We start from the raw sequence: 121,896 nt of genomic DNA, 5'->3' as shown, positions 1-121,896 counted from the left end.
CTCGGTGGTTTTTGTTTCCTTCTGTAAAAGTTTGCATATTTTGCAAATTTTCTATAAGGAGAATGTATTATTTTTAATACTTAAAAAGTTTTAAACATTTTTTTAAGAAGATATATTTATTTTACTTGTATGTGAGAGTTACAGAGAGAAGGAGAGAAAGACAGGGAGCTCTTCCATCTATTGGTTCATTCCCCAAATGCCTGGAACGGTCCAAAGCTGGAAGCCAGGAGGTTCTTCTGCGTCTCCCATGTGGTACAGGGGCCCAAGGCCTTGTGCCATCCTCTGTTACTTTCCTTGGGTATTTTCAAGAGGCTGGATCAGAAGTGGAGCAACAGGGACATGAACCAGCGCCCATATGGGATGCTGGTGGAGAATTTGCCTAAATGCCACTAGACTAGCCCCTAACATATTTTTCTGTTCATGCCAATGATTTCTGTGCAAATAAATGCTCAGAAAAGAGATAATTAAGAAATGAACTGAAATTGGTATCACATTCATTCATTGTTTACTCATCCAATTGTTTACTAAGCAACTGGGCATAGTACTAAGCACTGGTCATGGCCAAGTGTTAAGCACTGTATCTTCAGGCTTGCATTCTTAGCGCTTTCCTTTCTTTTTTGCGCTTCTTTAAAGTTTTATTGTGAACTTTTAAAAGATTTTAAATGGTGGGCTTTATATTTATTTTTGAAAAGGTTCTGATAGAATCAAAGTTCAGAAAGAAGTGTGCTGGCATAACTGTATAAAACTGTACTAACAGGTGAGTTTTTGAGAAAATCACATTGATATTCCACATGAAGGGTTTCCACTGTGCCATACAAAATTCATTTCATTAGCAAACAGATGTCATACTTCTTAGAAAAAAATTTATTAGTGAAATTTGATATTGCCTTCACTGAATCTATCTTAATGTACTTTGTGTATCTTAATAATGTAGTTTTTGAAGAGCCAGTATTTTAGATGTATATATTTAGCATGCTTTGTAAACAGCATAAGTTTTTTTAGTAATAAAGGCTTTGGCATAATACAAAAATATACAGTGCAAAATGAATCTGAATTTACATAAATACAAAATACTTATGCCATATCTTATCATGATTGAGATTTTTCGTTAAATTTCTCTTTTTCACTCTTCTTCTGTTTTTCTTCTGCTTGTTTTTCAAAATAATCTTTAAGGAGATGGTTCAGATGTGGTTCACACTGGGTCGCATGTTGCAATCCATCTTTCCTTCCTTAAAAAGATACAAAATACAAAACAACTGTTCTTGATTTTATGTTCATCTCTACATTGTTATGTCAGTCATCACCCCCAGCAGCAAATCCACAGCTGTTCCTGCCTCAAACGCTCTAAACATTAATGCAAACTGGTCTATTTTGACTCAAAATGAGTGAACAGAAGACATTTACTATTTTACCTTCACAATGCTGGATCACACGACTCCATAATCGATTTTTTCTCAAACAGGCTAAGTTCCCCACAATCAACAAATGCCTTCTTCCTCTGGTCAATGCAACATTCATCCGTTTCTCTGAGTCAATGAATCCTACTTGTCTTGTCCTTACGCAGGACAGAATAATGATCTCCTTTTCGGCTCCCTGAAAAGCATCTACTGTGGACACCTGCACCGCTTTAATGTTAGGATGGTCAAAGTCCACTGCATTGAGTAAATGACACAGCTGCAGAGGAAATAAGACAGGGGTCAGGCAGCACAGGGACTGCGAAGAAATAAACTTCTGAGCCTATTCACTGCAACCATTTTATTTAACTAGCAATGGATAGTTGGTGGTGCTCTTTTCTGATTAGTGTGTGCTTCTCCGGCTAGTTTCTAAAATGATAGGTAAGTGACTAGATAACAATTATGAAAAAGTCAGAAGTGATGATTTGTCTATTGCTGAACACCTTGTTTGGAGATGTTAATTCAGAGCTGAGAAATAATCTAATAATGAAACAGAAGGAAAAAACCATTAAAAGGAAAAACTAGTTAGAGGTAATTGGCTCATGTGTACATTAATATGTGGTACCTATCCTTGATCTGCTGATAAAATGTAATAATAATGAAAGAACATTTTGAAAAACACTGATTCAATCCCATCTGTCTCAAAACACAAAGCATACGCCATATTTTCTTCCCTCTAATTTGTTTATTTGCATTTTTGCCCCAACAGCTGTAAACTGAATTTAATTAAACCTTATTAGGTTTACATTTAATTATATAGCAAAAAGCCAAGCCAAAAGAAATTAGAATGTTTCCTTTTTTTATATTAATCATAGTCTCAAAAGTTTTTCATGCACCAACCAAAACTATCAACAAATGTACCATCAAATATTATAACATGTAATTGTGATATTCAATATCTGACAAATATTGTAGTATGTAATACAAACCTTGTACATCTGGGATTTGTATAATGTTATCACCCCAATCATAGAGCCCTCTATTCCACTTGCGATCAGTGATTGAATCAGCTTGAGTGTGAAGCTAGCTTCTGCCACATTATGAAAGCTGTTATCTCCTTCAATCTGGAATCAGAAGCAGATACTAAATTACACTTCCCAGAAAGGGTATATGGAAAGACCAAGTAAAATCACAAAAACAACAACAATAAAATTGAAACAGACACTAAACTACGTTGAATCCCATCAACAGTAATGTCATTTTACCTGTTCCAGCCCTTTAACATTATAGAAACACAGGGTTGGCAGCCATTCCAATAAAGGGCTCCTCTCTGTGTCTGAAATGCCATTCATAAGGTTTCCTTCATAAAAGAGATCATTAGCGATAGCACTAATTGCAGGGTGACAACGGTACTGGGTTCTCAACATAACTGATTTGTGACCCTAAGAAATGTAAATAAAGAAAAGCAAGATTTTAAAACAGAATTTTTTTCAGTAGAAACAAAAATGATGCTAGTTGGATAGTAAAAACATCGCTTTTAGTATAAGGAGATAAATTACTACTAAGATAAAATGCAGTACAAATTAAAAAAATGTAACAGTTTCAAAATACTTACTTTTCATTTATTTGAAAGGCAAATATTAGAAAGAGAGTGAGAGAGATAGGAGACACGTCTTCCATCTCCTGTTTCACTCCCCAAATGGCTGCAATGTCTGGGGTCCAACTATTTAAAGTACATGTACTTGATACATTCATATAGCCTTAAGAGTGGAGGGAGGACCCTTAAACATGCCGGGATCCCATATGGCCGCTGGTTCTAATCCCGGCAGCTTCACTTCCCATCCAGCTCCCTGCTTGTGGCCTGGGAAAGCAGTCGAGGACGGCCCAAAGCCTTGGGGCCCTGCACCCGTGTGGGAGACCCGGAAAGGACACATATCTCACCAACAAAGATCAGTGAAAACTCTATCTCACGGATTTTGATGTTTTTGTTTTTATTTTCGTTTCTTCAAGACAGTTTTTTGGTTAAAAAAAAAAAAAAGAGTCTGTCAAACATGAAAAACAACCAGAAACGGGCAGATAATGGCTGTACAACACTGCACTATACAACTCTTTCAATCTTGGCTTCATAATGGGGCATTTAAATCATGGGTTTCCACTTACCTAGGGATTGGTGCTGTGGCACAGTGGATTAAACTTAACCTGCCTATTGTGATAAGAGCATCCATATGGGAGTCTGTCTTAAGACATTCTGCTTCTAAACTAGCTGCCTGAAAATGTGCCTGGGAAGACAGCAGAAGACACCCCAAGTATTTGGGTCTATCACCCATGTGGGATATCTGGATGGTATTTCTGCCCTGATATCAACCTGACTCAGCCCTGGCTCCTGTGGGTTGGTATTCGGGACATGAACCAGTGGAAGGAAGATCTCTCTTTATCTGTGTCTCTCCTTCTCTCTGTCACATTGCCCTTCCAAATAAATAAAATTTAATCAGGCATACAATATATAATAGGCAAATCACAACTCTATATAAATTTAGTAATACATACCATTAAGCAAAGTCGATCAAAAAGAGTTTGTTCCAATCCATTTGCATGAGCTGCCTCAGAACCCTGAATAGTTGGAGGTAACTGTTTAGGATCTCCAACAAGAATCAACTTCTCACACTCAAACCTAAAAGCAGGATTTCAAAATCAAACAAATAAAATGTTGCACTGATACCATTTATTGGACTTTTCATAACATATTCCAAAAATTTTGAATCCAATCAAGTATCTGAGAATAGTTAGGCTAAAACTAGTGCTAATAAGTATGCTAAAGACTTTGAAATCTTACACAGTAAAGAATCTCTCATATAATTTAAGTTTTTCCACATAAAATCTAGTAAGTCTTCCCTGCTTCTGCCTACAATTATTGTATCATGCATTTTTGGAAACACTGATTTTCAGAAACCACAAACTCCCAGAATGAGAAAGTTTCTTAGAAGTCTTTTGTTTCAAGCTGTTATTTTATAGGTAATAGTAGGACATCATATGGAAAGTCCAAGTTTTGTTGACAAACCTAAAACCTCAAATTTATTGTAGTCTATGGACATGAGAAACTATTTAATCTCTCCAAGTTGCAGCATTCTGATCGGGGAGATGGCTGTAAGGATTAGATGAAGTATGTAATGTGTTTAGTATACGGTAGGTGCTGTATTTCTCTCCCACGCTTTACCCTGTGCCTTACTGCTCTTCCCCCTCTTGCTCCTGTAAAGGAAAATCAACTCCTTTTGGCATACCAACGACTATCCTATTTTAAAATACAAAGTTTCTGAATACAGAAACTTTCTAAGTCCCCCACAATCCATGACAGCTGGCGGCCTACTCCTCACTGACTGAGAACTACACAAGGACTGAAGTTCAGACCTCGGTGCCGAACTCTTCCCATTGTCTTTAGGATTGCTCAGAAAGAGATGCTCTACACGTACAATGCTTCAGTTGGCTGCAAAGCTTTGAAGACTGGAATCTTGTGGATTTTGAAAGCAATATCCATTTTTAAAATGTTTTCCTTATACACTTAATATTCTTTCATAGCCTAAAAAATATTTTCAAAACCTAAATCCCAAAATTATACCAAAATATGGGAAATAAAGGGTATTCTATAGTAGAGTTAAGTTCTCAAACTACGACTAAGGAGGAAAGCATCAATCTAGTTGAGAAATCTGTAAAACTGATAAAACTGAAACACTAGAGCCCCCAAGGCTTCATGATTCTGTGAACCCAGTGCTTACACAGTAATCTAACAAGCTTGATACATTTACTTATAAAAATTTCCTTATGAATTTTTTTTCAAATGTTAGTTTGGGACATGTGTTGTGGCACCATGGGGTAAGCCACTGTTTGGGACTCCCACATTCCACATAAGAGAGCCTGGTCCAAGTCCAGGCTACCCTGCTTCTGATCCACCTTCCTGCTAATGTGCCTGGGAGATGGGAGATGGTAACACAAGTGTTGGAGTCCCTGCCACAAATGTGGAAGAAGCAGATGGGGTTCCACATGTGACCCAGCCCTAACTGTTGTAAGCCCCTGCAAAGTGAATCAACAGACTGAAGACTGCTTTTTCTCTTTTCCTCCCTCTTTCTTTATGACTCTGCCTTTCAAATCAATAAGCATAACTTTTAAAAAAATATTTTACTTCTTAGAATGCTGAGATTTTCTAGTTTGGAGAAACAATCTTTCACGTTACCTTGCAATGGGAAGGAGAGAAGCTGGTTCAGTGATCTGACTACACTCATCAAGCACAACCACAGGAAACTTAAGATCATTCATACATGGGAATGGGCAGGCTGCACAGGTAATCCCAACCACTCGAACCTTTGTTACAACAAAAAGGTTATTAATTAACAAGTATTAAAGTCAGATAGCAAGGATCACTTTATTACTTTTATTATCCCCACAAACAAAATGGAAATCATGAAATACAGGTTACTTAAACCATCAGTCCACCAATAAGAAAAAATTTAAGGCGCAATTTGATATTCAGAAGAAAGATTCTGAGACTTTACAAATAGAAGGATGACCTGTACTTTTTACCATTTAGATTAATCTGAATAAATGATATATGTATTCCAGAACACAAACCAACGTTCTCCATGGAAACACTGATTTTGCCAATGAAAGGTCCTGTGCTTAATCTTTAAGTTCACTAATATTTTAAATTATTTAGCAAGGTCAAGATGGAAAATTAATTCCAAATAGCAAATTAAAATATACTTGTAGCCTTTAATAAATCTGAACCTTACAAGTCTTAAATATTACAGCAGAATGCTATTCTTAAGGCAAAAGGTATGATACAAGCTATTAATTAATCTAAAATTAAATATAAACAAAAGGAAAACAAGAATTTTTAAATTGAGTGTGGTCACTGTCTAGCAGTTGCTTTGCTACACACACATATCTGTGTGTACATGTATAAATATAAAGTGTGTACAAATCTGTTAAAATACGTTATTTCAGCAATAGCTTATCAATACAGAGCCCCAAATTGATTCCTGTCCCAAACCTCTCGGAGAGATGTCGATGTTCCCCATGAAACAACAACTTTTTTCTTTCATCCTCCTTTGTTTTCCCCATACTCTCCTCCCATCAGAGGAGGTTATCAATTCTTCTTTTCCCTTTCCTTTACCAGCTGATGCCCAGGCTGATGCCCAGGCTGTTCCATATCAGAACTTAGTAACGGGCAGGATGCTTACTTGTATGCTGTGGTCAGTCTTGGCTCTGGATGCCCAAAAGCCAGTATCTGTGTCTTCTGCATTTTTGGACACAGACAAAACTTGAGAGGCATGGCTCTCTAGGAAAGTATTAAAGATAAATTCAGCTTTGACATTTTGCCCAGGATCAGACATTTTCTTCCTTTTTTTTTTTTTTCTGAGAACACAACTAACTTCATTTAACTTGCCTAAGAATCTATTACAGGTTCTTCATTCTTCTCTTCAGGCTGATAAAATATGTGCAAATAAGAAGATGGAGAAAGGATGAATCCAACATGGTGAGTCAGATCTGCTCACAAATTTGAAGAACACTTCACAGCACACATAAAACATGCATTGGGTAGCCAAGGACACATATGCAAATACCTATTTAAATCTGAGCTATCACATCCATTTGCTTTTTTATTTGAAGAAAGTATTCTTGTCATCGATAGAAATGAAGGAAATCTGAGGGCAGGCATTTGGTACATCAGTTAATACTCTGCCTGGGGAGGCCTGGATTTGATTTCCAGCTCCTGTGTATTCTGGGAGGGGGCAGGTGACAACTGAAGTGTTTTCGTCCCTGCCCTCTAGACGAGACTCACACAGAGCCTCCAGGCTGCTGCTGCCAGCCTGGCCCAGCCTGGGCAGCTGTGGGCATCAGGAGAGTCAACCAGCAGATAAAAGGTCTCCCTTTGTCTGCCTTGTTTTCTTTCTCTATTTCTTTCAAGTAAATGAAAAAGAAATGACACTAAAAAAAAAAATCTAAACAGAACATCAAAAGGGAATTACAAGACATGTCTCTGTGGAGTTGAGAAAACTGAAACCCTTGCAGTTTTTTTGTAATACGCATCTTGCATGAAGATACCTTTCCTATAGGTACAAACTGAGACTCATACTGAAGTTACTTTGTCTTACCTGCTTTAGCAGCTTTCTATTGGTGCCCAGTTTGTGCTGCTCAATACTCTTTCTCACATACACTTTTTCCACAGGAGTCAGATCTTCTTTCATTAGTGCAAGTAATTCTTTTAATTGTTCATTTTCATTTTCTGAGCCAGCATGCAAGCTAAAGAAAATTGTATAAAATAATACACACCTCTTTATTACATTTTTCGTGTATAACAAAAAAAGCAAAATGCACATTTTCAAAGTTAACAAAGTATAAGAACAGGGTTTCTTTACTTCAAAAGACAAAGTCTGGATAATAGTGACATAAGATTATCACATTTGTCTGAACATTCTGTGAAATGATTAAAAGTCTTACCTGTAAGGCAAAATTGGCTTGGCAATCTTCCTAATACTCCCAACACGGACAAACTTTTCAAATCCAAGATCAAGAAGTCTTTAAAGACAATAAAAAATAGGTTCTGATGAGTTAGAGAACTGAATAGGAAACAAAGTTTCCCATAATATTTATGCCATTAAAGTTAATTTTATAAAACAGCATTTGGGGGTTATTCAACATGAAATACCAAAACACAAACTAAATGAAGTGCAATTTAAAGACTTCTTTTGTACTTACGTTATGTGTTTCAGAGAGAATCTTTAAACATTATTCTTAGAGTGAGGGCTCACTAAGTGTTCATAAAATAGTGACGCTAGCATTTATCATTAATAAAAATGTCAATAAGCATTGTTGGAGGCATTAAGTAGAGAAAAGAAGCGGAAGGCTCATCTTCATCACATTCTAACCCTTTAGGCTTTTAGAAATTTTTTTTTAAAGATTCATTTTTTATTTTTATTGGGAAGGTAGATATACAGAGAGGAGAGACAGAGAGGAAGATCTTCTGTCTGATGATTCACTCCCCAAGTGAACGCAATGGTCGATGCTATGCTGGACCGAAGCCAGGAGCCTCTTCCGGGTCTCCCATGCGGGTGCAGGGTCCCAAAGCCTTGAGCCCTCCTCGACTGCTTTCCCAGGCCACAGGCAGGGAGCTGGATGGGAAGCGGGGCTGCTGGGATTAGAACCAGCGCCCATATGGGATCCCGGGCGTGCAAGGCGAGGACCTTAACCATTGCACCATTGCGCCGGGCCCGGCTTTTAAAATTTTCAATGACAGCATTCTCTGTGCATGGAATTCAATATCATGCAGTCCATCAGCATCTGTGTGAAGCCTTGGACATTTTGTTTAGCTATAATTAGAAGATAATTTAATGCAGGAAAAAAAAAGATTTTTCTTGGTAACCCTAGGATGCTGGTACTAAAATGGGCTTAACTATGCAAAGTAAAGGATCCAGGAAAGAATTACCAGAGAAACAATTAAAAACAAGATTCTAGGGCCCGGCGCAATGGCGCCATGGTTAAGGTCCTCACCTTGCACGCCCGGGATCCCATATGGGCGCCGGTTCTATCCCGGCAGCCCCACTTCCCTTCCAGCTCCCTGCCTGTGGCCCAGGAAAGCAGTCGAGGACGGCCCCATGCTTTGGTACTCTGCACCCATGTGGGAGACCTAGAAGAAGTTCCTGGATCCTGACTTCTGATCAGCATAGTATCGGCCGTTGCACTCACTTGGGGAGTGAATCATTAGACAGAAGATCTTCCTCTCTGTCTCTCCTCTCTGTATATCCGCCTTCCCAATAAAAATAATAAAATAAATCTTAAAAAAAACACAAGATTCTACATGAGGGAACAGCATTGTGAGGCAACAGGTAAAGCTGCCTCCTGAGACACTGGGATCCCATATGGAGGTTCATGTCCCACCTGCTCCACTTCCAATCTAGTTGCCAGCTAACACTCTGGGAAAAGCATGCAGGATGGCCCAAGTGTAGGTCCCTGCCATCCACATGGGAGATCTGGATGAAGCTCCTTGCTCCTGCCTTTAACTTGGCCCAGCTCCAGCCATTGCAGCCTGGGGGAGAGTGAGCCAGTGGACGGAAGATCTCCTACTGTATCTCCCCGTCTCTGTAACTCTGACTTTCAAGTAAATAAATAAATAAATCTAGTCCTTTATTCTTTGGGAATATAGACAACAGCTACAAGCAATTATCAAATGAAAAGATAACCGTTTCGGCTATGTGACATACTGAACTCTATTTTGGCAATAAGCCTTTGACTACAACAGAAATTACAAATGTTATAGAAAAAAATAAGAGAGAAAAAGAAAAACAAAGGGAGGAAGGAAGTATTATATTAGAATTCTAGGAACTACACTGAATCTGTTCCCTTTGTATTAATAATTCAATAACACACCAAAAAAATGGTTTAAAAAAACCCAGCAACAATTGTACAATCTTAAACATAGAAAGCCAAAACACACTCTCTGAGTATGAAAAAGTGAGATCAACTATTAAACACATTCTAGGTACAAGAAAGCCCTCAAACATCTAAAATGTTTAAATTGTGTAAAATAAAACTGCCCTCAAAACATAATTGTATAAAAAGCAACAGATATCATATACTTATGCTAAAAAGAGCCTAGTTATACATAGTATCTCATTTAAAAGTTACTATAGCTTTGGCCCAGAATTATTAGGTTTATTCTATTTACAAACTAACAATTAGCCTATTACTATTTCATAGATGGGTCAGAGACAAAGGCCTTCCATTTTTAGCTAACTAAGCAACAAAGTGCATTGACAGGGCCTGTGCCAGACTGCCTCTTTCAAAAATACCTAAAACTTTAACTACTCAAATACCTTTATCATACCTACCCAAGAAGTACTCTGTCAACAGCTACATTGGTAGAGGAAGAAATCAAAAGTTTCCATGGTCTTGCATTTCCAACTGTAGGAATTTCACTCTTTTCAAACAGCTGTACAAAGAACAAAACTACCACTGCCAGCAAATAACTCTTGCCTGCTCCAAAGACACCTAATTGTTTTAAAGGAAAGGGAGAAACAAAGACAATAGCAATTTTAAAGTTTCAGAAAGCTCAGTTTCAGGGCCACTGTGATGATTAATATTAGTTGTCAACTTGAAGAAGTTAATAAATACTCAGAAACCTAGAAAAGCATTATTTTGGAGTGTGTCAGTATTTGGGGTATTTCCAGAGAAGGTTAGCGTGCACTAAGTGAGCGATGAGTGATCCATTCAGTGTGAGTGGATCCCCAGTCAGCCAGGGCCTGAGGATAATAGATATAAAACGTGAGTTGAAATATCCCCTCTACCTTATCCTGCCACTATGAGAGCTGGGACACAACTGGCTCCTACCTTGGAATCAGAAGTCCAACCTCTCTTGCCTTTGGACTCCAGAATTTACACTTGTGACTCCTAAGATTCTGAGGCTTTGAGCTAGGATCCACGAGTTACACCACTGGCTCTAAGACCTTTGAACTTGAAGTGAACTGCTCTTCTACCATCTCTGTTTCTCTCTAACCTGCAGACAATTTGTTGTGGGACTTCTCAGTCTTCTAATTGCAAAAGCCAATTTCCTAATAAATCCCCTTCCATCTGCTACATACATATTCTATTGTTTATCTGTAGAGAAAACTATTACTTCTACCTACTTCCTTCTATTCATTTAATTAATTTACAAAAATTGAGTGTTCACTATATGAATAAAGGATAAAGATAAAATAACCAAAATATCCCTAACTTTAAAAGACCATAGTCTACTTAATTTATGTAAAGGATTATTGATAACTTAATATTATGAGTCACAGTGTTAGAAGGACAAACAAGAAGAATTTCTGCTTTGGTGGAAATGGGAATGCTTTCTAAAAGTAACAAAGCGCAGAACAAACTCACGCCATCTTTGTCTCTCAGATATCCGGACTGTTTACACAAAGGATCACTCTAGATAGAGGTGTGACTAAGTATGCAGCTGTTAAAAGAACCTGAACAATTTCTACATGGCCTACAGCAAACAGATCAGCAATGAAGTAACTAGGGACCATCACATGATTTCCTAAGAGTTCTGCTTGCTATTTCTCCAAGTCTAAATTTTATCTTAAAAAAGGCCATATCATTGAAGGATCTGGGGCAATGGGGTTCAGATTACGTTTTAGAAAGATTACTTGAGACAAAATATGGAGAAAGTTACAATTAAAGGCAAATCAATGAGAAAGTTACATGACATAATCATAATAATAATCCATATGAATTTACTGTTTGCCACGTGCCAGGCATTGCTGTAAATCCTTTACCTCTGTACACTCATCTAGCCCTCCAACCTAATCAGTAAATGTTGCTATTCCCATTTTACAGAAAAGGAAATCAAAGCCAAGATGTAAGCAATCTATCTAAAATCATACGGCTACTCTTGTTTATCTCCCTCCCTCTGTTGCTCCACCGTTCATAAGAAAGAACAGAAGAAGAAGAACGAGAAGAATCAGAGAGAATCACTTCATCTTGGGAGAAGGAATAATCAAGTATCTAGTTTGATCTGCAAGGTCAATATGATACAAACCATCAAAATATGGAAACACCCAAGATCTACTTTGCACCAAAGGCCTGTCCAAGAAAATGAGCTACAGAGGTAACAAAATCCAGACAGAATACTAACTGTGAAAAGGAAAAATTGGCACAGCACCGGGAGAGGTAAGAACAGGTCTATACTTCAGTAAGCTGGAGCAGGCACTACACTGGAAGGAGCTTCTGTGAATAACTCCACTTCCTGTTTTAGAAGCAGGATCCATTTTAGAGAGGGAAAGAAGGGACTGTGAGACTAACAATGGTTTATAATAGTACTGTGAGGCTGGGAGAACAAGCTGACTAGCACTCACACACTGCTCTGCTGAAGTCTACTATTAATGGAATACAATGTCTTGTAGATCATACTGAATGCTTCAATAATGAGAGTAAAATGCCATGCATTCATCAGATACTGTTAATTCTTCCTACAAGGGCATTGAATTCTACCATATTTTAACAGTTTAGTAAAGTGGATTCTGGGCTCACATTAAAAAAAAATCTCCTTAGAATTGTTCTGGATACCTGCGTATGAAATTACATAGGACCATAATAAGCTACAAAAGCTTACATAAAAGTATATTGACCAGAATTGCTTTTTTGCTTCTTACCATGTATGATTGTGATAGGAAGAGTATGACTCCTCACTTCCTTCACTTCTTCAAGAATTTCGTGGGAAGACATCATCTGAGCTATTTGAATTAGAGCTGTCGCTTGATCCTCATTTAATCTGTGTACCTGAATTAACTCATGAGCTAACTGCAACGTTGCTCCTTGGTTGAGTAATTCAAATTTTGTGTTGATATCTGCAAAGGCTGGTGGGATAAATCTTCTCTTATTAATTCTCTTGTTGCTGACTGTGGTTGATGGAGACCTAGTAATAATGCAGCAAATAAAATCAAAGAAAATTCTGAGATTTTTGAAATAAGTGACTCAGATCTCTTCATAACTTAGGCTTTATACAAATGCAGAAGGGCATTTTATTATAGGAACAAATGCCAGTGTAAAGAAGGCTGAAATAGAAATAGCATTTGTTCAAAATCTATTATGGGCTGGCACAATATTAAACATTTTATATATACATTGATGTAATATCCATAGTAATACTAGGAAAAATTGAAAATAGAGATAGTAATTTCTCAACCAAAACTAAACCATAATTAAGAAGTGGACCGGGGCCAAGGCTGTAGTATAGGATGCTAAGCTAGCAACTGCAGCGCTGGCACCCCACATGGGTGTCAGTTCAGGTCCCAGCTGCTCAACTTCGCCTTCAGCTAACTGTGGCCAATGGAAGACAGCTCAAATCCTTGCACCCCTGCACCCATGTGGGAGCATATGGATGAAGCTCCTGGCTCCTGGCTCTGGCTGGCTTATCACTGGTTACTGAGGTCATTTGAGGAGTGAATCTGTGACGGAAGATCTGTTTCTTTCCCTGCCTCTACCTTTTTCTCTGTAATTCTATCAAACAAAGTCAACATTTTTTTTAAAAAAAGTAGATTAAGAATAATCAACACCACCTTTATTTCAGGGAAAGTACAATAAATTACACTGTCTTATTTCCACTGGTTAAACCAATGTCAAGTTGGATAAACATATAATGGAATCAACTTATTTGAACTGTAATTTCACTATTCTGAAATATATAACATTCGAAATTGGAAAACACAGTTTTTTCTATCATTTATTATCCTCAATGCACTACTACTTCCCATGTTTAAAAAAAGGATTTGGTGTTTAAGAAATTAGAAATAAGATGCTGGTGTTGTGGCACAGCTGGCTAAGTGCAATGACAACATCCCATTTTAGAATGTTAGTTCCAACCCAGCTGCTCTACTGCTAACCCAGCTTTTCCTGCCACATGTGCCGGGGAAGGCAGCAGATGACAACTCAAGCACTGGGGCCCCTCCCACCCCGTGGCAGGGGAGCTCAGGAGGATTTCCTAGCTGCTGGCTTTGGCCTCGCCCAACCCTGGCTGCTGCACCATTTTGGAAGTAAATCAGCACATAGATATCTCTTTCTCTCTTTGGTATTTGGCTTTTCATAGAAATAAGTAATTTTTTAAAAAGAAATTAAAAGTAAGATATAGGCAATTTCAAGAATATAATTAGCATTAATAAATACAATGAATTTAAGATAAAATTTTCTATCAATGTTAAATATTATAAAGTATAAAAAGTCAAATGGATGAAATAATAAAGTCAACACTGAAATAATCATTTAAGAAATTATCTCTTGATAAACGAAAAAAAATTGAGGTAATGCTTGAGTCCAAACTATGATAAACAAAGGAATACAATTAATGTCATGATGAAAATTTTCCTTTCTTTTTTTTTAAGATTTATTTTTTATTTTTTTATTGGAAAGGCGGACATACAGAGGGGAGAGACAGAGAGGAAGATTTTCCGTCCGATGATTCACTCTCCAAGTGAGCGCATGGCCTATGCTATGCCAATCCGAAGCCAGGAGCCTCTTCCGGGTCTCCCACGCGGGTACAGGGTCCCAAAGCTTTGGGCCGTCCAAGACTGCTTTCCCAGGCCACAGGCAGGGAGCTGGATGGGAAGCGGGGCTGCCGGGATTAGAACCGGCACCCATATGGGATCCCGGGTGTGCAAGGCAAGGAGCTTAACCACTGCGCCACTGCGCCATGCCTGAAAATTTTCCTGTCTTAACTACTGATCTCATAGTCTAAAAAGATAATTATCTCATTACAAAATCTTTGCACTGTAATTACATATTCACATTCGCTTGCATACATAATAACTTACATTGTTAACAGGTACTGAGTTATAGGAAGAGTAGCTGGATTGAAGTAGTCCTGAATGTTTTTCAGAGTAGTCAGCTCAGTACTAGCATTACAAACCAGTAATGCATGGACCATAACTGTAGAAAGGATGCAGAAAATTCATTGAATGTAAGTACAACGGACCATAAAAATCCTGCCTCACATATCCATATGTTAGATCAGAAATCAACTAGTGAATTAGTCACATGACATGAACATATAAGTAAGTGCAGAGGTCTTCAAACTTCTAGCCATCAACTACTCTCCTACTTGCTCAACCATTTTATCGAAGAGTACCTGTAAGTTGTACAACTTAACTCAGATTTGAACTTTCAAATACAGGATGGCTTCCAGGAACCCCAGATGCCAAAATCTGTACTTAACTCCCTTGTATAAAGCAGCATAGCATTTGCTTATAACCAAAGTACATCTTTGCATACACTTTTAAATAACTCTAGATTACTTATAATACCAAAATACCATGTAAATAATGTATAAACAGGTATTACTCTGATTAGTTTAAGGAGCAATAATGAGGAAAAAGCTCTGTGTATGTTGAGTCAACGCAGTATCATTTTCTGACTATTTTTCATTAGGAAACAGATGCAGAACCCATGGGTGTGGAACACAACTCTCACCATCAAAGGAATAAGAACAACATTTTTGAGAAAATGCACAGTATCTTCCTTTACTCAGCATAGCATTTGTGCTGCATAATGGTACTTGGGTAATTTTCATTTTCTTGTATTTTAAAAATTATTTTAATAGAAGTATTAGCAAAATTACAAAGAAAATATTGGTGACAGAATATGAAAGGATTCACATAAAAAATGACAAATGACAAGCCTGTGGAGCTTTCTGCTATGGCATATAAAGTTGCCATCTGCTATGCTGGCATCCCATATTAGTGCCAGTTCAAGTCCTGCCTACTCACTCCACTTCTGATCCAGCTCCCTGCTATGCACTTGGGAAGGCAGCAGAGGGCAGCACGAGTGTTTGTGGGAGACCCTGAGGTTCTGGGCTCTTGGCTGTGGCCTGATCAGCCCTAGGTCACTGCGGCCTTTGGGGAAGGAGCCAACAGATGAAGATCTCTCCCTTTCTCTCTCCCTCTCCACCTCTGTATAACTGCATTAGAAACAAATAAATAAGTGTTTTAATATATATAGTGACAAATATTTACTGAATTAGGCTCTTATTGGACTTGTAAGATTGGTTGATCCATTATATTCAGCTAAGAAAGAAAGAAAACTTAAAAAGTAAAAACATGCAAAAATGCTGTAAGTGTCATGAAATATTAACACCCAATGCTTAGTTAGGTATGGATTAAATTTAATCATCAAATTAATCCCAGAGATTAAAACAAACAGGGAAATTTATAGACTCACAGAAGTAAAAGAAATTCAGCTTACTAAAGTTTTTTTTTTAATTAAACGAAAAACATGGGGCCCGGCGCAGTAGCCTAGTGGCTAAAGTCCTCACCCTGAACGCGCCAGGATCCCATATAGAGGCCTAGCACTGGCAGAGTATATCAGTGAGTCAGTGGAGAGAAGATCAGATCTTCCTCTCTGTCTCTGTTCCTCTCTGTATATCTGATTTTGCAATAAAAATAAATAAATCTTTAAAAAAAATAAAAAGCACCGTGTTTAAAAAAAAAAAGAAAAATAGGGACGAATGTGGTGGCCTTGCACTACGCCTTGCACATGCGGGGATCCCATATGGGCGCCGGTTCTAATCCCAGCAGCCCTACTTCCCATCCAGCTCCCTGCTTGTGGCCCGGGAAAGCAATTAAGTATGGCCCAAGGCTTTTGGACCCTCACGGGCATGGGACACCCAGAGGAGACTCAAGGCTCCTTGCTTTGCATTGGCTCATCTTTGACCACTGTGGCCACTTGGGGAGTGAAACAGTGGACGGAAGATCTTCCTGTCTCTCCTCCTCTCAGTATATCTGACTTTACAATAAAAATACATAAATCTTAAAATAAAAAAAGGAAAAAGCTGTTATTGTCTAACTAAGAATTTCTTAAGACAGATGATAAGGTATCAAAAATCATACTAGGTCTGCTCAACCTTAAAAAGTCTTTAAGACCTTCTTAATGTGAATGTAAACTGCCTAATAAACATACAACAAATTAAGAGAAACAGAACTGGATATAAGAAACTTTGAGAAAATTCTCATTTTATGTCTATACTGTATTAGACATAATATAGTAATAATATTTAAAACATAATATAAAATATATAAATCTAACAAATGTTTATATTTTAAAAAATCAGATACATAATGTATAAAATTCAATTTTAACAAAAACATACGCGGTAGTTCACGATTTCATTACACTGTCAGTCTCAGGGACCTGAATTCCTGCTGGGTTTAATCCAATAATCTCACACACAGAATTCTTGCTGAAAATGCATCCCAATGTAAATACAAATTAAAATGGACGTGATAATACTTACTGTTAGTGGGCCAATTAGAAGGGAAATAGCCTTTCAAAGGCAACAGCTCAACTTCCTTGAGAGATGATGGTCCAAAAAAAGCACTACACGCAATGAAAGTATCCTGCTCAAAGTCTAGGGTTTTGGAAACTACCCAAAGATCATCTACAAAGACAAAATTTTTTTCCAGCTTTATTGAGGTATGAGTGACCGAAAAAAAAAAAGCATATTTATGAGTAAGGTATAAAGCATGGTGCTTTTTAAACATAGATTTATTCACAGTTATGATGAAACTATTACACTTAGCAATCAACAGCATGGGTTAAAAAAAAACCACTAAAAATCCATTAGACTGCTACATACCTTCCACAGAGCAGAAACTAAAATAATCTGTTATATAATAGGTCACAAATAGTCTCAAATTTTTTTACCCAGATACGAAGATTAACTAAAGCAAATCTTTTTAGCACCACTGTGCTTGACCGAATTTAAAAATCTGTTGTAATCTGTAGTTTCCCTGTCACTCAACTGGCGTTCCTCACCTACCAAATTTTATTCCCTGGCAGTTACAAAGCCTTCCTGCTTCTGCTGCTGCTAGCTAGCACAGTCTTAGTGACCATGCTTTCATTCAAGCAAAATACTGGCTCCACTACCACACAGGCCAGAACTTGGGCTTCCACTTGTCTCCTTTCATGGGTCCTAAATTTCAAGCCTGTTACAATTGCTAAAATCACTGTACCTTCGACCTCTGAAGCTGCCTCCCAACATTAATGAATCTACTGCACCCATCTCTACTGCCACTGTAACCACCACTCTCTTAATCACCATCAAAGCCACCATAACCACTGATGTTTCCTTTACAACCAAAGTTGTCATGGGCGCCAAAAGAATCTCCCGTGCAATCATCACAGAAATTTCCAGAACCACGGTGGACTCTTAGGGTGCAATGCTTCAACAGGGCTTTCTTCAACCCAGAGTTGTGACTTTTATAGGATGTCAGTCTCAACCACGGACTTGTGGCAGTCAAGAGGAACAAAAGCAAAACCTCCCTCTGCCATTGCCTCGGTCATGAGCTCAACCACTTTGACTTTCCCATACTGATTAAAATAAGCTGAGGTCTTGCTTTCAGTAAGCTTTTTAAAAAATCTTTTAAATTTTTATATTGTTTCATTTCCTTGGAAGGTAGAGAGAGAAAGAGATAGGAGACAGTGATGCAGGGAGAAAGGGGAGCAGGGAGGGAGAGAGAGAGAGAGAGAAATTGATCTTCCATTAGCTGCTTCATTTTCCAATGGCTACAATGGCAAGGGCTGGGCCAGGCCAAAGCAAGTATCCTAAAACTCTATTCTGGCCTCAAACATAGTTGGCTGAAATCAAAGGACGTGGGCCATCTTCAATTGCTTTCTCAGGCACATTAGCAGGGAGTTGGATCAGAAGTGCAGCAGTCAGGAATCAAACCAACACCCATATGGGATGCCAGCACTGCAGGCAGAAACTCAACCTTCCCTGCCATGCCCCATTGGTATTCTTGGAATCATGGGGTTTTTTTTTAAGTCTTAAAAATATTTTTAAAGCCTTTTAGAAAACATCTAATTTATTCTATAATAATTTACAATATATAGTAATATTAAACCATATTTTAAAAAATTCTATTTGAGGCCAATATTGTGGTATAGTGGGTTAAGCTGTAGCCTATAAAACCAGCATCCCATAAAAGTATTGATTCAACTCCCAGCTGCTACATTTCTAATCCAGTTCCTTGCTCATGTGTCTGGGAAACAAAAGGAGATTGCCCTTGGGCCCCTGTATCTACATGGAACACCCAGATGGAATTCAGGGCTCCTGGCTTCAGTGTGCCCCAGCCCTGTCCACTGTGGCTGCTTGGGGAATGAACAAGCAAATGGAAGATTTCTGTACATCTCTCCTCTTTCTCCTTCTCTTTCCACAACTCTGCCTTCAAAATAAATTAATGAATCTTTAAAAATAAAAATGAAAATTTTCTTTACTATAAACAATCTAGAGGTAAATGAAACAGAACTAAGCTTTTACCAACATGATCAGCTCAACTTACCTTTGCTATACACTGAAGAACTTTCTTTCCTACTCAGCTTAAGATAAAGTCTGCTTTTTGATTCATTATAAAAGTCAGGATTTATTGTAGTAAACTTTTTTAGTTTCCCATGCTTTCTCTCAAAATCAAATCCTTTTCTGAAGAAAGAATAAAAATTAATTAGAATAGTTAGGTACAATTTTACTAAATCTTTAAAAAAACATCTTTATGTTTTAAATCTTTAAAGCATATTCTGTCAAAACGAAAAAATAAATTTCACGTACTGTCATCAATTTCAAAAAAGCCAACAAAACTATCTAAAAACCAGGGCACCTCAGTTTCTGTAACAATAAAAAGAGAATAGTAGTTTTCATTATCTCCATTTCTTTAAAATTGTGATTATATTTTATTACTTACTTACTAGTTTTTGAAACATTTTATTTATTTGAAACACACAGCAAGAGAGAGACAGAAAGGGAGAGAGAAAATCTATCCAGTGGCTTACTCTCCATAATGGCTAAGGCTGGGCCAGAGCAAAGTCAAGACCGAGCAACTTCACCCAGGTCTCCCATGAGTGCAGGAGCCCAAGCACTTCAGCTACCTTCTGCTGCTTTCCCCAGCACATCAACAGGACACTGGATAGAAAATGGAACAGTTGCGACTTGAACAAGTGCTCACATGAAAAGCAGTACCTTAACTTGCTGCCTCACAACACCAATCCCTGTTGTGTGATTTAATGAAACAGAACATGCCAAATGCTGTGAAGAGAGCCTAATGTCAATAACCTCCCAATAAATTTTAATTAAACTACCACACAAATGACCATTATATTTAGTACTTGAGTAATCACATTCATTTTTATCGGGAATTTAGATTTACAGAGAGAAGGAGAGACAACTAGAGATACAGAGAGAACTTCTACATTGGTTCACTTTTTAAATGGCTGCTAACAGTCAGAACTGAGTCAATCCGGTGGTCAGGAGCCTCGTGCCCCATGGGGAGTGTAGGGTCCCAAGGACTTGAGCCACCTTTCCCTGCTTCCCCAGGCACAATAGCAACGAGCTGGATTGGAAGTGGATCAGCCAGAATACAAGCCAACACCCATATGGGATGCCAGTGCCACTGGCAAAGGCTTAGCCTTCTATGCCTTAGCACCAGCCCCTGAGTAATCATATCTTTGTAAGACATATTTCCAAAACAGCACAACTATATTTTATAAGCTATATATTCCAGACTTGCAAATAACTACTTATCTATTATCCTTACAGCTAAGTTATTTCTGAAGCCTTTTTGTTAGGGTTTCCCTTAGGATTGTGAAAAAATAGCACAGACTACACATAAAAATGGTTGCCAGAAACAGTATTCTGGAATTGCTGACACTGACATTTAGAAGAGGCCAACTATAACTTGAAAGACCAATTTTTCAGACAGAAACTAAAGTACTCTTAAGACATTTTTCCTAACAAAACCTCCTTTAAAATTGATTATAGGGCCCGGTGGCGTGGCCTAGTGGCTAAAGTCCTCGTCTTGAACACCCCGGGGATCCCATATGGGTGCCAGTTCTAATCCCAGCAGCTCCGCTTCCCATCCAGCTCCCTGCTTGTGGCCTGGGAAAGCAGTCAAGGACGGCCCAAAGCTTTGGGACCCTGCGCCCATGTGGGAGACATGGAAGAAGTTCCTGGATCCTGGCTTCGCATTGGCATAGCATCGGCTGTTGCGCTCACTTGGGGAGTGAATCATTGGACGGAAGATCTTCCTCTCTGTTTCTCCTCCTCTCTGTATATCTGACTTTCCAATAAATAAATAAATCTTTAAAAAAAAATGATTACAATTGAGCGAGTTGCTAGCCTTATAAAATTACACTTAGTAACATTAAACATACCTCACTAAAAGCTGGCATTCCTCATACAGCGGAATCTTTTGACTTCTTAAGAATACACCAATACTCTTAATATCCCTTAAAACCAAGCTAGATTTAGATTTTTCCTGCGTTGAAACTCCTGGATCCACTTCCTCAAGCCACTTGAAAAATTTACATTGATTAGCTTTGGGCCCATCACATGTGTAAAAGAGACGACCCTAAGAGAAAACAGTCAAAATTAAATGAGAAAAATATTTTTGTAGGCCTGGCATGATGGCTCAGTGCATAAAATCCTTACCTTGCAAGTGCCAGGATCCTTACGGACGCTGGTTCATGTCCTGGCTACTCCACTTCCCATCCATCTCCCTACTTGTGGCCTGGTAAATCAATAGATGATGGGCCAAAGTCTTGGGACCATGGACCCCATGTGGGAGACCTCAAAGAAACTTCTGGTTTCAGATCAGTTCAGCTCTGGCTGTTCCAGCCACTGGGGAGTGAACCAGCAGATAGAAGATCTTTCTCTCTTTCTCATTCTTTACATAAATCTTCCTTTCCAATAATAATAATAATAATAATAATAATAATAACTTTTTTGCTTTTCTATTGTTTTGTGTTATGCTTTTCAAGAATTTTTAAAAAGGCTTATTTATTTGAAAGGCAAAATTACAGAGAAAGAAAGAGGTATCTTCCACATACTGGTTCCCTCCCCAAATGGCTGTAATAACTGGAGCTAGCAGGGTCTAAATCCAGGAGCCAGGAGTTCCTTGAATCTTCCACATGGTACAGAGCCCAAAGATTTGGACCCTCCATTGCTGCTTTTCTACACACATTTGCAGGGAGCTGGACCAGAAGTGGAGCAGTTGGGACTTCAACCAGCACCCATATGGGATGTCAGCATCCCAAGCAGAAACCGTACCCACAATGCCATAGTGTTAGCCCCTTTTCAATACTTTCTTGATGACTGTTTGGTAGTAATGTACTCAAGTAAACTGTCATTACATCATATTATGCTGAGAATGAAAGCTTACTTGAACATTAACAACAAATTCAAGATTCTTTTCATGCCAAATGATCATTATAAACTATTTGAAAAGTACTGACACAACTATAACATCTTACAAATTTCATTTTACCTTTTCCCTCACATGTAACGTACATTCAAATACATACACACAAGAATATAAACAGAATTTTATAACAAAACTTAGATAACAATACATTTCTGCAACTGAACTCTTATATCCAACATGAGTATTTTTTCACATTCATCAAATTATTTTAAAAAGCAGAGACTTCTGTGACTACAAAAGATCTTATTATGATTATACTATTATTTAATTCTTGCTTTACAAAAATTTATTTTTATCTTTAACTGCTACATAAAAAACTGTATAAACTTAGGGATACCACATGATGCCCCCATACATGTATATTAGTGTGGAATATCCTATCAAGGTAAACATATCTGTCTCCTAAATCTTCAATATTTCATGATAAAAATATACTTCTTTTTAGGGTTTTAATTTTAAAAGAAAAATACATAGCATATTATTATCTCTGGTCCTTCTGCTGTCCCATAGAACACCAAGAGTTCTTAATCTTATCTATAACTCAGTTTTTCCTTTTTCCTCAATATTTTCCTTTCCTTTTCACTCCTCCATTTTACCCAACAATTAAATTTAAAATTTACACACTCAACTTATGATGAAGTGGGATGTACAAACACAAGAGAAAAACTGTATTACTATGAACAAAAACATAGTGTTACAAATAAGCAAAAGCCATCCATCAGCAAAAGTTTAACAATCTGACTTCCTCCAAAATATATTACCATCAACAAGTTTAGAATTTCTCTTTTTATAAGTCTACTAGGTTTTCCAGTTACTAGTACTATAATTTACTTAGTAGCCTAGCTTCTACCTTTTCCTTAAGGCACATTTCTGCATCTTCTAAGTCCTTAAGTTGGAATTTATTCCCTAAGTGTTCTCAGTTTGTGCACATCCCTCCTGTTTTATCAATGACTGCAATGCATTACAAATATTGCTTGTGTTATCCTCTGCTTACTACCATTCAGTAAATTCCTAGGAAGCTGAAGGTTAATTTTTTTTTCCCCTTACTTCTTTAATAAATAAAGACAGAGACACAAAGAGCTCCCACCAATGGTTCCCTTCCCAAAACCCTGCAAAGGTCAGGGCCTGGCCACATGTTAACCAGGAGCCAGGAACTCCATCCAGGTGGCAAGAATCTAATCACCTGAGCCCTCATCTGCTACCCACTAGGGTATCATATTAGAGGAAGCTGGAAGCAGGAATGAAGCTGGGACTTGCACTCCGAATAGGGAACCATGCAGGCTTTTTAGCTACCAGGCCAAATGCTGCCTGTCCCTTGAAGATTGATTTTAAATCATGATTTTGTATCTTAGAACATATGTTGTTTTTATAATAATATATGGAGAATTTGCCATTTATTTTTCATGCTATATATCATTCACTCTTTAAACTTGTCACGAGGGACCAGCGGCATGACCTAGCGGCCAAAGTCCTCGCCTTGACACGCCCAGATCCCATATGGGCGCCAGTTCATGTCCCTACTGTCCTGCTTCCCATCCAGTGCCCTGCTTGTGGCCTAGGAAAGCAGTCGAGGATGGCCCAATGCTCTGGGATCCTGCACCTGTGTGGGAGACCTGGAGGAGGTTCCTGGCTCCTGGCTTCAGATTGGCACAGCACCGGCTGTTGCACTCACTTGGGGAGTGAATCATCAGATGGAAGATCTTCCTCTCTATCTCTCCTCCCCTGTATATCTGACTTTGTAATAAAAATAAATAAATCTGTAAAAAAAAATTGTCACAAAGCAATAAAATATTTTTATAAGACAAATATTTTGTATGATTAGGGAAGGAAGTAGAAACTATACCTTATTTGGACCTTCCTTTTTTACCATAACAAGTTTTGCAGGTTGATTATGATGGCAGGAGGGTATATTATTATCCAAATTTTTCAGTTTCTCTCCTTTTGATGATGTATAAAATGATATGTCAACTTTTGAAAGAGCCTTGTGCAACCTGTATGCCATCTCAAAAAGCAATATATTTAAATGTTCTACAAAAAAAAGATACAGTTAAAATTAAACACAGAATAATTTCATGTTTATATCATAAATGTGTTGTTTATCAATCAAACTTTAAAACAGTTTTAACCAAGTCAACAATTACATATAATTGTTTTTTCTTTTAAGGATTTATGTATTTCTTTTGTTGGAAAGTCAGTTTCACAGAGAGGAGAGAAAGAGAGAAAGATTTTCCATTCACTGGTTCACTCCCCAAGTGGCCACAACGGCCAGAGCTGAACCAATCTGACACCAGAAGCCAGAAGCTTCATCCAGGTCTTCCACACAGCTGCAGGGTCCTAAGGCTTTGGGCTGTACTAGACTGTTTTTCCAGGCCATAAGCAGGGAGTTCAATGGGAAATAGAGCCACTGGGATATGAACCAGTGCCCATATGGGATCCCAGGCTTGCAGGGTAAGGACTTTACCATGTTGGGGCCCACATATAATTTTTTTAAAGATTTATTTTTATTTTTTTATTGGAAAGGCAGATATACAGAGAGGAGAGACAGAGAGGAAGATCTTCCGTCCAATGATTCACTCCCCAAGTGAGCACAACGGCTGATGCTATGCCGATCAGAAACCAGAAGCCTCTTCCGGGTCTCCCACGTGGGTGTAGGGTCCCAAAGCACTGGGCCATCCTCGACTGCTCTCCCAGGCCACAAGCAGGGAACTGGATGGGAAGTGGGGCTGCTGGGATTAGAGCCGGCGCCCATATGGGATCCCGGGCATGCAATGCGAGGACCTTAACCACTGCGCCACTGCGCCGGGCCCACACATATAATTTTTTTAAAGGCAAGTTTTAACCTTACATTTCAAACTCTTCAGACCTAACCATGTAGCACACTTAAAATTTTCCACTAAAACATATATATATATTTAAAATATATATAAATATATATAAGTATATATATAATATATGTAAATATATAAATAAAAATATATATTCTAAATATATATTTTAAAATATTTTAAAAATATATATATAATTTTTTAAAAATCCATTTACTGTATTTATTTGAAAGAGAAGGATTTTCTATCTCTGGAAGATCTGCTGGCTTATCCCTCAATGCCTGCAACTGTTTGGGCTGAAGCAGGCTGCAGCGTAGAGGTCAGATTCAATCCCAGTCTCCCACATGAGCAGGCAACCAACCCCAAGAGCCAGCACCACCATTCGAACTTGCAAGAACCTGGAATCAGATGCAGAGTCACGCACTCTAACATGAGATGCAGATATCCCAAGCAAACTGTAATATGGAAGATTTTCTTACTAATTCCTGCTTTCAAAAAATATTTATGTATTTATTTTGAAAGTCAGAATTATACAGAAGGGAAGAGAAAAAGAGAGAGAGAAAGAGAGTTTCCACCTTGGGTTCACTCCTCAGATGGCCACAATGACCAAAGATGGGCCAGGACTAAAAGAGAAGCCAGTCTGACAAGGGCCCAAACACTTAAGCCAATCTCCACTGCTCTTTCCAGCCCATTGGCAGGGAGCTGGTATACCACAACACCAGAGCCATTTTACATTTTTAAAATTCGATTTTGGTCTAAAATTTGGTCTAAAATAAAAGTTCCTACCACAAGCTGGAGTATACACACAGAAACTAATAAACCTCAAATTGCAGAATTCAATATGAACAATCTTAAGACATTATACTTTTCCCACAGTTGCATTACTTATATTAAGCATCAGTCAATCACAACAAAATGAGTCATACCTATGATAGAAGAGGTAAAAATCTGCTTATAATGAGCAGGAGACTGAAAAACAGCTGGTATGTGGATTTTCCTTTGGGGAAGATAAGCTGATTTTATCTTCTGCCCACTTGGGAAACACAGCTCAGAGTCATTTATCTCCTGAAACAGAATAATTCCTGTTAGTACAACTCCACACACTGCTCACTAATAAGCAAATTATTTCTCACAAGTGTTTAAGAAAGCCTATTTGTTTTGATTTCTAAAAGTTCTTAAAATTTTCTAATTTTAAATGGCAAACCAAGAATAACAAGAATAGTTATGTATAGCACCTTTTTCTAGATATTTTAGCTTTCTTGTCCTTGAACAGATATTTTATTATTTACAAGCAAAAATTTAATTGATTTGATTACAATCAGCAATAAGCTGCCATTTAGGATGCTCACATCCCATATTGTAGTGCTTGCTTTAAGTTCTGAATACCCTATTTCCAATTTAGTGTCCTGAAAATGGGCCTGGTAGGCCACAGTTACAGCCAAGTAATTAAGTTCCTTCCTACCACCCAGATGGAATTTCTGGATCCTAGCTTTGGTCTGGCTCAACACCAACTGTTGGAAGCTCTGGGGGAGTGAACCAGAGGATGGAAGATATCTCAGATCTCCACAACACCCCTGTCCTTATTTTCTACCTCCCCCTCTATCCCTCTCTTCCTTTCACATAAATAATTTTTTTAAAAATCACAACCAATGTGTGACAGATGTACTTTTACCCTAATAATGATCTGCTCAGCAAAACTGAGCTGACAGTCAAAAATAAAAACAATTACAGTTACAGAATATTGGAAGTAGCAATGGAAACAGAAAAATCACAAGTTAGCAAGCTTCTATTTCAGCCAGACACTGCACAATATACTCTGAAATATTTATGTTAACTTGATTTAATGTTCAAAGTTGTCAATAAAGATTTGTAACTCAAAGGTGACAACGTAACTACAGCTAGAGTTCTTTTTTTTTTTTTTAAAGATTTAGTTTTATTATTTTTTCATTGGAAAGGCGGATATACAGAGATGAGAGATAGAGAGGAAGATCTTCCGTCCGATGATTCACTCCCCAAGTGAGCGCAACAGGCCGATACTATGCCAGTCCGAAGCCAGGAGACTCTTCCGGGTCTCCCACACAGGTGCAGGGTCCCAAAGCCTTGGGCCGTCCTCGACTGCCTTCCCAGGCCACAGGCAGGGAGCTGGAAGGGAAGCGGGGCTGCCGGGATTAGAACCGGCGCCCATATGGGATCCCGGGCGTGCGAGGCGAGGACCTTTAACCACTTGCGCCACCGCGCCGGGCCCAGCTAGAGTTCTGATAGTCTTAACCACTGCGCCACCACGCCAGGCCCCTGATAGTCGTAAAAAGGGCTATTTACTCCAAGAATAAATTTGCCCCATAAGTAATTTTGGTACTTTTTTGTTGTTGAAATTCAGACAGTAAGTATTTGAGAAAAATGCACCAAAAGACTGCTATAATTCCTCACCTGAAACTCTTTTACACTGTTGTTGAAGCAGGCAGACCCTCCTAACATTTTTTGAATTTTCTCAGTCCTGGAAGCTTGCTTTAAATTCAAAGAAAGTGCTGTCTTTCTGGAAACCAAATCTCGGCTGCTAACATCCTGCTGCTCCTGATAGAGCATGCTTTTCATCATTTGCAAATGCACAGAGTCTAATGAGATGTCATTCACAGCATCACTCTGCATTTCATCTGTGCCACTAAAATGCAGCCCAGAACCCGTCTCAGCAAAGAAGCCATCTGTTACTTTCTGATCCACTCTCTCTGGAATAGTCAAGTTGTACTGGGATATGTTCTGATATTTCAGCCATTTACTCTGAGTAAGTTTATTATCAAGAAGTAAAACATCCCATGGAGTCATTTCCCTAGATTCTTCAGAGAAAGAAATTTCACTTTTGTCACCAAACCCGAAGCTACAAGGAACTGCTGACTCTTCACATGAATCGAAAAAGGGAGAAACAGAAGATTCTTGTGTGTCGCAGTCAGGTACATAGGGAAAAGCATCTGATTCAGGTGGCCCATCAGCAGGTGGCAAAGTGATAAGTGGAACTCGAGTTCTACTTACTAATGGGAGCCTTTGAGTATTCACAGTTTGCAGAGGACTGGCCTTTTTCATTCCTAAAGCAGACAAAATACTGATAAAAATAATGTACTGATGATTTCATTACCTGAACTTTAGAAAAAATAAGTACACACTCTCCCCTACAGATAATACATAGCTTCATCTCCTTTTTGAAAAAAATAATAATAACAATGGTTTACTCTCAACAGGTAAAAGCACTGAAATTCTTTTAAGGTCAACTAATTTGTAGTCATTTTTAAGAATCTTTTCTCTTAAGTGCCACACACACACACACGACATTTAAGTTTGCAAAGCATTTAGTTTGTTTTTTAAAAATATTTATTTATTGGAAAGGCAAAGTTACAGAAAAGAGGGAGACAGACAGTTCTTCCTGATGGAGCAAAGATACAAGTCTGACTCCTCCATTAGATTTCCCAAGCACAGTCTCCCCACTCCCTTTGCATACTTTTCAACAGACCTTTTGCATCTGGCAGCCATTTCATAAGATGCCCCTAACCTTCTTGCATTTCCTTCTGCTTTCTCAGGGGGCAAAACCTATCATGTTTGAAAGTGCAATCAAAAAGCCATTGCAGCCCTCATACATTTCCCTATCTCTCTGCCTTTCCCCAATCCTCAAAAACATTCCACAACCCTAGGACTATGAAAAGTCTGGCCTGTTTAGGAACTGAGGCTTCTATTACCTGCTTTTTCTGTCCTCATGTTGTAGCTGGTCTCCTCTTTGGATTTATCTCTGACAGTAAATCCAATTTGGCTCTGAGTCCACCTCCTGTCTTATTGCTCTGTGATTCTTTCCTGACACTTGCATCCACTATTTCTCTCCCAAATGGTTACAACAGACAAGGCAGGGCCAGGGTAAAGCCAGGAGTCAGGAATTCTACCCAAGTCTCCCCCATGAGTGGCAGGGAATGCCTTCCCAGGGGCATTAACAGGGATGTGGATCAGAAGGAGAGCAGCCAGCACTTGAACAGCGGCTCATAGAGAATGTCCTCATTACAGACAGTGTCTTAACATACTGCACCATAACGTCAGCCCCTCAAAGTACTTTACCAGCCGAAAAAAAAAAAAAAGTATGTATCATTCTCATTTTCAGGTGAGACTACAAAGGTATCATATCTACCCACTGGCAGAGTCAAAATAAGATCTTCAGAACCTTTCTGGATTTGGAATATAAACCTTTGAATAATATCCCTTCAACAGAGACTGAAGTGCATGGTTCACTTACATAACAATATGATTGTGTCTTCCCTTATATATTTATCACACTGATGAAATATTTTGTTCCCTTTAGAGTAAGGAGGCCTTTAGCTTGGTATGTGATAAGAGATTATGTTAAGATCAAGCAAAGGCATTTATGAGATTTTCACATTCCTTTCCCCTGGTAAAAGAAAGGGCTAATAGGAGTTGTGCTATAAGGTGACAGCTGTAAAATATATTGATAATGGTAGAAGACACAGAGGTCAGAGATGAGAAAGCTGAGGGGAGAAATAAGAAGGAACTACAAGGGAGTATTATACTTGCAACAGATATCTATAGCAGAAAATCAAAAAGGAAGGAATGGTATGAAAAGACCTCAAGAGTTATGACACTGATTAACATATTTAAAAACATCATTTTATTTGGACAGATATTAACGCAATCTGGTCACCAGGAAAAGTTCTTGCTTTCAAGGATTCCTTAGAGAATTCTAGCATGAAGTCTTCATCTCTTGTGTTCCGAGAGAAAGTAGAGACAGGGCTCAATGTGTGTTCTGATGATGTCACCTGTCCAGAAACAAACAAAACTACAGTCTGTAATCTTATTATTATTACCCTATTGTCTGAATGAATTCTAGCAATCAATGTTACAAAAATTACAATTGAAACAACATCTTATAAAGCTACGATGGGAACAAAGAACTACAATAAATCTTCTTCCAAAAAGAACAGCATAAAATAAATTCTGTATATCCGTCTTTCCAATAAAAAAAATAATAAAAATAAATCTTTAAAAAATAATAATAAATTCCTTAGTGCCCAGCCTAATTGTGCCTTGGGAAGGCAGTCAAGGACAGCCCAAAACCTTGGGACCCTGCACCTATGTGGGAGACCCAGAAGAGGTTCCAGGCTCCTGGTTTCAGACAGGCTCAGCACAGGCCATTGCGGTTACTTGAGGAGTGAATCCTCAGATGGAAGATCTTCCTTTCTGTCATTCCTTCTCTCTGTACATCTGACTTTCAAATAAAAATAAATAAATCTGTAAAAAGAGATGAGAAAAAAAATAAATTCTTAAAAAATCAGCAAGAAAAATGGAAAGTAAACTACAGAGCGTACAGTCTTGACTTATTTGAAGGTTCTGTTTCTTAGACTGATCAGGTTACAGACTTGGCTCTGAAGATCAATTTCTAGTCTAAGAGGCTCAGGTGAAATCAGACTTCACATATAAAACTGAGAAGATTTAAATGCCACATACTCAAATACTGATTAGTTTTCTCTTACAGGGCTTACCTTCAAGATGTTCTAACAATCATTTGGATAATCATTCTTTTTAAATTATTAATTATTATTATTGCTTCTCGGCCTTTGGCTAAGATCAAGTGTGGTAAATTACTAATTATTAGACCAGAAGCTGAAGTTTTTATCTGCAATAACTATGATAACAGATGCTGGTTAAGTGATCACACAGTATCAATGTGAGCACACAGGTTATAGTCGACCTCATTGATCCCATTTGTGAGAACTAAATTTTGAAATAATTTTCTAATGTTTATTTGCACATATGGGCCTTTAAAAATGGAATCATATATTTAGTTATGCATTCTCAACTGCAAAAAAAGATATTCTTCCCAGAGCAAACTGCTAGAACATTATCTCGAAACTGAACAGTCATGTAACTTGCTATTCATCTCATTAGAATAGCATTTAATTTTGATGCCAATTCCTCTAGAAATTTAATTATCTTAAAATCTAATATATCCTTAATATATGTACACATACTGTATACATGTATTATATTTATATTTGTATGTTTGTATGTCTATATGCATATATATGTATTTGCCATTTGTGCATATACATATAATATATGTGTTTATATTCATATATATTTGTATATCTATGCATACATGTATATTTGATATTTGTGTACATACATATAATGCATATATACATATGATGACATCTGTGTATATGCATATATATACACATACATACATATGCATTTTATATATGTAATTTGTAAAAGCATAGAAAACAATAATAAAAGTTCGAAGGATTTCACCAAACAAAAATGTGTTTTTAATGGGAGTAGGATAAGGAAAGGGCTCTCTCACAACTTCATATTGGTCTTAATAGTTTGAACTTCTTAAAATGAGTATACTGGTATATACACGACAATAAGGATTAAAGGTTTCAAGGTGGGCATTTTGCATAGCAGTTAAGATGCCACATGGAGGCCCAGCAGCGTGGCCTAGCGGCCAAAGTCTTCGCCTTGTGAACACCCCAGGGATCCCATATGGGCTCTGGTTCTAATCCCAGCAGCTCCACTTCCCATCCAGTTCCCTGTTTGTGGCCTGGGAAAGCAGTTGAGCACAGCCCAGTGCTTTGGGACCCTGTACCCACGTGGGAGACCCGAAAGAAATTCCTGGCTCCTGGCTTTGGATCGGTGCAGCACCAGCCATTGTGGCTCACTTGGGGAGTGAATCATTGGACGGAAGATCTTCCCCCTCTGTCTCTCCTCCTCTCTGTATATCTGACTTTGTAATAAAAAACAAATAAATCTAAAACAAAAAAGAAGATGCCACATGGTACAACTGCATCCCAGATTGGAAATGCCTGGGTCCAAATCCCACTGTTCCACTCTCAATTCCAGCTTCCCACTTGGGGAGCAGCAAGTAATAGGTCCAATAGTTTGATTCCTGTCCTCTAAGTGGAAGACCAGGATGGCATTACTGACATTTGATTTCAGCCTATCCCAGCCTCACTGTTTCCAGAACTGGGGAGTAAATCAGTACATGTGCAATCTGCACGTATGTGTGTGTATATATGTATAAGATATCTATCCATGTGTGTAAGATAAAGAAATATTTTAAAAGCGTTTCTTTTTAAGATTTTTTTTTTTAATTGGAAAGACGGATATACAGAAAGGAGAGACAGAGGAAGATCTTCCATCCGATGATTCACTCCCCAAGTGGCTGCAACGGCTGCAGCTGAGCCAATTCGAAGCCAGGAGCTTCTTCCAGGTCTCCCACAAGATTGCAGGATCCCAAGGCTTTGGGCCGTCCTCGACTGCTTTCCCAGGCCACAAACAGGGAGCTGGATGGGAAATGGAGCTGCCAGGATTAGAATCAGCACCCATATGGGATTCCGATATGTGCAAGGCGAGGACCTTAACCACTGCACCATCGTGCCGGGCCCAATATTTTAAAATCTTAAAGTTTATAAATTCTTAAAAATTTTCTTGATTAGTGATAGTCTCCTGGTATTGTGCTAGGAAATAAGGATGTGACAATGAATATTTACAGTTACTTCACTTTAATGGTAGGTACAAATAAAAAGGGAATTATAATATGACCGTTAATAAAAGTTCTACTATATTATGTAGCTCTTACCATGTGCCACTATTTTTGTTTAAGCACTTCGTTTTAAAAATATTTGATTCTTTTGTGTTTAGATTTTTTGTAAGAGGTAGTAATTTTTATTGGTAAGTTAGAGTTACAGAGAGGAGAGAGAGAGAAAGATGTCTGCTCCCCACATGGCCACAACAGCCAGAGCTGTGTCAATCTGAATCCAGGAGCCTGGGACCTCTTCCAAGTCTCCTACACGGGTACAGGGTCCCAAACCTTTGGGCCGTCCTTGACTACTTTCCCAGGTCACTAGCAGGGAGCTGGATGGGAAGTGGAGCAGTGCCAGTGCTCCACAAAGCAGACAAATCGGTGCCCATATCAGATCCTGGCACATGCCATGCAAGGACTTTAGCCACTAGGCTACCACACCAGGCCCAATTTATTTGATTCCTATCAAAACCATATTAGGCAAGTGTTCTTATTGCCCACATTTTATAACTGAGAATATTCACAAAACTGTTAACCAGGTAAATTTGCTTTAATTCATCTATTCTATAAGTAGTAGAGTTGGGAGTCAAACCTAGAAAGTCTAGGATGTATTGTCCCTCCAATGAAATAGGCAATACTTAGTATTCCACCCAGTTCCATACTTCATTCTCCACAAACTTAACACAATTCTTCCTAAAATGTCTAAGTTCCATCATTTTGCATCTCTAACCAACACCTTTCAGTAGCTCCCAAACTCAAGGTACAAAACAGCTCCTGCAGTGGCCTCGGCATCCCAACCTGAGTAGGACTCGTACCTCCCCACTGACTCTGGTTCTGTCACTCACATCTCACCCACTGAAGTCACAACAGCCTCCTTGCTCTTAACAAACCAACTAGGTCCTCACCTTGTAAGCGCCAGGATACCACATAGGCACTGGTTCAAGTCCTGGCTGCTCCACTTCCCACCCAGCTCCCTGCTTGTGGCCTGGAAAAGCAGTAGAGGATGGCTCAAGACATTGGGACCCTGCACCTATGTGGGAGATCAGGAAGAAGCTCCTGGCTTCGGATCAGTTCCTGTCATTGCAGCCACATGGAGAGTGAACCATCGGATGGAAGATCTTTGTCTCTTCCTCTCTCTGTACAGCTGTCTTTCAAATAAAAATAAATCTTTTTTAAAAAGATTAAAAAGATGCTTGCATTGTTATTTTCTATACTTGGTATGCTCTTCCCATACGTACTTTCATGGCTGTCTCTCCTTTCCTTTATTTAGGTTTTACTCCTGTGTCACATTTTCAGGCCTTACCTTATCTATGTAAGATTGAACTTTATTCTGCCTGTACTCCCTCTGTCCTCCTGACATAGTTAAATATTCTCCAGAAAATTTAAAACACACCAAGGTACTGTGCACTTTTGTTTGTCTCCCTTTAGTAGAATGCAGGAGCAGAATTCCACCTGTTTTTTCATAGGTCTGGCATCTGAAATAGTGTGCAATATCTTTTTAAAAACGATTATGCCATACACACAATATTCACTGTCTCACACCTCATTCACTGCGCACTCTACATGCGTTTCCCCCTTATTTCACCACAAAGACCCTGACGTGGGCGAGTGAGGTGGTGAGAAGCACCAACATTAAACGAAGCCCTAGAAGCAGGACCTTCATCTGGCAATGTCTTCACAAGAAAAGATACTAGAGAGCCCCCGCCCCACCTCCTGTCCCACCTCCTGAGCACACTGCCCCACCTCCTGAGCACACTGCCCCACCTCCTGAGCCCCCGCCCCACCTCCTGAGCCCCTGCCCCACCTCCTGAGCCCCTGCCCCACCTCCTGAGCCCCCGCCCCACCTCCTGAGCCCCCGCCCCACCTCCTGAGCACAGTGTCCCACCTCCTGAACCCCTGCCCCACCTCCTGCCCCACCTCCTGAGCCCCTGCCCCACCTCCTGAGCACACTGCCCCACCTCCTGAGCCCCTGCCCCACCTCCTGAGCCCCTGCCCCACCTCCTGAGCACACTGCCCCACCTCCTGAAGAGCACAGAGAGGGCACTCCTCTGCAAGCCGTGAACAGTCCTCACCAGGACCCAGTCAGTGAGGATCCTGGAGGACTCTCAGCCTCCAGAACTGGGAGAAAACAAAATGCTGTTGCTTAAACCACCCAGGCTGTGGTATTTTGTTACAACAATCTTAGGAAAATAACACACTTTTCCATTTTACTTTAGTCAATGACTTCATCGCTAAGTTAGAAAACCGAGGCTCTCCTCCCTTTTTACCCTGTTCATTACATGTAATTCAGCAATATCCACGCTTTCATATCCTACATTTAACTTGAACCCAGCAGCCACAATCCCTACTTTAAATCAATATGACAAAGGTTCTTCTTGACTTACTGAAGTCTCCCTATTTCAACCACAGTGCTCTTCTACTCTATCCTTCACACAGCAGCCAGTAAAACCTTTTTTTTTTTTTTAAAGATTTATTTTTATTATTTTTTCATTGGAAAGGCAGATATACAGAGAGGAGAGACAGAGAGGAAGATCTTCCGTCCGATGATTCACTCCCCAAGTGAGCGCAACGGGCCGATACTATGCCGATCCGAAGCCAGGAGCCTCTTCCGGGTCTCCCACGCGGGTGCAGGTTCCCAAAGCCTTGGGCCCTCCTCGACTGCTTTCCCAGGCCACAGGCAGGGAGCTGGAAGGGAAGCGGGGCTGCCGGGATTAGAACCGGCGCCCATATGGGATCCCGGGCGTGCAAGGCGAGGACCTTTAACCACTTGCGCCACCGCGCTGGGCCCAGTAAAACCTTTTTAAGTGAAAGTCAAAGCATACCATTTTTCTGCTTAACTCTTTAGTGACTTCCCTGTAGCACACACAGAAAAGCCAAACTCTGGTCCTAACCTGCAAGACCGTATGTCTGGGCTGGATCAGATCACCATCCAATGTCATTCAACTGTCATTTCCCTTTCACTCATTACAATCCAGCTACTATGGCTTTTGCTCTCTTTCTCAAACCCACACAGCTCTTCTCATGCTTACAGTGTTAACATTTGCTCTTTTCTATGCACGTATGCTCTTTTCCTCACCGTTGCCAGAGCTGGTGAAGCCTTCCATTTGCACACTAAAATTTCAGAGGACTTGCACAACATTCTACCTAGCAATTATTTCTTTTTGCTGCTTTGTTCTCCTGATTAGCATCTCTCTCCCTTGCTGGACTTTAGGACATAGGTCATTCTAGCATTGGTCATCAATCTATTCCAAAGTCTTTTAAGTTTTATTTATTTACTTGGGAGGCAAACAGAAAGAGTTCCCACTCACCGACTCACTCCCCCAGATGCCTACTAGGGCCGGGTCTGTTTTTCCTGGACTGAAGCCAGAATCCTTGGGGATCTTCATCCAGGTCTCCCATACAAAGGCTCTCAACTATCTGAGCCATCTACCTGCCACCTCTGAGAGTCTGAATTAGCAGGAAGCTGGAATGAGGAGCCACTGCCAGGCACCAACACTGACAATACGCAATTAACAAGGGCATCTTAATCGAAAGGCCAAACACCTATTGGTATAAGTCTTTTGATATCTACAAAGCTCTCAATAAATCCCATTGAGGGATGGGTATTGTGGCCACCACTTGGGATGCCTGTTTCCCCTATCAGAATGCTCAGCTCATGTTCCAGTCCATTTCTAATCTAGTTACCCATTAAAGCACATCTTGAGAGGCAGGTGATGACTAAACTACTTGACTCCCAGACACTCAAATGGCATTCCCTGGCTTCAGTCTTGACCTGTCCCCAGCTACAGCGGACATCTGGCAAGTAAACAACCAGAATATGCAAGGTCAATATATCTCTCTGTCACTCTTATTTTTAAATAAATAAAACTGCATAATCATTTTAAAAAGAAGCCAAACCAAATAAAAGTAGACAAGAATTTTAAATAGGAATTTTCAAATTCCTATTCATGAATTTCATTCTTCACAATAAAACAAAATCTTTACTTATTTTTTAACAACTTAGAGTATAGAAAGAGAATATAAAGTGGGGAAGAGGCAGGGTGAATAGAGAAGAGTCTGCTGTGCACTATGGATACCAGGCTGATGGCTGGGACCCACGTGCCGGAGCTGTCATCTACTCCTTCCCAGGGTGCACAACAGCAGGAAGAGGTGGAGCTGGCACTCAGCCCCAGGCACTCCACTACGGGATGCAGGCAACTCATCTATGCCACGCCTGCTCCTCGCAGTAAAATCTCATTGTCTATTTTTTACATGTCTTGCACATTTCCAATAGGATTATACCCAGGTGTTTTATATAATGTGGCACTACTGTGCATGTTCTTTTTCTAACTGGTTTATAAAAGTTATTTATTTTTCACGTTTCTCTTGATTTCAGCTCCTATACAACTAATTGCTAAACTGCTAAGTTTTCATTTATTTTCATTTTTGTGTACTTCCTAATTATATGTAGCTTTCACTTAACACTGCATTTCAAAAATCAAAACAATTTTACATATGCAAACACACATTTTATTACTATTCCAGAGGAAATCAGCTCCATCACTAAAATAATGTTGAAAAAACTTTTAGCTTTTTAAAAAGAAACTATCCAGTCTCACACTTTATCTTTTTAGTTTTTAACAGATTCATTTTTGTGCGATTACCCAATTATCTTACTCCCAACTACTAAAGTTCTGTTCATATCATACCTTATTTGCTTCACACAGAGTCTTCTCTGCTGACTTAAAATCATAATTCAAAAAATTATATGAATGTTCTGATTCATTTGTAAGGAAACCTATTTTGTCATTGGAAGAAGAAAAAGGAAGGATATTTACATAAATGTTCCAATGTCAAGTAATTTTTAAATGTATATTTAATTTACAATTACTTACAATTATTTTCAATTGAGTCCTTTTCAGACTCAGCTATCATTTTCAAATTGTCTTCAATATTAAAGACAGTACTTCCTTTTGGAAAGTTTCCTTTAGGGAACTAGAAAACAGAAATTCGTTTGTCAGTTTATTCAACAAAAAGAAAATGTGTGCACATACATATCTAATTTTATATTTATATATCTATGCTTATATTTATATGCACACACGTGACATTCAAAAAATCTGTGATTAAATCAATAGAGAAAACAGAGTACTTTATTATTCTAACAACTGCTATAATTCACATTTTTTTACATCTTTTTTTTTTTTTAAACAAATCATATTTTTTTTTTTTTTTATTATTTTTTCATTGGAAAGGCAGATATACAGAGAGGAGAGACAGAGAGGAAGATCTTCCATCCGATGTTTCACTCCCCCAGTGAGCGCAACGGGTCGATGCTACGCCGATCCGAAGCCAGGAGACTCTTCTGGGTCTCCCACGCGGGTGCAGGTTCCCAAAGCTTTGGGCCGTCCTCGACTGCTTTCCCAGGCCACAAGCAGGGAGCTGGAAGGGAAGCGGGGCTGCCGGGATTAGAACCGGCGCCCATATGGGATCCCGGGCGTGCAAGGCGAGGACCTTAACCACTTGCGCCACCGCGCCGGGCCCACATTTTTTTACATCTTAACATTTCTGAAGTAAGCTGCACTCCATAAGTGCATGACATTACAGCACAGGCAACAGCTGGGACATAACTATCAACCATGGGGGTTACAGTGTGCTGCAGCAGATAAAGCTGCACATGACAGCACTGGCATCCCTCCCTCAGTGTCAGTTTCAGTCCTGATTCCCTGGCTTCATGTCTAGATTTCTGCTTATGGGCCTGGAAAGGTAATGGGAGAAGGTCACCTACCACCCTCTTGGGAGACCCTGTATCTTGGCTTTGGCCTGGCCCAGAGCAGGCCACTGTGGTCATGTGAAGAGTGAACAAGTAGAGACTTCAGTTGCTCAACCTCTGTCACTCTTTAAAAAAAATTAAAACATTACACATGGATTTCAAATGTCAAATGAGTAGGAGCTTATTTACTAATTCGGAATACTTCTTTAAATTTACCCCTCTCTCAAAAAATATAAAGAAAAATGGAATCAAAAGTTGTACCTTAGATACATCCAAGAAGCAATAACTCTGACTTGTGTATAATATTAAGTGACTGGGGAGGGTGTAGACTTGGTAGTATGGAGAAAGTCAAACCAAAGTACCTACTACAAGAGAGCCAGATAAGAAATACGAGTATGCCCCAAAAACTAAGGGGAAGTTGAGAACCTGGATGCCAAGGTGCTGCTCAATTAGGATACAATGAATTTAATTATCTGATAGGGAATTTCACACAGAGAACCAAGAAAATCATGAGAGGAAATTGCCAAAACGACGACTTTTTAAAAGTCCCAGAAAATTAGTGGATTTCTACCTACAGGATCAAAAGACCTCAGAGTGCTAACACACAGTATTAATGAAATCTGAGGAAAGCAATCATTGTGAAATCCCAGTAACAGCAGAATAAAGAAAAAGAACTAAAATTTAATGGGGGGGAGGGGGAAACTGCCATATCTAAATTAAAAAAGAAAATAAGCACATCATAGCTACACTCAGCCAATTAAAGTATGACACTAAAATAAAAACATGCCCAACATGCAGAATCTTACAAATGATGCTCACAGATATGACTCAAAACAAGAAGAAAAAAATAAAAGATGTTGTATCCAAGTCACACAAGCTAGAAAGAGGTAAAGAAAATTTTTAGAATGTTAACTATACACATTGGAGTGCATTTGGGAGTAAAAAGAGGAAGAATCAGAAAAGTGATCCTCACTAAAAAAAAGATGGGACTGACTAGCTGATAAGTTTATGTAATTCCTGTATTGAAGAGTATTTTATAGGGGCTGGCACTGTTAATAGGATAAGCCTTCACCTGTAGTACCAACATCCCACATGGGCAATGGTTTGCATTCTGGATGTTCCATTCCCAACCCAGTTCCCAGCTAACAGTCTAGGAAATAGAGGAGAGCCCAAGTCCACAGGGCCCTGCACCCACACAGGTCAAGACCCAGAAAATTCTGGCTTCGCATGGTCTCAACTGAAGCCATTGCAGCCATTTGTAGAGTGAACCAATGGATAGAAGATCTGTCTCTTCCTCCCTCTGTAACTCTGCCTTTCAAAATAACTAACTAACTAAATAAATAAATGTGTTTTGTTTAAGTCACAAAACTTGCGGGATATGTCAAAAAAAAATTCACCTTATATCAAAACCATACTAAAAAAAACAGAAAAATGAAAATAATTTAAACTGGGGAAATTTAAAAAAGAAAGAAATTGCAAATTTGTTTAGAGTGGTGGGAGGAGGGTGGTGAAGAGGGAAATCTTCCAGCTGCTGGTTCACTTCCCAAACAGCCACAACAGCCAGAACAAGGAGCATCCTCCAGATCTCCCACATGGGTGCAGGGACCCAAGCACTTCAGCCATCCTCTGTGTTCCCAAGTCAGAAGTGGAGCATCCAGGACTCAAACTGGCATCCAGATGGGATGTCAGTGCTTTACCTGCTACGCCATAGCACTGGCCCCCAAAATATTAACACTTAGGAATATATTAATGCAGACAATACAATAAGGAATACACATTCATTGAAAAATTGCTGGCTGGGCCCGGCGCGGTGGCGCAAGTGGTTAAGTCCTCGCCTTACACGCCCGGGATCCCATATGGGCGCCGGTTCTAATCCCGGCAGCCCCGCTTCCCTTCCAGCTCCCTGCCTGTGGCCTGGGAAAGCAGTCGAGGAGGGCCCAAGGCTTTGGGACCCTGCACCCGCGTGGGAGACCCGGAAGAGGCTCCTAGCTTCGGATCGGCATAGTATCGGCCCGTTGCGCTCACTTGGGGAGTGAATCATCGGATGGAAGATCTTCCTCTCTGTCTCTCCTCTCTGTATATCCGCCTTTCCAATGAAAAAATAATAAAAATAAATCTTTAAAATAAAAAAAAAAAAAAAGAAAAATTGCTGGCTAAGAAGTTGGGTAGCCAAGACTCAAACCAACATTGCACTATGATATACTTGTTACGTCACACAAGAACCCTTTATTGCACAGTAGAAATTATATTTTCCTTACAAAATTTGGTGTTAACATTAAATTATTTGGCAAAACATAACCCTAGGAATATGAATGGTTTTTACCTGAGAGAAGTCATTCTGTATACAAGCACTACGCAACTTCGGCGTGAAAAAACAAGTGTTTCTCATCGAGTTTTCATACCCAGTGCCACCTGGAAACTGCCTGCTGTCCAGCTGTGAGATGCAGCCTCTGGCCATCACGTCACCAGCAGCTGATCCTCTTACCTGGTGCCCTTGAAACTCAACAGGCTACAGTAAATTGTTGAAAATAAAACTTCATTAAGTATAGTATGTATGGTGTATATCCTCACAATATACTCTGAAAACAATCATATAATTTAGTTTTTTATTAAATATTATTAAATGTAAAGAATTATCAAGGGGCTAATGTTGAAACCAGGAAATATTGTCCTAAAGTGTTTTGTTTTTGTTTTTTAAAGATTTATTTATTTATTGGAAAGTCAGATATACAGAGAGAAGGAGAGACAGAGAGGAAGATTTTCCGCCTGATGATTCCCTCCCCAAGTGACCTCAACAGCCAGTACTGTGCCAATCCGAAGCCAGGAGCCTAGAGCTCTTCCAGATCTCCCATGCGGGTGCAGGGTCCCAAGGCTTTGGGCTGTCCTCAACAGCTTTACCAGGTCACAAGCAGGGAGCTGGATGGGAAGCGGTACCGCCGGGATTAGAACTGGTGACCATATGGGATCCCGGCACATGCAAGGCGAGGTCCCAACCACTACACTATCACGCCTGGCCTGTCCTAAAGTATTTTTAAGGGTAATTAATCCACAGTGTACCAATTTAACTTCATTTAAGGTAAACATTAATAAATGTGAATTTCCCATTAAGAGCATAAAAGATAAATAAAAAAAATTATGACTCATTTAATGGCTTACTGAGCCAGGGAGACTTAGTTTCTCTTTTCTGTATGTTTCTCCTATATATTACATAATTATATATTATATATTTCTAATATATGTTACAGACTTACCACTTATCTATTATAACAAAGCTTCTCCTAATCTGTATGTTAACTACTGTATGCCCCTTGAGAACAGAGATCTGTCTCTTTCATCTAGGTATCATCTGTATTTAACACAGTGCTTGGCATACAGGAACCAATCAGAAGCCTTTTGATTAAGGGTTTGTTGACCATGAAGATGAACAGTAACATCATCTTAACTATAAGATGAATAGTAGACACTGCCTCCCAGTAGGCCTTAGGTCCTACTGCTAGCAAAGGCCTAAGGGGATGGTTCCAGTCTTCCACCAGCTTTCAGGCTTCCAAGAGCTTTCTCTGCTGCCCTCTAGAGGGCTCCACACATGATAACCACACTGACACGGAAACTGGGAAATCTCCATAAAGGATAAATTGCTTTCTAACTTGAACTAATAAAATAACAATAATATATATCACAAATATATAATCTTACTCAAAGATATAGATTCCATATTACATATCTGGAAGGAAAATAAAATCAAAATGTTCCTTTATGTAGGACATTTGTTGAAAAATATTCTTCCAAATAAAGACAAGCCTTAACTGCTTTGGGCTTTATATCTTTCTATATATTTCTGCTTTATTTTATGGGGAATATACAGGCCCACAAGAAAATAGATATTACTGCACAGATTTCTTCCAGAGATTACCATGGTTTTAGGAACAAAGCAGCTATTTACAGTCACTCAGATGCTGCTATAAATTGTTAACTTTTGATGTGAAGAAGGTAACACTACCTAGAGTTTGATCTAAATATATTTTCATGTATATATTTATATACATACTAACACACCAAAGCGGGAGAGCAGACTACACGTTAAAGGCTATGAACAGGCTCATTTTATTTTCCACATTGATCAGTTGGACTGCTCACGGTTTTGCATCCAACCTTTAGGGTCTCCTATGCATCTAAGGACACTGAGGACACCGCACTTATTCACTCACTGACAGTCCAGAGAAGGTTCACAACCAAAAATGGGACAGGATTCATCAGACAGCTTCTCATGTTTTAAGACCTAGCTAACTTATTGAACTCCCTAACCTTAAGCCTTTAAAACACTAACACTTACATATATAAAGAATAGCATGTAGCTTAGAAAATTCATGTTTATAAACATTACCTTAGAGTCACAGGTTTTTCCCTCTATTTGATTAGGAATATCAGCTAGAAAAGTATTCTCCTCTTCACATTCCATGGAAAAGAACTATAATTAAATATAAAAAGGTTACTTAGTTATCTATCTAGTTTGATAGAATAGTTTCAGAGTTGGTTCACTGATGGAAAAATGCTCACAAACTTAAAGGTAAATCTAGCCTTTGAAAATACTCTCACCATTTCCATCTTCTCTCTGAACACACACATAACCAGCTGGAAAAGGAATTCTTAGTAGACATGACAGTAACAATAACTTTAAAACCCAACATATTAGAAAATTCTGACTGTAAATTGAATTAAATCTTCCAACACTACGATAAATTGTTTGGTACATAAGAAATCACTTACCAATTTAATACTATTTTAAAAACTGCTTAATTGGGCCTGAAACGGTAGCCTAGAGGCTAAAGTCCTCACCTTACACACACTGGGATCCCATATTGGCTCTGGTTCTAATCCCGGCAGCCCCGCTTCCCTTCCAGCTCCTTGCTTGTGGCCTGGGAAAGCTGTCGAGGACGGCCCAAAGCTTTGGGATCCTGCACCCGCGTGGGAGACCCGGAAAGAAGTTCCTGACTCCAGACACCTAGCTTCGAATTGGCGCAGCTTTGATCACTGCAGCCACTTGGGGAGTGAATCATCAGGTGGAAAATCTTCCTCTCTGTATATCTGACTTCCCAACAAAAATAAATAAAATCTTTTTAAAAACTAATTATTTGAAGGAATAACAGAGAGGGAGAGACAGAAAAATCTCCCATTAACTAGCATCATGCCTTCTCCACTGGAACAGCTCCTCTATTATGCATAGTCAATTACAGAAATAAGGCAAAAATAGTTTTGCAGATACCTTCAAAGACCACCCTAGGACCAGCACTGTGCAACGGTGGGTTAACACACTAACTGTGACACTAGCATCATATTTGAACATGGGTTTGTGTCACAGCTACTCTACTTTCTATCCAACTCCCTACTAATGCTCCTGCAAAAACAGTGGAATGTGGCCTAAAGTACTTACAGTACTGTTACATGTGTGGAACACACAATGGGAGCCATGCTCCCAGCTTCACAAAAATGTTGCAATCATTTGGGGAGTGAGCCAGTGAATGAAAGGCATCTCTATCTCTCCTACTAACTCTCTTTTTGCAAACAAAAATAAATAAATAAGTCTTTAAAAAAGAAAAGTTATGATGGGCCCGGTGCGGTAGCCTAGTGGCTAAAGTCCTTGCCTTGTACGCACCGGGATCCCGTATGGATGTAAGTTCATATCCTGGCAGCCGCACTTCCCATCCAGCTCCCTGCTTGTGGCCTGGGAAAGCAGTCAAGGACGACCCAAAGCCTTGGGACCCTGCACCCACGTGGGAGACCCGGAGAAGGCTCCTGGCTCCTAGCTTCAGATTGGCTGGGTTGCAGCCGCTTGGGGAATGAATCATCAGAAGTAAGATCTTCCTCTCTGTCTCTCCTCCTGTCTGCATATATGACTTTGCAATAAAAATAAATAAATCTTAAAAAAAAAAAAAAAAAACAGAAAAAGAAAAGTTATGGGGCCAGTGCTGTGACTCAACCAGCTTATCATTCACCCTGTGATGCCAGCATCCCTTATGGGTGCCAATTTGTGTCCTGGCTGTTTCACTTCCCATCCAGCCCTTTGCTTATGGCCTAGAAGAGCAGTGGAGGACGGCCTACGGCCTTGGAATCCTGAACCCATGTGGGAGACCCAGAAGAGGCTTCTGGCTCCCAGCTTCAGATCAACTCAGCTCTGGCCAGGCCATTGTAGCCAATTGGAGAGTGAACCAAAGGATGAAAAACCTTCCTATAAATCTACCTTTTAACTACAAATAAACACATTTTAAAATTTTTAAAAAACTATTACAAAGAGTGTAAGTACATTTCCATTGTAATGCTAAAAACAAATGCAAATTACTTTTATTGCAAAAGTTTACAAAAACTTCTCATACTCTAGGATTGCCAGAGTTTTTTGAAAATGTATGATATTTATTTTAAGTGAAAACTCACACTGGGTGAAAAACAAGATAGTATTTATCTGCTAATTGATACCCGGTGATAACTGTCCTGTAAAAAGTTTAAACTTTTTTTTAAATTAAAAAAAACACAAATTTGAACATTGGTAATCTAAATATTCATGACTGTATACATCTAATCGTGAAGTGAAAGTGGTCAAAATACAGACACATTTTTTATTTTCCTGTTTTATGCTACAGAGCTGTAGGTACAATTGTCAGTGACAAATTGTGAGCCTGACAATGAATGTAAGCTTTCAGAATTAACTTTATGATAAAGGACTTATTTAACCAAATCTTACTGCTCATACAGAATGTTCGTACAAGAACAATATGTTCACTAAATAAGGGGTAAATAACTACAATGCATTTGGAAACTGACCATACAAAATAAGTAAATGAATAAATACATTAATTTAAAAGATAAAGTTCCAAAAAAGTGGAATTAAAAAATAAATTTTGGGGCAAAATTTTTGAAGTGCATGCATATAAGAAACCTTCAATATTCTCAAGGAAAACATGTTGTGAAAATCCACACAGGCATTTCAAAATTACTTCAGACCAAAATAAACTTATCTTTTAATTCCATTCCCTACGAACTTTCTGAAATCTCCTCCAATATAAACCAAACTTAAAGCTCATAACTGTAATACAAATAAAATTTCTCACTGCATTATACTTTGAAAGGTAACTCACTGGCCAAGACTGATGTGCTTCATTCGGTGATGGAAGCGCTTCATTTTCTTCAAGTATCTTAGGAACAGAACATTGATATTAACCAAAAGGCAATACAAGTTTATAAAATAAAAATACAAATTTCTACTATACATAAAAAGGCCAATAACAAAAACCAGGATGTTGATAAGAGTATTTTCACTTGCAAAGTATTTCAATGTTTTAATAGTACTTGTGAAAATAAAGTGAAATATCCTAATTGTTAAACATTTAGATTTTTATTTATTTATTTTAGAGACATCAAAAGAAAAAAGGCAGATAGAGCTCTCCTGTGCTGGTTCTCGTTCCAAATACCCACAATAGCAGGGCTGGGCCGGGACCAAAGCTGGGAGCCACTAATACAATTCAGGTCTCCAACATGAGTGGAAGCCCAGTTAGGTCAGTCACACAGCTGCTTCCCAGGGTCTTCATTAACATGTAGGTGACGTCAGCAGCTGTAGGAATTCAATCCAGGTACTCCAACATGGGACATGGGTATTAACCGCTGTGCTAAACACCTGTTCTGGAGTTCAGCTCTGTGGGGGAGTAGGTAAATGCTGGTATCCCATACTGGAATGTGATTTCACGTTCCAGTTACTGTACTTTTAAAAAAAAAATGCAGTATTATTATTGAAAGGCAGAACTATCGCTTTTCGGCCTTTTGGCTAAGATCAAGTGAAAGACAGAATTAGAGAGAGAGCCATTGGGAAGAATGGTTTTTGTTTTAATTTACAGGGTCAACACTGTGGCACAGGTTAAGCTACCACCCGCAGCACCAGCATCCTATACTGGAGAACTACATTGGTTCAAGTCCTGGCTTCATCCAGTAGATGGAAGAGCTCTTTTTCTTTCTCTGCCTTTCAAATAAATAAATAAATCTTTAAGAAACTAAAATGTTATTTATACCAGCAAAATGGCAGGCATAACCTAAATGATCAAAATAAAAAAATTGCTCTTCTAGAACACAGAATATTCACAAAATGGGACAGCAAGTAATCTTTAACAACAACAACAAAAACGCTCTTGGGGCAAGTTTGGTGCTTCAGCAAGTTCATCTGCCACTTGGGATGTCCACATCCCATTATCAGAACACCAACAGCGCACTCTCAACGCCACTTCCCATCCAGCTTCTGGGTAATGTTCCTGGGAGTCAGCAGATGGTGGCTAAGTGCTTGGGTCTCTGCAACTCCACGGCAGACTCACGGAGTTTGTCTCCTGGCTTCAGCCTGGCCCATCCCTGGCTGTTGCGGGTATCTGGGAGTGAACCAATGGAAGGAAGATCTATCTGTGAGCATGTTTCTCTTTGTTGCTTCGTCTCCCAAACAAGTGCTTAAAAAATAGTTCTAAAAGTTTTTAATAATGATATAGATAGTAACTGAAAAGGATGTGAAAGTATTTGCATCAACCGGCCATTTAAAAAAGAAGTATAGAAAGAGAACTGAAAACATTAATAATTATGCCTGGGAGGTAGAGGTACAGTTGCTTTTTTTCCCCTTCCTTCAGTGTTATGGACTTTAAAAAGAAAAAGAGTACACACCTGCTACGAAATGGCAATGAATGAATAAATTGCCTCCCCAAAACGCTACCACTATAGACTCTCTATTACAAAACCCTAATCTTGATTATTTACTTCAGTATTTAAGCTCATTCTATTTTTTTAAGTGCTTTTATTCATTAGAACAAGCAGAGAGAAATAGAAACAGCCCAGTGTGGTTGCCTAGCGGCTAAAGTCCTTGCCTTCAACGCACCGGGATCCCATACGAGTGCTGGTTCTAATCCCAGCGGTCCCGCTTCCCATCAAGCTCCCTGCTTGGGGCCTGGGAAAGCAGTTGAGAAGAGCAAAGCCTTGGGACCCTGCAGCCATAGGGGAGACCCAAAAGAGCTCCAGGAGCCTGGCTCTGGATCAGCACATTTCCGACAGTTGAAGTCACTTGGGGAGTGAAGCAATGGACAGAAGATCTTCCTGTCTCCCCTTCTCTTTGATCTGCCTTTGCAATAAAAAGAAATAAATCTTTAAAATAAATGAAACAGATCTTTCATCCATCGGTTCACTCAGCTTTAGCTCTATCCAGTTCCCCCACGAGTGCCATGAAGTTAAGTACTTGAGCCATCACCTGCTGTCTATCAGGGACACACAGATGTGGCAGATGACTCTTAAGAGAGGCAATCCAAGTGACATTTTAATCACTGCATCAGATGCCAAATCTGGTTCCCCAAACTGCAGCAATCTGCTGTGGGGTATTAGGTGAACTTGCAGAGGCTCCAGAGATGTTTTATATTGAAGGAAATAGTGCCACTCAACACTTGGATTTGTGATGCTGTGTTTTCAAAAATACATTTATGACATAAAGCAATTACAATGAAAAAACACAAGAAACAGAGTGGGTACTATCTAAATGTATTCCAAAGTTTGAGAAGCTGTGCAGTGCTCAACAGGACACACACTCCATCAATAACTGTGTTAATAGGGAAAAAAAAAAAAAACTGGGGCAGGTGTTCAGCGCTATAGATAAGATACCAGTTAGTAGGGTAAGTATTACGACACAATGGATTAAGGCACTGCTTTGATGCTCGCCTCTCGGAGTGCTGGTTTGGGTCCCAGCTACTTCATTTCTGACCTAGCTTCCCACTAACGTGCCTAGGAAGCAGCAGCTGATGGCTCAAGTACTTGAGACACTCTCACACACAGGAGAAATAGGTGGAGTTCCTAGAGGCTGCCTTTGATCTTACCCAACCCCAGCTGTTGCAGGCATTCGGATACAGAAGCAGCACTATTTGTCTCTTACCTGTCTTGCAAATAAAGAGTTTACTAAGTTTTTAGTACATAAATACCCACATACATAAAATAAGTCCTTAAAAAATTCTACTAACTACTTAGTAAAATTACTAGAGATACAGGGAAAATTACTGAAGTACAAAAGGGATCATGAACTAAGATAGTTTGGGACCCTCTCTAATTCTACACAAATTATGAAACATTCATTTCAAAACAAAATATTATTAGAGAAAGAATATACGCACTTGTTGAGAATCCTGGTTCCAATGAGGAGACCTAAGTACAGACTGTGGAATTACTGTAACAGATGGTTTTCTAGCTGTAATGGAAAAAATCAAATGTTTTTAATTCATCACTTATAAAAGGTTGGTTCAAAAAGATTATAGAAAAACAGAATTGCAAGGTAAGTTTAGAGGTTGACATCTGTCATAGCAGTCAAGATGCTCATATCCCTTACGAGGGTACCTGAACTGTGAGTCCCAGCTGTTTCTGAAATTAATTCCCCCAAATGTGTCCCACAGGAGGCAGTAGATGATGGCTTACGTAGTCTGACTCCTGCCACCACAGGGCAGACACGAATTGAAGTGCCCATCTCATGGGCCAGGCCCCACTTGGTGAGGGCACTGGGGAGTGAATCAATCCACAGATGGAAGACAGATCTGCCCACTTTTTCCTTCTCTTTCTCTCTTAATTGTTCAAATAGATTTTTAAAGAATTTAAAATGCTTCTTTGGGTGCAAAGAATTTTGACATTCATGTGTTGTTTGAGTATAACAAGTATTCTCTATAAACTTTCTGAAGACCCTTCATTTGGTAGTGTTCTAAAATATTTGGGGCTGGCACCATGGCACAGCAAGCTAAGCCTTTACCTGCAGCACCAGTATCCCACATGGGCACTGGTTCTAGTCCCAGGTGCTCTACTTCCAAATCAGCTCCCTGCTAATGCACCTGGGAAGGCAGTGGAAAATGACCCAATTCCTTGGGCCCCTAAACCCAGATGGGAGACCCAGAAGAAGCCCCTAACTACCGGCTTTGGACCAGCCCTGCTCTGACTGTTGTGGCCACTTGGGGAATGAACCAGTAGATAGAAAATTTCTCTCTCTCCTCACTTATTCTGCCTCTCAAATACAAATAAAAAATGTTTTTATAAGTTTTTAAAAAACAAATTATTTTAAATTTATTTTAAAACTAAAGAAAACAAGAAATACAACATGTTTTAAATGCAGTAGTATAAAATATTTAATGTAGACTTTTTAAAGGATTTATTTGGTTGAAAGACAGAGTGACAAACAACAAGAACACACTCACAGATCTGCTAACTCCTTCCCTAATTGGTCACAGAAGCCAGAACTCGGTCAAGCCTCTGCCAGCATCTTTAACTCCATCTGGTCTCCCATGCTGGTGAAAAGGGCCCAAACCACTCAGGCTACTTTCCTCTGCTTTTCCAGGAGCACCGGCAAGGAGCTGGATTGGAAGTAGAGTAGTCAGGACTCATACTGGTGATATATCCTTTAAAGTTCCACATCTATAATTTTAAAATAATTATTACTGTATCTTATGGAAACTTCATTTTTGGCAACTCTGAATTTTGGTTTCACTACTTTCCTGCTAAAATTTAGAATAAATTGAATGAAACAAATGGGTTTTGGAACTTGATGTTATTTATAAATGGTGGGGCAGGCTTGCAGCACAGTAGTTAAGATGCTGTTTGGGACCCCAACATCAGAGTGCCGGATTTGATCCCAAGCTCTGCTTCCCATGCAGCGTCCTGTTCTCCATACCCTGAGAAAGCAACAGATGGCAGCTCAAGTACTTGAGCATATGTGGTCCACATGAAAGACTTAGGTTGAGATTTGGGCTCCTGGGTTCAGCCTGTCCTAAACTTGACTGTTGAGGCTATTTGGGGTGTCAACTAACAGATGGGAGGTCTCTGCCTCCTCATCTTTCAATTGAAACAAAACCCAAAATAGCACAAGACAAAAATTTTTCCTCCCAGGGTGAGCACTTTGGTGCAGTAAATCAAGTCCTGACTTGGGATACCTGCATAGCATATCTGAGTGACGTTTTATGTACTGGTTATGCTACTTATGATGCAGCTCCTTGCTAATGTCCCTTGGGAGGGTAATGAATGATGGTTGGCCCAAGTTCTCACACTCATGTGGGACCCCAAAAGGAATTCCTGGCTCCCAATTTCCACCTGACCTAGCTCCAAGTATTGTAGACATATGGAAATTGAACCTGCAATTCAAAGTTTCTCTATCTCTCTCACTCCCTCTCTCTTCTTCTGTTTTGTGACTTTGAAATAAAGACAAATTAAAAAAAAAATGTTTTCCCTTTACTCCTTTCAATACAGAATAAAATTCCAAACACTCTGATCTATGTTCTATCATCTCACAAAAACTTTAACTGGGTATCTTTTTCACTTCCAAATGCTAAACAAGCAGTAAAAAATCAGTGGCCAGAAATACACATTCCCTACAAGGAAATACCCTGCCTTCCTATTTTAGTTTGTGTTGTAGATAAATGCCTTGGGGGGGGTGGTCTATTTAGTGATCCATTTTCACATCTTGATTTTTTTTGTGAGTGGACTTCTCTATTTAAGATGTACTGTGTAAAGGGTTACCTAGTGTTCCCCAATGCCAACAAGCTTCTACATCTTTTATGAAGAAAATACATATACTTTTGTAAGTTTTATTCAGGCACATGCTATAGTATTGTCAGCATGAATTCAATGACAATACATCAATAATATATGCTAGATAGGTGTGTTTAAACACAAACCCATATAAAATAATGTTTTATATTAATGAGCTGTTGAAAATATTTTGACCAAAGTCTTCCAAGGATGTAATCCTGTATTTCCCCTGGGAGCAATCATCCAATATTTGCTCATTTAGAATCTGCTGTGACTTTACAGACCAGAACTGCCAAAAACAATGAGAATTAATTATAATTCTCCTTTCCAACTTGATAGGAATAAGTCGGACTATCACAACCAAATTCTATGATTCTTAAACCCTTGCATGAGGAATCTAAAATCATACTTAGCCTTATATAATTATATGTACCCATATGTACTTTTAAGCTTATTTATTTCTAGAAACTTAACAATTGCCATCAAACTAATTTCACGTATCTTGATATTTATATTTTCTCCAGAATCATTTAAGATACTCAAGTAAGTATCCAATTTCAAACACTGAGATCATAAAATGCATTATTCTATATATTTGTATATATACAATTTACTTTTATATCCTTAGACAATGTGATAAATGATGCTTAAACATACTAAACATCAATTTCACCTGTCATAGAAGCAAAAAATTAAAAATATTGAAATGCTGTTTCTCAGTTATTACAGACATTAAAACTTTCAAGTTTAACAACACAGCATTCACAGGACTATAGACAAACAGCTACTGTTATACATCTTTTGGTGGGACAAAAGACTGCATAATTCCCATCAAGAAAACAAAAACACGAATTTACTCAGTAATCCTATTTCTAAAAAATCTTCTACAGCCCAGTGCAATAGCCTAGTGGCTAAATGTCCTTGCATTGCATCCACCAGGATCCCATGTGGGAGCTGGTTCATTTCCCAGCTGCTCCACTTCCCATCCAGCTCCCTACTTATGCCCTGAGAAAACAGAGGATGGACCAAAGCTGTGGGCCACTGCACCATTGTAAGAGACCCAGATGAACCTCCTGTTTCCTGGCTTCACACTAGCTCAAGTCTGGCCATTGTGGCCATTTGGTGAGTGAATCAGCGGACAGAGGTTTTCCTCTCTGTAAATCTGACTTTAGAATAAAAAGAAATCAATCTTTAAAAAAATTTAAGACACAGCTTTAACATGAAAACAAAAAATGCATACAAAAAGACATTAAAAGAGCTTCTGGGGCATGGTGTGGTAGCTTAGCACATAAATCCACTTCCTGTAAAGCTGGCATCAGCATCCCACTTGGGGGATGGTTCAAACCCCAGCTGTTCCACCTCTGATTCAGTTCCCTGCTAAAATGCCTGGGAAAGCAGTGGACAATGGCCCAAGTGCTTGGGTCCCTGCACCAATGTGGGAGACCTGGAAGAAACTCATACTTCCTAGCTTCAACCTGGCCCAGCTCGGCAGCCATTTTGAGAGCGAATCAAATAATGAAAGATCCCTCTCTAACCTTTTTTTTTTTTTTTTCTGGAAAAGCTGAGTATCCTTTATCCCCAATTTGTGATTAAAAATGTTTGATTTCAGATGCTGGAACATTTTCAAAGCCTTTACCAGTATTCCTAATCCAAAAATCCATACTCTGGAATAATTCATTAAGCCTCTGCCTGAGGCACCAGTATTCCACATGGGTGCTGGTTTGAGTCCTAGCAACTCTACTTCCGATCCAGCTCCCAGTGTCTAGGAAGGCAGCAGTGGAAGACCCAGGTCCGTGAGCCCCTGTACCCACATGGCAGTTCCAGACAAAAGCTCCTAGTTCATGGTTAGCTCAATACTCCAAAATTTAATTTCAATTTATTCTCTTATTATTTTTAACTTAAAAGGCAAAGTTACAAAGAGAAAAGGAGAAACAAGGAGAAAGAGAGCTTCCATCTGCTAGTTCACTCCCTGAAAGACCACAATGACAGGAACTGGGCTCGTCTTAAGGCAGATTTTTTTTTTCAGATTTACTGATTTTGATTGGAAAGGCAGATATACAGAGATATAAAAAGATCTTCTATCAGCTGGTTCACTCCCCAAGTGGCTGCAACAGCCAGAGCTTCTTGGTCTCCCATGCTGGTGCAGGATCCCAAGGCTATGGGTCATCCTCTTACTGCTTTCCCAGGCTACAAGCAAGGAGCTACATAGGAGTGGAACAGCCAGGACACAAACTGATGCCCATATGGGATGCTGGCATGTGCAAGGCAAGGATTTAGCCACTGAGCCATCACATTGGGCCCCAGGCAGGTATATTTTGAGTCTTTGATTTTTGGTTTAGTGCTCACTTCAGCAGCACATATACTAAAATTGGAATGATTTTTGGTTTAGAGATGCTCAATATGTACAGATACACAAGGCTATTTACTGTCACTTTATTTATAGATGTAAATACTGGGAATAATGTACAATAACCTAGGAAGTTTAGCTAATTAAATGATGCAACATCCAGATAGTGACATATAACTGCAAACTAATCCTGTGAACTGATTTGATGCGATTTCCAAAACGTATTAAGTGAAAAAAAAAAAGTGTTAGAAAATTCACAGATGAGGCAGGCATTTGGTACTGCTCTTAAGTGGACCCTTGGGATGCATGCATGAGAGCCTTGGTGAGTTCTGGCTGGAATCTAATTCCAGCTTCCTGTTCATGTGCACCTTGGAGGGCAGCACATGATGGCTCAAGTAGTCAGGTCTCTTATAGAAATCTCAAGGAAGTTCCTGGCTCCTGGTTTCAGCAAGGCCCAGCCCTGGCTGTTGCAGCCATTTGAGAATGAGCCAGCAGATGGCAATCTCTGCCCTTTAAATCTCAACTAAAACTAGTTAAAACAAACCATATGCGTGTGTGTGCGCACGCGCCCGCGCGCGCACACACACACACAAATATGGTACCTTATGTTGAGTAAGGGAAAATGAAATTTTATATATAGTTATTTATTCTTGCAAAAAAAAGGTCCAACACAGAGTTCATCACATGGGTAGGAAGTATAAGGAATCTAAGTATATTTTTATATACCTTTGATTTTTTTTTAATCTCAGCTACTATTTTACATAGTGAAACACAAAATATAGTAACAGGGTGAACAAAAAGCCCCTATCTAGAATCTAAACAATGGACTACACCACACTTACAGGAAATTACATAAGCACACGAAAGTACTCCCAGCACAACCTAAAAACAAAACTGCAAAGGACAGTGAACTTCACAAATATGTAAAGATTTTTTGCTATTAGTAGTAATACTGGTGTGACAATTTACAAACTATATGCTATGTGTTAAAGACCTCAGGAAGCAAAAAAAAAAAAATGGCGTTGTTTGAAGCCTATACCCTTTTGTACAATTATTGAAACAGAGGAGAGGAAGAACCCTGAAGAGTAAGGTAAAAACTAGAAGTACCAATATGTACTCAAGATTTCTTACAATGTATTTTCCAGGATATATTCAGAAACAAAACATAGGGATGAATTATCAAATGCACACACATTCATTTACAGGCGTGTATATATTCCTAAGTCATACAGAAGATTTCTAGAAAGATACTCTCAGAAACCAAATTAATTCTCAGGAGTGAGCTGAGGAGCGATGATAGGAAGGAGACTTATTTTTCTTTACATTATCCTCAAACAAAACTGATTTTACCAAGAATGTGTGTTAGCTGCTTAAATCCTGCATAATTCTTTCACGTAGCAGCAGCCACAAGTTATCTTCTCATTCCTTCAGCTACAAAGAGAGTAACAAGAAACAAACATGCCATTCTAACCTTTAGGACTTCTATCTGCCTCACGTGTCTGCTGAATTTCTTGTTGTTGAAGGGCAGTACTATTATTCTTCAACATTTCCAAGCTGTCTAAAGCTGTACTGTATTCAGAGAGTGACTTTAAAAGGGAAATGCTATTTACTAATCCAGAAAGTTCTGAAGAATTTCTAGGATTACCCCCATGTTGTACACTTTGTCTGGCAGCTTCGACTTCATTATAGTCATTCGGTAAACTTCTTAACTTTCCCAAGTGCTTGGTTTCAGGAACATAAACCGTGATGTCTGTGGGAACAGGATTCTTTTTATCCAGAGAGTAAAACGAAGAACTGGAATCTTGAGTATTTGTTTTATCAAGCTCAATGCTTCCAGAATGATTGTGATTGGCATTTAATAATTGGATATTACTGTCAGTGCTAGAGGTTGTTGGGAAAACCTGTTTATCATTTTTGTCTAAGTCAATTCCTAAAATAGAAGGTTGACGTGCAACATTTTCAGAAAATAGGCTACCACTTTCAGAACTTTGATTAGTGATCATGTTTGTATTCTTAGCTTCATTTGGGAATAGAGGAAAATCATGGTTAATTCTGACTTTTTCGAGAGACTTCTTAGCATCTTTTTTATTACAGAAATAAACATCATCAGTCCACTCTAAAGATGAGTCAAAGTTGCTTAATGTGTCACTGCATTCTTCGTCTACTCCCTTCTCTGTGTTTTCAGCTTTGCAGGGTCCTGTGTCAAAATCCACACAAGCTTTACCAAGGAAATGTGATGGCAGAATCTCTTTAACAGGGGATGTCTCTGCAGGTTTTCCACCAATAGATGTTAGCAATGGCAAATGTTCACTTCCCATTTCCTTACGGCTTATATCTTTCCACCTCTTCGGAACACTTGAATTGCCATCGTTAATCAAAATTTCTCTTTTTCCACTTTCTGAATTTTGTGAAACTTTACTGCTTTCCTGTGATTCGTCCTCAGTGTCACTGGTCTCAAAATTGTTCAGATTAAAATTTATCTCCAAAAATGGCTGTTCACAAATACTATTTAGATGCCCCCTATCAGTATGACTTTTAGAAAATGTGTCTCTGATGTCATCAGAGATCCCAGAATTGCTATTTAGAAAAGATTCAGTTTGTAGGTGTTCTGATTCTGGCAGAGAAGAAACTGGTTGCTCACACTTTTCTTCCAGTGCTTCACAAGCATTCGCCACATGAGCATTTTCTGTAATGTAAACAGACTGTCCTAGGTATTCCTTGTCATTTTGACTAAAAGGTACTTTATTCCTGTCTTGAATGTCAGAATTAGATAATAAACCATCATTTTCTGCTCTCCTGCAGGTAACCAGTAAGCTGTTGCTTTCACGTAATGAAGGAATTTCTAATTTTACTTCCTGATTCCAGGATTGGTGACTACTTCCCACAGGCTTATCTTCACTATGCTTTTTATCCTTTTCAGTACTTGTTTCTGAGACGTCTACTTTGGGTGACAAAAGTTCTTTCACATTCATATTTACATCAACCTCTGTATCACTGGCATCCTTCATCAAAGAGTGCACAGGTGAATTTGGTACAGATAAATACATAGCCCACCGACTTTCGTTTCTCATAGTACTTTCCAATGGGTACTTAGAGTCGGAATTGCCTTCGCTCTTCATCTCAGCATACTCTTCCTGCAGACTGAAGCACTTCGGCTTAATAGGAATTTTTAAACTTTCTTGTGGTTGCACCTTAGGAAAATGTTCCGCAGCTTCAGAATTGAATTCCTTATACCTATTAGCAGACTTGGACTTCAGAAGAGCTAGTATCTGTGCTTTGCTTCTGACGGCTTGTGTACCTCCTGAACACTGAGATGTCAAATTATCTCTTTTATTTGGCTCATTGGTTAGTGAAGGGTCTGAATGATTGCTTCCAGAGCAAAAATAATTTTCTTCAGATAGCATTTCCGAGTTAACCTTAAAGCCTGGAGTAAAAGCAACTGAAGACATGCTACTTCTTTCTTTGGTTTCAAAAGAGAGAGCATTCTCAAGGTTCGTTGGTAGAGTATTCACATCTTTTTTGCCAATAGTAGGAAACAAAGGCGGTATGCTGTAACATGGAGGTACAAGCATAGGACCTGGTCTCTGAGCTTCAATCAACATTGCTGATTCTCCATTTTCTGGAATAACCATTTTCTTTGGAACTTGGCGTGGTGCTTGAAAACCCTACAAATATTAAAATAATTATTAGTTATACAAATATCTGTAAAGAAAAAGTGAAATAACTGGCTTGAGGAAAATAATTGAGTCAATGTTGTTGCAGCCAGTTAAATAATCCCTCTGATGCCTGTAATCCTACTGGAATGTTAGTTCGAATCCTAGTTACTCCACTTCTGATCCAACTCTGCTGATGAGCCTCAGACACGTGGAAACCTGAAAGGGGTTTCTGGTCCCTGGCTTTGGCCTGGCTGAAACACAGCTGTTATGGGAAAGGGAACTGAGCAGACACATTATCTCTGTCATTCTACCTTTCAAATAAATAAATAAATCTTGAAAAGAAAAACAAGAGCCAAGCGCCGTGGCCTAGCAGCTAAAGTCCTCGCCTTGAACATGCTAGGATCCCATGTGGGCACCGGTTCTGATTCTAGCAACTCCATTTCCCATCCTGCCTGTGGCCTGGGAAAGCAGTCGAGGATGGCCCAAGGCTTTGGGACTCTCCACCCACGTGGGAGACCCGGAGGAGGTTCCTGGTTCCCGGCTTCCGATCGGCGCAGTATCAGCCGTTGTGCTCACTTGGGGAGTGAATCATCGGACGGGAGGTCTTCCTCTCTGTCTCTCCTCCTCTCTGTATATCTGGCTTTGTAATAAAAACAAAGAAATCTTTAAAAAAAGAAAAAAGAATAAAATAAATGAAAATAAATATTTTTAAAAGATTTAAAGTTTGCAAAACTAAAATATAAATTCATGAAGTTAAGATTTTCCAGACTAGAATTTACTTCCTTCCTAATTAAGTACATGAAAAAGTATTTTAACGACAGAATACAATAACTTCAAATTCATTATTTGTTTAAACCAGTTTTATGAATAGATGTTGGTGAATTATTTTCCACAGAGAAACTTACAGTAAACTTGCGTTTTAAGCCAGAAGGCTGACATCCAAGAGACCGGCCAGAGGATGCAAACCTCCTTGCCTGCGGAGTTTCTTTGACATCTTCTTTAACAGCTGTGCTTCCAGAAACTTTAACTTCCTCCACAGTGATTAAGTAACGATCACTTTCTAAGTCATCTCCGGGTTTCACCTAAATTGTAAAAAATAAGTGTCACAATCTTGTGCAGCTAATTATTTGATCATCTATATATTCCTATAAGCTCACTATGCACCAAGCACCAAGCAAGATTCACTAGATATTCAGTGCCTGTTGAACGAATAACTAAATTTATCAACTCTTTATTAATATGTAGAAGCATTTCAAAAGGGTCATAACACAAGTTTAAAAGCTTAACTTGCTCACTGAACAGTACATACTATGAACCTTCAAAGGCCCTCTATTATACACTGGCATTACAAACACTGACAGAAATAATATCTCTCAAGGAATTTATTTAGACTACTTGCAGCTAAATATATATTTTTAAATTTGCAGTTATTAATTACAAAGCTTCACAAATAGGTATGAATTACACACATTCTCAATTATCACAAAGTATATTATATTACAAATTACTTATATAACCTTATCCCAAAAGGCATTTTAATCACTTAAATAAACACTTGCATTCATTTCTAACTACTATTCAATGATTACTAGCTTTGTTTGAAAACATGCAAAATCTGAATCAGATAATTTTCTACAAATGAAATAATTTAAGAAAGAATAGCAGTAATTACTACCTATTAAGCATCTACTAACTGCTTATCCTAGACTTTTTAATGAATATAAAAATACAACCACTATAAATGTCACACAAAATTGCAAAATGAATTAAGGATCATAAGAATGTGCATTTTGACACATTCAAAATCATGGTAGTCAACTGCTAAGTACTTTGTACATCATCTCTAATCTTCAGACAAAGCATAATGTCTGTCCATTTGGGAACTCAGAAGTTAGGAAGAACATGAAAGTGGGAAACGAATCCAGAATAACCAACTCTAACATTCTTATTCTTTACATTAAAATATGCCTTAGTTCCCTTTAATTCCCTTTTCCTTCCTATATGGAGAAACACCAGGTAAAAGGAAAAATACTTAAATGGGAATTTCACAAAATTTTCTCATTGTAGGTCTCTGACAATCAAAAAATCAACAACCGAATCAGGTTCTACAGTCAATTCATAGGTTCCAATCCCAGCCCTAGCATCACAGTTCCATTAGTAAACTATTAACACATTGATAAAAGAAGCATTCTCTTTAAACAGAAGCTTAAAAATCAAACACATTAAAGTACCTCAAAGCACTTAAGAAATAAACTTTCCAAACATGATCCTTTGTCATCATATAAAGTTGCCTGCATCAAAAAGAGATAAATGTTAAAAACAATATAACTCAGCTTTTCACAAACATCTTCAAAAAAAATAACTAAAAATTGTTTTAAAAACAAATTATGTAGGGACCAGTACAATGGTTCCATTGGCCAAGCTCCACCTGCAAGCACCAGCAGCCCCTATGGGTGCCAGCGTGAATCCTGGCTGCTCCACTTCCCATTGAGTCCCCTGTTTTTGATTTGGAGGAAGCAGCAGAGGAAGGCTCTGGGCTGAGCCAAACTAAAGCCCAGAGCTCCAGCTGTTGTGGCCACTTGGGGAGTAAATCATGAGACGAAAGATCATTCTGTCTGTCCTCCTCTCTGCATATCTAACTTTGTAATAAAAATAAAATAAATCTTTAATTTAAAAAGTAAATTAGGTGATGAAAGGATTACACACTTAAACTTGGATTTCAAATATACTTATTGTGCATTAACTCAGTCTGCAAGAGAGCAAAGAAATTTAAAAATGTAATTCTCACCACAAGGATTCTGGAATGGGATTAAATCAAAGTGGATAAACCGGGGACAAAATCAGTTAACAGAAACATTATGCTAAAATACAAAATCAATAGCCCTTTCAATACTGTTTTGGTTTCATCTCATGAGTTTTAATATTTTTGTTTTTATTTTCATTTCTTCAAAAGTCTTTTTCTTATTAATTTCTTCACTGACTCATAGGTTATACAGTAGTATCGTTCGCCTCAAGAAGGTTTATTTTCTTTTTCATTTCTTCAGCAACACATTGGTCATTCAGTAACACGTTATTTAACTTAATGCTGTAAATTTTCTATTTTTCTTCTTATTGTTGATTTTGTTTTGTGGCTTTTCATTTAAGGGAAATAAGATGTGAATATACAACACAGTATGCATCTCCACTTTCAAATCAAAGATGAATTTCAATGAAACTGTTAAATATATCTTTTTTTTTTTTATTGGAAAGGTGGATATACAGAGAGGAGAAGAGACAGAGAGGAAGATCTTCCATCCGATGATTCACTCCCCAAGTGAGCGCAACAGCCGATGCTATGCCGATGCGAAGCCAGGATCCAGGAACTTCTTCCAGGTCTCCCACATGGGTGCAGGGTCCCAAAGCTTTGAGCCGTCCTTGACTGCTTTCCCAGGCCACAAGCAGGGAGCTGGATGGGAAGTAGAGCTGCCAGGATTAGGATTAGAACTGGCGCCCATATGGGATCCCGGTATGTTCAAGGCAAGGACTTTAGCTGCTAGGCCACGCCGCCGGGCCCTGTTAAATATATCTTGACAATAGGATGCTAGTCTCTCTGCCATTTTTCACACCTGCAAGTCAGGATACACTTAAATAGCAGAATGACAGACTTAGGACGGTTTATGAAGGACTATATTATTCTAATAATATAGGGGAAATCGGGGGAGGGGAGATATGAGGAAAGGGGAAAGAGAAATCCCAGAGCAGAGCCTATGGAATGGTATCATAAAAAATAAATATTAAAAAAAAATTATCCTAAATAAGTCATTTATAAAAGACTTCACATTATAAAATTCTTTTCATGTGAAATGCCCAAAATAAGTAACTCTAGAGATAGTGAGCAGTTTGGAGTTTGCTTAGGCTTGGGTGCTGGGTATTGAGCATAGGATTGCTATCTGAAGTGACAAAAATGCTTTAAAATTAGATTGTTGTTAGCTGCAAAACTGAACTACATAAAAATCAACAGAATGAGAGGAATCAACAAATGTGCATTTTATATCTCAATACAGGTCTTCGAAATAACCAAGAGCTATTGTTTCTAAAAATTGGTTATTTCCAAGAGCTTTATTTTTGCTCCTTATTCCTTTCATCCTATACTCCTCCCTTGAACAGTACCAGCCTCACAAATCACATCACACTATGGTTTGGCTCAAATCACGCCAAGGTCTTCACAGCTCTCAAAGAAGAGAATGCAAGTCCTCACAACAGCCAATAAGGTATACTTAATCCTCATCTCCATTCTCCCTTTGCTCACTCGGTTTCAACTCTACTGATATCCTCCTATCCACAGACATATGTATCCATTCAATTTTCTGGTCAGCTTCATGGCATTTTTCCAATACTAGGGGGCTTAATTTTTCATTTTCTACTGCATTCTTCTAGAAAAGTAGCTAACAAATGACAGGTGCACACAATACATTTGTTACATATTTGTTACATGAATGAACCCAATCCAATACCTTCTAAGTACAATAACACCCAAATGCAAATGACTTGAATCTATACTGCTACAGCACAGCTCCTTCCTAAGCCCCAGGTGCTCCCTAACGACTGCTTGAGTATTTCTATGACACCTTAAATAGTCTTCTCACAATCGACTAAAAATATTTATTGGTCTCATTAATTTTCTTTTTGAGAAATCTTACCTCAGTACCATAATCAAAAATACAGAAACCTGAAAGTCATTTTGGATTTTCCTCTCCCACACCACATCGAAGATCTGATGATTCTACAAGATTTTTACAATTTCTCTCTAAATAATGTTAACACCAACTTGATCAAATGTCTTTTTTTTTATTTTTTTCTTCTTTTTTGTTTTTAAAGATTTATTTATTTATTGCAAAGTCTGATATACAGAGAGGAGAAGAGACAGAGAGGAAGATCTTCCATCCGATGATTCATGCCCCAAGTGAGCGCAACAGCCGATGCGAAGCCAGGATCCAGGAACTTCTTCCAGGTCTCCCACATGGGTGCAGGGTCCCAAAGCATGGGGCCGTCCTCGACTGCTTTCCCAGGCCATAAGCAGGGAGCTGGATGGGAAGTGGAGCTGCCAGGATTAGAACCAGCGCCCATATGGGATTTCGGGGCCTTCAAGGTGAGGACTTTAGCTGCTAGGCCACACCCCGGGGCCCCTATCTTTTTTTTTTAAAGATCTATTTATTTTTCTTGGAAAGGCAGATTTACCAAAAAAAGGAGAAACAGAAAGAAAGATCTTCCATCTGCTGGTTCACACCCCAAGTGGCTGTGATGGCCAAAGAAGAGCTAATCCAAAGCCAGGAGCCAGGAGCTTCTTCCGGGTCTCCCAAATGGCTGCAGGAGCCCAAGGCTTTGAGCCATCCTCTGCTGCCTTCCCAGGCCACAAGCAGGGAGCTAGATGGGAAGTGGAGCAGCCAGGATACAAACCAGTGCCGACATAGGATCCGGACACATACAAGGCAAGGACTTTAGCCACTAGGGCTAACACACGGCCCCAATGTCCATCACTTTTTGTCTACAATATTCTACAGCCTCTTTACTTTCAAAACAATCTTTCTAAAACACAAACATCATGTCACTCTTCTGCTCATAATTCTTAACTGGTTCCTCAAGAGTTACACACACAGTTCCTGTCTGTGCAAAAGTCTTCAATTCTTTAAAAAGCACAAAAAAGATGGGCATTCAAAATAAAACCACTGGACCCGGCGGCATAGCCTAGCGGCTAAAGTCCTCCCCTTGCATGCCCGGGATCCCGTATGGGTGCCAGTTCTAATCCTGGCAGCTCCACTTCCCATCCAGCTCCCTGCTTGTGGCCTGGGAAAGCAGTCGAGGACGGCCCCATGCTTTGGGACCCTGCACCCATGTGGGAGACCTAGAAGAAGTTCCTGGATCCTGACTTTGGATCGGCATAGCATCGGCTGTTGCGCTCACTTGGGAAGTGAACCATAGGACGGAAGATCTTCCTCTCTGTCTCTTCTCCTCTCTGTATATCTGACTTTCCAATAAATAAATAAATCTTTAAAAAAATTAAAAAAATAAATAAAACCACTCTAAATTTTATTTTGTGATCATTCTAGAAAATTAAAAAAAGTTTTAAATTCTGCCCTTTCCCCAACGTGAGCGCTTCACTCCAGCCATACTTACTTGCCTTTAGTTCACAGTACATTTCATCCCATTTAATAATTCCAAGTTATTACGCTTAAAACATCATTTTCAGTTCCCTTTGTCTCAATTTATCAATTCTGCTTAACAAACAAACAAAAATAAATCTGTAAAGACTTTTCTAAAGTCAGATGAAGATGCCCCTCCCTTAAAATCTAATGGAACCCTAAGCATACAAATTATAATTCTCACGATTTCATGTAGAATTATTGTACAAATATACAATTCTCAAATTATAATTCTACAAATTATAATTCTCATGATTAAGCCATGTTATTGAAACATTAATTTTATTTATTCTACTTTCCAAGGTAAAGCAATAAGTAGTGGTAGTAGTAAGTTTTACTAGGTTTACCATCAGAACACTCAAAAGGCTTTAAGATCACCTAGATTAATGGGGCTGGCAATGTGGCATAGTGTGTTTAGCCACTGCTTGGGACACCCACATCTTGTTTTGATGTGCCTGCCTTGAATGCTGGCTACTCTTGATTCTGATCCAGCTTCCTGCTAACGTGCCTGGTCTGAATCCTTGGTCTTACACTTCTGATCCAGCTCCTTAATGGCTCCGAAATGTAACAGAAAAAGGTCCCGAGTATTGGATCCATGCATCCATGTGGAAGACTCAGACGAAGTTCATGGTTTCAGCCTTGCCCAGCCCTGGCTGTAGTAGTTATCTGGGTATGAAAGGACTAATGGAAGATCTATTTCTGTCTCTTCCTCTTTACAACTCTCTTAAAAAATTAAATAAAAAAAAATTCCTCTGGAAAAAAAAAGTACTGTACTTCTTCAATTTAAGCTGACTGAACATTAAGCTGAGCTCCCACAACAAAAGTAATCAGAAGAGCCTGGAGCTGTGGCACACCGGGCTAAGCCTCCACCCATGGCGCAACATTCCATACTGCACGCTGGTTCAAGTCTCAGCTGCTCTACTTTCCATCCAGCTCCCTGCTTATGGCCTGGGAAGGCAGCTCATGAACCCACATGGGAGGCTTTTGAAGCAGCTCCTGGCTTCAGACTGGCCAGCTCCAGCCATTGTAACCATTTGGAGAGTGAACAAGTGCATGGAGGATATTTGTCTCTCTCTCTCTCCTCTTTTACCTGTAACTCTGCCCCTCAAAAGCCAAAAACACTTCAATATATTTTTGAAAAGAAAAAGTGATCACAAAGTTTAACTTGAAGATTTTAGGACAAAACCAGTTTTTAATTTGTTGTAATAAATTAAATATTACTTTTAAATAGCAATCTCCTAGCTTTAGTAAACAAGTAGAAAAAGCACATAATATGGTAATCCTTAACTGCTGACGACAGAGGACCTTCATGCAAAAAGACACAGATTTAATATGTTCTATATAACATTTTATTGTTAGAAACTCAAGTAAAATAAATTTCTTTTTAAAAGTTACAGTATTGGGCCCGCCGCGATAATGTAGTGGCTAAAGTCCTCGCCTTGAATGCGCTGGGATCCCATGTGGGCGCCAGTTCTAATCCCTGACAGCCCAGTTTCCCATGCAGCTCCCTGCCTGTGGCCTGGGAAAGCAGTCAAGGACAGCCCAAAGCCTTGGGACGCTGCATCTGTGTGGGAGACCCGGAAGAAGCTCCTGGCTTCGGATGGCTCAGCTCCAAATTAATAAATTAATAATAAATTTATTTATTTATTTTTCTTGGAAAGTCAGATATACAGAGAGGAGGAGAGACAGAGAGGAAGACCTCACATCCAATGATTCACCTCCAAAGTGACCGCAATGGCTGGTGTTGCGCTGATCCAGAGCCAGGAGCCAGGAACCTCCTCCAGGTCTCCCACACGGGTGCAGGGTCCCAAAGCTTGGGGCCGTCCTCAACTGTTCTTCCAGGCCACAAGCAGGGAGCTGGATCGGAAGCGGAGCTTCTGTGATCAGAACCGGCATCCACATGGAATCCAGGCGCATTCAAGGTAAGGACTTTAGCTGCTAGGCTATGCCACTGGGCCCACAAGTGCCAGTTCTAATACCACTGGCCCTGCTTCCCATCTAGCTCCCAGCTTATGGCCTGGGAAAGCAGGCGAGGACAGCCCAAAGTCTTGGGATCCTGCACCCATGTGTGAGACCCAGAAGAAGCTCCTGGCTCCTGGCTTCAGATTGGCTCAGCTCCAACCGTTGTGGTCACTTGGGGAGTGAATTATCGATGGGAGGTCCTCCTCTCTGTCTCTCCTCCTCTCTGTATATCTGACTTTGCAATAAAATAAATAAATCTTTAAAAAAAAAAAAGAAAATTTGTTTTCCTAGCACATAAGTAACATTTTATCATCTATGGAGTTTTCTTAATATTAAATCAAAAGGCAAATGCCTCATTCTTAGACACCGCAATCAATTGCTTTGCACTTACTTTGTTTCCTAAGTGAGGGATCTTCAGAATTCCATCTTGCCACACTTTTGACTTTTTTGTCTTTTGATGAGTATACAGGACCTTAATTTTAACAGAACAAAAGAAATGGCTCTTACTGAATTCAATGTTATGTTATTTTATATACTCTTCTACTGTATAATAAAAAAATAAAGGCATCCAATAAAAGTTTAGATATATAAATATCATAACAATAACAACAAAACATTGAAAAATATAGAAAAGTTGGTATTTTCATGGAATAGGTGTTTAGCCCAGTGGTTAAGACACAGGATAGGATGCACCAGTCGGAGTCCCAGTTGCTTCACTTTCAAGGCAGCTCCCTGTTAGCTTGCCCGGTAAGGCAATGGAAGATGGGTCCAAGTGTTTGGGTCCCTTCCACCCAGATGGCACATCCACACGGATTCCTAGCTCCTGGTTTCAGCCTGGTCTAGGGCTAGCTGTCAAGGTTATTTAGTGAGTGAATGCTCAGACAAAAGTATTTTTCCTTTTTCTCTCTCTCTGCTACTGCACTCAAACAAATAAATAAAAACCATTTACAAAGAGAGAAGATTATTACCTGGTCTCAAGCTCCCAATTTGTTACAAACAATAACAAATACGACAGAATGGCCAAATCAAATACAGTGCCTTGTTTGAGGTATTCTTATATTTAAGAAGTATTCACTATTTATCTGAAATTCAAATTTAACTGGATGTCCTGTTCTTCTTTTGCCAAATCTGACAATGTAGTAAGACATCTATACAAAGAAGGAAGGAAGGAAAAGAAGGAGAGAGAAAGGAACTGTGAGAATTGCAGAACTTACAATAAATTCTCGGTGTGCCATCGCTTCTTCTCAAGTGAAAACCTCCTGTGTCCAGAAAGTAATCAGTGCTGATTGAACTACTATGCCATCTGAAACAAAAAGTGACAGAACAATTAACCTTGATGGAAAGAATGAACTCTCAGACTATTCTAACTACCAACAGAAAAACAGACATGTAAAGAGATGGATCTGTCATTAGGGACTCAGGAAGAACAAGAATTCATCAAGTAAAGAGGCAACCAAGCACAATTCAAACTCATGAGCAGTACCAACATTTTTCCAAATGCTATAAGATGTATCAGAAAAGTTAATCCTGACTCATTCTTAGAGCCAGGATTATAGCCACCACAAGATGGCCCCCTTGTGTTTTCAATTTACAGTCATCCCTTGGTGCCAATGTGAGATTGATTCCAGGATCTTCTCAAGAAATAAAGACACCAAAATCTAAATGCTCAAATCCGCATATAAAATGGCATAGTTCTGGGGCCAGTGTGTCAGTGTGGCACACTAATCTGTTACCTGCAGTGCTGCTGGCATCCTAAAGGGGGTTCCAGCTCAGTTTCCAGCAGCAACACTTAACAACCCTGCTGCTGGCTAAGGGCCAGAAAGGTGACCAAGTTCTTGGGCCCCTACACCCATTACAGACTCAGAAGCTCCTGGCTCCGAACATACCCAGCTCTGGCCATTAATGCCATTTGGGGAGCGAAGCAGGGGATGGAAGATCTCTCCCTGCCTCTTTCTGTGTGTAACTCTTTCAATTAAAATAAATCTTAAAAAATAGCATATTTTGCTTATGAGCTGCATACATTCCATGTACATTTCAAATCAAGCTTTCATTGATTATAATATTTAATGTAATATAAATGATAGGTAAATAACAGTTACACTACATTGTTTCAGGAATGAATGCAAAATAGATGCCTGTTAACATTCAATACAGATCGAAATTTTTTCTGAGTATTTCCACCTTCTGGTAGTGAGGGGACGGTATGCCTATCTCATACAGCTACCCCTCATCCTATCCACTCTCCACTCAACAACCAGAGTGACCTATGCCATGGACAGGATTTAGCCCTAAGAGGTACTGTCTTTCAGAGATCTAACTCCAGCACTTCATATCCAACCCTCCAGCCACCAGGAATTACCAGAGGCCTAAGCATACCATAAAGATAAAAGAGAGGTCCAGAGAACCACAGCAACCCAGATGCTTCTGGAGCAAGGTGTCCCCAGGAACTGAACGAGCTGAATACTCCGGGTATGAAGGTGAAGTATCACGGTGTAGACAGAGTGCTTGGCAGGTGGCAGAATTAATACTTAATTACCACAATAACAGACAACACTTACAAAGTGCAAATATATACCACGCACAATACATGCAATCTTACAGTGTATATACTATTTTCATTATGCACTTTACAAAGGAGGCTGAGAGGTAGGATACATTTGGAACCCCTGCATCCCATATCACAGTAGCCTAGGTTTAAGTCCTGGATCTGCTTCCAAGTCCAGGTCCAGCTAATACCCACCTGGGAAGCAAGACTGATGGTTCAAGTCCTCAGATCCCTACCATGAGCAGTTCCCAGACCCTGCCCTTCTGGCCCACCCTCAACCATAATAAGCATTAGGACAGCAAAACTGAAGGATTGGATATCTCTCTTTCTCTTTTAAACAAACTAAAATAATTTTTTCAATCCAAAGTACACAACAGTCAAGCAACTTGCCCCGTGTTGTAAAGTAAAAAAATAGAAGATTCAGAATTTAAAACCAACTAGTATAAACAGCAGTGTACATGCTCACAAACAGTATTTCTCTCGATTATCCACTATATATCAGGTGAAAACAAGATAATTTGCATTTATCAGTGTCATAATCTTGAAGTGTGTTATCATAATTTACAGATTAGAAATGCAACAACAAACAATTTAGCATTATTTATGAGCTACTTACAGATTAAAATAAATTCTCATTATTTTCCTACATTAGACATTTCTGGGGTTTATTAGTTAAAAGGAACTGAGGGAAAAACAAACAAACAAACAAAAAAGCAACTGAGAAAGGTCAAGCTCTTTAAAATCATAAATAAACTTCTGGGATTAAGCCTAAAAAAGAAAAACTTAATTCAACTTGAAAGTATCCAGCTGTAGCTTGCCTTGTATCCAGGCAACTGTTACAGTGCTGGGAAAAGTGGTTAGTAGCTAGCAGGCATTCTGTACCTGGTTAATGCCAAGCTTGTGTTAACTATACCAGTATGCCAGCATAGATGCCTATCTTTTTTTTATCTAATGCATTTTTTTTCCTTTTTTAAAGATAAGTGTGGACAACAGGGAAGTCCAGGTCACACCAGCCCAGCACCAAGGCTGGGCAGGGCAGGGCCCTGGGTAGTGGCACTGCAGATTGCCTAGGGAAGGGGCCTGGGGACACACTGGAGTGGGAGCAGCTGAGGGAATCTTTGACAGGGAAACAATGATTTCTAGGGGCTTCCACAGACTAGGCCTCTGCACTTGCAGCTAGGCAAGGGAGCCGAGATGAAGCAGTTCAGAGAGGGGAAACAAGAGGACATGTCTGGGTCAGGCCAGGACACCTGCCCACATGGGAGACCTCAGCTGAGCTAAATGGCATATCACCTACCACCCATCAGTGCACACAAAAGCTAGAGCCAGAAGGGGTATGCCTGGTTGGGCTAGACCACAGCATCCACCCATGAGTTTCAGAGCAAGAGGTGGGCCACATCAGGCTGGGCTGCAGCACCAGAACACAAGAAAACTAGATCTGAGGGCAGGTTCTGTAAGGGAAATGTGGACTTGCCCGTAGGACTGCAATTCCCTGCGTTTGTGTGAAGAGCTGGAGGCAGAGACAGGCCAAGCCAGGCTGGACCACAGAACTCATCCAACAGGAACACACGTGACACTTGTGCAAGCTAGGCTGGGAGGAGGCTGGGCAGGTCCAGGCTGCCAGACCCACCGGCACATACAAAGGCCAGGACAGAGGGCAGATCATGCCAAGCAGGGCTGTTGCCCCCACTAGCACCTGTGAGATCAGAGGCTGGGAACATGCCTGGCAGGGGAACTGTGGCCACTCCTCTGCTAGGCTGTCCCTAACTGATGAGCACAAGAACTAAGGCTGGGGGTGGGCCAGGCCGGACAAGGCAGCAGCACCTGTGGACATCCTTAGGCTGAGCTAAGCCACAGCACCCAGGGCTATGCAAAAGAGCCAGATGGGAGATGAGCTGGGCCAGCCTAAGTTGCAGGAGAGGCTAGTGGAACAAAGACTAGGACTAGGGGTGGGCCTATAGGAGGTAACTGGGGGTTGCACCAATTAGATTGCAGCATCCCTGGTATGCACAAGGATCAGGTCTGTAATGGGCAGCACTGGGCCGCAGCACACATTGGTTCATGTGAGATATGCAGCTGGGGGTAGAACTGACCAGGCAGCTGTATCCACCAATATGCGTGTTGGCTGTTGCAGGAGACAGACCAAACTTGATCCTGCACTGGCTGGAGCACACAAGAGTGAAATCTAAAGTCACTCCAGGCAAGGTTTTTTGGGGGTCTATCCAACTAAACTGCTGGGCTCAGACCCCAGGCACAGGGAAAATCACCATATATACAGTCTGACCTTGGAGTGCATTACTGGGAGTGAGCCTCCTCAATTGCTGATGCCTAGGCTGTGGACAGCATGCCCACACGCACCCGGGGGACATGAGAGCCTGCTCAGCTAGGCCAACAGAGGACGTCAACAGCCTCATTAGAGGATGGAAAGCAGAAGAGGTTACACCACTCTTCTGGCCAAGCTTTGCATGTTCCTGGGTCTGTGGATGCACTAAGGTGGACTCTGTCAACCAAGAGGCCTTGGAAAGCAATCCTGGAGCAACAAAACCAACAACTTCTCAGAACTAGCAAAACCAATCTCAGAATAACTCAGAATACTCTTCCCGCATCAAGGTCTCTAATGCATCATCGAATGACCATCCCCCACCGGCGGGTGGGTGTGCAGGACTTCGCTCCCCGCCTTTCAAGTAAGAGGCATCTTGTTAGGACACAACCTTACCAACCAACCAAAGGAACGCCACACATCATGTTCCAAGACAATCTGGCCCGGTGCCTCCGAAGCACAGTGGGAATCTGACTTTTGGGTTATGAAAACAAACAGCACGAGCCCTTCTCCTCAGGCGCTACCTAAAGAAACGAAGGCGAGGCAGCAGTTCCCATACAGTCCAGGCAAGTGGCGCCCGCTGCCGCCTCAATCTCGGCTCAAACAGCACCCTTCCCGACCCGCCCCTGGCTCTCAACCAGCCAAGGTCCCCTGACGACCCACCCGTCATACCCTCGACACCCCCTGCAAAACGACTTCACCTTCCACGGCACAAAATCCGCTTTTCGAATTTTTCCCGCGAACGCGAGTGACATCATCACCCTGGGACCAGGCAGACAAGGACCCACGCTGAGCCCGCCCACCTCCCCGCCCCTAGAATCACACGTCATTCACACCGCCAATCAGATCCTTGACTGGCACTGCCTAACGTTCTCGCGTGTGACGTCATGGCAGGCGCGCGGCCTGCAGGCCCCGGTCTGGAAACCTGCGAGAGGGGCGTCGCTTATCCTATGACGCGAAATAGCCCCGACTTTCGGCATCTGGAGACGGAACGGGCGGAAGGACGCCGTCCCTAACGCTGTATTTGGAGACTCGAGCGGAGTGAGTCACGAGTGACCTTGAGGTCGCCTATATTGCGTGACGTGTGCATTCGTCCGGGTGTTTTTTTCTTGCAGCTCCGTCTGACGTCCGGGGTCCCTCGAGCGCGCCCTGGGCTCGCGTGGCCTGGTTGTGTGTGCGCACGCGCAGCGTCCCCCCCCCCCGGCCGTCCTGCAGTTCCAGTTTGCGTGGCGTGGGGGCGCGCGCGGCGTGGGGCGGTTTGGGGCGCGGCTGGTGCTGGGCGGGGCGGCGCGTGTTGCCGGTTGGTGTGGAAGCAGCGAACGGGAACCGCTGTATTCTAAAAGCCGATTTTCTTTAACAGGACTCTGGCCCCGACCTCAAGGAGTTGACAACCCTGTGAGGAGAGGGAGCTAGCAGTAAGTGCTGAGTCTCTGTGTCCCCAGTGCATCCGCACAGGTATTCAGCCACAGCCGATATAGATGTGGCTCTAGAAGTCCGAGATGAATAAGGTGGAGAACAGAAGTCAGCAGGACTATTTAGACAGCTTAGGACGAGTCAAAGCAAAGATACGGGCCAGGTGTACAGGAACCACACAGAGCACAAGGGTTCTTAACCGGCTGGGACCTGAGAGCTCTTTTGGAAATGTAATATACAGTTGCGGATCAGCCTCCTAGGAAAATGTGTTTATGTGTATCAAAGTATTTTCTGTATAATTTTATTGGGAAAAAAATTACTTGAGGTCTTGTTGAACTCTTGTTTTGTCATTGACCTGTTTTACAACCGTAACTTCTGCAGCATAAAGAGAGTGGAAATTGAGTTTGTCCAGTGGAGAAGTAGTTATTTTTCCCTGAGTAGTTTTAACATTCATTTCCATTTTCCTGATCGATGTGTGTACGTACCTGTGTACTTTTTTCTGTTATTATTATTTTTGAAGATTTGTTTTTATTGGAAAGGCAGGTATAGAGAGGAAGATCTTCCATCTGATGAGTCACTTCCTAATTGACCGCAGTGGCCAGAGCTGAGCTGGTCCAAAGCCAGGAGCCAGGAACTTCTTTCTGGTTTCACATGCAGGTATAGGATCCTAAGGCTTTGGGCCGTCCTCAATTGCTTTCCCAGGCCACAAGCAGGGAGCTGGATGGGAAGTGGAGCTGCCAGGATTAGAACCGGCACCCATGTGGGATCCCAGCACATTCAAGGCGAAAACTTTAGCCACTAGGCCACGCTGTGCTGGGCCTCCTGTATACTTTTTAAATTCACCTTAGAGCTGGTTTTTTCACCGCTGGTTCCTTCATTAATTATTTAAGGAAGGTCTACATTGACTTCATTTTACTTTTGTACAAGGGTCATGCATTTTTTATTTTTGTTTAAACTTATAATTTAGTGTAGTAAACAAATTTTGTTTGTTTATGTGAATGGCAGAGCATCAGAGACAGAAAGATGTCTTCCACCCTCTGGTTCACTTTCCAGATTTTAAGTTTAAGCTGGACCAGGCCCAACATGGGGGCCAGGAACTCCACTTGAGGCTCCCACCTGGGAACTGTGAGCCGGACTTCATTGGAAGCACGCAGGATTGGGATTATATACAACTCACATAATGGCCCAGTGCTCCACCATGCCCCAGTGTTCTCAGGAGCTCTTGAGTGATGGGCAGGGGTGTGGTCAAGCAGTCAGGATGTTGCTTGAAGAGCCTCATGGTTTCAACCTTGCCTGATCTACCTGTCAGCAAGCATTTCATGAGTGAACTAGTGGATGGAAGAGTTCTATCACCCTCTTGCTGGCCTTTAAGAGGGAACTAAAGGAAATTATAGTCATAATAATTCCTGTGTTAGGACATAGATTGCTAGTAACAATTACTTACTAACTAGTAAGTAAGCCTGTGAGACCCAGCTACACCTGGACCCACATATCTCGCTGGTTTTAGCAAATAAAATATCTAATAGTGTGTGAGCATTTAGAACAATGTGAAGTGCCTGGCATTTTTATGCAGTAACTTTTATTTTTTGTTTAAAGACCATAGAAGCCAATTTTTTTTTCTTAATGCATATCAGACAAGTGCTTAGAATTTCTGATGTTGAGTTCAGACAGCCACCTCAAAACCAGATCTGTTTCGACAAGTTATACATCGGCTTCTTTAAAAAGTGTCTAACTAGGCCTGGCAATGTGGCCTAGTGGCTAAAGTCCTCATCTTGAGTGTGCCAGGATCCCATATGAGTGCTGGTTCTAATCCCTGTGGCTCCACTTCCCATCCAGCTCCCTGCTTGTGGCCTGGGAAAGCAGTTGAGGACGGCTCAAAGCCTTGGGACCCTGTACCTGTGTGGGAGACCTGGAGGAAATTCCTGGCTCCTGGCTTTGGATTGGCGCAGCACTGGCCATTGTGCTCACTTGAGAAGTGAATCATCAGATGGAAGATCTTCTCCGTCTCTCCTCTCTGTATATCTGACTTTGCAATAAAAACAAATAAATCTTAAAAAAAAAAGTCTAATTGATAGGACTTAATGAGAGTGGTAAATTATAATAGTGGCACGTGGTTGCCTGTTGCTGAGTATGTTCTCTAAAGCAGCATTTTGAAAGGCTTTAGTTGCATTGTTTTGAACTGGATCCCATATAAGGATGCAGGTGTCACAGACACGGCTGTCCCTCTGTATTTAATTTATAGTCTACCAACTTGAAAGAGGTTGAAATGCTTAACATTTCTCAAGTGCTTTTCAATGTGTTTACTTAACTGTTCAACAAATATTCAGGTAATGATGAATGTAAAGTCCCATGCCCTCATAGCATTTACGTTCTAGGAAAGTAGATAAACAATACAGTTATAGTAAGAACCCTGTGCAGGGCAGAAGTTGTGCAAGAAATTGTTTTGTTTTTTAAGACTATTTAACAGGCAGAATTACACTGAGAGGGGCCTTTCTGAGTGTGCTGAGTGTGCTGCCTCACTCCCCAGCTGGCTGAAACATACTGGGCTGAGAATTGGAACACGCTAAAGCCAGGAGCTTCGTTCAGGTCTCCCACACGGGTGCATGGACCCAAGCACTCAGGCCATCTGCTGCTGCTTTCCCAGGTGTAATTGCATGGTGCTGGATTGGAAGTGGAGCATCTGGGTTCTCAAATGTGTACCTGGACAGGATGCCTGGGCAGCAGGTAGCAGCTTTGAATGCTATGCCATGACGCTTGCCCCACTTATGTTAAATTAATGATTTTTACCCTTAGGATTGCATGTAAGAGAAAAAGGGTAGAGGCAGGCGGACCACTAAGGAAGATTTTAACTATAACTTAGGCAAACCATGGAGATTGTTTGGATCAGGTGGGTTGTGAAAGAGGTATTCCTATTCAGGGTATAGTTAAAACTAACAGTCAAAGTGATGAATTGACTGTGAGGAATTAGGAATGATTTCAGGGTTTTGTCCACTTAGCAGAGTCTGTTTGCTATGTTCACTTGGAGATATGGTTTGGATCAGGGGTGGAGCATGGGGCCGTTAGGGCCATGAAGTCACATGCTCTGCCCTGCTGAGACAGCCACAGCAGGAACTGGAATGTAATAAATCTGTGTCGGGCTCATTTTTTTACATGATTATTTTGTCTGCCCTGTGAATGATGTTATAGTTACCCAGGAGGCCCTTTTGCAGAGAAAAACCTACTTTACCTAAGTAAATTGGCTGTGTCATCGGGACGGTTGCATGTTAGAATGGGGATCTAATGAGAAAATAATAGTTAGGGAGCATCTGTGTAAGGCCGAGACACTCCACACGCAGAGTATGTGGGTGAAGAGGGAGGCTCAGGATCCAGCCCCATCACAGAAAGCATGCAAAGGAAACTGCAAATGCACAGTGGGACCCACTAATGACTGGCTTTTCTGGAATGAGACAGGATGGGTACTGGTGACAGTATGGGATGATGAGTGAAGTTGTATGATTTTAATTGTTGAAGCGCCCAGTGAGACCAGATAGTGGAGCAGGAAGAAACGCAGAACAGTGTGTTCCTGCCTCTTGTAGCCATCCTGTTTGAGACTCCACATCAGCCACCTAATCCAACTCTTCCCATCCACCTTCAGGATTGGGTGAGCCCTCAGCCAGTGAAACATTGGGGCTTAAATGTCTATTGCAGAATCTGGCTTATTCTAACTGGCAGAGGCAGGAGATAGCTTACGGCTTTCATCTCCCAGGCATAATCAGCAGGAATAAATGCAGCTCTGTTGCTTATCTTCAACGTTCCTGTTAAATTTTTTTTCCCTTTGAAGGCAAGCCCAAATATTTTATGATTTATCCTATTTTAACCGTGTTAATAACTTGTGATTTACAGACATGGAAGAAATGGAAATTGAAGGCGGAAATCGAAAGAATATGGAAGAGGAAAGCACTGAAAAGAAAAAAGAAGTAGAAAAAAAGAAAAGGTCCAGAGTGAAGCAGGTGCTTGCAGATATTGCTAAGCAAGTGGACTTCTGGTTTGGGGATGCAAATCTCCACAAAGATAAATTCCTTAGGGAACAGATTGAGAAATCTAGAGATGGATGTAAGTAAATAACTGTTAGATATATTGTAATAATTAGATATATGTATTTACCTTATATGCACCATATGTATATTTTGTTCACTGTAAACCAAAAAGCAGCATGCCAATTTAGCTGAGCACTACATTACCCTAACCCAAACATCAAAGGCCTGTTCACTTACTCAAAGGGAAAAAGCTATAAATTTTATCTGTAATATTCACCTTTTTTTTAACAGATGTAGACATATCACTTCTACTGTCTTTTAACAAAATGAAAAAACTTACTACTGATGGGAAATTAATAGCCAGAGCATTGAAAAGTTCTGCTATTGTAGAGGTAATTAAAAATCTTAAAAATAATATAGCCGATTAAGCTGGAGTAAATTTACTAATTTTAACATCTGATTTTGTAGCTGGATTTAGAAGGCACCAAAATCAGGAGGAAAAAACCTCTGGGTGAAAGACCAAAAGATGAAGATGAGCGAACAGTGTATGTGGTAAGCCATTTTCTGAGACCAAATTCTTATTCAAAGAGACAAGGAAACACTTTATTAATGTTAAAATTTTATTGGCATATATATTGTGAAAGACTTACTATTTATTACTCATTACTGCTTATAATTTATTGTAGGAATTACTTCCAAAAAATGTTAATCACAGCTGGATTGAAAGAGTATTTGGAAAATGTGGCAATGTGGTTTATGTAAGTATACCACACTATAAATCTACTGGAGATCCAAAAGGATTTGCTTTTGTGGAATTTGAAACCAAAGAACAAGCAGCAAAAGCTATTGAGGTAGGTCCAGATCCTAAAAAGAGAAAATTGAAAAATTTAGCAAACAGGTGTTACACATAGTAAAATTATCTTCAAATCGTTCAGTTTCTTAACAACCCTCCGGAAGAAGCACCAAGAAAACCTGGCATATTTCCTAAAACGGTGAAAGACAAGCCCATTCCTGCCCTCCAAGTAGCTGGTAAGTGTTTTAACAGTTACACATGGCCTTGGCCAACGGGACAGTGAATTGATACTTGTTTTAGTGTTCTGAGATAAAACTGACTACCTTTACAGAAGAAAAGAAAAAGAAAAAGAAGAAAAAAGGGCGTGTGAAGAAGGAAGAGAATGCGCAGACCAAGGAACTCACGGTGGACACCAGCAGTGAAGGCAAAGTGAAAAGCTCCAGGGCCGCATCCGAGGGCTCTGAAGCAGAAGCTACTGAACCCCAAAAACAGCCCTCGAAGAAAAAGAAAAAACGCGAAAAGGGCCATCTGTCCAAAGCCTCTGAAGGCAGAACAGAGAAGAAGAGAAAGAGAAGCAGCTCTGAAGATGCAGAAAGCTTAGCTCCCAGGACCAAAGTAAAAAAAGTGGCCCATAAAGACAGCAGTAAAACTGAAGCACCAGAAGTTTCCAAAGAAAACAGAGGTATGACTAATAAGCTTAACCTTGTATTCCATCAGTTAATAAGTATTTGATTACTTTAAGTCTGATTTCCCCAGATTTAGGATTCTCTACTGAAGAGGAAAAGGACACCGGAGACATTAAAGATAATGCTCTCTTAAAAACAAAAAGGAAGCATAAGAAAAAACATAAAGAGAGACACAAAATGGGAGAAGAGGTTATACCTTTGAGAGTACTATCAAAGTAAGTACATGGTATAAATTCCCTGTTCAGCCATTGAGAACATTCCATCACCATTGCTAAAGTGCAATTCCAGTATATATTCAACAGAGTTGCATATTAGCAACAGTAATGGCATGTAACCAAGACTTGCAAGCAGTGTGGGTTTAAAAACAGCAGATAGTAGGAACCACCACACTCAAACATGGAAGCACTTATTTTTATTGTGGTACAGCAAGTGCCTCCATGTTAAAGTGGAGAGGGCACCTTAACGGACTGGAACACAGCTGAAACAGAATTGAACTGCCCTTTTTGCACTCTTGAGGCCTTTTGAAAAAGAAAATGGAAGACTTACCATCACCAAAACATGGAAGCACTTACTTTTTTAGTTTCAAAGCAAGTACACCCACGTTTAAGTGGTGGGAAGCCCGGTCTTTAAGTGCTTTCCCTGAAACAAAGTTTTAGTAAAAAGCTCCTTTAGAAAATAGCAATTTTAAAAATCGTGTGGTTTGGAGACACCTCCACTGAAACATGGAAGCACTTACTTTTGTTGTACACAGCAGGTGCCCCCATGTTAAAGCAAAGGGGATCCCTTCAGCTTCTACAAGGAAGGAGACAGGCTGCAGGAGTATGTGGAATTCACTTCTACTAAAACATGAAAGCACTTACTTTTCTTAGCAGAAATCAAAGAAAGCACCTCCATGTTAAAGTTGAAGGGAGCCCACCAAGGAATGATTGCCGAGTAGAAAAACGAATTAGAAAAGGGGAGAAAAAGAGCTTTTCCTTACCTTCCTCAGCAAGCACACACAGATGTCCTTTCTTCTCTGGAAGGGTGGAAGACAAGACATCAGGCACTTCTATTTATACTGTTCTTAACTCCTAAATTCCTTTGGCCTTTTTATCTCTGAGAATCATTGCAAGAGCCTTTTGTTATTTTAATGTATCAGCTCTCAGGGATGGTATGATCCTTGGTGGATCTGGATTTTTTTGAAGTACACAGATGCCAACAACAGTTAGCAACAAAAACCACTATCACTAGATACTCTCCTCTGAAACAAGAAAAAAAGCCGTCTACTTGTTTGATGGCATAGATTAGAGTAACAATTGACTGTTCCCACTAAACTAGGAGATGCATTGTGTTTCTATCTGGGGCAGCTCTAGCTGTTTGAGGAAAGTCTATGTAAATAAATAAATTGCTTCCATAATGTGTTTTTTTTTTCTTCTGAGAAATTCCTTTTGCTTTGAGCAAATACTAAGGAATGTTATCTCACAAATTGGGAGCGGTTTAACAAATCCACTTTGCGTTTTAATTTCTCACTTTTCCCTAATAGTGAACTGCTCAGTGAATGCTACTAAATAATGGCTTCTTAAATGGTGCCTTCCTGATGTAAAATATTTGAAGCACACTTAACAATTTAAATGGGAACTTTAAAAGGTTTAATCTAGAATGCTATCCTTGCAAAAAAAAAAAGTTTAATCTGAAAGTGGGGTAGGGTGCATTGCCTTTCCTTGTCAGCTAGGTGGAGTTTAGGACCTAGTGTCCGAGTGTACAGTTAAATAGAGTGAGGAGGAAGTGTTTGCAGTCACTGGAAACATATATACTTAGGGACTGCTCTTTTTTATTTAGTCATCCTTTGTCACTATTTCAATAGTTACTTTTTTTTTTTTACAGGAGTGAATGGATGGATTTAAAAAAAGAATATTTGGCCCTACAAAAAGCCAGCATGGCTTCTTTAAAAAAAACAATATCCCAAATAAAATCAGAGTCAGAAATGGATGCAGACAGTGGAGGACCTAATAAGTCAGGCGTGAAAAATGAAAATGGTAAAGATAACTATGATAATTTTTTCTAGTCTCAATTTAAATGTGTGATTGATTCTTTTAAACAGTATGTTTTTAGCAATATGAGAAATTGTCCACCATTTTCATTATTAGAAATGAATGCTTAGTTTGTAAGAATAAGGACTGATTTCTTATCTAACTTTAATCCATAATAGAAGCCACAAACCAGTAACAGACCTTATCCAAATTAGAATCTTCTTTTAAATTTCCACAAAATATAAAAAATAATTTTCCCTATTGAATAATAGTATTTAGAATATTCTTAAATAATATTTATTTAGAATATTCTTAAATAATATTTTTTTTATTAAGCAGTATTGTTTTGTTCCTTGTTTCAGGGAAAAGCAGTAATTTGTAAAGTTTTATAAATGTTCTTCTAACAATAACACTTTACATTTAGAGTAACAAGATTTTGCACATTTTATTTTATACTAATCTGAAATATTGTGATGCAGGGCACAGCCTTCACTATTTAAATTCAGTATTTATTTCAAGGTAAATTATGTAAATCATCATGAGAAATTGTTTTTCTATAATGTCCTAAGTATTCCACTATCAAGTGTAAGAGATTTATTCCCTTTTCCATTTGAAATCAGAAGCCAACAGGGAGGAGCCTGGTGCCCCGGAGAAGGTTCCTGCCACAGGACCACAGTTTGTGAGTGGAGTGATTGTGAAGATTGTTAGCTCGGAGCCCATACCTGGCAGGAAACAAGTCCGGGTAATGCTTTTGAACACCTAGAGTGTTTTTTCCCTTCTCTTCCTCATGTGAAAATGCTTTGAGTATGGGAAACAAGACAAATCAAAACAGAATTTGTGTATGTATTGTAAAACCACTACTGTAGCATTCTGATTATTTGGAAACACTTAGATTTGAAGTGAAGCAAAATCTACGCTGAAATTGCTAATTCAGATATATAGTGAGCAGTCTTTACAGGAAAATTGCAACTTGTGCATATTTTCTTTAGTTTTCCTAATGGCTGCGGTGTGATTGAATAAGAAAGTAGAGTGTAACCATTCTAACATTAAAGCAGTAGGAGCAGGAAAACCTCTTAGAAAACTTTTTTCTTTTGATGAAAACAGGTTTCACTGAAACACTTGACACCAAAACATTTTTAGAAGATTTAATCATCATTAGAGTTTAGCTGAAATTGTTTGTGATACTATAATCATCGGATACTACCTTATTTAGGAGCATGTTTAAGATTTTCTAAGTTTGCTTTTTTGGTGTTCTTGCCCTTCAATAGATCCCAGAAAAAGTAGTTTGCATATTTTTAATGTACGGTCATGGACTTATTTTTGTTAATGAAACCATCTTAGAAATGAGCATTTTTGCTGACAGAAAAGCAGGAGATTTTATAGGAAATTAGCTTGTCTATCATTTTTTTCCCCAGTTTTTTCAATACATGGTGATTGCTTTTCATGCACAGATTATTTCAAAGTTCTTTAATGCTGATGCAGATAAATTCGTACTTACGTGTAATGCCAGAATTGTTGTACCTTACTGGTAGTAATCTTTTTCCGCTTTATATAGTTGATCCCATTTATCCTAGCACAGTGCTTTTTTCTTATCAGTGCAGTCTTCCTCCTTTGTGTGTGGTTATCATAGTAACTCACACTTAACCTTGTCACCAAGGTTAGGGATTTGACTTAAATTCACAGAATGTTTTATAGCATTAAGAACTGTATTTTAAGTGCTCAGCACCATGTAATATATAGTTTTTGTTTTATACAGATCTGTACCATTCACATTTTATAATAGCTGCTGAGGCTGTTCATTCACAATAATGTCTGGACACTATTTTAATATCTAAAATCCCGCAGTCATCACTAAAAACATGAACTTTCTATCTTAATATTGATAAGATATTTAGACAATCCCAATATGCAACTATCATCTTGCCTTTCAGTGTGTGGTAGCAACCTAGAATTCAGGGTAAAAGGCTACACGTTTGAGGGACGGAAATTCTGTGGTTCAGTTACAAAAGATTCAACACAGAAGTTACTCAGAGTTTGTAATCTGGAATCACTGACATCACTGAATGATAATGTGCATTCTTCATTTATGATTATCAGAATCGTAAAATAACTGCAGTAGTGAAGTTAGTAGTTACATTTTACTGGGACAAAACCTGGGCTGTGATGGTGGTTACTGCTGCCAATGACTTGCCAATGTGATTTTCAGGTTTTTAGTTCTGAGGATTAGCCTGACATTACAATGGATATTTAGTAAATATCTCCTAATTCATCTAAAAAAGTTACAAAAATCACGACCATTTAACACGTTCAGATTTTATAAATTAAATTCTACTTATTCTTGCTTTGTGTCCAAATTTAGGGCTGACTTATTTGATGACAAAATGGAAGGTATATTGCCAGGTTTTTTTTTCTAATTCGTGGAATAACTGTTTTATGGTAGATGATGTATTAAGTATTGGAGTGAGTCACAGATTATTTTTTTTAATTATTGCCTAATAGACTTTTCTTGATCTGTGATGACATAGTATTTCTAGATATTTTCAGTTCTTTCCATAATACAGTCATCTAGGAATTCAACATCTAAGAGTAATATAAAATATCTGCTTCTACAAAATTTGAGACAAAGCTAAAGGTGAGGTAGTATAGGGCTTTTTTTTTTTTTTACAGTGGAGAATCTCCAGTTATTTCTTTAATCTTATGAATGGAACCTTTGTGTCAGATTCCTAATTAGCAGCATAACATTCCTGCATAAATACTTTGTTTTTGCTGTAGAACCTGCTGGGTGGGGGGGAGTTGATTAAGAATGCAGGAATCTTGTTAATTTGCCCTCACAGCAGGTATTATATGTAAAACTTTTTCCCTCATTGCCTTGTTTAGAAGTTACTTGGGCATTTTAACAAAAGCTTTGTTGAGCTGTGCCCTGTTGGATCCACTGGGGGAAATAGGGAGTTTTGTAGATGTAAAATAATGAAACTTTTTTCCTGTAAGTTTTATAAAAAGTTTAATTAATTTTACACATAGTTTAAGTTGTAAGTAATTTTCTACAGGTAAGTTAAGAGCACAGATTCTCTAATTTCTTTTCCATTTACTTTGTTTCCTTTTACTGATGGCTCCTGACTTGAATCCTTTAGTGAAGGAGGACCATTGAATGCATTCATGTTTGTTAATGTCCTGCCTTGTTGAATGATATTCCCCTTGTGGCTTGTGATTTAGGAGTATGTTCTTAAAATGCAAAGGGAAGTAAGTTTTTAGTAGTGTTATTTTTAATTGATTCTCTTCCTTGTCCATATCTTTTGTAGCAACATTTGTGCATAGTTAGATATATTTTATATCTAATGTTTAGTCCGCATAACCCAGCTAACCACTGGAATAATTTTAGAATTACTGTGAAGCATTTTTATTAACGGCTTTAATACTTTCTACAAAACTTCAATGCAGGATACTTTGGCTGCAATCTCAGAAGTTGTTTATGTTGATTTGCTAGAAGGAGATACAGAATGCCATGCTAGATTTAAAACTCCAGAGGATGCTCAAGCAGTAATGAAAGCATGTGCGGAAATCCAGAAAAAGCACTGCTGGAAAGTAGAGATTCTTTCTGGTAAATTTCTTTTCATAATAGTTCTTGTGACGAATTGTATTTTCAGAGTTTGGCTAATGAAGCTAGTGTTTTGTGTCTCAGTGTGTAGCTCCATGATTTACAATGCAGTGCTTTGAATGCATTTTTCCATAAGTATCCTGCATTTAGAGATGAAAGTTTTTATTGTTTTTAAGGTGATCATGAACAGAGATACTGGCAGAAGATTTTGGTAGACAGACAGGCCAAACTTAATCAACCTCGGGAAAAGAAAAGAGGCACTGAGAAGGTAATCCATTCGTGTTTGCTTGTTTGTTTTTACACCCTGAATAGCGCTTGGAGGTTAATAACTTCTGAATGTCAATAACAGGTAGTCATAAAATAACTTTGGTTTTGCCATTATGTAACAAAGGCCTACACAGGATAGTGTCTTAGTTTGAGAAGTAATATTGTGGTTTTTTTGGCTACACAATGCATGAAGTTACAATTATTTTCCCACAGGGATACATAATTTTACAATTTCCATTTTCTCCCCTTTAAAAAAAAATTGCTGCAAGTTACAATGTCTCCATTTCTGCCTGCTCTGCTTTGTTTGTCAGTAAATGATTGGAGGAAGACTGCCTTCATGATACAAGCATAGGGTATTTAGATTACAGCTTATAATGATTTGAGACTCTACAGATAATATTGACTTTAAGTATAATCATTGCTACAACAATGATGAGCTTTGTTCCTTTTTCTGGGGAAGAACGTGATACTAGTAAGCTAAAAATACCTTAAACCTAGCCTGTCTAGTTTAAAAGTTATGCTTTCATATTTCAACATGGCTGATTTGATTTCATGTGTTCAAAATTATCTTTAAAAAAGTTTTTTTTAAATCCATTGTTTTTCATCAGCCTTGGAGTTTATGGCGATTCAGGGGAAGGTCACCAGCTGGTCTTTGTTAATTTAGTTTGCTCACATGAGATTGCACCTCCTGAGATGCAGTGGTCTCTGTCCTTCCTAAAAGACTCTTCTAGGCATTTGAGGAGTTCATTTCAAAGTCTGCTTGTTTTTATTTGAATGTTAAAATCATTAATTCAGAACTGAAATAGGTCCATTTTTTAAATCAAGACTTACACTCTAGCTGGGATTTTTTTGTTTAGATTGATTTTTTCAGTAGGAATTACTCATTTAATATTATAAATTTAGAAAGGTTCTTTGACAGTTTAATTTGCAAAAATCAAACATTTGCTGGAGAATTTTATTAACTGATGAAACATAAATGAATAGATGAATCTTGATATGGAGAGTTCTTTTTCCCTGATTTCATTCACTTGTTCATGGTCAATTTGTTACATAGAAACATCTAAAGCTGTGAAAGTAGTCAGATCATGTCATGAAATGAGGCTACCACCCAAGGTAACTGCTGTACAGAGCTTGTCAGAGGACAGTAAACTATAACTAGATTAACCTACTTATTTTGTAATTAATTTGGCTAACATGTTTTGAATGTCCTTTTTCTTGAAATTGGTACAAGCCTGAATAACAAACTCTCCTGAGTTCATGGAAACTTGCAGGTAAACATGGGTTTAGGTTGTAGTCAGCACTGACTTCATATCATGAGGCTTTCCAGGAGATTTCTCTAGGAAGGTGACAAAGCAGAGGCCTTAGGGAAGTGAGGAAGCCGACCCAGAGTTGGAGGAACCGCTATCTAGTGAATAGCAACAAACAGTGCAGATCTTGAGGGAGGATTATCAGGAGCTAGAAAAGACCAGTGAAGCGTGGGGAGGACTCAGCAGAACCTTCGTGGTGGAAAGCAAATGCTGAGAAAAAAATAGAGTGTCAGTGATTCTGCCAAAAGTATGAAGTAAATGCTTTACTGACAAGGCATTTCCACAAGCCCAGCATTTCCACAGGGCTGTTGAGGGACAGAAGAGCAATAACAAGAAAAACTGTTGAAATGAATGCTTACTAATAACTGTGGTTTTCAAAGAAAAATATTTGCACTTAATCCAAAACTAAATATATTTTTAACTTTTCTTCTTCCTTCTATGTAATTTCATCTGCTGCCTTTAAATATAATGTAAGGAAGTAGGTGCTTGGTGCATTGGTTAAGGCTCTGCTTTAGCCACACACATCGTATATCAGAGTGGCTGGTTCAAGTCCAGCTACTCTGCTTCCCATCTAGCTTATTGCTGGTGAGCATCCTAGATGGCATGGTGATGGCTGCAGTCCCTGTGTCCCTGCTACTAACCCAGACAACCCAGATGGAATTCCAGCCTCCTGGCTTCAGCCCGGGCCTAGCCCTAGCCCTGGCTACTGTGTTGCAGACAGCAGTTCAGCCTGCTGCATCACAGTGCTGGCTCCATACAAAAGTAGATGATAAATGTCTTTAAAATTTAAGAGGAGTTAAAATAGTAGACCCTTACTTGAAATGTTTCTTAATTTTCAAATTTTAAACCACGGTGTCTTGATGATGATTGTCCAAGCCCGAGGGGATATGGAACTACAAATATAGATCTGAGCTCTCTGAAAAGAATAAAAACCATCAATGTAGAATAGTTGTTTATCTTATATAAGTTGATTAATTTCCTTCAAAGACCATTAACAAGACAGAGAGATGAGAAGCAGAGCTGAATAAGAGGACCCACCATACTGATATTATGAACCATTTCCCTTTTTGGCTGCTGGCCATGCCCACTGCACCACAACACTGGCCCAGGAGTAGCTATTTTTTTAATTGAAAAGTCTTTTTTTTTTCTTTTTAAAGATTTGTGTATTTATTTTTGAGGCAGAGTTAGAAGAGGGGAAAGAGAAAGAAGGAGAGAAACACATATCTTCCATGTGGTGGTATATTTCCCAAAGACCACCAAGGCCAAGGTTGAGCCAAGCTGAAACAAAGAGGCAGGAAATTGATTCCTGTCTCTCATGTGGGTGTAGTGGTCCCAGTACTTGTGCCATCTTCTCCTGGCTTCTTGAGGTAGATTATAAGGGAACTGGATCGGAAGTGCACCAGCTACTGTGGGGTGCCAGGCATCATGGACATAACTTTCCCAGTTGTACCACAATCTCGTCCTTAGTTCAGATTTTCATTACTACAGAACGAAAGTAGAGAAGAGAGTGGGTTATTGCAAAGATTTATTACCCGTTATGCTTACTAAGCCATAATCTCATCATTTCTTTTTATGATTGATTTCACCTAAATTTTCATGAAAATAGGTAGTTGTGAAGTTTTTCTAACCATAATCATTTAGGTATCTAACATTCCATTTTCTGATTTTTTTCTCTGTAGTTAATCACCAAAGCTGAAAAGATTAGACTGGAGAAGACTCAGCAAGCAAGTCAACACATTAGATTTTCTGAATACGACTGAAAATAATTACAGTTGACTTCTTACTGTTTCACTGGATTCTCCACCAATTCATAGAAAATCCATTTGTATTATGGTAGTACTACATAACGAATGTTTTTCTAAGATTTACCTTTAGTTAAAATTGTTATTCCTCAACTTAAAAATAAGACTCTTGATTTTTCTTTAAGCATTTTATTTGTTGAAATTATCTGAGTTAACCTCAAGTGATTTCCTAATAAATTTGTTTTGAACATTGTCATTAAAAGAAGCATTTAATTGCATTGCAAAAACAATGCACGTCTTTAGAAAAATGTTCAAGAGTAGATATCAGTGGATTTCAGTTACGTTTTCTATTTTCGATTTGGGTATCCTTTCATGTTGGCTCATACAGACATCTGTGTGGTGCTACATTCTCTTGCTTTTTGCCGTTCTGGCTTTCCATTCAAGAATATATCCTACACGAACAGATGGACCACATCAGGTTAGGACACCTCTTTGACCTAATCTCATATCTTAGTATTGCATAAATTCTAGGCTGTTCTGCTTCCCATCTGACTTCCTGTTCCTGGGAAGTAGCAGATGATGACTTGGGAAAAGCTAAGTGAGTAAACCAGTGGATGGAAGAGCCAATTCCCTCTGTGTTGCCCTGCCTGTCTGTGCTTTTCAACTTTTTTTTTTTTTCTTTTTTAAACTAAAGAGTGCAAAACAATTCCTGGTTCCATCAGCTTTAGAGTAGGGGGTTGGCTGCTCCTAGAGTAGTGGGTGTAGCAGCATATAATTGGGAATCTGTTTATCAGCATTAGTGAACAATTTAAGAAGATAGCCTGCCTCCATGTGTTGGGAAATCAGTAGCTGTTGGCTACCAATGAGTACGTTAGCAACTGACCACTGAAAGCTTTCTCCTCTTTCTCTCCCAGAAGCAAATCTAGCATCCAACACTCATGGGGCAGGGGGAAGAAAAAGCTATAAATAATTGTTAAATCCTGTTATAAGGATAATGATTAAAGATGCTATAGTTGATCTACAAAAATCAGAAATGATTGTATGTTTTCTGATTAAAGGTTCATTTGTTACCAGTGAAGAATATCTTAAGGTGACAGTCGAAAATGTTGCAAGTACAATTTCAGAGATTCATCCCTTGGTAGTTTTTAAAAGATGGACTCAGTTCAACAAATCCTTATTAAATATCTGTGGATATCTTTGCAGCACTTTGGATACATTCATGAACAAAACAAAGATCCATCTTTCACGTAGCACATATTCCAGCAGTAAACAGAAGAGTACAGTTTGTTAGAATGTGATGACTCCTAGCGACAAAAAAAGGCAAAAGAAAAGAAGCACTCATTGTTTTAATCCTTTAGTCCTTTGATTTTAGCCCATAATTTTTTTATCTTGCTCTATATCAAACAGTGACACTTCAGTCATTGAAATTATAAAGAAAATGAAAATTTAAGATATCACAGGGGAGGCAGACAAGTAACTGCACAACTGTGAAACAGTTTGGGTGATGAGGTTACAATTCCTGCTGACGGTGGGAGTTCTGAAAGCTGAATCGTATCTGCGTGGCTTGTCCAGGTCCCTGTGAATCTTGAAATTGTAAAGGGGTAAGTGTGTAAATACTAAGCAAATAGTGATGCTTAGCAAATAGCTTGCTTAATTGAATTAAATTGATGGCTGCAGGAAGTTAGCCACATAGACACTTGATCTAGTTATAGAAAAGATATTTTTTTGAGTGCCTACTATGCACCTTCCTTTGTGTGTATCATTGGATTTGCTTCTTTAACTTCAAAACCAGTCTGACATAGGGACCGTGCGAAAGCATAGAAAAATGCATAAAAAAACTTTACTTTCCATCTATTAATGTTTGTGGTTAGTTGTGTTCTAGTGAAGTATATTACCTTTTTTGGCACCATTTTTAAAGTGAAAGTGCGAGCTGGCTTCATAACCTAGTGACTAAACCCTTACCTTGTACATGACAGGATCCCATGTGGGTGCCGGTTCTAACAACAGAGGCCACAGGTTCAGTGCACTTGGTAGCTCCCTCTCACCCCAACCTACTCCTGTTCTTGTTTCCCTCTTTCCAAAGATTTGCCTCTCATTTTAGACATATAATTGTGCTTCTGTTGCAATTAGGGATTTCTTCTTTTGTAAGAAGTGTGTTTTTATTGTCTACAGGATAGATTTATGGAATAGGAATTGCTGTGGTGTCCCAAACAAGCCAGAAAGTGCTATGCAAATTTTGCATGGCAGCAGCAGTATATAAAGATATGCTTTTTAAAACTCTCATTAATATGAAATACTACCAGTCTTTTCATTTATGCTAATCTTGAGTCCATCTTGTTAATGTTTTAAGGCACATTTCCCTGGTGCTCTTAAGATTAAGTACTTTTTGTATGCTCATTAAATAACCCTAGATTCCTTTTTCCTGGTTTTATAAAGTATAGTTATTTTTTTAATAGAGTTGATATGCAGACTTTTATATATTAACAAAATCCTGTAGCTATTCCCTTTCAACCTCTTTCAAATTAGATTATAATGCAATTATATGAAATTTTGATATTTTTATGGAGCCGTGTCTTTTTTTGTTTTTGAAATACAGAAACAGAGATTCCATCTATCAGTTCACTTCCTAGATTCCAGAAACAACCAGGGTAGGGCCATACCAAAGCCAGAAGCCAACAAGTCCAACCAGGCCTGTGAAGTGTCTGAGCCATCATCTGCTGCCCCCCAGGATATGCTTTAGTAGAAATAAGGATTCAAAATGGAGGTGAGGTTTGATTCTGGCATTCTTTTTTTTTTCCCTAAGAGAAAGATTTATTTATTTATTTTTATTGAAAAGTCAGATATATATAGAGAGAAGAAGCAGAGAGGAAGCTCTTCCGTCTGACAATTCACTCCCCAAGTGGCGCAATGGCTAGAGCTACACCAATCCAAAGCCAAGAGCCAAGAACCTCCTCCAGGTCTCCCACACAGGTTCAGGGGCCCAAGGCTTTGGGCTGTCCTCCACTGCTTTTCCAGGCCAGGTGTAGGGAGCTGGATGGGAGGCGGGGCTGCCGGGATTAGAACTGGCATCCATATGGGATCCTGGAGTGTTTAAAGCAAGGACTTTAGCTGCTAGGCCACCACACCAGGCCCAATCCCAGCACTCTTAACACAAACACAAACATTAGCTTAATTTCTTCATCCTACGACGCACCCTGATGATTAAATGTTTGAATAATGAGAATGATATGAAGTATCAGTCTGATAAAATCAGAATTAAGCTGCCAGTTTTTAAACCTAAGGAAAGGACAGGCTTCAGTGAAACAAAGTTAAGTCACTGGAGTGATTCTGTCATGGAGAAATGGCCTTCCAGTGAATACTCACTACCAATGAGCAGGAACTGACCTCTGTGAGTCGTTTGCACTTCATCAAGTGTGGCTCATAAGCAGCTCTTCCTGCGAAGTCTAAACTTCTCTAACTGTAATCTAGAGTAATAAATAAAGGTTGTGGCCAAATCCTTGCCTTGAACGTGCCGGGATCCCATATGGGCACTGATTCTAATCCCTGCAGCCCCACAAAGTCATATATACAGAGAAGAAGAGACAGAGATGAAAATCTTCCATCCAAAGGTTCACTCCCTAAGTGACCACAATTGTTAGTGCTGTACCAAGCCGAAGTCAGAGCCAGGAACCTCCTCCAGGTCTCCCACATGGGTGTAGGGTTCCAAGGCCCCGGGCCATCCTACACTGCTTTCCCATGTCACAAGCAGGGAGCTGGATGGGAAACGGGGTTGCTGGGAACTAGAACCGGTGCCCATATGGGATTCTGATGCTTTCAAGATGAGGACTCTAGCCGCCAGACCACCACACCAGGCTCAAATAAAATTACTTTTAAAAAATAAATAAATAAATAAAGGTTGCAACAAAGTAATATGTATTTGCACACAAGCACACATGATGTGCAAATGTGTATATGTTTATGTGTATTGTAATATACAAAAAAATGAAGTTCAAACAAAAATCAAAGGATATTATAAAGCTTGAATTGGGGGCCCGGTGCGGTGGCGCAAGTGGTTAAAGGTCCTCGCCTTGCACGCCCGGGATCCCATATGGGCGCCGGTTCTAATCCTGGCAGCCCCGCTTCCCTTCCAGCTCCTTGCCTGTGGCCTGGGAAAGCAGTCGAGGACGGCCCAAAGCTTTGGGAACCTGCACCCACGTGGGAGACCTGGAAGAGGCTCCTGGCTTCGGATCGGCATAGTATCGGCCCGTTGCGCTCACTTGGGGAGTGAATCATCGGACGGAAGATCTTCCTCTCTGTCTCTCCTCTCTGTATATCCGCCTTTCCAATGAAAAAATAATAAAAATAAAAAAATCTTAAAAAAAAAAAATTAATAAAAAATAAAATAAATAAAGCTTGAATTGGCAGAAGAGCTAAATATCCTGAAAAGTTAAAATACAATAGCCATAGCTATCTGAAATTTCAAGTATGATGTCAGCACAAGGTATTTCATTTTGCAGAAAAAGGTTAGAGGACCTGGGGCAATGGCTCAATTGGCTAATTCTCCGCCTAAATGCACCAAGATTCCCTGAAGTTGCTGGTTCATGTCTTGCTGCTCCACTTACCATCCCACTCCCTGCTTGTGGTCAGGGAAAACAGTAGAAGGTGGCCCAAAGCTAGGGACCCTGTAGTAGGGGAGACCCAGAAGAAAATCTTGGCTCCTGGCTTTAGCTCAGCTTCACTCAGGCCATTGCAGCCAGTTGGGGAGTAAGCTAGAGGATGAAGATATTTCTACTCTATAAATCTTCCTTTCCAATTAAAATAAATCTTTAAAAAAAAAAAGGTCGGAGACCTGATTTTCAGTAGATAGACTGTGGAGGAGTTGGAGTGTGATTATTAATACTTCAATACATATAGATTTTGAAGTAGAATTTTTTAATTTTGAAAGTATTCTTTTGAAAATCAAACAGCTCCCATCCACTGATCCATTATCAATGCCTATAACAATGTAAAAAGACCACACAACTGGAAGCTTAGAACTTGGTATAGTTCTTCATCAGTGTAGTAAGAACTCCCAGCTCCACTTCTGGTCCTTACCCCATAAAAAGATTGAACAGCATAAATATTTGCACCCAGTTTGTAGTTTATATAAATGGAAGCATACAGTTAAATGTACGTCATTGGTTTGCTCATTCCAGTGTTGTTTCTAAAAAGAAAAAGCCCTAAATCCTCAAAAACAGACTGTTTACATATTAGGGTTCAGTTATAAAATAGAGTAATCTGTTAGTTTTAAAGATCCAAGCGGAGGGAAGCAGTGATTTAATCCTCTAGTGGCAATGCTGACATCCCATGTCCAGGTGACAGCTGCTCTGCTTCCCATCCAGCTTACTGCCACTGCGTCTGGAGAGACCAGTGAAGGTGGCCCAATACCTGGGCTCCTGCCACCCACGCGGAAGAACGGAATGTAGCATCAGCTTGGCCCAGACCTAGCTGTTGTGGTCCTTTGGTAAATAAATCAACAGATAAAAGATGCCTCTCCCCCACCCCTCACATTTCCGTTTTCTCCTTCCCTTCTTCCCTTTCCCCTCTGCTCTTCCTGTTGCTATGGCTTTGACATATTTTTTTTAAAAAATGGAGAAAACAAATTAGCAAGTCTATTGATTGAATTATCAATTTATCTGGAAAGCATACCAAGGAAAATATATTTCTTATTTTTAAAAGGGGATCTTCTCAAATGTCGTGGAAAAATATATATCATGCAAAAGTTAGACATGGATTTCAGAGCTTACATAAAAACACCTTTTAATTCCATGTTTTTACAGATCTCAGATACCCTCAAATGTGCTTTTATATGCCTAAGCATGTTTAGGATAACAGGAAATTGTTAACATTGATCCCTTTGAGGGAAGATTCAAATAAATTTTTTTAGCTTCTGTCTTGTTGCTAAGTCTTAATAAACATGTATTGGGCCTGATGTGATAACATAGTGGTTAAAGTCCTTGCCTTGCACGTGCTGGGATCCCATATGGTTGCCGGTTCTCATCCCAGTGGCCATGCTTCCCATCCAACTCCCTGCTTGTGGTCTGGGAAAGCAGGCGAGGACAGCCCAAAGCCTTGGGACCCTGCACCCGTGTGGGAGACTTGAAAGAGCTCCTGGCTCCTGGCTTTAGATTGGCTCAGCTCTGGCCATTGCAGCCACTTGGGAAGTGAACCATTGGTCGGAAGAGCTTCATCTCTGTCTCTCCTTCTCTCTGTATGTCCGCCTTTCCAGTAAAATAAATAAATAAATAAATGTGTGTTACTTTTATTCAAGTAGCCTTTTGAAGGTGAATAGAAAGTTGAGGAATTGTTTAAATACAATCTTCACAGTAAATGGCAAAATTTTTGTTTATTCCCATACAATAGGACATTATCTCTTATACTTAATGCAATGTTGAAAAGTGACAATTCTAGAAGGAAAGGGTGACCCACTAAAATTGTTGGTTTCAACTTTGAATCAGGCCATCTTCACAGTCGTCATCGTGAAGCTCCGAGAACAAAATTGGATAGTTAGTATGCATAACAATGACCCAGGAAATCCAGTTTTTAAAGAAATGAAAAAACAAACAGAAAGGAATGTTTGGAAGCTTTATTTGTGATTACTAAGGCAACCAATTCTGTTGGCTCTGTCTCTAGATTTTTTTTTAAAATTTCATAAATAGGAAGGAAGACAGACTAAAGCAATAAAAACATGCTTTACAGCTCTTTCAGGCTGATTCAAGTATCAAAATGACTAAAATTTTAATTAGAAATGACTTCTCATAATATTTCTCAAATCCATGTGGATAAAAATCAGAAAATCTTAAGAATATAAAAGTCACCAAAATTCTGTGCATCAGTTACACTGTTTGATAACATCCTTTGCTCACTGAATAATACTGTATCCTGAAGAGGTTGTTCTTTCAAAAACCACTGTCCTCTCCAAGTCATGTTCTTAATCTGTCCACAGAGATAATCATAGTAGCTACCATCTTGTATTCTCTTGGCAGATGGTAACCATTCATCAACTGTTCACTGTTTCTATGTCTAACAACAGAAGAAAGAGCTGATTAGTGTGCTGCTAGATGTATCTATCATAATGTACTAGTTGGTCCTTTGTTGCTTGATGATTTTCCTGGTTTTTAATTTTTCCAAATATTTGTGTACTTTGGGGAAACCCCTAGAAGTATTCATATTACACAAGGGGTGGAATACAAAGGAGGTAGTCTATGCATTTCCTAAAACATAGGGTCAAAAAACCTTCCTAAGCTTTCTTCCCTCTACTGCATAAAAATGACATGGTTTGTGCCACCTATATTTAGATTATTCCTTACTAGCCTGACCATGACTGAGTAGACTGAGCCAGACACGCATATGTAGGATGGGTGTAGAGGAGGTCAAATGTTGGGCAGCTGAGAATAAAACATACGCTTGATGGACCTAGTACTACTTTTCTCAGGCAGTAGATTCTCCCATAAGCTTGCCACGGGAGCTTTTTTGGGTCTCCAGGAGGCTTGCTGTCGTTGTAGGTTTGACTGAAAAAATGTTGAGATGACATTTGTGTCATACACAGAAGTAATCTAGTCATGTCCCTCTCCTGTGCCTTTAAAAACCTAACCTTCCACCTTCAGAGTGAAATAGGAGGAGCTTTCTGGAAGGAACATCTTACTAGACATTTCTCAGTCTCTAACTTTTTCTAGACTCTGAGCATATCCAGAGGAAGCTGGCCTAGGTGTTTGGTCCATTGCAACCCACACGGAAAGCCTACAAACCAGGCTTTTGGGCACCCAATGAACTGTTGCCCTCTATCCCGACCAGAATGAACTCTCGCACATGGTTTTCTTTTCCCCATTGCCTATTTAGTGTTTTAATGGTCTGAATGGAAACACTACCTTTCAAGAATTGGCTGTTTGTAATAGCCATCCTGTGATACATTTGCCTTGCCTATTAAAAGGCCAACAATTCCAGTTTTTAGATCTATTCCGAACTTCTGTGGACCTATCTTTGCATGGAGGTGGCATTAACCTTTACTATTTGCTAGATTGAATTCTGCTAATTCTCTTTTAAAAAAAATCTGACCTCCATTAATTACAGTGAATAAATGAATTTATAAGCTTTACAATAAACCATGTTGTCCATCATGAATCTCTTCTTTTATTGCAAACCATCCCGCCTTTCCACATTTGATTTTGTGTTGGGGGAGGAAAGAGCATGTGTGGAACCTTAATATATGTATAATATATATATGTACAATATAGTATACTAAGTTTTTACAATATGTAGTGAGTATTTCCGGTTATAAGATAAATTTTGGAGCAGGCATTGTGTCATGCAGTGGGTTAAGCCACTGCTTAGGATACATCCATTCTGTATCCTAGTGCCTGGTATCAACTTCTGCCTCCACCTTTGATCCACTCCCTGCTGAAGAGTCTGGGAGGCACCATATAATGGTTACAGTGTGGGTTCCCGACACCCATGTGGGGAATTAGGTTCTGGCTTCTGGCTGACCCAGCCTTGATTATTGCAAGCATTTGGGTAATGAAACAACAAATACAAGAGATGTGTTTGTCTCTCTCTTGTTCTCTATTCTGTTACTCTGCTTTTCAAACAAAAATGAATAAACAATAAAAAGCAAATTAAACAAAAAAATGTTCCTACTGATACTAAAGCGGTTATGTACATGTGCAGATAAAAGTAAGCATAAGCATATAAAAACTTACATAAATATAGACTGAAGTATTAATATGGCAAGATCTGCAGAGAAGAATGGGATAAAGGGTAAATTTCCACTTTTTTCCTTATATACCTCCATTAATTATTAACAGATAATATTAAACACACTACACATTTATCATTCCCTTGTTTAGTGACATTCTCAGAGGTAGCTATATTGTACCAATGAGGAAACTGAGGTTTACAGAGATTAAGAAAGTTGCCCAAGGCCACACAGCTAGTAAATGGCACAGCAGGACTTTTAAATCAAGTACTTTAACCATTTATTTTCATAGTAAGAATGTGCCACTGTAAAATGAAAGAGAAGTATTAAAACAGTAATACATGTTTATTGTAGGAAATTTGGAAATTTAAAAAGTGGAAAAAAAAAAGATTTACCCAATGCTTTTCTGTTGAGGAGCCAACATTTTACTCAATGAAAACATTTTATGGGGCCCAGTGCAGTAGCCTAGTGGTTAGGGTCCTTGTCTTGCACACACCAGGATCCCATATGGAAGCAGGTTCATGTCCCTAGAGCCCTGCTTCCCATCCAGCTCCCTGCCTGTGGCTGGGAAAGCGATTGAGGATGGCCCAAAGCCTTGGAACCCTGCACCCACATGGGAGACCTGAAGAAGCTTCTAGATCCCGTTTCAGATTGGCTCAACTCTGGCCATTGCATCCACTCGGGGAGCAGATGAATGGACGAAAGATGTTCCCCTCTATCTCTCCTCCATTCTGTATATCTAACTTTCCAATAAAAATACATACATTTTTTTTAAGCTTCCAAATCCTTAAGTAGTGAAGAACACAATTTTTGCATGTATTTAACTAGCCCTTATCTATGTAATTATCGTCAGATGTTATGAATATTCTAGCTTTCCTATAGTTTAAATACTTCCAGATTTAACTTCTGTATCTTTACTCAGTACTTTTTTGGGCTCTGTCCGTTTTAAAGTTTTTATTTATTTGCTTCTTCATTATTTGAAAGGCAGACTGACAGAGATACAGAGCTCTTCCATCTGCTGTTTCACTTCCCAAATGCCTCCAACAGCCAGGACTGGGCAGGAGCCAAGAACTACTACTACTTATACTTGACTTTACAAACACACACGAGAAGTTCATGGAGAGTCTGCCATGCCATATTGGTGCTGATTCAGTCCCTGCTGCTCAACTTACCAATGGCCTGAGAAAAGCAGTGGAAGGTCATCCACATGTTTGGCAGCCTAAATGGGAAAAATAAAAAGCTCCTGCCTCCCTCTTCAGGGGACCCAACCCTGGCTCTTGTAGCCATCTGAGGAGTAAACCAGTGAGCTGAAGATATTTTTGTGTGTATCTTCTCTTTCTGTAACTCTGCCTTTCAAAATAAAAAAAAAAATTGTGGAAAGGGAAAATTAAAAGATAGGTTTTGAGCCAAGGTATGCAGTGAGTTGAACCATCACCTGCAGTACTGGCATCCTATATGACTGTCAGTTGAAATCGCACCTGTTCTGCTTTGCAGTCCAGCTCCTTGCTAAAGCACCTGGAAAAGCATTGGAAAATGGTCCAAGTTCAGACCAATCTACTGGCTCCTGGCTTTGGCCTATTGTAGCTTCAGCAATTGCGGCTGTTTGCAGAGTGAGCCAGTGCAAGCTGAAGATATCTCTGTCTTTCTTCTGGAAGTCTATTTTTCAAATATATAAACTAATCTTATGAAACACATAGTTTACTTTTGTGCCAAAATTTTTAAAAATTCCATGCATAAAGGGATGTTCAGAAAATTTATGAAATAAGCATATTTTGAAAAATTATGCATTTAGAAATGTTTTTGCAACCAAATGTTTTTTATTTATTCTTCCACAAATTTTTAATTACTCTGATAGTTAAAAACCAATTTTTAGGGGACAGATGTCATTGCCTTTGTCTCTGTCACTCTGCCTTTCCAATAAAATGTTTTTTTAAAAAAAGAATTTTGAGATCCCTAAGTAACAGGTGTAATTTGAAGTGCACAGTGAGAACAATGATGTATGACTATTGATTGGCCTGAAAGCAAACATGAGTCATTGTTCTTCTCTGCCACATTTTGCTCTGTTTTTTTTCTTTGTCTTTGTTTGCTCATCCTTCTAGTTCCAGTTTTTGTCATTTAGTTCTTTGTGTGAGTTTATTTTCCTAACTTTGTTTTTTTCCCCTTGTGTTTTTCCTGATACAATATAATTTCTATTGAGAACCAAAAAAGGAAATTTAAAAAGTTCAGGGACTCAATTCTAGCACAATCAGTTGAGAAAAACCTCTCTGATATGTATTATATGGGCTCATAACGTTATGTAACTTTCATCCTTTATTGTTTGTGATTTAAGTAGGAAGTAAAAGCTGTCTTCTCTTAAGAGGTGGGAGAGCCCTGTGCAAAATGGGCTGAATAGGCTAACCATTTCTATTGAGGATCCCGAGTCCAGATTCTTTCTGAGGAAGACACTGATTTGGAATAATTCTAGAATCAACATGTTCCTGTAGCGATGGGCACCTGCCTGGAGCAACTGAAATTCAGGGAGGGAATTTTGTTTATACTCATTGTGAAACCCATGCACTTTTTTCCTCACCATATCTATTCCTTCCTCTCCCAAACCTCAGTACTGACTTCCTGATAAATAGCAGCTTTATCCAATAAATTTAGTACCAATCACTAAAAATGTTAAACTGAATCCATGGACCCTGCTTTTTGATAATTTGCTCTGCTTGGCTCTTAGAGTCCTTGACTGTAAGTTCAGAAATCGTCACTTTCTGGACGATACACCTTTGGCAAAATTCTTTCACAAATGTGCTGTTCATCAGCTTTGCCTTTGATTTAAACTCACCACAATATCCCTGAGTTACACACGTCCCAGAGAGGACAATTTTATCTCAATTGTAGAAGATTTCTTTTCATGTAGACTACAGAAATCACAAGGAAAAGATTAGAACCAAGAAGGCCCAGTGTGGTAGCCTAGCAGCTAAAGTCCTCGACTTGATCGCGCTATGATTTACATTTACATGTTGGTTCTAATCCCAGCAGCCCCGCTTCCTATCCAATGCAAGTATAGCAGGTGCAGAAATATAACTTATGATAAAGTATTAAGATTTGTTAAAACAACTAAACCATTCTTGCATGATATACTTTGATGTGTCAAGGATTATTTTCTAGCACAAATAATTTGTATTAAAATTATTTTACACTATAATGCTGGGATAATGGGGCAGAGAACTGTGAAAGATCCTTAAGAATGTAAATAGTAGGGCCCGGCGGTGTGGCCTAGCAGCTAAAATCTTTGCCTTGAATGCCCCGGGATCCCATATGAGCGCCAGTTCTAATCCCAGCAGCTCCACTTTCCATCCAGCTCCCTGCTTCTGGCCTGGGAAAGCAGTCAAGGACGGCCCAAAGCTTTGGGACCCTGCACCCATGTAGGATATCCAGAAGAAGTTCCTGGCTCCTGGCTTTGGATTGGCATAGCATCAGCCGTTGCGCTCACTTGGGGAGTGAATCATTGGATGGAAGATCTTCCTCTCTGTCTCTCCTCTCTGTATATCTGACTTTCCAATAAATAAATAAATCTTTTTTAAAAATGTAAATAGCAGAAGAGTGTTAACAGTGCAAACAGTTGTTGTAAATTTTTGTTACAAAAATTTTTCCTTTACATGCTGCTGTCAGCAATATATGCACACACATTCCAAAGCAATATCCATCTTGGATGTCTACTCTTTATATTGGACACTGAAATTTTCATCATATCCCTACTTCATTTGTGAATAGGTTCAGGCTAAACTCTCCTGTTTACTGACTTCCCTATCTCCCAGTTTAGCTTTCTGTGTTTGCTGTCAATTCTCCAACCTCCAACCTCATTTTTTGCCTTTCCCTAACATGACCTTCTTCCTGAGCCAAGTCCATTGGCAGATAGCACCCAGCACATGACTTGCTAGTTCCTCTGTCAGCCCTTGGAAAGGCCGTTCTCTCAATCTAGAATTGCTTTCCCACTACTGTTTTGTATCTGTTACTTCCCCTCAGTGTTGATGCCAAACTAATTTTCTTCCTGGAGTCTTCCTATTCTTTTTTCTTTTTCAATGTTTCTTTATTACTTTAGTCTACTTAAAAGATGACTCCCCCGCACAAAAAACAGAAAGTTATAGAGCTGCCATCCACTGAATCACTCCCCAAGTGCTACATCAACTGGGCTGAAACCAGAAGCCTGGAGTTCCCAGGCCTCCTTCTTCGGAGCAGAGACTTTGAAATATTTGGCTTGTTACCTACCTTACCTACCACCTACCTACTCCAGAATCTTCCTTTTTTTTTTTTTTTTTAATTTTCTTAGTTTTATTGGAAAGGCAGGATTTACAGAGAGATTTTTCCATCCATTGGTTCACACTCCAAAGGGCCACAATAGCCAGAACTGAGCCGAAGTCAGAAGCCAGGAGCCAGGAGCCGTTTCGAGATATCCCATGTGGTGCAGGGTCCCAAGCTTTTGGACCATCCTGTACTGCTTTCTCAGGCCATAAGCAGGAACTGGACAGAAAGTGGAGCAGCCAGGATATGAACCAGTGTCCATAAGGGGTCCTGGTGCTCGGAAGGTGAGGATTTAGCCATTGAACCATTGCACCAGGCCTTCTGATCACTTCTTGCCTTCATAGTCTTGCTTACGTCCTGTGGTCTCTATCAGGTCTTTACAATTCTAGTGCTCATTCATGCTGATGAACCATCCACGTGGAACTGCTAGCTCTCGGCTTTGGTTTGCCACAGCCATGACTTTTAGGGGGCATAGAGAGTGAACCAATGGATGGAGGATTTCTCGCTCAGGCTCTCCCTCTCATTCCCTCCTCCCTCTTCCTCTCTGTCTCTTCCATTCTGTCGCTCTGTGTTTCAAATGAATCAGTCTTTAAAAAGTGTTCCACATCTGAAAAAACCCAGGTGGTATCAATACTTTGAAGATCACTGCTCTAGTATTTCTTTAATGCTAACTCTGTGGAACCAATTACTGTATATCATTTAATTTCTCTACCTGCCTAAGTCCTCCATGGTATTGTCTTGTGAACTAGTAAGTTATTTGCTTCCAACATACCACACTTCGTTTCCCCCCCTGTATTAAGGACTCCCATCTTCTAAAATAGAATCTGTTTCATCCAGGCTGCTTGTCTGATGTACTTTCCCTGAGAGAGAGCTATAATTAAAAGTTTTCCAGAACAAGTTTTGGATGACTCCTATTTATTACTTGGCATCCAAAGCTAGTGCTGAATCCTAGCGTTGTGCGACCCTCCACAGACATGGTGAAGTGTTGGGTTTCACCACGCCTCTTACCCCAAACTGTGTTTTCTTCTTCAGCTCTGTTGAGAATGCACTTAACTTTGGAATGGTCTGAAGAAGTAGGAGCAGACTTAGAAGTCTCCTTGGGTTGTGCATTTGCCAAGTTCCAGAAAGTGTAGCAGAGGGCCGGGATGCTGTTCATGGCGTAAGGCTCTCAGGAGGGAAGAGTAGCTGTCAGTGTATGACAAATGTTTCTGCAGCAGCTGAGCAGGCAGACACAGCTTCCAGGATCGTACAGTAGATCCCTGTCCAGAGGCACGTAGTCCCTGCCTATTGGTGTTCGGGTTGCACTTTGAAAAATGAGCCATAGACTAAATGATTTAAAATTTCTGTTGCATAACAACTGGAGAATTATTCCTAGTTTAACTTCACTACCTCAAGGTTGAAACTAGCAATAGCATTGTATGTTCCCTGTTGATGGACTCTCATTTTGGCAGCCTTACACCGGTTTTATTTCTTACAGTACAACATGGCTATTTTTAGGTATTTTTCCCTTCTGGCCCTTGAAGCAATTTTTTTTTTTTTTTTTTGCTCTACTGCTCTTAGAGGGAAATGAAAGATCTATTAACATGAATGAGAAATGGTCACACAAGGATTCTAATAAGGCAGTGGGATTTCTGAGATGAGGTTTAGGTTTTCCTCATGCAGGACTAAAGCGGAATGGATGCTCTCTCATTTAATAGAGGCAATCTTCAGCCAGGAGTGCAAGCCAACAAGCTTTTCTTCAGAGCCCTGAGATTGTCCCATTCTGTGCCCCTCTTACTTAGGCAGTGTCCCACCGGATGCTCATGTCCCCCCAACATGACTATTGCTTTATTGAGAAGTTAAGGGTGAGCATTTGGCCCGATAGGTAAGCTGCTGCATCGGATGCTTGTTATCTCAGAGTGTCCAGCTTCACATCTCAGCCCTTGCCCTGCTTCCAGCTGCCAGCTTCCAGCCAGCCCTTCCTGCTTCCAGCTGGCTGAGGCAGCAAGCACTGGCCAAAATATCCAAGTCCCTGCTACCCCTGAGGGAGACCCAGACTCCCTTCCCAGCTGTCAGGTTCCAGCTTTGGCCTAACCTAGCCCTAACTGTTGAAGGAATTTGGGTAGTAAACCAGCAAGAAGGATATCTCTCTACCTCTCTCTCTCTCTCTGCCTTTCAAATAAACAATTTATTTCACTTTTAAAAAGAAAAAAAATCATTTAAAAATAATTATTGCAAGATAAAAGTATATATCATTCATTCATTCACTCATTCTTCAGCAAATATTTATTATGCAACTATCAAGAACCAAGCATCAGTAATGCAATAATATAGCTACCCTTGTTGAATTTATAAATGTGGAGTTAGTATTAAGTAGGTAACTATAGATGATAATTGAATATATATGTACATTTATGTATACATAGATATATAATGTTGGAAAATTTCATGGAAAATATGAATTAGAAATAAACTATGCCCAGATTTTAAAATGTCACTAAAATAATGTTTTTCAATAAACTTTTTGTTTTATTTATTTAAAGATCTATTTTTATTGGAAAGGCAGATTTTACAGCCAGAGGTGAGACAGAAAGATCTTTCATCCACTGGTTCACTCCCCAAATGGCCACAACAGCTGAAAATGAGTCCAACCAATGCCAGAAGCCAGGAGCTTCATCTGGGTCTCCCATGTTGGTGCAAGCTCCCAAACTTTTGACCATCTTCTGCTGCTTTCCCAGGCTACAAGCAAGGAGTTGGATGGGAAGTAGCGCAACCAGGACATGAACTGGGTCCACATGGGATGCCAGCACTTGAAAAGGGGAGGATTAGCCAACTGAGCCACTTCGGGCCTGTTCATGAACTTTTTAAAGTACCCTTGTATGTGATATTCACTATGGAAAAAAATAAAGCCAGGAAAAGTCTTAAGAAAGTTAGAGGGTGAAATGTGTGCAGGCATAATATTGACTGGGTTACGTGGTGTTGATCTCACCGAAAACATACTATTTCACAAAGCCCTGAAGGGTGTGAGGTAGGAAGCAATATAGCTTTCTGGGACAGGAGTTGGGGGTTGGGGAAACACTTCAACCCCAAGCAAATAAGTGCAAGGTCCTGCGTCAGGAGTGCGGCACTGACACAGCTGTCTCAGGTCAGTACAGTGCTGTGGCCTCCACAGGGATGGGGTGGTGGGGGATGGAACAGAAAGACAGTTTCAAACGTTGACATGGGATATAAGGACAGGGATAGAGGACAAAGAGTTCACTGAAAATTTTTTTGGTTCAGTTTTTTTTTTTAAGATTTATGAACTTTATTGTTTTCATTTACTTTTGTATTTTCATTTTTCTTTGAGAGACAGAGAAGAATCTTCCATCTACAGGTTCATTCTCTCATATAGCTGTAATAACCAGGGCTGGGCCAAGCCAAAGCCAGGAGCCAGGAGTTCCGTCCTGGTCTCCCACATGGAGGGCAAGGACCCAAACACTTGAGCCGTTACCCGCTGTCTCCCAGGGTGGGCATCAGTAGGAATTGGAATCAGAAGGGAAGTAGCTGAGACCCAAACCAAGCCCTCTGTAGGTGATGCAGGCATGCTCTGCAGCGTCTTAACGTCTGTAGCAACTGCCCAGCCCAGACTTTTGTGTTTTGATTCTGAAAGAGCTGAGAAGTCAGTGAAGGCTCTACAACAGAAAGATTTAATCTCAAACGCTGTTGTCTTTCTAGGATGACAGCACATTTAGAGGTTAGGATAAAGAAAAGGCACTGTGTAATCTTGTGCATAATATACATGGCAATTTTTTTAAAGCATTATAGTGAACAGTTCATAGGTACAGGCACTATAATAAAATCTTTCCAAGGAGCTTCTGAAGCAGAATCTCAGGGACAGGAAAGATATTTTTAGGCAGGGGATGACTTTCTGAAATCACCTTTGTTTCTCACGCTCTGCATCTCCAGACAAGACCAGCCGAGCAGTGCCCTGAATTTTGCCAGTGCTGTGAGAATGGAACTAACTAATCTTTCAGCAACAAAAGGTAATATAAGAAATACAGACAGAACTTACATCACTTGTATTGGACCCATTATTACAAGGGAACCTGCCTTTGCTAACGTCTAATAAAAAAGAAATGCTGAATAACTCAGCACTTTAGACTCTTGCATTGCTGTGTGCAAACCTTTCCGGATCCTTCCTGGATGATGCAGGTCAATCAGTTCTCTTCTCTTTCTAAATTCTCTGCTGGAACCAGATTTATACTGAATATGTCTGAAACTGATGACTAATACAGAATTCTATGCAATTCAGCTGTCAACCAAGAGTGCAGACTCTATGGCAGTGCTCTGGAAAATTCCTGGGTCACTGTACTACTGACCAGTCCTGCAAATTCTTTGCCCTTTCATTTGTTTGAAATGCCCACTGATAAACTCTGGAATGTGCGTCAATGGGTGACTGTACTGGGTACAGTTTTGCTGCTGTCAAAGCTCAGGAAGCCTTCTCTCTCCTTTAGAAAGTTCTCACATGTCTATACTGGCAAAGAATTGAATTTGGGCCCAGTGCAGTAGCCTAGTGGCTAAAGTCCCAGCAGCTCCACTTCCCATCCAGCTCCCTGCTTCTGGCCTGGGAAAGCAGTCAAGGACGACCCAAAGCCTTGGGATCTTGCACCCATGTGGGAAACCTGGAAGCAGTTCCTGGCTCTTGGTTTCGGATCAGTGCAGTATCGGCCATTGCAGTCACTTGGGGAGTGAATCATTGGATGGAAGATCTTCCTCTCTGTCTCTCCTCCTCTCTGTATATCTGACTTTGCAATAAAAATAAATAAATCTTTAAAAAATAATTGAATTCAAGTTTATTCAATAAATACATGAGAAATCATTCTAGAACTGACAGGAAATAAAAGTTTAAAAAGCTTTCTGCCAAACACTATCAATCGTTTGGAAACGCATTGTTGTAACATTTATGCTTGCAGTTGGGTGTCCTTAGCCACCCTATGCCTGAAGAACTAGTAACTTAGAGAAGTAAAAAGTTTTTTCATGAAGTTTCCGCAACTAGTAAGTGACCATGTCTAGAGTGAGATTTCAGCCTTTTCTGACGTTCAAGTTCATGTTTAACCAGCATGAATGGTAACATGGCTACAGCCAGGCATGTGCCTGGCAGGAAAAGAATCTCCTCTACCCCTGGTGGTGGGCACTCCATCTCCTGCAAAAGTCAGGCAGCTCAAAGGCATGATTTATAAAGCCAAGCAAATATTTAAAAAATAAACTCACATTATATATTATATTGCATTATAACATATCAACAAACAAAACATCCAATATACATGTCAAACATATAATCTGTATATTGTTTCATTATTCTGTGGGCCTTTAAACATAATGAAACTATTTGTCTTAGTATATTGCTAAGACCAGAGATGTCTTTGGTTTATTGAGGCAGAAGTGTTGTCAGACACAAGGAAGCTCGCTTCAGGCGGTGCTCCTTGGAAATCAGGAGGAACTCCCTAGTACCAGGTGGAATGGCATGGGAATTTGCTTGTGGGGCTAATAGGGGCAGGTGGGATGTTAGGCTTGTCATCTCAAGGGCAGGAGGGGCAGGGACAAGCAGCAGGCATTTGTCTTGGGCAGGAGGCAGGGTGCAAGATAAGAAGCAGCAGCAGCTGAGGACCCAGTGAGAATCACAGGGCTTCTTTGACCTCGAGTTGGTTGGTCTCAATCTTTTACATCCAGCACCAACTTGCTGGCACTGTGTGTTTCCTGTTCTTGGAAATGAATAAGTAAGTTGTCTAAATCAGGCTGAGAAAAACATATTCAAGGATTATGTATATATGCATACAGAAAGAAAGAAAAAGAAATGGATATACCAAGAGTTACTGTTGCTTGGGTTGCAGTTCTCATAACTCTTTTTTTCTCTTGCCCATCTTATAGTCTCTTTTTTTAAAGAATATTTATTGGGCCCGGCACGATAGTATAGTGGTTAAAAGTCCTCGCCTTGAACGCTCCAGGATCACATGTGGCCGTTTGTTCTAATCCCAGCAGGCTAGCTTCCCGTCCAGCTCCCTGCTTGTGACCTTGGAAAGTAGTGGAGAATGGCCCAAAGCCTTGGGACCCTGCACCCGTGTGGGAGACCTAGAAGTTCCTGGCTCCTGGCTTCGGATTGTTCAACTCCGGTCGTTGAGCTCAATTTAGGGAGTGAATTAATGGGTGGAAGATCTTCCTCTCTGTCTCCTCCTCTCTGTACATCTGACTTTACAATAAAAATAAATAAATCTTTAAACAAATAACAAAACTATCTCTTAATGATGACTTGAACCCTACTCCGCAGTGTGAGGATTAGCAGAATCTATAGGATCTTATTTGGAATGGATACTCTGTTGTAATTGTGTTCCTGCAAACTGAAAAAAAAATTTTTTTCCACAGGAAAAGAGAGATGATACTCAGTTTTATAAGTTAAAGGCATAAAAGTTGCTTTGTTACAGTAAAACTAAATGTGCAAACAAAAGGAAATGAGGGGGAATGGGCAGGTGGTGAGACACGTGCAGCTACCGCGTAAGACCCTGCAATCCCTACCAGACTGCCCAGAATCAAGCCGTGCCTCGACTCTGGATCCAGCATCGTGCTGAAGCACCTGGAAGGCAGCAGGCAGCAGTCTCAGTGCTCAGGTCCCTGCTACCCACATGCAAGTCCTTGATGGGTTCTAGGCTCCTGCTTTATACCTGGCCCAGCCTGGGCTGTTGAGGTCATTTGGAGAATGAACAGTGGATGGAAGGATTTCTCTCACTCTGTCTACCTCCCTCTATCACTCTTGTTTTTTTTTTTCAATAAATGTTGGTGTTACTTTATTTTATTTTATTAAAGATTTATTATTTTAATTATTATTTTATAAAGATTTATTTATTTGTATTGGAAAGGCAGATATACAGAGAGGAGGAGGCCTAGCAGCTAAAGTCCTCATCTTGGACGTGCTTAGATTCCACATGGGCACCAGTTCTAATCCCGGCAGCCTAGTGTCTCATGTCCTCACCTTGCGTGCACCAGTATCACATATGGGTGCCAGTTCTAATCCCAGCAGTCCCACTTCCCACCCAGCTCCCTACTTGTGGTCTGGGAAAGCAGATGAGGACAGCCCAAGGCCTTGGAACCCTACACATGCACGAGAGACCTAGAAGTGGCTCCTGGCTTCGGATCAGCTCAGCTCCAGCATGTGGTCACTTGGAGAATGAATCAGTGGACAGAAGATCTTTCTTTCTGTATTTCTGACTTTCCAATAAAAATAAAATAAATCTTAAAAAAAAATTTCATTGTGCTACAGGTGTCACCAGCAGGCTGTCCAATGCTGTGCCAAACAGCCACCTTCCAATAATTATCAGTGTCAAATTAAAATTTATGGGCTAGAGTGGTGGCATAGTATGCTAAGCCTTTGTTTCTTAGGAAAGTAGAGGAAGCTTGCCCAAGTGCTAGAGCCATTACACCCACATGAGAGACCTGGAAAAAGCTTCTGGCTCCTGGCTTTGGACTAACCCAAGTCCAGTTCTTGTAGCCATTTCAGGAGTGAACCACTACATAGAAGATCTTTGTTTCTGTCTCTCCTTCTCTCTCTGTAATTACGCCTTTTTAATAAATTTAATTGAAATCTAAAGTCTTTCTGGTAGACTATCAAGCCCTTTGTACTTTACCCAGCATTCCCTAACCTCATCTTCTATCCTTGTTCACTTTGCTTCAGCCATGTGAGCATTTTATTCTTGCATTAGGTTATTTGCACCTGCTTGTCCCCTGTCTGGAATACTCATCCCCAAAATAACTGCCAGGCTGCCTCCATCACTTCATTTAGGTCCTTGTGCAAATGTCAGCATATCAGAAAGGACTGCCCAGAGCCTCCTGCTGAAAATAGCACCACTCCGCTCTGACTTGCCTGTCATTTTCTGCCCTCCTATTTACTTTGCTTTTCTTTATAAGCGTTATAAGCACCTGCCATAATATTTATTTAGTTGACACCTATTTCCTTTCTACCCATGTGGCTAAAAGCTAAGCTGCATTAAAACCAAGACTTTTCTTCCTGGTTTTTTTTCTTTTCTTTTTTTTTTAAAGATTTATTTATTTTTTGGAAAGTCAGATATACAGAGAGGAGGAGAGAGAGAGAGAGGAAGATCTTCCGTCTGTTGATTTACTTCCCAAGCAGCTGCAATGGCTGCAGCTGAGCCAATCCAAAGCCAGGAACCCAGAGACTCTTCTGGGTCTCCCACGCGGGTACAGGGTCCCAAGACTTTGGGCTGTCCTTGACTGCCTTCCCATGCCACAAGCAGGGAGCTGGATGGGAAGTGGAGCTGCCGGGATTAGAACCGGCGCCCATATGGGATCCTGGTGCGTTCAAGGTGAGGACTTTAGCCGCTAGGCCATGGCCGCCTGGCCCTCCTGTTTTTTTCTTTATGCTGATATATGTAATAGTAATGCTTCCCAAATTTTAATGTTTTTAAAATTAAAACAAAACTATTCTCATAGTATATATATATAGTATATATATACTATATATATAGAGAGAGAGAGAAAGAGAGAGAGAGAGAAATCTTCCTTCCACCAAGCACTTTACTCTCCAAATGCCATAGTAGCAAGACCAGGCTGAAACCAGGAGATTGAACCTCTATCCTTCGTGGGACAATTCCCGTAAGGGTATCCAGAGCCCAAGCACTCAAACCTTCCTCCATTACTTTTCACTTTTGCTAACAGGGAGCTAGTTTGAAACTGAAACAGCCCGGACTTGAAATGATGCTTACATGAGATGCTGCCATTCGCTATTTTCTTACTACAGCAAAACGACAGGTTTCTCTTTTGAGGGGCTGATACTCCATGACCACCAGCAGGACATGCCTGGTGATCCATAGGAAGCAGAGGCGTGTTACCACTCAGAGAGGAGCAGACTTGTGCTCAGAGCAGGCGCATCAGCAAGGCTGATGATGAATTAGCAAAGGTCACAGGGGCACTGATAGTACGCATTTGAAAGGCATCACCGGAGTTGCCTAGTAAAACATTAATGGTTTTGTTGAGATGTGAGTGTTCTTTCTCTAATAATTGATTTGAGGCACTATCTTATTTTGGAACTCATTTCTTTCGTACAAAATGCCAAGCAGTTACTCTTAAATTATTATCTGATTATATTTGCAAACAGCATGGTAAGAAGAGTGCTTTTATCTCCATTTTTCAAAATAGATGAAAGCTAGGGAGAAGAGCTCATTACCCAAAGTTCATCCAACAGGATGGCACAAGGTTTTGAACCTGGGTTTATATGTTGCCGAAATTTGTGCTGTTTTTGTTAAAACATACATATTTTGCTTATTTGAAAGGCAAAGAAATCAGAGTGAGAGAGCAACAGAAATCTCCCATCTGCTGTCATGCCTTCTTCATTTTTACATATTCAATACAGTACCATAGATTGTGTCCAATATTGAAATCAAGTAGATATAAAATTTAGGGGTTTATAAAAATTTTGGGTTTTCACATCATAGCTTGCCACCAATGTAATACTGTATGTACAAATAGTGACTTCCATTTTGTTGGTTTTAGTTTTTGAAATGGTGATAGATTTTAGACATTGATCCCATATCTGTGCACAGCCCAAAGAATCTGAAATAACAAAAGTATTTTTGGAAGGAGAAGTAGTTGTCCTGGTATCCAGCATTCTGGAGTTTATGATCATTTTTCTTAAGAGAACATTTAGAACTCTATTCTGAAACTATTTATGTTTTTCAGTTACAGCAATTTTCATGATATGACTTCCAACGCTGAAACCAATCAGAATGGTGTTACAGGGGAAATGCCTGCATTGAGTGACACATCACCAGTGGCTAAGAGAAATGCTTAGGTAGTCCAGGAGACAGCAATAAAGCATCATTTCGAAAGATCAGATCGTCCTGGTGTTTTTTAAAAGGTAGGGTTATAACACATGGTAGGATATTTTTTCTACATGAAATTCATACAATAAAAAGTATTTTAGTGCCTAACGGGAATACTATCAACTACTGCCCTCCCTCCCTCCACTCATTCTACCCATTTATCTGTCCACGTACCTGTTAGACACTGTACTAAAACTGAATTAGAATGTAAGGAGCTTATATTCCTGTGGGGAGGAGACAGATAATAGCAACATAATCGCATTTCTGGCACATAGCATTTATGCAGTAAGTATTTGTTGAAGGAATGAATGGACATACAAGTAAAAGAGAATATAAAGTGCTAAAACTTAAATTTTTATTTGTTGTAGGAGAAAGAACCTTGAACTGTGTTTTCTTGCAGAAGAGAAGAGTACTGGAATGATAGGGAACAGAATTTTGAAAGTAAAGTGAGAAAGGATTAGTTGAGGTGCTGTGCGCAGTGCAATTTGCAGGAATGGCTTTTGATGATGCAGGGACCAGATTGAGAAGAGCCTGCATAGCAGCCTCACGAGTCTGGATTTCGTCCTAAATATCATCAAGAACCCTTGAAGGAATAGAAGCAGAGATACTACCTGGTTAGACTTTTATTTAAGAAAGATCATACTAGGATGGATCCCAGGATCAGAGTCCAAAGGGCCTATGGGGGAAGTCCCTGTAAAAAAACAGGAAACAGGGGACAATGGCCTGAAATAAGATAATGGCAAAGATACAGAAGGGGATTTCTTTAGAAGAAGTTAGTTTTTGGAGACTTTAATGACCGAAGTGCAGAGGGATGGAGGGAGAGCAGGAGATTAGGATAATCCCTGCATTTCTGGCTTGCATTGTGGGAAGGCAAAGGGGCAGCTCAAGCTGGTTTAGGACATCCTGAAGTTGATGTGCCTAATGGCCTGAATAGGTAACCTATGCAGTGCATTTTATCCTCATCATGGTCTTTCAATACTACTATTCTCCACAACATCATTTATACTGTTAACAAAGAAGGACCTTGAGAAAGGGAACAAACTCTCTCGAGCACACAAACTCAAACGTTACTGACGTGTCAGAGTAAAGAAAGTACTGGTGTAATTACCTTAAAAATCAGTGGACATATCAGGTACTGTCAACAGAAACAGAATTGTTCTTGATTCTTAGGTTTTGGGATCTAGGCATTGTTTTCTTTGTTACTGAAATAAATTACTTTGTTTCTCTCCTGCTCTGGCTGATCTATTTTTTGCAAAGTCACATTTATGTACCATCTGCCAACCAATGAAATTTGCTATTCAAATTTTCCTAGTTGCCTATGAATATTCTGTACCTATTTACAGACTTGTAGATTATATTTTTAATTGATTTTTTTTTAAAAAAAAGGTCAATCGCTTCTCGGCCTTTTGGCTAAGATCAAGTGTAAAAAAGGTCAAATTAACACTTCCTGTCTGTGGCCTGTGTCTAAGTCTATTTCTTCCACCACAGTCTTACCATTTAAAGGAGAAAATTCTATCACACAGCAAATTCTTATAGCTACATTTGTGTAATTATCTTGCATTCTAGTTTCTTTTAGAAAAGTGCTTTTATACAGGCTATGAGTGCACATTTTCTTATGCAACTATATATAACATTTTAGCAATTATATTATTGACCGTTATAAGCAATCATTCAACTAACCTGGATTTGCAATTTTCCTATTCTTCCTTTTTCTTCACAGTTTCCTAACTGCTGTGACTGGGCAATATTATCATATTATCTTAATACACTTGTGCTTTGATAGGAAGCTGTCCCAAGCAGTTGAGCAAGCTGGTGAAAGAGAACATTAGCCTTTTGACCTCCTCACACTGCCAGGTCATAGAGCAGGCTCACTGCCCTGGAGGAACTGGACATCTTCCCAGTGGAGAAGAAGGTCAGAAGCCTCTGCTGAAGGTTTTATTCACCCTAAGCATATTCTTCTTGTTCTGCAAGGTCAAAGGAACTCATGTTGATCTAATGACCATGGACATACAAGCACAGTGATACTTCCTACCTTTACAACATGTCTGCTATTAGACTGTCCTGAATATCACCCAGAGTCACATTCACAGTTTCAAATGTACTTCTGATTGCAAGACTAGGACTGTATTTATTCCAATGTCGTCTTTGAGTTCACATATATTTGGCTTCCTAAAATGTGTAGTGATGCAAAATGCTGTAGTGACTGGCATTAAGATTTTAACTTACACTAGTCTACAATGAAAAAAGAAATGATCCAGTCATGCATGAAACAATTTGGCTGAATCTCCAGGGAATCAAATTGAGGGAAAAAAGAAGGCAGCTTTGCAAGGTTATATAATCTGATTCTATTCATGCAGCATTTTTGAAATGACATCTTTTTAGAAATGAAGGACAAGGGGCTGAGGAAGGGACATTTATAAAAGGGCAACAAATGGGATAGTTGTGGAGTTGCATACATATATATTCACAGACAAAAATTAATTCAACTTACAATGAGGAAACCTGAATAGGATCTGTGGAGTGTATCATACCAACATTATAAGAATATATTCAGGTCTTATAAAATGTTACAATGGGGAAAACAGGGCAAAGCACACAAGATATCTTGTATTATTTCTAACAACTGCATGGAAATCTACTTATCTCAACACAAACTTCAATTTAATGTAATGTAGGAGTAGACATTTGGCATCACAGTTAAGGTAATACTGGAGCAGCCCATGTCCTATAGCGGAGTACCTGGGTTAGAGAACTGGTTCTGCTTCCAGTACCAACTTCCTGTTGACATACACCTGGGGAAGCAGCAGGCTATGGCTTGGCTACTTAGAACCCCAAACCCAACTGGGAGATGTGGATTGAGTTTATGGTTTGTTCCAGCCTCAGCTATTGTCGACATTTGGAGGGTGAATCAAAGGACTGTTTGGTATCTTTGCTTCTCAAATATATGTATACTTTTTAAAAAATTATTTATTTATTTATTTTATTGGAAAGGCAGATATACAGAGAGGAAGGAGAGACAGAGAGAAAGATCTTCCATCCGATGACTCACTCCCCAAGTGAGTGCAACGGCCGATGCTATGCCAATCAGAAGCCAGGAGCCTCTTCCGGGTCTCCCATGCGGGTGCAGGGTCCCAAAGCTTTGGGCCGTCCTCGACTGCTTTCCCGGGCCATGGTCAGGGAGCTGGATGCAAAGTGGGGCTGCTGGGATTAGAACCGGCGCCCATATGGGATCCCGGGCGTGCAAGGCGAGGACCTTAACCACTGCGCCACTGCGCCACTGCGCCACTGCGCCACTGCGCCACTGCGCCACTGCACCAGGCCCAAATATATATATATATATATACTTTAAGATTTATTTATTTTTATTGGGAAGGCAGATATACAGAGAGAAGGAGAGACAGAAAGGAATATCTTCCGTCTAATGATTCACTCCCCAAGTAAGCACAATGGCCAGTGCTGTGCTGATCCAAAGCCAGGAGCCAGGAACCTCTTCCAGGTCTCCCACGCAGGTACAGGGTCCCAAGGCTTTGGGCTATCCTCGACTGCTTTCCCAGCCACAGGCAGGGAGCTGGATGGGAAGTGGAGCTGCTGGGATTAGAACTGGTATCCATATGGGATCCTGGCGTGTTTAAGGCGAGAACTTTAGCCAATAGGCCACCGCGCCAGGCCCAAAATAATTAAATATATTTTAAAAGCCAAAAAATATTAATAAAAATCAAAATGAAGGGCAGGACAGGCATTGACACAGAGGGATATCCACGTCCCTTAAGAGAGAGCCAGGGTTTGAGCTCAGCTCCACTTGTAATTCCAACTTCGTGTGAATGTGAACCTTGGGAAGCAGCAGTGACGGCTCAAAGAGTTGACCTGCTTTCAGGCATGCAGGAAACGTGTATTCAGTTCCCGGCTCCTGTCTTTAGCCACGCCCAGATCCAGCTGTTGCAGACATTTGGTGAGTGAAACATTTGAGGAAATAAAGGATCTCTGTCTCTCTGACTTTCACATAAATAAAAATAAATTTTAAAATATATATAAAAACGTGGGAAAATGTGGGAGAATGCACATTTTTCTTAACAAAATGAACAAAGCTAGAAGCATTAAAATGCTTGACTTCAAAACATGCTGCATAGCTATATTAACTAAAGCAGCATGGTAGTGACATACAAACGGATCTATAGGTGAATGCAACAGATGGAAAAACAGGCAGTAAATCAGCATATGGTTAGCTAACGCTCGACAAAGAGAACAATGTACATGTAGAAAGGAAATTTTCTTCAAAAAACAGTAGTGAAGAAACTAGATATCTTTATGGATAAGAAAGAAAACAGATGTATTTCTTTTCATTGAAAAGTCAGAAGTACAGAGAGAAGGAGAGACAGAGATCTGTCCTCTGACTCACTCCCCAAGTGGCTACAAATGGCCAGAGATGAGACAATCCTAAGCCAAGCGCCAAGAGCCTCCTCTGGGTCTCCCACGCGGGTGCAGGGTCCCATGGATTTGGGACATCCTCAACTGCTTTCCCAGGCCACAAGCAGGGAGCTGGAAGGGAAGTAGAACAGCCAGGACACAAACCATTGCCAAAATGGGATCCCAGGCATGCAAGGTGAGAACTTTAATCCCTATGCTATCGTGCAGGTCCAGAAAACAGATGTCTGCCTTTCACTACACGTAAAAATAATCCGCAAATGGGTTGAAGACTGAGATACAAAAGCTGAGCCGCTGAACCTGCTAGAAGAGAGCATAAAGGAATGACGTATTTATCAACCCTCACCAACAAAGGCAAAAATAGGCAAATGGGATTGCATGAAATACCAAGCTTTGGCATAGCAAAGAAAGCAATGAAATGTGAAACAATATATAGAACGGGCTAAACATTTTTGAGCTATTCATTCAACAAGGGATTAATATGCAGAATAGAAGTTAAGCAATACAACAAAAAAGACAACAAATATTATGATTTTAAAGTGGGCCAATCTCCTAAATAGATATTTCTCAAAAGGCACAGAAATTAATAAATATATTTTAAAAGTTCAATTAACTAGCCATCGATGGAAATGTAAATCCAAATCAAAATGGGATATATGGACCCGGCGCGGTGGCGCAAGTGGTTAAGTCCTCGCCTTGCACGCCCGGGATCCCATATGGGCGCCGGTTCTAATCCCGGCAGCCCCGCTTCCCTTCCAGCTCCCTGCCTGTGGCCCCGGAAAGCAGTCGAGGACGGCCCAAGGCTTTGGGACCCTGCACCCGTGTGGGAGACCCGGAAGAGGCTCCTGGCTTCGGATCGGCATAGTATCGGCCCATTGCGCTCACTTGGGGAGTGAATCATCGGACGGAAGATCTTCCTCTCTGTCTCTCCTCTCTGTATATCCGCCTTTCCAATAAAAAATAATAAAAATAAATCTTTAACAAAATGGGATATAATCTCTCTCCAATTCAAATGGATGCTACTAAAACATAACAAAAATTTTTAAATACATTTTGTTCTGAGATTTTTTTTTAAGATTTATTTATTTTTATTGGAAAAGCACATATACAGAGAGGAGGAGAGACAGATGGGAATATCTTCCATTTGATGGTTTACTCCTCAAGCAGCTACAATGGCTGGAGCTGCACCAATCCGAAACCAGGAGCCAGGAGCTTCTCCCAAGTCTCCCACACGGTTACAGGGTTCCAAAGCTTTGGGCCATCCTTGACCTAAACAGTTTCGCTATCATGCCGGTCTGAACCTGCACCACTCTTACAATTGACATTTTGTCCATGGCCCAGCGCAGTGGCCTAGCAGCTAAACTCCATGCCTTGAATGCACTGTGATCCCATATGGGCACTGGTTCTAATCCCAGCAGCTCCACTTCCCATCCAGCTCTCTGCCTGTGGCTGGGAAAGCAGTAGAGGATAGCCCAAAGCCTTGGGACCCTGCACCCACGTGAGATACCCGGAAGGAAGTTCCTGGATCCCAGCTTTGCATTGGCACAGCACCGACCATTGCGCTCACTTGGGGAGTGAATCATTGGACAGAAGATCTTCCTCTCTGTCTCTCCTCTCACTATATATCTGACTTTGTAATAAAAATAAATAAAATCTTTTAAAAAACCATTTTGTCCAAAAACAATTATAACTCAATAACTAGTTACAATCTTATTAAAAGTTTATTGGGCCCGGTGCGGTGGCGCAAGTGATTAAAAGGTCCTCGCCTTGCACGCCCGGGATCCCATATGGGCGCCAGTTCTAATCCCGGCAGCCCCGCTTCCCTTCCAGCTCCCTGCTTGTGGCCTGGGAAAGCAGTCGAGGACTGCCCAAAGCTTTGGGAACCTGCACCCGCGTGGGAGACCCAGAAGAGGCTCCTGGCTTCGGATCGGCATAGTATCGACCCATTGCGCTCACTTGGGGAGTGAATCATCGGACGGAAGATCTTCCTCTCTGTCTCTCCTCTCTGTATATCCGCCTTTCCAATAAAAAAATAATAAAAATAAATCTTTAAAAAAAAAAAGTTTATGAAGCACTGTGATATTAGTATAAGTATAAAGGTAAAGAACATCTCAAGTAACTTCAAGCAAAGATGTGTGAGCAGTCATGACAAAATCAGTGCTGTTTTTCAAAACACACACATGTTACACACCTTGTTATTTTAAAGAGCCAAAATGATTAGAAAAGCAGAAAAGTAGCTCTTTTTAAAAAAGTTATTACATAATATGTACTCACTGATAGTGATTTTTTTTCCACTTGTGATGAGTGCCTCATCTCATCAACTTCCACCATTTATTCCATTTGTGGAATAAGTGCTAATGTTTCAAGCAAGCATAGGATTTGAAAATGTTAATAATAATAACTCCTTGTCTATGTGTTTAAAAGGTAAGTAATGACACAATATAGGATATATATGATATGTGTTATATAAGTGAAATGTGACTGTTATATATGCATTATATTATGTGACTATTATGTGATTCGAATAGTGAGTCAATGAGTGTTCATAAATGATTGACGATGTGGTAATTGCAAGCATCTAGGGAAATCCAATAATGCATTTAGTTGGAGACGGAAATAACTTTTGGATTTTATGTAAGACCGAGTTTACTGATTCAACGGAAAAAGTGAAAATACAGGCAACAGAGTTGGAGAGGAGGTAGGAGAAGCATTGTGGAGAGCAGTGAATGTCAGCCTCCTTACATTGAGCTTATATTTAACCTGAATGGCTCAAGGTCCATGTGAGCCAGAAGATCTGAATTGTGGTCTATTGATCGGTTTGGAGACAGCTGAGACTCTCGCTCTGTTAGTGGATGAATGCTGAAATTGTTCCTGAGCTTTATATCTTGGTTTAAGACGCTTATTTGGAAGTGAGGCCAATTCTATTTAAGATTTATCACCCCTTTGCATTTTTTGTGTGTGTGTGAAAGATGTAGCAAGTTCTTTAACATGGTTTTTTTTTTTAGCTATCTTTCTTTTCTTTAAGGTTCAGCAATGAATGAAAAGGAAGACAGAAAATGTGACAAAGGAAGGGAAAGGAGGAGAGATAAAAGAGGAACTTGGGCATAGCAAATACAGTGTAAACTTTTCAGAGGAGTTTCTCTGTAATTGGTATGAAGAAGGTATAATAAAGAATCCATTAATGAAGGAAAATGTGTGTTATTGGGGAATGCAAGACCAAGATAAAGCATGCACCACAGAGAGAGATTTCATGAATCATTTCTACAAATAAGTTTCATGGGAAGAAATCAACAGCCCAAATGCAGTACTTAGCCTCAATAAAAGCATTCACAATTCATCCATTGTCACTATATGCCTATAGGTGGAGTGATAGAAATGGTGATGGGAATATGTATAAGCTCTTTTCCTTCTTTTTTTTCCCCACAGGATGCAGTTATCAGGGTTTTTTTTTTAATTTATTTTTATTGGAAAGTCAGATTTACAGAGAGAAGGAGACACAAAGAGAAATATCTTCCATCTGCTGGCTCACTTTCCAGGTGGCCACAACAGTTGGAGCTGAACTGAAGCTAGGAGCTTCCTCCAGGTCTCCCATGTGTGTGCAAGGTACCAAGGCTTTGGGGCGGTCCTCGATTGCTCTCCCATGCCACAAGCAGGGACCTGGAAGGGAAGTGGAACAGCAAAGACATGAATTGTCTCTCATATGGGATCCCAGCACATGCAAGGTGAGGACTTTAGCCACTAGGTTACCGTACCAGGCCCAAATTTTCATTTTAACATGAAGAAGTTCAAGGGAAGTTCAAAGAGAGAGAAACTGTTGATTTTCTTGAATCCTGGGAGGATGAATCAATTAGGGGGACAGACTAGGATTACTATACATCAACTATGAGTACCTCTTGAAATTGATGGTCACCAATACCAAAACCAACTGGCATTTTTTTCCCAGGCACACAATACTTGAGTGCAGCTTTAGAAAAGATAACTAGATTTAGTCAAAATTTAGTTTTGTCAAGTGAGTGAGGCAAAACAGAGGGGAAAAGTGATGCATTTATAAAGCCAGGCTTATAAAATGGTAATGGTGCATATATTCCAAATTGAGTAAGAAGAGAGAGTTCTATGAGATGGAAAAGGGCTAATTAGAAGGTTGTAGAGCTGTTGGATTGATGACTTCAGTGGGATTGAGGAGTTACTGGCAAGTTAGTTGGATAAATCATAATAGTCAGAGAATGGAATTCTTAAATCTAAGGACATAGAGTGCAGCTATCAATAATAGTATGTTCTCAGGTATGCCTGTATGACATGAAGTGAATAGTGGATGTAAGACATGAGGTGATTAACAGAGCTATTACCAGTCTGGATTTTTCAAAGCTGATTAAGCTGTGATCAAGACCAACCTTGCTTTTGATCTAGTTTCTTGCAAATGGGCTCCCTGGGAAGAAGCAAGTTCAGGTACTCAAGTCCTGGTCACTCTTGTGGGAGACTTAGATGGAATTTCTAAAGCTACTGGCTTTAGTCTGGCCCAATCCTGACTCTTGTGGAAATTTATGGAGTGATCAAGTGAATGGAAGATCTCTCTCTCTCTCTTTCTCTATCTCTCTATGTCTCTTTCTCTCTCGATCTCAGTCATTGTACCTTATAAGTTAATATAAATAAACAAACAAAAAAACCCACAAGAGTTATACTAAACGCATTGCTGGAGAAGATGGAAGAAATGTTTTTAAGATCTTCAGGGAATGTGGATGCCTACAAGTAGATTTTGTGGTTGCACTGGTATGATTTTCAAAGGACTTGGATTTTGGGGGGTGGGGATGGACAGGACAAGGGTCTAGTGGTAGCAATTTCAAGCAACCATGAAGCTCATCCTAGGATCAAAGCCAGGCCAATGCTGTTGGGAGACAAATAGTGACCATCTGACCGATGGCTACAGTTGTGTCCTTTTTATGTAACTTCTTAGTAAATACAAATGTTGCCTTTCCCAAAGTGGCAAGTGACAAGTGATACTGTACTAGGATTTATCTCAATAAAATGAGGACATTTTCTGATTCACAATATTGCGTTCTATTGATATTCATATCTATTAACTTCAGGTATCTGTCCTGTTTATCTGTTTGCTTAAAGTTTAATGCTAATACTCATTGTTATTTGTTCTGCTTATTTTAAAAATCTACTTATTTTATTTGAGAGGCAGACAGACAGAGAAACGAGACCTCGCATTTGCTGGCTCAGTGCTCAGATGCCTGCAGAGGGAAACAGGCACTTCCTGTGGATCTCTCACAAGAGGCGGCAGGAATCCAGTACTTGAGCTTTGACTTGCTGAACTTGGGAGCAGAGATGGAGCCCTCTTCCCCACCCCTAGCACTGTGATACAGGCCATGAGTATCCTAAGCAGCATCTTAGATTGCTAAGTCAAATGTCTACCCCAATGTGCTCATTCTTGTGAATCTAGACATTTTATTTATTTTTATCAGCAAGGCAGATATACAGAGAGAAGTGAGAGAAAGATCTTCCATCTACTGATTTATTCCCCAACAGCTGGAGTTGAGCAGATCTGAAGCCAGGTGCCTTCTTTTGGTCTCCCATGCGAGTGCAGGGTCCCAAGGCTTTGCGCCATCCTTGACTGCTTTCCCAGGCCACAAGCAGGGAGCTAGATGGGAAGGGGAGTATCCAGGACATGAGCCAGCACCCATATGGGATTCCAGAAGTTACAAGGCAAGGATTTAATCATTGAACCATTGTTCTGGGCCCCACATCATAAAATACTTTCCTTTCTTGAACATGAATCCAGTTCTTAATCATAAACATAATTATTCTTACATACATTTAAGAAACTGTAATATAGTAAAAGAGTTTGGGCTTTGAGACTTGAACTCCAGCTCATGTCACAACAAAAGATATTTAATGCACCAAACTTTTTTTTAAAAAACAACAATCTGTCTGGCATATCAAAGGGACCGGAGATTCTGTGAGTTTAAAGTACCAATACAACTACATCCCTGTAGTCATGGACTTTTTCTGCCTGTGACACAGGTTAATCTCCATAAGCAAACAGGTGAGTATAAATTCTGCCAGATAATGGTAAGCTTGATAAGCATACCTGTAAAGAAAGAGGAACTGAGGGTATGGGTATTGTGACTTTATGGTCTATGCTAGTTTTCTAGGGTTGCTGTAACAAAGCATCACAAATTAAGTGGCTTAAACAATGGGAAACTCTTATTTCATAGTTCTATAGTCTGGAAGCTGGAAGTTAAGGCATCAGCAAGGAGGGATCCTTCTGAAGACTTCCACATTTTGTCCCCAGCTTCTGGTGGCTTATTGGCAAATTTTGGTGTTCCCTAGCTTGAAGAGATATCCACCCAATCTTTGCCTTTATGTCCACATGCCATTCTCTCTGTGTGTACATGTGTATCAAAATTGCTCCCTTTTATAAAAGTGCTAGTCATACTGCATTAGAGAGAGACTTGCCCTACTTCACAACCTCTATAAAGAAAAAAAATCTCGCACCCAACTGCTTATCTTTTAATTCCCTCTTCTATGAATGTTTTGAAATGTTCTCATATGATCTCTTCTTAAGTAATAACATCTGCTAAGAGCCTTATCTTTCCAAATAAAGTCACATCATGAGTTACTGTGAGTGAGGATTGCAATAAATGAATTTGGGGGACTTGACACAATTCACCCATTCACCCATTGGCCTCACCCTTTCAAGCACACAGGCCTGAAAGAAGGAAGGGAAAGATCATGTTGCTATCTAGGGGAAGAATGATCCAAGTACAAAGGATTTGAGATTAGTGGGCCTGGGATGCTCCAAAAATAGACACAATGCTGGTGAGGCTACAGAGGGTGAGCTGAGGGGTCAGAGGAGTCACAAACAGATACAGAGTTTGGATTACAGGGCTTGTAGACCATCAAGAGGCCTAACTCCTCTGAGTGAGGACCCAGGAGGACAGAGAATGTGAGCTGGCTGCTCAGTTGAAAGCTGACTAAGAGTGGTATTAGTTGAGGAATTTAGACTAGAGACTTGCTATCAGGCAGGAGAAAGAAGATGGCGAGTTGAACTACAGGAACAGTAATGAATAAAGTGAAGTTATTGGATGCTGTAGAACCGAAAGGACTAGCCAAAGAATCAAACAGCAAAGGATAAAAAGTTTAGAACATCCCAAAGCTTAAAAAAAAAAAAAAAAAAGGCTGTGTTAGAGCAGTTGCTTCAGGGGCCCAGTGCCTGTGGTTCCTGCCTGCCCTATGGGTGATGGGTGGCTGCTCCACTTCCAATCAAACTCCCTGCTAATGGCCTGGGAAAGCAGCAGAGGATGGCCCAATCAACTGGCTCTGTGCGCATGCCAGACATCAGGAAGAAATGCCTGGTTCTTGGCTTTGGACTGGCCTAGCTCTGGACATTTTGGTCATGTGGGGATTGAACCAGTGGATGGAAGATTCTCTCTCTGTCTCCTTCTCACCCTATAATTACTTTTTAAATAAAAATAAATAGTTCATTTTTTAAAAAGAAGAAGAAGTTCAGTTTGGGACATGGTAACGTTGAAATTTGTAGATATCCATGTAGTAGTAAGAGGCAGTTAACACTTGGCATTAGGCTTACAGGTGGAGATTGATGATGGCAATATACAGTTGGAAGTGATAGAATACAAATCCTCCTGACAGTCATGGGACTGTGTGAGGTCAACAATGAATGAACACAGACAAGATGAGAAACCAGGTTGAACTCTTTGACATTCTGAAGTGTAGAGAAAAATGAGACGTCCATAAAGGAGATGAAGCAGGAGTAACCAGTGAGATAAGAAGACAACCAAGCCACAGTGTCATCCACAAAGCTGATGGAAGCCATTTCCCAGAAGGGAGAAGTGGTCTTTAAATATGATATTTAGAGGTCAAGCTAGATAAGGACTGAGGGGTGACATTTAGATGTCACCACATGGGACTCCCTGGGAAACTCATCAGGAGAACTTTGGTGGACTGGTGAGGGAAGGCCTGTGTATAAAGGCTTCTGTAGACAAAGTCAGGAGAATTGGAGCTACTGAGACTTTGTACTGGATCTTACTGACAACAAATGTAAAGAAATCAAATTCTAGCTAGGGCCGAGGAGATGTGGGACAAATGAAGATTTTGCAGAAAACTGCCCAGACTTGATATTCATCTCCATTCTTTGGCTGAGCTGAGGTGAAAATCACGGCTTCTTGCGTGGATAAGAAGACAACCTGAATATTGACTCCATTGTTCCTTTTTAAAGGCTTTTTTGGACACGTTCCCATACGAGCACGCATTCTACTAAACCAAGGTTAGTTCTAAAGGGTACAGGAATGAGTGATCCATCTATATCCCGGGGAATCTGAAGAGAGCAAGGGAACCTCTGTGAGGGTTTCCCAACTGCCTCTACCTCTCTCCCACAGAAGAAGGTGTGTAGAAGCTGCAGGTCCTGTCATTAAGTTTTTTGACGGAGCTGGAGAGAAGGGGCCAAGTCACCACCCTGGATGGGAGCCAGGTGAAGAAGGTGGAATGGGGACACGCCCAAAAAGTGAAAGACACGCAGCTCGGGCCATTTCCTGCAGCAGTCCACACCTGACAGCACCTGAACACCACGTCCACCCCGAATGCTCCCCCCTCACCCACAGGGAGTGGTTGGCAGAACAAAGACTGTGCGCGCGTGTGGAGGCTGGAAGTGGGTGGGTGCCATCCTCCACGCCAAGGGGAGAATGTGTGGAATAGGAAATATGTGTGCAGCATGAATGGAAGCAGCCGGAGTGAGGGTGGAGAGCGGAGGGGAGGGGCTGTACGAGCCCCAGCAGCCGGGGGGCCTCCCGCGGGAACGTCTGCGGGTGATGCGGGAGCGCCGGCCGCGGAGCTCCTTGTCCCCACCCACCTCCCGAACTCTGGCGGCCAGTGGTGCTTATAGACATATTTCTGGGAGCTGTCCATGAG

General features: G+C 40.0%; 2 protein-coding genes across 3 annotated transcripts; one reads left to right on the top strand and one right to left on the bottom strand.

Moving 5' to 3' along the window:
* Positions 1–910: 910 nt before the first annotated feature.
* Positions 911–70,351, bottom strand: ZGRF1 (zinc finger GRF-type containing 1). The gene is made up of 30 exons (XM_040967208.1): positions 70,276–70,351; positions 66,229–66,317; positions 65,406–65,486; positions 59,105–59,164; positions 57,779–57,955; positions 54,863–56,882; positions 48,482–48,555; positions 45,443–45,499; positions 42,697–42,780; positions 40,639–40,824; positions 37,438–37,537; positions 37,252–37,340; positions 29,668–29,795; positions 27,421–28,087; positions 25,920–26,058; positions 24,012–24,196; positions 21,120–21,316; positions 19,259–19,395; positions 17,212–17,355; positions 14,738–14,852; positions 12,584–12,846; positions 10,274–10,433; positions 7,887–7,964; positions 7,541–7,688; positions 5,620–5,747; positions 3,942–4,065; positions 2,660–2,836; positions 2,384–2,518; positions 1,413–1,674; positions 911–1,229 (listed from the first exon to the last, which is right to left on the bottom strand). The coding sequence occupies exons 2-30, from the start codon at positions 66,247–66,249 to the stop codon at positions 1,090–1,092; spliced, it is 6,276 nt and encodes a 2,091-aa protein (XP_040823142.1). The 5' UTR covers positions 66,250–66,317; positions 70,276–70,351; the 3' UTR covers positions 911–1,089.
* Positions 70,352–70,814: 463 nt separating this feature from the next.
* Positions 70,815–85,955, top strand: LARP7 (La ribonucleoprotein 7, transcriptional regulator). Of its 2 annotated transcripts, XM_040967173.1 has the most exons (14): positions 70,815–70,920; positions 71,240–71,294; positions 75,175–75,384; positions 75,600–75,700; positions 75,777–75,860; positions 75,995–76,159; positions 76,244–76,337; positions 76,433–76,783; positions 76,819–77,002; positions 78,651–78,802; positions 79,417–79,538; positions 82,235–82,394; positions 82,568–82,659; positions 85,645–85,955. In XM_040967173.1, the coding sequence occupies exons 3-14, from the start codon at positions 75,177–75,179 to the stop codon at positions 85,723–85,725; spliced, it is 1,794 nt and encodes a 597-aa protein (XP_040823107.1). In that variant the 5' UTR covers positions 70,815–70,920; positions 71,240–71,294; positions 75,175–75,176; the 3' UTR covers positions 85,726–85,955. The 2 variants fall into 2 exon arrangements, with proteins under 2 accessions (XP_040823107.1, XP_040823108.1); XM_040967174.1 differs by lacking the exon at positions 70,815–70,920 and having other exon boundaries at positions 71,119–71,334; positions 76,858–77,002.
* The last annotated feature ends 35,941 nt before the right edge of the window (positions 85,956–121,896 follow it).

The sequence above is a fragment of the Ochotona curzoniae genome, unplaced genomic scaffold, assembly GCF_017591425.1.
Source record: "Ochotona curzoniae isolate NIBS_2020 unplaced genomic scaffold, NIBS_Ocur_1.0 scaffold_4506, whole genome shotgun sequence".
NCBI classification, from domain to species: domain Eukaryota; kingdom Metazoa; phylum Chordata; class Mammalia; order Lagomorpha; family Ochotonidae; genus Ochotona; species Ochotona curzoniae.
This window is presented reverse-complemented; position numbering and strand designations above follow the sequence as displayed.

Excerpts from the sequence above, each read along its gene's own strand:
- LARP7 (XM_040967173.1), top strand. The coding sequence starts at position 75,177 with ATGGAAGAAATGGAAATTGAAGGCGGAAATCGAAAGAATATGGAAGAG. Across the intron at positions 76,338-76,432 it reads TCCTGCCCTCCAAGTAGCTG|AAGAAAAGAAAAAGAAAAAG; the intron begins GTAAGTGTTTTA and ends CTACCTTTACAG. Across the intron at positions 79,539-82,234 it reads CTGGCAGGAAACAAGTCCGG|GATACTTTGGCTGCAATCTC; the intron begins GTAATGCTTTTG and ends ACTTCAATGCAG.
- ZGRF1 (XM_040967208.1), bottom strand. The coding sequence starts at position 66,249 with ATGGCACACCGAGAATTTATT. Across the intron at positions 45,500-48,481 it reads GGAACCAGGATTCTCAACAA|ATACTTGAAGAAAATGAAGC; the intron begins GTGCGTATATTC and ends TCTGTTCCTAAG. Across the intron at positions 37,341-37,437 it reads GGACTCAATTGAAAATAATT|GTTTCCTTACAAATGAATCA; the intron begins GTAAGTAATTGT and ends ATGACAAAATAG.